We start from the raw sequence: 138,448 nt of genomic DNA on the forward strand, positions 1-138,448 counted from the left end.
TTTTTGCATCTCAATGAGATCTATTAAATAAGATTCATACTGCTAAAAAAATTATTTACGTAAATACATTATTTTTGAACTTGAAATTGACTTATTAAAAAATAAGTACTTATAATGAGTTCTGAAACAGGGTTAGCCTGAGGGGTGCGTAATTAAGCTAGCCTGAGCTAGCCCGGAATACCCCCTACGTTATAAAAAAAAGAAAGAAAAAAAGAGTTGGTTGTTCATCAAATAACGTCCGATGCATAAGGACTTCGCTGCAAAGCAACTTGTGATGCTTGTGATCGAAGGGGCGAAGCTAGCGTCGGCTCCGGCAAAGCCACATCGGCACATGACCCAAGGGGCGTTCACGTGTCACTCCACGACGGTGGCCGCAACTGCATTTACTGCGTATCACCAGTCTCTCTGCAAACACTCCAATGGCCAACTTGGCCGGCCCTTTTTGTTCTTGATGAAAATTGGCCTTCCAGAGGGCCTTTACTGTGTCTGTACTAGCTCGCCGCCACAGTCCATTGTCCACATTCATACGTTCTTACGTTATTCTTGCATGCATTCCCACGCCGTGAGAGGCTCAGAAAGTTACAAGTATAAATAGTTCATTAATCCACAAGACTCCGGAAAATGGCATTTGGAGAGTGAAATGAAGGGGTATGGAGAGGGAAAAGTAATCTAAGAGGAAAGTTTCAGACGCACCAAGCGTGGCATTATTCACTTATGACTTAGTAGTGCCACGCTGTGTGCGTCTAAAATGCTCGCTCTTAGTTATACCAACAGTACTTTTGAAAACAACGTGCAAGGTATTTCAAGGAGAGGAATTGAAGCTTTGGTGAGGATCGAAACAAATGGTTATCAAAGGTGAGCAATTTGTGTTCAGTCCATAGTTTTGAACAGCATCTAATTTTGTCTGTCATGATGTGTTAATTTGATTTTATGTGATTTAAATATTCAAAAACTTTTTGAACAATCCGCTTTCGAAAGATTTGTTTTAGCCAAAACTTCAATGAAATATATAGTAGCTATAGTAATTTCTCGAAACAGACCGATTTAATCTTCAATTAGACTAATACATCAATATTGGATAATCACATATATACACACACAACTAACAATTCTTTTACAAAAATTATATTATTTTTATGTCCTCGTTTTGCAGACCGGACAAACATTATGGGACGGGGGAAGTACAAGTTTTGTTTGGCTGTACCATAATTCACCAAAACTTGGGAGGAAGTTGGTATACACTTTATTTGGACAAGTATTAGTGTTCATGGCAAAGTTTCTCAATTTGATAGAATAATTTGTAGTTTTTTTGAAACTAAATCGAAATGTCCGTAAGCTAATTCTAAAAAGTCTGAATTATTTTTCTTAATAAGACTTTAAATACTAGTAGTATAGTAGGATTAGTATAATCTTCACCAACACTTAAAATAATTGGGATGCATATGAATGTGTGACTCTACATGTAATAGGATAATAAATCCACGTTGCCCCCTTGAATTGCACCCATTTGCCAATGGAAAAAACCTCGAAAGAATATGCCAAATCCGTGGCCGAGATAAAGCCCTCTCTCTCTCTCTCTCTCTCTCTCTCTCCACTCGCAAGAAATTTACGAACGAGGAGAGAAAGAGAGGAGGTAGAGAACTAGAGATGATGATGAATTGACGATCTCTGGCTGTGGCTGTGAGGATTTTGCAATCAGATGGCTTCGTTGTCTCTGAACTCATTTCCTCTTCAGCCCCCTTCCCAGCCTCGTAAACTCGCCGACTCTTCCTGCTCTTCTTCTTTGACTCCGTTCAACGGCGGAGCTGCCGGCGGCTTGAAGCCGATTGTTGTTTGTGGAAACCCTCCCACTTTCGTCTCCGCCCCTGGCCGCCGTATCGTAGCCGGTTCGTTCCTTTTCCCCCGCTAAAAAGTTCATATGTTTGCCTTTTAATTTGGTTTGAATTGATTGAATTGCCAAAAAAAAATTATTTCTACTTCTTTCTCTTTATTTTTCCATTCTTTCCTCTGTCTTGTTGTATTTTTCCTTAAAATTGGATTCTTATTTCCTAAACAGTTATTATGTACTTATGTAGCTGCTGTGGTGCTAATTGTCTATAGTTAACTTGGGCTCTGTTTATTTCAAATGCTTTCTCTCTCTTTTTTGCTGTTTTTTGTTGTTGAATGCCTTGTTTAGATAGTAGAAACTAGAAAGTTTATTGTGATACAAACCTTTATCTTAATTTGGATTGGAAAACACGCACTTGGTGCATAGGGGTAAGGTAGAACCGTAGGACCCATATGATTGAATTGGAAAGGGGAACACTTTCCTCAAAATTTTCATTTAGAAGGAAGGTGTAGCATCCCAATCCTAAAAGAGAGAGAGAGAGAGAGAGAGAGAGAGAGAGAGAGAGAAGCAAGGGATCACTGGTCCTTATTTTGGTGAGCAGTAGCTTGTTTCAGTGACGATTCCCGTTGAACCAAATTTTCTGCTAGCTTTCTGTGGGTGTCTTGAGTTTTGACTTAGAGTACACTGTCCATGCGCATTGCTCATATTTATTTTCTTGGTAGAGAATTTCAATTTGGTATTGATGTCTGGCTACGGCAACGTGTTTGAATGAGAGCATTAAACTATGCGAATTCCAATTTGATTTTTCTAATTCCTAGAAATGTGTAGTTTCCTTGCAAGAAAACAGGGTGGCAGATAGCACACTTCTAATAGCTGATGTCTCCATTTATCCAAACACATGGGATAACCTGATATCTTTATTTGCGGATAACTTGATTTTTTTCCCTTTGTATTTTGGTTTGCCATAATGTGCTCTCTTATGTGTTGAATGTTTAGTTGGGGATCTGCATGGAGATCTTGCCAAGGCAAGATGTGCACTTGAGATTGCTGGTGTCCTGAGTTCTGATGGACGAGATATGTGGACTGGTGGAGAGACGGTATTAGTTACTAGTACAAAATTGAATTTGTGCAGATATGCGTTGTTCCTTTTTGAAAGCTTTGCAGTTCCCATTAAATTAATACAGTTGTAAATTGTAATGCTCAAGATGATTCCGATTTTGTATTAACAGCTAAGTGTCTTTGTCTTTTAGGTATTGATTCAGCTTGGAGACATACTTGATCGAGGTGGAGATGAAATAGCTATACTATCCTTATTGCGGTCATTGGATATCCAGGCAAAAGCCAAAGGTGGTGCTGTTTTTCAGGTTTGTGCATCCAGAAATTCAGATATTTTGCAACTGTTGAACAAATATGTTTCTGAAATCAACCTCATATGCCGCTCTCTTTTTTTATTACTGATTAAGGTTATCTGAACACTGACAACATAATTGTCTATATATCAGTCTGTCCAGCTTTGTAGATTATTTATTCCATTCAGAAATCATTTCTAAAACTTCTGACTCTAATTCATGGGATTTCACTTGAAATTCTTAGTAATGTTGTACTGCTTGATGATTTTAGGTGAATGGAAACCATGAGACCATGAATGTAAGTGCGGATTTTCGATATGTTGATTTAAGGGGATTTGACGAGTGTCTGGACTTCTTGGAGTACTTGAATGATTGCAAAAATAACTGGGAAGAAGCATTTGTTACTTGGGTTGGTGTGTCTGAGAGGTTGAAAGATTTCAAAATGTCCCAACAGTATTGGGATCCTTGGAATCTAGTGAAGGTAATATTTAGCAAAATATACTGATATTGTTATTTTCTATTAGAAGATTCTACTGCTTGTTTTAGGGCTGCTGTGCTATTGGTTCTGCAATGATAATTATATCACCTTCTGCCGACTTTGGCTGGTTTACCTTATACTAAATGTGCACCAATGGTTGAGTAAGCAAAGGCACAACCTCAAAGCTTACTACTTTTCAGTGAAAAATTGGAATTAGCCTATTAGGAGCATGTGCTTAAGCAATAGAAGGATTATGAAATGTTAAGGAAGCCAGCAATCTTCTTATTCACATTTTAGACTATGTAATACAGTAAGTATCAACCTAGCAGTTTGGATGCTCCTTATTGACATGAATTTCTTTAACAGCCAGCAAAACCAACAAATACCAAGAAAGACATGTTGCCTTTTCAGCAGAAAGATTTAGGTTTTATTACTTTCAGAAACAGTCATTCCATCAATTTATAGAGAAAACGGTTAGATTACTCTTTCAAGTTTTTATTTCATGATTATCATCTGATAAACTCATCCCAAATTAGGACAGCGGCAACAAGGGGTCATTGCCAGATCAACCTTACTAAGACCGGGGGGTCCACTGGCTTGCGAGCTGGCGCGGCATGCTGTTGTTCTTAAAGTTGATGATTGGGTGTTCTGTCATGGGGGCCTTCTCCCTCACCATGGTAAATACTGTAGTACCATCTGGATGTCCTACTCTTTTCTAATTGCAACTTATGCCCACGTAAACAAGAATTTTTCTTCACTTTCAAATTCCTGATGGTTTTATTTATGCTTGTGCAGTTGCCTATGGCCTAGAGAGGATGAATTGGGAAGTATCTAAGTGGATGAGAGGTCTCAGAGAGAGTGATGATAGTCCGCAAATCCCTTTCATAGCCACTAGCGGATATGACAGTGTTGTTTGGAACCGTTTATACTCGAGAGATGTTTCTGATCTGGACGGACATCAGATTGATCAGGCAAGCTTAGTTTGATAAATCCAATTGCCTTTATTTTGTTGTTGCTGCGATAAAACATTTGAAGTGTGGGTAAATCAACTTGGCTGGAAAATGACAAAGCTGTTAGAGAAACTGGAGTTGCATTTTCAACAATTTTCAGCACCTTTGTTGGGTTGGCTAAATGTGTCAGAATGCTGTGCTTGAAAGTTGGCTAAATTATTATTTTGAACTATCAGGTAACTTCAATAGTTTTGGAATGGTGTACTGTCGTCTTATCATGGTTTTTTCATTTTGTTGTTTTGCTCATTTATAATTTTTATGTTATGAAACCAAGTGCGGTCTTTTAATTGCTTTGGTACTTAAAACTAACTTTATTTTGGGTTTTTCATTTTTCTGCTTTCCAGATTCAATCTATTCTTGAAGAGACACTACAAGCAGTAGGTGCTAAGGCCATGGTAGTGGGGCATACTCCTCAAAGTACAGGAGTCAATAGGTATGGGCCTTTTATTTAGAGCTACTGATATTCTTGGCTTCTTAGATTCGATGTCTGCAACTACTTATTAAATTAGTGAAATATCCAAAATCCAAGCTTTGAATTGAAGACTTGCTTTGATCTCTTGGGTGTTGGTTTTGTTTCCGCAGTGCATATGGTTGTAGCATATGGCGCATTGATGTTGGCATGTCTAGTGGAGTTCTTGATTCACAACCAGAGGTAAACTGTTTTTGATGGTGAAGCTATTAACATTTTCTATTTCGTTCGACTTTTCTTCGACCCCTTTAGGACATCTTCCACTTGGATACAAATGGAAATGGTAGAAATTCGTTTTTCATATCAACCAATTTTTTGGGTCAAAACTCTAAATGCTATATCAACTAAATGGAACGGTTTTGTTCCTTCGTACATCCAAATGTTATTCACAGCTTATCTTTGTCTCCCTGTATGGTTCATTTGAATGTTAATTCGTTGGAATTAGCTCCCGAGTTATAGAGATTTGAAGGTTTTATGTTCGACCACCAGGTTTTAGAAATAAGAGACAGCCAAGCAAGGGCGATAAAGAGCAAAAGGGATACGTTTAGAGAACTTCAGATTGTTGATTACACATAGAGACAAGGTAAGGCATATACGAAGTCTCCTCCTCCATTATTTGTTTTATTGGCATTATTGCATCTCATAGTCAAACAAAGGGTTGATACTGAATTGATACTGCTCTTTCTCTCATGGGAACTTGCTTCTCTGTGTTTGCATGTAACCAATAATTGGAAATGGTGGTGCCTAAATCACCATGCTTTACGTTATCTTTGTTTTTCATGTCCAGTGGGGGCTTTCAATGGATAAAACCGAGTTATTTTTGAAGTTTCAAATGTTCAAAAAGATTCCTTTTTTCACCCTCGAGCCCCCATGGACTTATGTGACTTTGGACGTGATGCAAGTTCATCTACCTCTTTTGTTGATGTGTTCATAGGAAGACAACAGATGGTACTACTCAACGCACACTAGATACTATGGTACACTACTTGTGTATATCTCACTTTGTATACAAAAAATGAAGAGTTATATAAGGATGACCACCTGTCTCGGCCATTTGAACTATATAGCAGCGAGAGGGCAAAGCGGGAGTGTTTATCAAAGTCCAGAAAGCAGCAAGGCCCAGTCGGTCCTGTGTTTCTTGTGCCGACTCTCATGTGCTATTGTTTCTTTTCAAGTCCAGTATACAAATGTTGTACTAATGTAGTAGGACATGTTGAAATGCAAAGAGACCAACAAGCAATGTTGTTTTCGAAAGACATTAATAATATGCGGTACTTTTAAATTCACTTGTGGCTTTTTTAGGGCAAGTTTTAGTTCCGGTTATCTGTCATGGTTCACAAAGTTTCAAACCCAACAAATTTCCAGCATTACTAGTTTGTCTGATGCTTCTGGTTTTGTCTTTCGGAAAAGCGATAGTACATGTGCACGAGGTTTTGTAGTTCTTAATTATGAGGTCTTGCGAATTGCGATCTCACGTCTGCTATATTGTTTCTACTTCACTGTATTTATAGATCTAGGATTTGTGGAGGAAAGTACGAATGGAAACAGAAGAAAAAGGGGACAAGGCAATAGTAGGTAGGAGTTTGTATTTCTGTGTTGGATTACAAAGTTGAAATCTGTAATTATTGTTGGAATTCATCCATTGTTAAAGTTATTAAGTTAATGAACGGTTCGGATCTTCAATGTGGGACCGACTTTCCCACACGTTGTCGGTACATTGTATGTATGATTCCCGTCGGTACCTATAGTGGGGCTCGATTTTTAATTACCCATGCGAAAACGAAGGGGATTGATCATGTACAACAAGTTCTATTTTGCTTTCTTTTGGTAAGTTTTAAGATACAATCATAAAATCTGTGTTTTTTTTAATTTGGGCACTTGTTCACAAATTTTTTTAAAAAAAATTGGAAACATCCCATTACAAAGAAAGAGAGGGCCAGCAATTAGTTAAACTGCAGATTAAAAAAAAAATACTAGTTAAATTTATTATTGTTTTGTTCCCGTTGTAGAAACTTTTTATGCCCAATTCAAAAGTTTGAGTTCTGGATTTTATTTCCTTAACAATATAAATCAAAAAATCAATTTTAGAGGAGCCTTTTTATTCTCGTTTTGTTGTTTTCAATGAGTAGACGATAATACCATCTGCTCTCAAGAGGGAGTATTAGAAATTTAGAATGTTGAGAGAGATGACATATCGCTGCCGTTCAAAAGTGTTTTGAACGGTCCAGATTTTAATAAAATTTTTCTCCGAAGTTAATTGTGACCGGTCATAATTGAAAATGAATCTCAGCCATTGATTGCGTGAATGAACGGCTGAAATTGCACCGCTCCGTAAACACTCTGTTCATGAAGCGGCTGTGAAAAAATCTATCTCATTTTACAATCCAAAAACTGAACCCTATTACCACTGTAGCTGTAACGCCCCAAAAATTCGGAGACATTAAAAATAATAATGAAAAGATTATTTCCACAAAAGAAATTCAAAGATTTACTGCGTCACCATCTCAAAAGCAAATGTCATTATATCACAACCGTTTTGAATAAATCAACATATTACAATTTTCAAATAAACTTAGAAGCTTCCAAAATAAAATCGACTTAAATTAATCAGAGTGACTATGCGCACGGAAACCAAGGTTTTCAGCTTCTTCCTCGATAGGATTGAACTCTTCCGAATCGTACGACACTTTTGTTCCATCTTTGGTACCTGGCGTTCGAGTTACCAGGGCAACATAGTACCATGAGCGATGACGCTCAATAGCCAAAACCCACCCGAACCCATAACTTACAAGCAGCAAGAAAATATAATTGAAGTGCATTGACATAACATAAAGAGAGAACAATTAATCATTTTATTACTATTCTTCAACCTAAGTGAAATCTCGGATCTTATCCACAGATCCGTTCCTACCCATAACCTCTGGCACAAACACTGGTGTGGTCCGACTCCCCTTTTCCAGATCCGGATGAAAGATACCTAAGTTATATACCTAGGTATCCCATCCGCAACCATAAGTTCGGATAAAACTTCACCGGCAACGCTCAAGCGCCGTCTAGCCCGGGTTGAACTTCACCGGCAACGCTCAAGCGCCGTCTAGCCCGGGTTGTGACGCAAGCACAATGCCACCCTTATGTCCCGTCCCAACATCCGAGAGCCGATCACCACCATGCCGTACCCAGGGTTCGTAAATCCATACTTTCAACAAATCACCACCCATCATTCATCACTAATACAACACCACGGGTTCCAAACCAGGATTGCCCGGAATCCAAAATCACATCCTCTCACATTATCCATTAAACCTACTTTCACGTCTAATATGTTAAATCCGTACATCGCAACCAACCCCGGGAACCTATTTGTCCAATCTATCAGTACAATAACATTTCACAAATTCAACATTATCATGATACAGGCTAACATGCTAATAATGTTCAATCGAGCGATAAAATTTATTTCGCTATAGAATTAATCATGCCACAGAAATAATCTAGCGATACAACTAACAATGCCAAAAAGAATAATCATGTGATGCCACAACAATGCCATAAAATAATCATGCGATACAACTAATATTGCCATAAAAATAATCATGCGATAAAATTTATCTTGCGAGAAAAATAATTTAAGCGGTTCCTTTATTTTCTCTTTTCTTTATCAAAACTAAAGTCTACATTTCTTCTTAATCGTCGTGGAGTATTGTCGGTACTAAAATAATTCAGGATCACAATAAAAACTAGGATTTAACCAAAACTAGTTAACTTGGGGTTTATAGTATTAGCTTTTAAGACTCAAGGGTTGGATTTATAAGCTAATAAACTTGAGGGACCAAACTGTAATTAATCTAAAACAATTTTTATATAACAAAAACAGTAGCCATGGTCAACGGAGGCAGCGGCCAGGGATTTCGGAAAATCCAGCGGTTTCGGCCGGGTTACGATCAGCGGCGTCGGGTTCGATTATTTTCATACCAAAACACGAAACAATCAATACGGAACATAGAATATATTTAGGGAGGTGAGTTCGGACTACCTCTCGTCCGGCGGAACGGGTTTTGGAGAGATTTTGGCGATGGTGGCGGAGCTCAGTCGGATGGTGATGTTGAGCACGGCAGGAGGTGATGGTGTCTGGCGGAAATGCAAGAGGTTCGGGGAACGGAGCTACAGCGGTGAGGTAAGCTTCGGGTGGTACCAGGTGGTGCTGACTGGTGGCGCTCGGCCGTGAGGAGGTGGGCCGCGGTGGTGATGGTGACCCGGCTGGTGGTGGTGGTTCGGGTGCTCCGAAGGTGGTGGTGGTGTCCGATTGGGAGGAGAATGGAAGAGGTGGTGATGGCTGGTTCTTCTTCTTCTTCTCTCTCTCTCTCTCTCTCTCTGTCTCTCTGCCGAAGGTTGTTGGAAATACAGAAAAGAAGAATGGGAAAGGGAGGTATAAGAGTGGGTTGCATAGGGTAATGTCCCCTGGGCAAAAATGAGCTGTCGCATTGAGAGTAAATGGAGGAGAAATTTGTGGGACTTATTGTACCCCCTCAATCTGCCGAATTAAAAGAAATGGGAAAGGTTGGATTGCAAGAAAATGATCCGGTGCAACGCATACATGCACCAAGAAAATTACTCACCGGACACATGCGCACACAACAGATTACAGAATAAAATTTGGTGTGACGACATAAATAATTTTTCACATTAAGTAAACTAACGAGCAAAAATAATATTTTTGTTTTGAAAATTATTATTATTTATTAAAAAATACCGGGTCTTTACAGTAGCTGTAATCGAACAAAGATCGAGCTAGACTAGTTTGAAGAAACCGAGCTTCAGCCGAGTTGATTTTAATGTATTTGAGCTTTGGCTCTTTCGAAACTAAATTTAACTCCTGCTCGTTTGGTGTCAAGGTGTTTTTTTTTTTTTTGATCAGACTTGGTGTCAAGGTGTTTGAGGTCAATTCGTTTGGTGTCAATGTGTTTGAGATCAATTCGTTTTAGTATTTTACGAACGAGTCTGCATAAACGAACCGAATTTTGATAAACAAGTCGAGTCATAATAAATCAAGGTTAAATTTTAAACAATAATTCTAACACCAAACTCAATTACACACCAAATACACACTCATACTCACATTAAGAATGGGTCCCACACACACTGGGTGTATAGTGTGTGCGGGCTCCACCCTTAATGTGAGTATGAGTGTGTATTTAAGTGTGTATTTGAGTGTTGGTAGTAAAATGATTGAATTTTAAAACATAAAGTCAAGCTCGGTTCATTTACTAACGTTTCAACTTGAGTCTCGAGCTGGTTGCGAACCACTCAGCGAATCATTTGCACTTTACAACCCTACATAAGCACAGGCGGATACAAAAGCTTGAATACAAAAGCATCCCTCAAAAACCCTAAAACAACTAATATTACCTTTAAGTCACGTACGCGCAGACAGATACAAAAGCGTGAACACAAAAACGCCTCTCAAAAACCCTAAAACAAATAATATTTATAAGTACAAAAATTGAAAGTGCGAGAGCATAGCGATGATAGAGACTTGAGAGTGCCAGGTATGATTTTCAAGCCTTCCCAACGTCTTCCTTGACGTCCCCTTCACAGCCTTGAGAACTCCGCTGCCAACTTAAGTGCATGCTCTCCTCCACCATTTCCTCTCTCGCTCGATTCAATCGCCATTCCTCTTCTCACTCTCGATTCCCTTCCTCCAATTCGATCTCAGCTGCAATGGCTTCTTCGCTCTTATCCCCTTCGATTTCCGTCCAGAATCTCGCCTTCAACTCCTCAGAGCCCTTCCGAAGCTCTTCGTGTTTCGCGGGGTCCAACCATGGGATTCGGAGCTTCGGACCTAGGTATTCGAACAAGTCTAGGGTTTTTGCGAGCGTCTCGGTTGGATCGCCAGCTGTGGCCGTTGATGACGCATTTTTTAAGGATTACAAGCCCAATTATGCTTTCCTGTTTCCTGGTCAGGTGAGCTTAAGCTTCTTCCCATGCTGAATTGTGAATTACGTGGCAATTTTTTTTCCCCCGGATGCATTGACGCTTGGCCTGTGGATATGGAATTGGAATCTAGTTATTCGCTGTTCAGTTTGAACTTTGACGACACTCTGTGATTGAAGGTGTGCCCAATATGTGCTTCCAATTTTCAAAAGTTCTCTACTCATGTCTCCATTTGTTTGTTGGTTCCTTTGGCACTTTTGCTGTCCAGAAAAAATTATCCCAGTTCAAACGTAATGGGGAAAAGTTGATGAGTTTATCTTTTGCCCTTACCTTTTGAAATTAACTACTGGTACGAGAAAAAACTATGATGGTGTGATTACAAGACTTGATGGGGAAAAAGAGAAAATCAAAATATGACAAGTGCAACAAGGATGTTTCCTTAATGAGTTGGAATCCCAAAGGAGCCAACAAATGGGGACGGAGGGGATAACATTTTGCCACCATCTTGGAAAATACTCCAACGTATTTCTTCTTGTGATGCTGAATAGTCTTGCAGTACACAAGTTACGTAACAATTTTGCTTTCTGCGCCCCCCACCCCCCCAAACAGACTAGAGTTTAATTTGCATTTCTTGATTGCTGTAATTTTGGGTTTGTATGTTTTGCATAACATTTGACGATGCCACTAATTCAATTTGGATTATGCCCAATCCATTGTGCTTTCTACATTGCAGGGTGCACAAGCCGTTGGAATGGGTCAGGAAGCCCAAAACGTGCCTGCTGCAGCAACCTTATATAAGAAAGCAAATGAAATTCTTGGGTTGGTTTAATAAATAGTACTATCTGTTCTCCTCGATGCCTTGTATTACACATTTTAATCTGGGTTGGAACAATGCCAACCATGTGTTCAGCTAGGAAAGTAAGCGATTAGTGATGGAATCTAATGTGTGTTGTTTGAAGGTTTGACCTCTTGGATGTGTGCATAAATGGACCGAAAGAAAAGCTAGATTCAACTGTCTTAAGCCAGGTATTCTGTAGTTTACTTTTTCTGGTTTGTTTGCGATTTGCTAAAATGACGGCCCAGGACGTGTTTTGATAATTAATACCCGCCAAGGACAAGCTAAGAACATTTGTCAATACTGAAAATGTCCTTGTCGGGTATTAATTATCAAAACACGTCCTTGGCCGTCATTTTCCCTTGCGATTTTTCAGTTTTGCCTCATTTTCAATACTTGTCTATTGCTGTTTACCTGTCAACAACTTCGGGGTGGATCTCCCTCCCGCAGTAGATCAGTCGTGGAAGTATCACAATTGGATTGAGGAGTGGCTTTATAAGGCATTTGTTTTTATTTATTTCTGGCCCATTAGAACTTGTTATATGATATTTTTTGTTTTTTATGAGATAAATTACACTTAAATTTGTATTGTATAAAGAAAAAGATTTTTATGAGATATTTTTCTGTATTTCTATAAATGATATAAAAATTTGTAAATATATGTAATTATTCAGCGGATCCGCGCACCTGTATCCAAATTGGGATACATCTCTCCGAATTCTCTATTTTCAGCTTTGAGGTGTCCGACCCTTAGATACCACACCCGATTCACGTAGCCGTGTACGTGTAACATAGTATATGGCTCTGTCATAGTATCACCAATACCGTTAGGTTTCCTGGTACCTCAATTTAAAACCCTGATCTATGAGGTATCCCACCAAATAGATGCAACGTGTCTCTGCGTCTGTGTTTCTCCAGCAAGAAAGTGGATTCAAAGTTAGGTCACACATCAAATGCAATGATCGTAAAGTAGTACTTGATTCTGCATGTTTTGCAGCCAGCTATCTATGTCACGAGCCTTGCTGCTGTTGAGTTACTTCGTGCTCGTGATGGGGGTCAGCAGATAATTGATTCTGTTGATGTCACATGCGGTCTAAGCTTGGGAGAATATACTGCTCTTGCATTTGCTGGAGCTTTCAGGTGAGTCATGCTATTTAGTATCATTGTTTTTAGTTGGATCATCTTTCCATTTAGGTGTTTTGGATAGCTGGAGCCATCCCCTTAAACATTATACATTGCTGGTTGAGCCAAAATTAAGATTAATCAGCGTGGAGTCCTGAAGGGATGAGATTTTGCTTTGTTTTCTTTCTTGTTCATCTAATATTCTAGTTCCTCTTGTATGTCTTTTATCCCAATGCCCTTATTAAACTATTTTTGCTAGCTTTGAGGATGGTCTCAAGCTGGTCAAACTAAGGGGTGAAGCCATGCAGGTACCTTATCCATTATTGGCTTATACTTGTGCTAATTGTATTATGTATTGGCATCCATGGAGAAGAGATCCTATGATGCCATCTTCTTTCTTGCTGCTTCCTTCCAGGAAGCTGCGGATGCTGCTAAAAGTGCCATGGTCAGTGTTATAGGACTTGACTCGGATAAAGTCCAGCTGTTATGTGACGCAGCCAACGAAGAAGTTGATGAAGCCGATAAAGTTCAGATTGCAAATTTTCTTTGCACTGTAAGAGTCTTCCAAATCTAAATTATTCGACATTCATGCTTGGAATTTCTTTTTTCTATCATAATTTGACTTGACGTGGATTTTACCCGATTTGGTAGGGGAATTATGCAGTCTCGGGAGGTGTAAAAGGAGTTGAAGCAGTTGAAGCAAAGGCAAAGTCATTTAAAGCTCGAATGACGGTATTTTTCTGCTTAAGTTTCAAATATCAACTCTTCCCATGCTTCTATCAAGTGATGCATTCAGCTCAAAAGATTTCACTACAGTTTAGTAAAATTATAGTGGTTGAATGCAGCTATGACATGTGTACAGAATCGGTTTGGTTTGTTGTTTCAGTTCAATGCCTTCCTTGGCTGTATGAACTTGTTTGGTGAGTGTATTCATTATAGAGAGAGATTAATAAGCAGTTTTTTTTTTTTTTTTTAAATTTTATGTGGAAGAGCCAGAAGTGTTGGTTTTTAGTTTGTTGTTTTTGACCCTTGGTCTTGTGTATGGGGTATATGGTGCCTAACTGCCTACCAACTTGGCTACCACCCCACTTGCAAGCAGTTGGGTTGTTTCTCTAAAATCTTCAAACCTCTCGTCTGCATAAATTTCATCTGTATATTCACTCTCCTATTACATCCCCTCTTGCGCTTTCAGGTGCGCTTGGCTGTAGCTGGGGCTTTCCACACTAGTTTCATGGAACCAGCTGTGTCAAGATTGGAAGCTGCACTGGTGGCAACAGAAATCAGAGCTCCAAGAATACCAGTTATATCTAACGTTGATGCACAACCTCATGCAGACCCAGACACCATCAAGAAGATATTAGCACGGCAGGTAGGAAAACCTGACTGTGTTGTCTGATCATCTGATCTAGGCATTTTGATTCACCTAATTATGTTAAAATAACAGGTAACATCTCCAGTTCAGTGGGAAACTACAGTGAAGACTCTTCTCACAAGAGGGCTGAAGAAGAGCTATGAATTAGGTCCTGGAAAGGTAAAGTTTGATTGTTTTCATTTTGTTTTTCATAAATTTGTTTGGCAAACTGTTCTGCCAAACTGCTTTGGGGAAGTTTTTCTAAAAACAACCCACTTTTTATACAGCACAGGAATCGTTTTGGACCAAATCTGTTTTTGTACGCAAAATAGGAACGATATGACAACATTTGTGTTTTGAAACTTTTGGTTATTTTCCTTTTCAAAACAACTGGACACGAAAAGAGGAAGCAAGAATCATTCCTTTTCTCTTTGTGGTTTGAATCTGAAATGCTCAGCTACTTGTTTCAAGTCTTCCTAGCCTAAATCTCTGAGCCTTACAGTCCCGCTGGATCATATATACAGGTTATAGCTGGCATTGTCAAGAGAATGGACAAGAAGGCAGAAATAGAGAATATTGGTGCTTGAGGGAGTTACCACGTGACCACGTTTTCTCAATGAATACCGTCTTAATAACTATGCGAATGTGTTGTAGCATCTCGGTTGATAGGCAGAAAGGTACCAGTTCAAGCAAAACCAAGAAGACATTTGGGCCTTAGGGCTTGAGCTTTTGAGTGGTAAAAATCATTGGGATTTTGTTCTGTCTCTGCTGGATACTCGAGTTTTAATTTCATTTTGTATCGTGTAAGTGTGTCTCTCGATCTACATCAATGTAACGTTTGGCAGTTATAGCCACTTCAATCATTTATGGTCAACGTTTTTACATTGCTGCATCAGTGATATACTAATGTTTGGTTTGAAACGTGGATATGTGAAAGGAAAACAAAATTAAGTGAAAGTAATCACATGGTATTTTTTGGTCTGGAAAATGAGGAGATTTGATAACTAACAAAAATTCCACATCCGATCTGCATAACCATTTGGCTACGGATTAGTTAGTCTTCAGCTGGGTCGCGGTCAGATTTTGATTTTGCTTGATCAGGACATCTTCCTCCTCGTCGCTGCTGCCGGTGGAGATTGGCTGATAACTTGTGGGCGCTATCTGCAGTGCATCACACACATCCTCGTAGCACAAATCAACAAACGGACGTCAAATATAAAGAACTGCCAAACATCAGTTTATACTTTCTATGATCCATCCGAGTGAAAATAGAGTTGCCTTCGGTTAAATCGTCTGCAGAGTCGGATATGGTGTTCATAGTATAAGACCAGGGAAAAAAAGATTTGAGGGTACAGCCTAGAATATTCTTGCTTGATGACTAAGGCTACAAATAAACCAAGCAGCTCATGAGCTCGGCTTGTTAAAGCTCAAGCTCAAAGTTTTTGGCTCGTTTAATAAACAAGACGATCTTGAGCTCGACAAAGCTCCGATCGTTTGCAGCCCTAGAGCTTCTCAACAACCGAATTGCAGACACAGAGAAAAAGCAAAAAAAGACGGTCATGCACCAGCCGGGAATCGAACCCGGGTCTGTACCGTGGCAGGGTACTATTCTACCACTAGACCACTGGTGCTGCTTGATTTAGGAAGCAAAATAATTTTTTATTTATAGCTAAGTAATAATTGTTGCGCGAACGTGGCACGATTCGCACGCACCAATTCACGAAACCCAAATCCAATAAACGGACAGCACCATCCCGGCAGGGCATAGCAACGGTCGCTGAAGCGAAGCGGGAAATGGCAGTTCCCATTATCAGGCCTTGTTCCATTTCTCTCTCACACAGATTATTCAGTCAATGGCCGAAGAAGAGGAATTGGGTTTCTTGTTGTGCTCCATCGGAATCAACTCCTGCTCGGTATGCAAACCCAATCTTCTCCTTCAATTTCTCCCACAAATTTGAAAGAATTTAAGTGTGTGTTTAGTTTCGTTATTGGTTATTTGGCTTTCAACACATGAAGTAGTTGAGAAATCGGGCGAACCGATTAGAATACGACGCGCAAGCCGCGAAGAACAATCAAGAAAAGAAGTAGAGAGCTCAAGACACGTATTTTTACGTAGTTCTAGTGGAGTCCACACCAGTTTCCACCATGGTCGAACCCGAATAGTCAGCGAAGCTCAGATTAGACCGGCTTCACAAACCCAACAGTCTTATGGGCTTTATCTTTGCTCTGAAGTGGTTAAGATATTATTCATGTCATACCTTGTGAGATTGTACAAGAAATTAAAGTAGAATTTGAATTATCTGTTGTGGTCGTAGGTCAGAAGTACAGAGGTCAGAGGTGTCATTTTGTATTGGAACTCACCTCATTCCACACCCTAAAAAGGTATTCCCCTTTACCCATGTTTTACATTAGTCTCCAAGATTTTTAGTTCACTAAGATTGCCTTCTTTTTTTCACTCAAAGAAAATGTCAAAGAAATGAATAGAAAATTTTGTGGAGATCTCTTTGAACTGCTATATGTATCGTTCTTTAACAAAGGTGTAACATCTATCGGAATGTGTATTCCAAAATGTAAATGGGCTGGTGTTAGCATTTCCTGATAACACAATTTGTAAGCCATATCATGCCTATGGTTGAAGTCACGTAGAATTTATTACTCGCAGTAAGCTGGGAACTAGTTTTTTGCGATTGTTAAATACAAGCACATTCTTAAGCCATTTTTTCCACCTTTTCTTAAGGTTGACAAAGGTGGGGAGGATGCATTCTTCGTGAGCAGCTATAATGGGGGAGTTATTGCTGTTGCCGATGGTGTATCTGGGTACAGATCTTCATTCTTTAGAGTGTTTTGTTGGTTACTATCTATGAATGAGGGATAAGACATGATATAACAACGAGTATTCCCAAAGTATAGAACACAAAGGCCAAAAGTTTGCATTTCGCAAAATAATCCAACTTTGTTGCAACCAGTCTAAGATTTCTCGTAGGACATCGTGTCATTTGTTCAAAGTAGTCCTGATAGTCTTCATTCTGCTCTATAGCTGATAATATAACAGGGCATAAAAAGTGCTTCCCAAGCTATTGATTGACAAAGAATACCATATTCTAGCTGCTCCTTGTAGGAGTTAGAAGGCTTAGATAACACTTCAAAGAAATCCTTATACAGTGTTGCATGTCTGATAATGGACTAAATTTAAAAAAAAAAACTGACTAAACTAATGGTTGCCAGGTGGGCGGAGCAGAATGTGGACCCTTCATTGTTCTCTCGGGAACTAATGGCTCATGCTTCAGATTTTGTTGGGGATGAAGAGGTATTACTCTATTAGAATATATGGTGTGATAACCTTTCATCATTGCTATGTTGGACTTGAGCAAGTGCAATGTATGATGTCTATCAGCCATGTCTTGGAAAGTTGGAGCAATGGTTATTCACTTTAGAGTTACCTTATGCATGTTTTTGTAGTGTACGCATGTTTTGCTTGTCATAACATTTGACAGGTTAATTATGACCCCCAAATTCTAATGAGGAAAGCTCATGCTGTGACATCTTCAAGAGGTTCAGCTACTGTGTAGGTTTATCTTTTCCTTAGACATGCCCTGCTGATAGTTGTTGACACCCAACACTTGCACGCCATTGGAGATGCACCCTCTGGCAATTTGGGATCCCGCAAACCTTATTTAACTCGGGTTCTTCATCTGACTTTATAGCATTGTTGCCATGCTAGAGAGGAATGGGACTCTGAAGATTGCCAATGTCGGAGATTGTGGACTACGTGTTATTCGGAAAGGTAATACCAAAAGCTTTCCAGTTGTCCAACATTGATCCTTTCATAGTTAATTTTTTTTTTATGATTACTGTGTATTGACATCACTTGATTACTTGATGAGACATTAGGCCAAATAATCTTTTCCACATTCCCACAAGAGCATTATTTTGATTGCCCATACCAGTTGAGCTCAGAGGTGGTTGGCCAAACATACATAGATGCCACGGTATGATGATTCAAACATCTACCATTGTTTTCATATGAGGAATGAGGCTATCGATATTGTTGCTTATCTCAAGTCCTGAAGCATTATAGGGAGAGCCAATTCAGAAGATAACCATTGGTCCCATATAACGTTCTTCGTTCTTGTGAGTGAATATTCCGCTTCGTTCAAGCTTTTGTCAAATATCAAAGTTTGAATGAAGTGGAATAGTCACTCACAAGAACCTCATATGGAACTAATGGGTCTCCCTATAATGCTTCACGATTGAAAATTCGAAATAACTTACATGGCTTTCTTAATTGCCTCTCCATTGTGCGAATATTGTTGGTTTATTTAGCATATTGTCTCTGTGGTAATTCCATTTATCTTGATGGGGAAAATCAAATATTTTCTACCCAAAGATTGAGGTGGATATTTAAGTGTATATGTATCTACACTTGAGCGAGTGTGTGTGTTTTCTCGCGGCTCTCACCTGTTTTGCTGAAAGTAAATTATCCCACGTACTCATATTTGAGCTGTTGAACTCCCAGGTTTAAACAATTCTAATCTAATGTTCTGATGATTATTGCTACTAGAAGAGCAAAACAATATATGGGGCCTGGATACTACGATTTCGAGGGTCATTTATTGATTTCTACAATGCCTGTCAATTTGCTAAGAGATATGCACCAATAGATTAAGATGTTTATACCAACCTGAACATACTGTATATGTTAGTAGGGGAGCATGGTACATGATTTTGTTGGCTAATGCAGAGACAATTAGCTTGCAAGCTTTTTGTTGGACTGAACTGCCCGATGACAGTGTATATTTCATTTGTAATACTGAGAAAAGGTCACTTGGCAATTCTCGCGATTAACGTTATCCTGTGGTCTAGTTTTGACAATCGGCTATTTTCCTTCAATTGCAGATGAGCAGTGTGCAGTTAACAGAGGGAGACATCATTGTGATGGGCTCAGATGGGCTTTTTGACAATATTTTCAACAGTGAAATTATATCTACTGTATCCAAATACAGTGAGGTTGCTGAAGCTGGTAACTAAAATTGCCCAATTCACTTTGCAAATATAAATCTGGTGGTGATTTTCTTAACTGAGATTTGGTTCTCATGCTAGCAAAGGCATTAGCTAGTTTGGCTCACAATCATTCTACGGATTCCAGCTTTGATTCCCCTTATTCCTTGGAGGCCAGAACCAGGGTAAAATCAGTGTTGACATGACCTACATGGCATTCATCTTTTCATGTATTTTAGCAGTGGCGATAATGTGTTTAATTTGCATGTGTAGGGTTATGATGTCCCTTGGTGGAAGAAAATTGCCGGGATTAAGTTGACAGGCATGGTTTACTGAAATCCTTTATGATGTACTTTCCTCTTGATGCATAGGGCTAAAGTGTTTTTCGTCTTGCGCAGGTGGTAAGCTTGATGATATCACAGTGATTGTTGGTCAGGTAGTAAGCGGATGAAACCTCCTACGTCTGCGAGATTGTCTTCCTGTGTCTTACCATTGAAGCTCAAGGATCCTTGGCAGTTTGCAGACTTGGGAGACAGACTGTTCTTTTTTGATGAATTCTTGTTGTATACTGGAATTTTCCTTCACAATTGCATAAATATAAACTATTGCAAAACAATTATCAGAGATCCTGGGTATTTTTCCATTGCGGGTGAAATGGTATGAAATATTGGGAAGAAGGGTAGTTGTGAACCATTTAGACCATCCCCCGAGGAGGTGCCATCCATTTCTTCCAATTAAACATACAACAACCTCAAATTTAATGAATGAATAGAGAATTAAATACCATGGCGTTGAAATTCTTGAATGATTGTTGTATCAGAATGTTTTTACCGCAAAATAATGACTTCAGGTAGTCCGCAAAATAATCTAACAACTCACGCATCGTAGAAGACAATAAATTTAACGAAGAAACCCCAATAAGAACTCATTAAGTACATGTATAGTCGTCACTTGGGAAAAAAAAGAAGATTATTCGACAGAGAAAACCCTACCTCATCGTATAACTCAAAATATGGGGTTCTGCCCAAGGATCTCCTGAAACAATGGTTCCTCGCAAAGGTATAAAAATACCTTGAACTTATTCCAAGTGATAACAACCTCTACAATACAAACAATAAATACTCGATCCGACCACAAATTTGTCTGCTGACACCAGTTACACAAACTGGGGTCGAGCCTGAAAGAGTTGTTCATCTGCCAAGTCCTCGGTTTCTGGACTATAAGGCTATAAGAACTTCTCTTTGTCAGCAATAGAGAGTGACCCTAAAACTGTAAGGCAAAAATAAAAATCCAGAATTCTTCGTAATCATTCAGGTGACATTCTCATTGTGGCTACTATCGTTTAGTTCCTGGAAGAAGGTTTTTGAAGCCTCGTAGGTAGACCAGCAAATTGCAGCTGCAGGAGCATGGAAGAGCATCCTTGGCATCCATCCCCTCATTAGCCCTCTGTATCCATCTTTTTCAACAATAGTTCGAAAAACATCCTTAATCGAACCATTTACAAATCTGTCACATCCACAAACACCCTGCACAGCCAATGATTTCACAAGTTCAAAAAATTGTTGCATGACAGTACCAGTATTGCATGATAACTTGTGTCCAAAATTAGTCACAGGACACTACTGGTGCCAAAAATGTCCAAAAATGGTTAAACATGTGTAGGTTGATGGGCAGTTGAGGACAGAGAGATTGTATTACATGATCACATATTGCCTATTGGAAACAAGAAAAAAATAAAGGAGCGCAAATATTTTGGTTTCTTCTTTGTATATATAAAAAGACTATGTGGTCCTTCACTTAGCCTGTGTCAACATAGAACATTTGCAGAATTAGACAATAATTTCCAGAAATGAGTACAATTTTACTTAGTTTCGTAACATGAAAGATGACATGGGAATCTCATACGTACAATCGTTCAGCCTTGTAGAATCAAGTTGACAGTTATATTAGTGTCCCACATTGTGTTAGTTTTAGGTTACGATACCAAGATCCAGTCAATATATGCCAACAAATATGTCAAGTGGCTTTAGGAGAGTAGGGTCCCTCCTTATATGCTCCATCCATTCACAGAGGGTTTCCGTATCCGTCTGAGGAGAATGAGAATCGGGAGGTTCAGCCTTATGCTGATGAAAAACTTAGAATCCCTTTGTCCACAAGCTAGTTAAATACACGTGCAACCGATCCATCTGCACGACAGTGCTCATCTACCGCTGTCAGTCTTTACCTTTTCTTTTCTTTTTTGAAAAGGTAAGTCCATATTCTGAGGACGTGAACTGAAATGTGGGACCATGAATCTTCTTTTAGGTCAAATTGAAAATTTTGGTCAGCCATTTATTGATATTGTAAGTCTAGAATGTTTTTGGCCATGGATGAAACTTATCTTTAACTTGGGGGTTCTAGTTCGAACAAAATTATAAGGATAGCAACCTACAATATTGAAGTGACTCTTCTGTTGTTTCTCTTCAGTGAGTTCAGTTTACAAGGATTTTAAATATTGGTTGTGAGTTGTGACATTTAGCTCAAACCCTGGAGGGTGAGACTTTTCTTTGTTCCCTTCTGAATAGTTAAATCCAAATGCTCTTAGATAGCTGCAATCTAGAGTTCACAATACCATGGTCTCTGAAAATCAAGCAACCAATGCACTTTTTGGCAACCAAGCAAATAACAACTCTTAAACATTAGGAATAAAGAGAACAAAATAAAAATCCAGGAACCTACTCTTTTTCCCTTTTCTTGAAACATACAAAAACAACCTTTCTTAAGCCTAAACCGACACCACCACTTAAGCTTGCCCCACTTTTTTTTAAATCTCTCAGTCCAACACTCCAACTGCCATGGGAAATCGAAAATCTATTACTTACACAAGTGCTTCAACTTATAGAAGTGTTTTGTAAAGGCAATCTATGTTACATGGACTCGAATGTGGGTAGCAGATGCGGATGTATCTAAGGGTCAGACAGGCGTCAAACCTAAGAATTGAAAATGCATAATATGGTTCCAAATTAATTTGGACACGGGTATAGAGGCACACAAAACAACTACTTCAGTTATATATTATTCCGTCAAAATATGAGCTAAGAAGTTCACCAAGAACTGTTTTTGTTCAAAATTTGTTGAACAAAAAAGTTGCATAAACCAATCAAGGCCCCAATCCCCAAACTCTTCAATGAGTTGTCAACCCATTAGCCCTTATTAGACTTTCTTTATTTGACTCCAGCCCAACAATTATTCATGAAAATACTTAATGCATACCGTAACTGCTTAAGCCACACCCACACCTATGTAGCGGATCCATGTAACATAGTTGGCAAACAAGCCACAATAACTACCTTAGGGAGGGACGTTAGCACGCTAGGTATCAACCAAGCCAAAGCCAATAAAAGCCTGGGGAAAAACATTTGTGGATACGTGTTGACCAATGGCATTTAAGCCAGATTTTAAACTATTCATGTGGCATTGTATTTCCGTTATGACCCTCCTCAAGCATTAGCTACATCGAAGAAAAAACATATGGAATCTTGCAGACTGGCATTTGGCAGCAAATATTGAAGATTAAGCAGTTTACAAGGCAGAGGCAGTTGTGTGGCCTAGTTGTAGTCTACAATTCACGCCACACCCATCATTATGTGGCATAAATGGGTAGGTGCAAGCAAGCTCTAGCAGTTGGTTGAAATTCTAACTAGCAAAGGCCGACCACCGACTGGTGCACATATCCTTAACGTAGTTAAGGCATCGACTGCAAGGCGTTCAAAAAATGGCATTGCCAAGGTTCATATTACAAAGCTTGCAGATTTTAGAGCCTTTGGGAACACTGTACTCCTTGTGTTGTCGACTAGAAGTAATTGATGGTTATGAAGTGTCCTCACCTTTCAATGTTCAGAGTTGGGTTCTCTATGCGCCTGTTCTCGCAAGTTTAAGAGCTTGTTTGTAGAGTTAGTTCCATCACAGGGTAAAGCCCCCAGTAAATATAAACATTTTAACCTTGACAACTAATAAGTATGTGCCCACGCAAGAGATCAAATACGTGCATTAGCTGATCAGCATAAACTCGTATGTTTATGCACTCCTAGTATATTGTTGTACAGACATCATCATATGATCCGTGCGCATACTTATGCATGTCTATGCATACGATAGAGCTTGAGTAAACTCAAACATGTATTGGGACTTAACTAACAAAAATTAAAACCGGGTTACATGTAATAGAACATAATCAATTGATTGGAGGACACAAAGCTTAAGTAGGAATTGGAAACATAAGCCATTCCACCAAACTTTGTGCACAACAAACAATCATAACCTTAAACCATATCGCACACCAAGACTATATTGCACACCTAGACTGCATAATTTAGTCTATGTAGTGGCTAGCAACATCTACAATTCACCAATCGAAAAACAAGTTCTTTACCTGACATTGAAGCTGAGTCTTCACCACATCAAGCGGCGTCGTGACAGCCGCTGCCAACGCCCCGGCCGCAGCCCCGGCCGTGGCATGAACCACCAACCGCTCGTCGCTCACGCTGTCCGGCGAAACCTCCATCAACCCTCTCTTCACCGCCTCGTACGTCGCAAAATGGACCGCGGTAAACGGCGCGTTCATCAATACCGTGGTCCTATAAGAAGCGTAAAAAGCCCCAACCCCTTCTTCCCTCACCACTCTCCTGACGCAATCCGCCAGCCCCTTGTACGGCCCGCTCCCCAGCTGCAGCCTCTGCTTCACCACGTCCATCGGCGTGAACACGGCGTCGCTCGCCACCGTGGCGAACACCCCCGCGGCCGCGTGGGCCGCGGGGTTGTTAGGGTTCCCCTTGGAAAACGACTTCTTGCAGACCTCGTATACGGAGAAGTAGACGGCGTGGGCCGGGCCGGCGCCGAGGCCCATGGCGGAGATGCCGCGGTAGAGGCCCGACGGGCCTTCGGTTTTAAGGATGGAGGTGAGGGCCTGGCGGAGGCCCACGGACTTGATGGGGCAGGCGCCTAGAGCTTGCATGTGGGTCTTGATGGTGTCGACGGGGAACATGGCAACGTGTTCGACGGTGCCGGCGATGGAGCCGGCGACCATGAACTGCCAGAAGTGGAGGCCGTCGTGGGAGGGCGATACGGTGATTTCGGGGTGGAAATCGGGAGGCTGTGGGATCGGTAGGAGGTCGGGGTTTCGGAATTTGGGAGTGGCGTCGGAGGCCATGGGTGTGAGGGGTTTGAGATTTGGGAATTAGGGTTTGAGATTCGGGAATTAGGGTTTTGAGAGGGTGCTTGTGCTTGTAGATGGGTTGTTTCCATACAAGGTTTTACCAGTAGCTTTCTAGGGGAGGGGCATGAGGATTGATGTGTTTTCCATAGTAGTAGTAATCTAGTTTGACCCGAAAGAAAGAAGGGATGGAAACAAATGTAGCTTGATGGAAGGGGAAAGAATCTTCAAGATAGTAGGAGAGAGAGTAGATTTGTCTCTCTTGCAAAGGAAAAGAAAAGAGGGTTAGGGTTCCACGTTTTGAGGAGCTTGGTGTAAGAACAATGCTACTTGCCTACTTGCACATATGTTTTTCAAATATATCTTGCACATACATTTTTGTGGGGTCCATATTGAGATCTTACAAAATTATTCGAACCGTTTATTTTTTTTAAATATTTTTTGAAAGGTTTCTGTAAAAAATCAGTTCCAACGGATATCGATAAGGACTTTTTTAGAATTCGTAGGGCAAAACAGAATGATTTGTCTTACAATTTCTGAGAAAGCCCTTACTGATATCCGTTTGAGCTGATTTTTTACAGGAACTCTTCAAAAAATATTATGACCCCGATATGGGCCCCACCCTCCAACAAATATTTTTAAAAAGATGAGCGGTTCGGATCATTTTGTGGGACTCCAATATGGGCCCCACCCTCCAAAAAATATTTTAAAAAAGATGAGCGGTTTGGATCATTTTGTGGGACTTCGATATGGGCCTCACAAAAAATGTATGTGCAAGATATGTGCAAAAACATGTGTGAGAATCATTACTGTTGATGTAATAAGAGAGCTTTGGTACTAAATATCAAAGCGAATCTGAACTATTTTTTCTCTTTCTCGGATATTTTCGGAAAAAAACTTTTGTCGTGCCCTAATATTGCTCATACTTTTTCTCTTTCTTTCTTAACCAAAGTACTACCCAACAACTCGTGAAAAAAAAAAAAAAAAAAGGTACCAAACAACTAAGATAAATTTTTTTCGAGTTTTCCTTCTTTCCTTAATTTTCTGTTCTTTTCTTTTCTTTTGTTTGCCCTAAGTTGCAAAAAAAAATCCCAAAACTTCAGGGCTGCTTCATGATTTTCCCGTTGGGAGGTTTTTCGGTCACTAACACCCTCGTCAGGGTCGGCCGGTTGGTCTTGAGATTTTTGGGACACGAGGCGAGGTTTTAGAACGAGGTCTCTCCTTGTTTTGTATATATATACTACTTATTAGATAAGAAAAGTAAGATGGTTTCGTGGTGCAGTGGCAAACTTCTTATAGGCTTTTTTGGACCTTGATAAGTCGGTTTCTGGCATTGTCGATCTCGTATGCCTGCAATCGAGAACTTGACACCGATATGGTGCCGGTCAACACCCCTCCAATGCCTAAGTCAGTGTGTTTGTGGAGAAAGTATGTAAAACTCTAGCAAATTATGATACTAGAGTTGTGTACATGTCCCGTTAGTGTCATCCAAATACTAATAACTTCAAATTTGCAAAGATGTCAATGTCATCATCCAGATCTAAATCACGTGATATTCTCAAAGAGGTGGTTTTACCTTTTAATTTAGTTACCTTTCTCACAGAGGCACATTTTCTTGTTTTTCTGTTTTTATTTTGAGTTCAACGTAAGGAATGTTCAGCGAATTTGAATGCACATTGACTAAATTAATCTTTTCAGCTTTGTCAAAAACCGGTCATCCATGCCAGAATCAAAATTACCCTTTGAGACTCTTCTTTTTTATATAGTATATATATATACACAATTTCAACTAAAACCCATGAAAGAGAACATCGTGAAATTAGTCTTTACAGAGACCTAATAAATAACTATCCAATTTAATTTGGGCTAGGCCCACTCCATGTCTTATGGGTTTTTCACAGCATGGACCCTTGGGAAACCGGTAGGATTATCCCGTGAGTGAGACCCATATTTGAGAAAATCTTTATTACAGAGGTTCCATAAATAAAAGTTTATGGAGTTCAATCTCGATCGTCTAAAAGTGTTTTAGACGATCCGGTAAAAACAACCTATTGGCGTGAATTGATAATCTATTCTTTAATCTGTGTCGTCCAATACCAAAACGGACGGCTGAAATCGTTCTGCTCTGTAAAGAGCCGCTTTACAACGCCTCCATGAATAAGTATATCTCCCCATATTAATCCACCTGCCCCAAAACCTAGAGATCAAATTTTGCAGATTAATTTTCCACAATTTGTTTTTAGAGATTTCCGAAAACTTCATTAATCATAACTGGAATATTACACAAGATTGAGAGCAGTAGCCCTTCTAATTACTAGGCTGCGATCCGCTACAACAATAGAAAAACAAATTAAGCAACCACGACAACAAGATGCTATGACCAGTACATGGATAGAAACACCCTCAAACTACCGACCGACGTACCCGTAACCAACTTGTCCATCCAGCTGATAAATAAACCAAGCTATTCAAGTTCGAGTTCATTCGTTCGAGATCGGTTTCATTACATAAACAAACCAAACTTGAATATTTTGTGAAGCTTGTTAAGCTTTCAATTCAAGCTTGGACAAGCTCCTACTCAATTTTGTTCGGCTTGTGATGTAGTATAAAAATTCAAATAACTCAAGATCGTCTCGTGTTGGACTCGATTAAAACTCGTTCAAGATTAACTTGTTTCATTAACAAGATATTATGGGAATTTTGAATACGACTTGAACGTCGTACTGACTTGTTACGACGAGGAACTCTAGAAACCTGGCTGTATGTAGGTCTAAGTCTCTGACCGAGTAGAACCAGAAAGTCTACGCCCACCGCTTAATATTTGCTCGTCCTCCCACTCTTTCAATCTTACCGTCCAAAAGTATTTGCACGGTCTGGATTTTTAAAAATTCTTTGAGGGAAGAGTTAATGAAGAGCTTTTTTAAAATTCAGAACATTGATTGCTGAGACGGTTGGTGAGATGTTGAGCGGTGAAACAAAATAGTGGGCGTAGCACCGCTAGAGGAAAATCGAGACGCATAACTGAATATTATTGTGTCGGTGGTTAGCTTGCCTAAATTGATCTTAAACACTAGTCAACTACACAATCGAAATCTTGCCTTAATTTCCACAGACAGTCTACCCCACCATTCTGCTTTATCGCTGCTTCCACCGCTCTCAATTTCATCATCTAAAAGTGTTTTGGACGATTCAAATTTTAAAAGAAGGTATAACTCTTCCCTTCACTAGAAGAGTCCTTTTAAAATCCGGATCATTAATTGCCTAGACAAACGGTGAGATTGAATATTGTGGAGGGAGCACGCGGTGAAACAGATCGTAACGGTGGGATAGCACCGCTGTTTCCATACAATCGACAGTGTGGAAAGTGCCTTGTTTTTCAACGTGTAAAACCAATTACTCCAATTCTTAACAGTGTTTTCACAAGAACATGGGAAAATGAGGAGAGAGAAGTAAAAGAAGCAGGCGGTTTTTCTTGCGTGGGGGAAGCGACCGTCTTCTGGGGCATATTCCCAACGTGGACTTTGAGGGGGTCGGTGACGTGCTAAGGGAGACGAATCGAAACCCCTCGTCACAACAAGGAGGGTTTATTTTCATGCCCCAAGAGCAATGCTCCTCGCTCTCGCAAAAGTGTGCGGGGACGTATACATTTTTACGAGAGGAAGGAGCATTGTTTTATTTTTCTGTCACAAGGCAAAACATCTCTCTATCTTGGCTGCTTGCCTTTTCCTTTAGATTTTGAGGGCTCGGGAGTTATAATGCTTCCAAGGCAGATGGATCAGTCCGAATGTCAGTTGCTTTCTATATTTACATCCATCAACGGTGTATGCACTGGAAAGTTGTACTAATATTTAAAGATTTCCTGGAAAAGTTAGGGAAAAGAAATAGTGTTTGGTTTCTTAAAAAAGCCCCTAGTATCTGACGCTCTGGAAATGCTATACACACAACAAAAGTGTACAGATTTTGTGCACAGATTTTTTGTAGGGCCCATTACGGGTCCCACACAAATAATTCGAGCCGTTCATTAAATGTAAAATATTTTTTCAAGAGCCTCCGTAAAAAATCAGCTCAATCCGATATCTATAAGTGTTTGATTCAATCATTTAACTTTCCATTATCCTGAGATTCGAATGAAAAGTTAAATGATTGAATCAAGCATCTATGAGTATCGGATTGAGCTGATTTTTCTAGAGGGGGGCTTTGAAAAAATGTTTTACATTTAATGAACGGCTCGGATTATTTGTGTGGGATCCGTAGTGGGCCCCACAAAAAATCTGTGCACAAAATCTGTGCACATCTGCTGTGTGTGTAGCATTGCTCCGCCCGGAGGGAGTTCCAGGCAGTGGTCATCTGGCCTAAAGGTAGTTGGAATTCGTGTAGGGGCTGTCGGATTGGTGATCAGAAGGGTCAGTCAAGGGTGGTTCCACATCGCTTGGTGAAATGGAAGTTGAGTACTATAAATAATAGATCGTCATCCTACCTTGTATAAGGTCTTTTAAATCCGTGAGGGCGTCAAAGACCATTGGAATTTTACAGTTAAGCATGTTCATCCTGAGATAATCCTGAGATGGGTGACCACATTGGAAAGTCTGATGGGGTTTATATGTTTTCACAAACAAGGGAAATAATTAAGTATTTATTTTGTTGAATTAAAGGTGATGTATTGTGTGAAAGAATGACATATCCTGTAAAGTGAGAAATAAGTACTTTTTACCTCCATTCTAAAAAGTTGGACACTTTTTGGATAGTGTGTTATTTTCAATCGCATATATTGTTCAATATAAACATCAAAAAATATGCAAGCAATATGGATCTTGTTTGATAAATTTTATTAAACAAAGTTTTCAAAATCACATATAATTTTATAAATCGAAAGATATAAGCAATCTAAAATGGTGCAAAGCTTCAAAAGTGTCCAACTTTTTGAGACGGAGGAAGTAAAAATTAAGAATTTTAGCAAAATAGAACCTAATTTTTTTCATTCAACAAAGATAGTGATCAATCATCCTATCACAAGCAGCCTTACCAATATTAGCAAATCGTTGAAATTTTACATCTTAAAAGCTTTTTTTTAAATATAAATATAGTTTGTTGGTGTTATTAGCTATATGTTTTTTTTAATTGTATATTAATTATGATTAATGTTATTGAAGTATAAACTAAATTTAGTATTTTGGCACAAGAAAGTTAAGTCCAAATAAATCTAATTGACAAAACTCAAAAGATATAAGATATTATTAAAGAAGATATTATTATCTAGTTTCTAGAAACTCTAAAATATGTAACTTTGAAAATTTTAGAATATCCTTGTAAAATATCTAGAGTTTTTTGTGAGAATTAGTCACATGTGTAATTCTAGAATTACCTCTAAGTTTATCTTGAATGAAAATATCTTTATACTAGAATCTCCCATGTGGCAGTATAGATAGGGATATGTTCTAGCCATTTTGTACTAAGCTAAACAAAGTTTGAGTTCAAATATAATAAAAATACTCTCCTCTCCCACTCTTGTCTTTAGTATTCTCTAGTGTTTAAGATACATGACATGATACGTATCCTGATACAATCTATACAATTGGAAAAAAAAAATTATGAATCAATTCCTGGTTCCTCCCTTGAGAGAGAGAGAATGGGAGGTAGAATAAACTTGCTTGCAACTCTTCTAGCCACGCAGCCCTTTTGGCGACATAGCTCCTCCACCACCTTTGCTTTGCCGCCACAGCTCCACATCGCCACCGCAGTTTCACATCAAGACATCAAGTGCCTGTCCAAACCACTCGGTTGGTCTTCTCTCTTTCTCTCTCTCATAAACACACTCTCTCTCTCTCTCTCTCTCTCTCTCTCTCTCTCTCTCTCTCTCTCTCTCTCTCTCTCTCAATTTCTCATCGTAACTTTTTTTTTTACTATGGATGAACCGGCCAGTTGGTCGGTCTCTAGCTTGATCCCTCACTTGTTCTCTTTCTATCTACTTTGTCTGTTTTTTTTTTAGTTATATAGATAAAGGTCACAAGATCTTACGGTGAGAGAAAAGAAGGGTAAACTTGCCTCTCTCAAAATGGATTTGAAGTCGTACGAGGAGCAACTTAAAAAGGCAGCAAGGGAACTTCAAGACATGAGAGATATCAAGGGGAGCGGGATTCCGGAGAGACCCGGATCCCCGTCTTGGAGGCGAAAAAAAAAACGAGGGCCGAGAATCTGAAAAAAGCAGAAGCAAAGGATGCCAAAATTGAGAAAAAGATAATAGAACATAAATGAAATTTCTTACTATGAAAATGTCGATGGGACCCATTGGAGTGGCTGGCCCGGTGGAATTGGGTAGGGGTGGGTGTTTGAGATGGCATTTGGTTTTGTTTTTCTAATCTAAGGTGGTTTGTAATTATCTTCCACATTTGGTTTGTAAGGGATTAACCGAATAGAAATATTAATACCAAGTTTAGGACCGAATTGCATTGGCTAAATTCTATATTTTCTAATTTTCTTTATTTCAATCAAAATTATGTGTAACGAAAAAGTTTCCATAGTAGTATTAATTTTTTATTGTTAAAAATATAAGTTGTCCAACTTCAATATATATTCATATATTCACATATCTTTGAATTTTTTAAGTACTTATTTTTTAAGAGAGTTAGGTTCCGTTTTGTTAATATTCTTATTTTTTAAGTACGTAATTTTCACTTTACTAGACAAGTCATTCTCTCACAAGACATCATCTTTAATTCAAAAAATAGTTAAAATAGTTAGTGGAACACACCCTTAAAGAAAGTTATGCAAAAAATCAAAATAAAATATCTCAAACTCACACTTGTGTATAATACCGGCCTCTTGTTTTGAAGATCTTTTGGATTTAATGATTTGATTGCAATAATAACTAGAACTACCTAGCTATTTTTGCCAAATCTTAGCACGTACGAGAGACTTTTGGGCGAGGGGCAGAAAGAAAGAAAATTATTTTATAATTTGGGACTAAGAGTGTGTCTCTAGCCTTAACCCAAATTTTTACTCAAATTTGACTAGGTATTTTTGCCAAATCTTGGCACGTGAGACTTTTGGGTGAGATTCAGTAAGAAAGAAAATTATTTTATACTTTGGTACTAAGAGCATCTCCAGGTAAAATCTCATTTTGGGTCAGGCTCATTCTAATGGCAAAATAATCTCTTACCTAAATATATTATTTTTTTATGCTTTCAAGAGTGTTTTCCTCCATTTTTGTTTTCCTCGGGTTTTTTTTTTCCAACATCTCCTATTTTATTTCCCTCCTATTTTTCCCTTTTTGCAAACAAATCTCCCTCTCAATTCTGTTTAATGCTGCAATCACACATCTCCTATTTTATTTCCCTCCCATTTTTCCCACAGGAAAATTTTGCGAGATAATTTCTACTCCATGAGTTTGTTCCAAACTCATAGAATCCTCAAGAATTTTATACTCGTCCATTGATCAAATTGGAAATTCACGACTATACGTTAATTGAGAGAGAGAGAGATGAGAAGAGCAACATCAGCATCAATTTATGGTTCTCTGCTCTCAGAATGACATGGAAAGAGTTGTTGAAGAGAGAGAGAGAGAGAGAGAGAGAGAGAGAGACGCTGCATTTTTTTTTTTTTGCTCGGCAGAGCCGTCGGAATATTGGGGAGAAAAATAGAGAGAGACTTGGGTAGTCCCAAATTTGGGCAAAGAAATGGGTAAAACTCTAAATGGGGAAGGGTTTAGGTAAAAAATTGGAGAGGGTTTTTTGTGGGTTTGATCCAAATTTTAAATTTGAGTCTTACAATAAGTCAAGGCTGGAGATGCTCTAATAGTGCCTTTTTCAAAAACCTACACAATAAATACTAAAGGGGCATTTGGCGCCAAGTCTTTAGTCAGGAGAAGAGTTACGAACACATCCACACACCAAAAATATTAATGACCGATGTAATACTCCAATTCAGAATATCCCATGAATACCCTTACTATCAATTTAATGATCATGTGATCAATCCTTTCAAATTCAAACAATAAATAGTCAATCAAAAATATTTTTATTTGGAGAGTTAACCTTTGTATTGACTTTTTAAAACTAAAAAAGTGATATTAAGAAATATTTTTAATATAGTCACATTTTGTATAGGAAAATATCATTTTTTTTTAAAAAGTTAATGGATAAAAGTAAAGGATAATTTTTCCGCGATAGCAACCGAACCGGGGAAAATATACAGATAAGACATTCCTATTCTACAAGAAAAGTAGAGATAAAAATTGATATAAAATGTACAATGATGATGTCCCCTTAATAGGTTAAAATTACGAAGCTCAACACTTAAAAAGAACGGAGAGAAAACAATTATTATTCAACCCCACACACACTCACATCTTTTGATGGGGCTTACATACATAATGTATGTAGACCTCAATATGAATATGAATGAATTTATGTAAATATTTGTATAAGTATTTATGCTTGTAAAATGATTTAACGAAAAGACTTCGGAATTAATTGCCGAAACGATACACTGGGTAATTTCTCCAAAGCTAGACAGATTTTCCAGTGTTGGTGTTAAACGAGAAAAAGAACCAACGTTAAACCCTGCTTTACTCCTACTCCTTATCTCACATGCTAGGGTTGACCTCAGCTAATTAAATATGAGTTAAATATCTACCTTCTCTCTCTCTCTCTCTCTCTCTCTCTCTCTCACACACACACACAACACGCACAAAAAAGTCTCTAATGAAAAGGAGACATAACATTAACATACATTAGCACTTTAATTAGGGATTAGCAAAAAGGTCTCCTAATCAAAAAGAGTTGCTCCTTACAACATTGGATCACTACTTTCACTGAAAAAGGATGAACGAGATGATGATCATGTCCAAAGAGACTCTCTCTTCCGGGGATCTTGGACTATTACACTGCTAGCAGGAGAAGAATTAGCAAACCCCAGGTACTGCGGAAACTGCTGGTTACTCATCATGATCAAGTTACTGGTACTAGTGCTGTTGCTGGACAAGAGAACTGATCTCTCGTCGGAATCGTTCATCGATATCTGGGTCGTCGGCATTAAACCGGGCTCATTCTGTTGCATCTGAATGCACAGGATCTCCGCCTGAGCAACCGTGAGCTGCATCTGCAGCTGCGACACCTGATTCTGTAGGAAAGATATGGCTCCCACGCATCCGTACACCGGGTCCCGCAATCTCGCGTTCGCTTCGAATACTAAACTGCTCACCGCGTCTGATCTCTGGTGCAGCGGAAGCTCCTGTTTCAAGAATAATCGACGTTTGAGAAACTTAGATATATTTGCTCACAAAAACTCTCCTCTTATAGTACTAGTACAAGGATGAGGGTGACAACTGACAGAATTATCTTTGCAAATAGAACGCTAAATATGTACGTGCATTTTTGCATTTTTTGGAATAATTTGAGGTAAGTTAAAAGAGTTTTATTGTGAGGTCAAAATAGCAAAATATGATTGCAAATTCAAAAATACGTACCCAGGTGAAAACCGAAAGGCATGTAGGCCCAACTAACCCTACCACGATCCCACCGCCCCTTTGCAAGTGCTTTGTTTTAAAGCGAGAAAGGAGAAATTGTTTTGCATAGGGAAACTTACATAAATTTTTCATCATTGCTCTAAACTGGTATAAGTATGTACAAATATAGGGGCAGAGAGAGAGAGAGGACCTGCAACATCTTGCTGACATTGCTAGCGCCAAAGACCTTGTGAACAATGGCAAACTTGTGGGGGTCATCCGGAGGGAAGTAAGGGGCAAAGACGCAGTCCTTTGCGCAGCGGCGGCGCAACAACTTGCAGGAGGCGCACGGTGAACTTCCGCCCATTTTAGGGTCAAAGATCAAACCGTAAAAGGGAAGGGGCCGGAAGGAGGAGGGGGAACTTGTTTTGGGTGCAAATTAAGAGGGGGGAAAAAAACTTAGGAGAGAGAACAAATCTACAAACAAGACCAAGTAGAGTGTTGAAGACAAATGAGCTTGGCACGTAAGGCTATTTATATTGGTCGGGGAGTGGTTAGCCATCCAAGCATTGAACTTCAAGCTGTTAAAAAAAGAATACGAAAAGTTATCTGGTAAATCCGGTATTCCGGTGTGCTACACACGTGGGACCCCTCCGTTGGAAAATACTTGGGTTTTTTATATTGTCGTAAGTAGTATTGGTGGTTGTGGTTAGTAGCAACCCAAGTCGACCGTAAATTCATCTACTCGAACCTAATGATTTCTGGGCACTTGGCCCCCTCCCATACCACTGGGCCAGAGACTCATTGGCTGGAAAATACTTGGTTTGATTGCCTCTTATGTGATCTTCTATTTTTGAAGCGATATGGGTTATAAACATGGAATCACGTGACTCTATTATGGAATTACGGATTATACTATAAGGATATATTTACCTAAAATAAAAGGAAGTTTTCTCCTTAACTCTCTCTTTTATACATGGAATTTTCATCTTTTTATTTATTATTCTACATTTATTACGAAATGTATCTTTGTTTGAAAAGGAAATTACGTTCAATTAATAACATGACAAATATATATTTTATTTTGCGTGAAATTATCTTTCTTTCCTCTTTATTTTTTGTTTTGTAATTTTTCTAATTTTTTGGCGAGAAAAAAAAATGTTGTAAATTTTAAGAATCATACATGCCGATCCACTGATGCACAAAATAACAAGAAAAAAGTTCTCACTGATACTTTTTTTCGTTCCCGTTCATAGAATGGGCAAGACACTAATTTAGTATAAAACGATGTTATCGTTAGCCTTGGTCTTTGTTCATATTATTTCATGACCGCATGCCTAACAACTTTCTATATAAATTCTCGTAGAATATATACCAATCACAATTAACAAAAGCAGATTAAAATTAACAATCACAATTGGAATGTAAGAATGATAGTTTATAATATAATTGGAAGAAAAAAGACAAATAATAGATCTGTCTATACATTTTAGTAATAAGATAATTTGTTTAGACAGGATTTGACATTTTTGGCCTTGTAGATTAAAGGGTTTGATAAAGGGCATCAAGGCTAATTTGGTCACTTTCAACAGAGGAAAACAAGGGGGAATATAGTTGACCACCGCCTAGACGTGTGATGGGCTGGCGATCCATGGGAATAGAGTCAAGACGAAGACTGCTTAGTAGTAAGTGATTTTAAAATTTTATGTATTACTGCTTAAACAAAAGCTAGTAATTGATTGAGACTCTAGAGAAACGTTAAGTAGGGGCTAGGGTTTGGAAAATTTGTGATTCGGTGAGAAATGATGCGAAACCCTTGACCGGAGCAAGAGAGAGAGAGAGAGAGACATGGGCTCGACGTGAATGTTTGTTGGCCAACATTCACATGGAAATTTATATATTGTTAATTACATGCATCTCTCTCTCTCTCTCTCTCTCTCTCTCTCTCTCTCTCTCTCTCTCTCTCTCTCTCTCTCTCTCTCTCATGTGATCAACGGCAGCATCCTACTATGAATATAGACAACACAAATGTTAGAGCTAATACCAAGATAAACCAAGTTCAACCTACATATGCTTGCAAAAGGACGTAATTACCATCCCAAACATCTGCATGCGTGGGGATAGAATAGCAAAACATCTACACCATGTTTTAATTTTCATAGATACCGTGCAACCACATTCTTAAATAACTAAAATTATACATAACAAAAAAAAAAAAAAAACCCTTAACAACTGAACAGAAAAACAATTAACGACTTGAACAATGAATGCACATAACATGAACCATAAAATTCGTGACTAACCATAAACATGACTTTTCTACATATATACCAACGCGTAACATTGGTTTGGTATACACTCGGTGCACCACAACATTCTCCTTAGCTTATTACTAGATTTTCTTTTCACGTTCAAAATCTCTCGGGCATTTACTGTAACTCTTTATTTTAGTCAAGGTACACGTAAACTGGTCCGGGCACCCGAATTATAAAAAAAAAACTAGTTTTCCCTTTTGCAATCCAATGAATGGTGTCACATGAGTTTGTGCAAGGCACCTCACATAATCACTTATAATTATCAGCTTATTATGCAAATGTAAGCACGAGGTTTCTGAACCTAAACCCTCTAAAATTATAAGAGGTGTAGTACCCTAAGACCGATTCCCACTGCCTTGCATTTAATGCCTCCACATGATTCCAAGCTTCTAATCTTCCATTCCGAGAAAAACAGCTCTCTTTCCCTAGTTGTCATTGCCCTTTTTTTAATAAGCACTTGTCTTCTAAACCAAAGTCTAAGTTTTCCCTAAGAATCTCACCTTAAAAACAACTATAAAAACAGAGAAAAATGGACCCCTCCATTGATTTTATTAAACTGGAACACCTCACAAGACGCGCACTTCCCCTTTTAAGTTTTTTCAAACCCCTATGGTCTAGGTAGAAGAGACCTGTGTGTAGACAGGATGAGAACCTTGTAAATTTTTCTTATTTGATGACCGGATGTTCGGACCAGCTTGCGCGCACCTCGATTAATTTCGGGGCCCTGAAGATAACGACCGAACGTAATCCCTAGTGGCCCCAAGGTTTGAAATATTTGGCCTCCATGGGAACGGAACCTGTGACCTTATGAAAAAGCACTTATTGCTTTTTCACAATCACTTGGCCAAATCCGTTGAGAACCTTGTAATTTTGTCTGTGTGGGTGTTTTTTTTTGTAAGTTTGTGAATATAGTATGAGAGAAACAGACATCTTCACCTTCTTGGAGAAAATAAAACATGCCATCTCCGATGCAAGCATTAAATGCGCGTGGTGATATGGAAGATTCGATTCTTGAGATATGCATATGCATGGGGTTTTCAAATTGTGAACGAGTGGATATCAGAAGCAATCTATGTTACATGAATCCTTCCACATGACTAAAATATTTGTGTCTGATATGGATACTCGACAATCGGGTAAGGGTGCAAAATTTTTGTGTCACATATTTAGTTGAACGCACACGTAGCAAGCATGTTTTGTCATTCAAATTTAACATCAACTATATATGAAACTCCAATCACTACTACAAAAATAGATAAAGACCTCGGTCATTTGGCGTGATCTTTCACTTTTAATCTCGCATTCAAAACCGTGGTCTATCAAGGTGTAACTAAAAGTCCCTATCTTTTAACCACAGGATAAAAATCGTGATTAAAACTCATTAAAATCGTGATTAAAAATTATAAAACCGTGACCTTTAATAGCTTAACATCTCAGTTTCATTATAAAACTGTGGTTGTTTAGAGAATAATAATCTCAGTTTTTGGAAAAACCGAGATTAAAAGTGGCGTTTTCCTAAAGGAAAAAATCCCACTTTATTTATCCTGTTGGGTTTTGAACCTAAGTCTCTTGAGTTTTGCATAAAAGCTTCAACCAACTGCACTATACACACTTTTCAATATATAATTGAAATATTTAATATATAACATATGCTTTTAACATTAAAATATATTTCGAACATCATTTTGAACCTTTAAATATTAAAATTAGAAATTTTGATAAACATAAAAGTTGTAGCCCTTTATGTTATTGTTCAAACCCAATTTGAATTATCTCAATTAATGGAGTTTTGAGCATAGAGTTATATATACTCGAAATACATTTGGTGATGAAACGCAACCTTCATAAATTTTGTCACCAAAGGTACCCATTTGGTGACGAAATATATTTTCATCGCCGAAAGTACCTCATTTTTTGACGAAATATTTTTTTGTAGAATGGTTGAGAGTGACATTTATTTAGGGGTATTGCGCGCGGAGTCGATTAAGATGTAAGCGACTTTCAACTTTTCCTATATAAGAGTTTTCATCTCAAGTCTAAAAAAAATTGTGATGTATTCTCTAACTGACTCTCTCAGTTTCTAGATGATTGAGATTAAAGGTTCTTTTCATTTCAGTTTTTCCGAAATGAGATATATTCTTTCATATACAATTTCAGTTTTTCAAAAACGAGATCTATTCTTTAAGTTACAATCTCACTTTTAGATTATTGAGATTAAAAAATCTTTCTATCTCAGTTTTTTTTGAAACGAGATATATTCTTTCATATATAATCTTAGTTTTTTGAGAATGAGATCTATTCTTCAAGTTATAATCTCACTTTTTAGATTACTGAGATTAAAAAAATCTTTCCATCTCAGTTTTTTTAGTAAAACTGAAATTAAAACTATAGTCCACAACATTTTATTATGCTTTTACAAAAAGTGAGATCTTTTTAGTTTTTGAACCATGATCTTTATACAATTTTGTAGTAGTGAATATTAGCAAAATGTTCTTAGCCACTTTGTAAATACTATTAAACCGAGATAATAAAAAATACTATGTACTAAGAAATTTCAAATTTCAAAATTTTGGCGTATGCCTGTGTCCTCGAAATACAATTAAAATCACTTCGATATGAATATGGCTACCCGCACCTAACACCCCGTGTCCGAGTCCGTGTAACATAGGAAACAATTATAGATGATGACAAATGAAGCTCTATGGTAAGGTGGGTTTGAAGGGACAACTAACCTCCATTCCAATTGCTCGAAGTGTGTGGCTTGGGATTTCCAAGGCCAGTCTTCTTTTCTTCCATTTCTGGGAGAAGAAATTTGGGGGAGGTGGTAGGCTAAGGAGCACAAGCGATAGGCACGTGATTGCACAGACAGGGCCCATGCTAAATTGTTGCTGCAGACATACACTATTTAAACATGGAATTAATTACAGATTCCCTAAGACTCGTACGTACGTGTATAGCTTCCAGTGTTGAAAGTTATAGTTCATATCAAGCAGCAGAAAAGGCCACAACCCCCCTGGGACCCTTTTGTCGCCCAACCGAAACCCATTATTCAGTGTCAGACTCAGTACCATGTTTGGTAGTCATAAGCTTGCATATTCAACAGAACTGGCTCTTAAATGAAACTGAGTTAATTTTCACTGTCATGAGAATCTTCTGCCAGATTCCAACACCAAATGAAACTCTTTACAATGCCACAGGGGTACCAACAAACCCAGAGCAACACTTCGCACAGGACGCTGTCATAATAAATGGCAAGTCATGCAATCCTTAAAAAGTACATGGCAAGAGCAGAGGGAGAAGAGGGAAGGACCTCATTATAGGTTGGAATCTGGTTCACTGGTTATGTGATTGATTCTTCGGTGATCCAGCAGCTTTCGTGCATTATGCTTCTTAATTCCATCTCTAAACAGAGTACTTGCTGAAAATTGTTTTTCTTTTAGAGCCAAAGACGGTGATGGGTTCATCTCTACTAATTTCTTTTTCAAGTAATCTGCTGCCTGTGCTCGGACTGAATTAAGACCAAACAGCGTTGGTGATAACTAATAAGGAAATAATGACATGTGATGCAAAATTTAAGTTAAATATGCCAACATAAGACTTGATTTCTAGTTGCCAAATATTATCGAGCAAGAGCAATACAAGTCAGTAGAAGACTAATCAAGGACAACATGGATACAGACTTTTAAAACTGAAGTTAGGATATGCAATACTTGAAGCTTCTCAAACAAAAAAGTTCATTCTGCTTCACTTCTTACATCAGTTGCAAACACAGAAGATACCTATTTTGAGTCTTTGACATGAAAATTTTCAACAGTCAACTCTAATTTTCGTGATGATTTAATTCATTAGAAACAACATGTTGACGCAAATTTGGGCTACAGTCATTCGCGGAGAGCAGCTAATGCTGTAGTATCAATTCATTGTTGTACGACCTTAAGGGGTTTCAAGGTTTAAGAGGTCAAATTTCCCATTTGGTGCCATTGACTGGCTAGCCCAGCTATTTCAGATAGAAGCAAAGCCAGCAACAATAATTCCAAGTAAAAGGTGGGCTAGCAACAGAGTGAGGTCCCACATGGCGCATAACTATGCATGTACAGTTCCAGTAGTTCGCAAGTTGCAACTAACCATCTGGCTATTCTTCATCTCAGAAATCATGTAAGACCAGATATTGGGAATGCCCCTACACAACGTTTCTATAGGCTTAGAGCAGTTGAGGTTCATTTCCCGTCAACATTCACATCTTATGATACCAAAAGGATTCATAGCACTAGATTTGATTCATTTGACAAACTAAGGAGCTCAAAAAATTAATACCACAAAACACACCAGATCGTGAAGCCAAAGAGGCAACAGCAGCATCCTTGAGTCTCTTAATTTTTCCAGTAACTTCAATGTTTCTAAAGAAGTCATCATGTTGAGGATCATTCACGCCATTCATCTCAAAGCATGAAAGTGCACTTTCACATGCCTACAATAAGTAACAGTCACAAAGTCAAATCCAACGGAACTGGCCATATAGACATCATCTACATCAAGGTCCATATGGTTCCTAAACATAAATTTGAAACCAAATCATGCACCAAAGATCCAAAAGTGAAGTCAACAAAAGAAGGGAAATACCAAAATAAATAGAGTCGAAATCCAATGTCTGCTCCAGGTTCATTGACAGAGTCAAGACAAACTTAATAGAAATAACTAGCCACGGATTTGTTTAACTAGGCTACTAGCAAACATATGCATTTAACTAACTCTACCTAGAAGTGTATGTGGAAAATATGATAGCCTAAGCTTCAGGAACGAGAAGATCAAATAGCATGTTCTTCACATTTATTGCAGTTTACAATGCAACGAATTATTTCACTCGAGATCAATTGACAATTACGAATCTCTACCCATGAGGGAACAAATAATTTCAGTAGGATAACTTATCTGGAAGGAATCTTCAGTGTATTTTTTATTTTTTTGTTGCTAAGCAAGGAATCTTCAGTTTTCAAACTTGTCTTCTTTACTTTGTACAAATTGGTTCATTAGAAGTTGTACATTTTCTCATTAGGCTCATTTCCATTTAATCTGTTTTTTTATCAACCGTTTAATCTTGTATAGGCTCTGTTTGTCTTTGTTTTGATTGTTATTTGAGGGATGCACTCTTGACGTTTTGTTCTTCTTAACAAAGCTCTGAGTTACCAAAAAAAAAGTTATCCGGAAAAATCCACAAAAAAATATAAGTAAAAGAATCAAAGTGATAAATTGTGACATACGGAGTACTAAAAATAACCATCAAAGCTTTCATGGCCATTTTACATGTCTTTGATTTACTAAGTAGCACTTGAAAATTCTTGTGCACGGAGATACTTATACCAGAAAAAAAGACTCAATATGATATCTTTGAAAGGTACTCTTTAAACTTCAATATGGAGCTATGTACAATAAAACCAAGCGTGTGCTACAGTCTGCTTGGCTCAACGGAATCAACAAACAATATATCAAATTTTAAGTCAATGTTGACAACTAATTTTTAACACTTACTAAAACACCAATATTGAAAGGACGTTACCTTTGTAGCAATGGAGTAGAACCCATTATCTAACGAATGCTCAGCAAATGTCATCCATTCTTCGTATGAAACTCGTAGCCATTGATTACTAGGAGACCTTAATTCCCGCAGAGCCAAAGCTTCGTATCTCAAAGCCAAGCAACTCTGGAAGCAGTTGAACGTGTAAACACCAGTCAAGAGGCATTAAACTTCAGTAAAAAATTATTCTCATTACCTAAAAACTTAACAAGATCGTATGTCATACACAGAAATACGTATCACTGAGGGTACCTAAAAAAAATGCTGAAATTTCTGAGTTACCCTTATCCTGTATACAAGTAGCAATCAAAAGCATGGCCCCTTTTATGTGCTATGTATTATTTTGTTGGTTTATACTTTATAGGTTTTTGTTGGCTTTTCATTTACTGGAATGCTCTGGTATCCAAATTTTGAATGTCCATTGCTTTGGTTTTTCATGTTAAACCTGATTCAGATGTAATGCCATGCGTGATTGGTAAGAAATACATAATCCCATTCCACAGACCTAATGGGATGGAATCACTGACACATTCCCCAAACTCTTGTACATTCCATGTTTTGTTGGAGTGGTTATCCTTAGGACGAGCAATCCCCCGCTAATTTCTGAGTTCAAATGTTGGAATCATGGCTAAAACGTATTTGATCCGATCTCATGTCTTATCAGATTCCCACAAGTTTGAAGAGATAGCATCATATCAGTTGAAAACTCAATTTCACCATAGTAAAGACATGTCTCAACCTAGTGGTCTCGGGCTTATTTTAGATGTTAATCGTACAGCCAACTCAAGATTTATAGGCAAATAAGGATTTACTAGGGTTGGTCGGTGGTCAAGTCCTGAGACTTAGAGGTTTGCTCCTTCCGAAAGTCATTTGAAGGTGCTACCAATTCCTTAGGGGCCAGTCCATATGGAGCATTTGCTCCAGCTTTAATTGGGACCTCTGCTAGTGGACGGTGGTATTGTTCCCTAGAATTAGTTGAGGTTCGCATAAGCTGGCCCAGACACCCAAGTTATTAAAAAAAGAATTTACTACGAGTAGGTAACTTTGATTTCAAAAGCCTAAAAACCTAGGACAAGATCATATCTCAAAAGGCAGGAACTTGCATAACTTTCAAAACAGAGAAAAAATCAACAGTACAGGTATATTGTGCAAGGATATACTGATCACTCAAAATCAAAAGGAGTAACACATTTCCGTCTACGATGGATCATGGATATTAATCAAGATATAACGAATTAACACAAGAAAACGAAAGAGAGACGAATGTATGCCTCAATATCGCCAGCAAGGGCAAATGCTCGAACGAAAAATTCAACAACGGAAAGCTTATGCTCAACGGATTTATCTGCGATTTCGCGAATCACGGAGAGAGATTCGCGTCTAATGAAGTCGCTCAAGCTCGAGCGGACTTCGAGCAACGATTTCACGTCTTTGGAAACCAGAAGCGATTCGAGGATTCGTAGAGTCCCGTCGTCGAATCTGCACGGAAACGAGAGGTGTTCGTATAATTTGAGACGGAAAACGGCGACGATTGAAATGGAACCAATTAGGGTTAGAGAAAGGGAAGCGAGAGTCACCTTCGGAGTTCGACTTGGGATCGAAAGAGGGAAATCTGGTGATCGACTCTGGCGCTGGACATGTTTTGGGGAAATGGCGGGTTGGGGTTTTTTCAAATTGGTGTCGTTTAAATAGAGTTCATTGTTCGTGAAGAAAAAAGGCAAGGCCTCTCGTGAGTTTTTTTTATCACTACCTTTTGGATGATGAAAATACGTATTTAATATTTAAAAAAAGAAAATTAATTTCACACTCCCCTTTTGAATTTCCAAGTACATTCTATTTTTTGTCTTCATTCATGTAGAAATATAAGACTACCCTTCATACATTTCTCTTTTCACACGTGAAAAGAGTAATTATGTAATTTTGCATCACTACAAAAAAAAATGAGTGCATTTAGATAAAAAGGGAATATGAAAATCAATTTCCTAAAAAAAAAAAAGGGCATTTTATTGTTTAGTTAAACTCTAATCAAAAACTCTTTTTATCTCAATATTTATTGGATGTACTAGTCACACATTTCATCCCAAAAAATTCAAAAGTCCCCCCATTTTTCTTCTAAATAATCCAAACAAAATTATGTAACCGTTACGCCTTTCATTCTTAAGCTCTATTCACACAAATTTCGTCCCACTTTATGCTTTGTTTGGAACTTGAGGGAAATAAGAGAAAGAAATGAAAATTTTAAAAATTTCTCTCCCATTGTTTGGTGGGTTCGGCTCCCCTCTAGTATACTTCAATACATTATCATCCATTGTGTGATTAAGATTCATTCTATACATCCACAACCATATCCATGGCTACACTTTGTCACATGGACCTGGCCATTTCCCACCCCAAAGCCAACTGTTTTGGCTCGCCAAAACAAGATGCATTCTTTTGGCCTTAACTTAAATTTAAAATGAAAATTTTGTCCTTATTTGAATTTTTTCGCATTTGTTAGTTTTGTGCCAAATTTTTTAGGGTTACTGATTCGTCTCAACGATATGAATGAGAAAAGTAAAAAAAATTCACTCACTTTTTGCGCTAAAAGGTGGTTCTTTCTCAAAATACTTGGGTAAAAAGTAAAGAAATTTTACTTTTTCGATTCCTTTAGTCGAAACAAATCAATAGCCGACAAAAGTTTGGCGCAAAACTAACAAATGTGAAAAAAAAATTCAAATAAAGACAAAATTCTCATTTTAAGTTTAAGTTTACCAAAAGAATGCACCCAAGTTTGATCCCAACAAGTCTAGCAACAAGTCAAAACACAATGGAAAGCAAAAAAAAAAAGCTTACTCTCTCCGTTCTTAAATGAGAGTGCATTTTCACTTTTTTTCTACTATTTTTGTCTTATTTTATATCTTTTAATTTATAATATTTTTTTGTAATTTTAAATATTTTGTGTAATAAAATTAATTGAGATCTATCAAACAATATCCATATTGGATATCTTTAGCGTTATAGATTGAAAAATATAAACACTTTTTTGAAGTGCCCAAAATTGTAATGTGGACTCTCATTTAGAAACGGATGGAGTAAAATACAAGCACAATAAGTCTAGCAACACAACTTTAAAATACAACTCCGGACACAATTGTGTCCGCAACTGTAAAATGCAAGTAGACTCATGTGCATCCAACGATTTCAGATACATTTATGCTTTAAAGTTGTGCATGTAGCATTGTTCATACAAGCAAAAATTCGGGCTTTTTTTTTAAGCTTAACTCCATTTGGATTATTTTTTTTGTCCTTATTCAAATTTTCTTGCACTTGTGTTTTAAAGTTGTGTCTGGAGTTGTGTTGCTAAACTTGTTGTGCTTGTATTTTAAGTTTTTTTTTTCTTTCAGTTGTATTTTGACTTGTTGATAGACTTGTTGGGCCTATTTCCATTCCACTTAACTTTTTCTCTAACTTTTAGTTTTGTCATTATTTGAATTTTTTTCACATTTGTTAGTTTTACGCCTCACTTTTTTGATTTTCCGTTTCGCCAAAGAGACGAATCGAAAAAGAAAATTTTTGTTACTTTTATCCAAATATTTTAGGAAATAACCACTTTTTAGCAAAACAAATCGACTTTTTCAACTTTTTTTTTAACTTAAAAGTGGTTATTTCCAAAATATTTGGGTAAAAGTTAAAAAAAATTACTTTTCCGATTCATCTCACGAAACAATAAGTCACAAAAGTTTGACACAAAACTAACAAACGCAAAAAAAATTCAAATAAGGATAAAATTAAAAGTTACTGTATTAAAAAAAGTTAAAGTGGAATGGTAACAGTGGTCTTTGGGGTGGGAAATGACCAGGTTCACGTGGCAAAAGTGTAGCCATGGATATAGTTGTGAATGTATAAAATGAATTTCAACCACACAATAGATGATAATGGACAAAAGTATACCGGAGGGGTGCCAAACCCCCGAATATGACCTTTCTCCTAACTCCCAACCTCGAAAAAAGAAGAAGAAGATGTGGATGGAGCGCTTGTGATGGGCTCACCTTAGAGCATACACCTCCACACACAAACTGTATTTTTCTCTATTAAGAGGTTCAATGGCACCACATGGTCCTCAGGGCACTCAGACGACTCAAAATCATATTTTGACTCGAACGCCATACTTGGGAAATGCAAACTTCTCCATCAGAATCTTCGATCATTAGAAAACCACGACGGATGTGATCAAAATCAAAACAGATTGGTAACATGGCTTCTGCTAATGTTTTTCCCGATTTTGTGGTGTTAATCAATACGTGACACAGCAATCGGTACGGTCACAACACTCTAAAATACCATCCTCCTTTATCCACTGCCCAACAAGGACCAAGGAGAAGACACCTCCGATACGCAGACAGACCAGGAAACAAAACAAAACAAAACAAAATAAAAAATCCAACACCAAGTGGGTGCATTGTCCTCTCAAATAAGTTAGTAAAAGTGAAAGGAATCTGTAATGCGAAGTGAACACCCTGTCCAAAAATAATGGTCAGGTCTTCCAACTCTCGTTACAAGTCACCGCCCCAATCATACAGTGGCAATTACCCAAAACAAATAAGTGCTCTGATATCCAAGGTGGCACCGACGAAATGATGTTAGCGATCTCCCACGCGGCCAGAAGGTGATGGATGCATGAAAGAAAAGTACCATATAAACAGACAAACTGGGGAATAAACTGACTTACTAATTTTACCAAGTGATGCGAATGCAAATTAACAGCCACGGACTGAGAGATCATGAGTAAATTGCACAACAACCAACAAGCAATTTGCAGCCGCAGAAAACCAATCTATCAACAGTTAACAGACTAACCGATAGACACTGCACGTTTGCAGAAAAACCATTCCACTATTTGGGAACGAAAGATCGATACAAAGAAATCTTCAAATAAAGGAAAAAACCATTCTGCAACCCAAAAGAGACGCACACTAACAGGCATGCAACTGATAAAAGCTGCAAAAATTACCACTCGGGAATCTTTTTTTCGCTCTAACATGTTATTTCTCACACTAAGTTGGAATTCATAAACATAGAGAAATAGCAGCTGTTAGCAAAAGTATCCAATAGACGAGAAATGACCCATGAAGTGTACATGAAACAGAAGTTTGTAGGCCAACTGAAAATCGGCAATTCTCCATTGATGGATCAACTTTGGTAATCAAACCCAACCCTCCAAAATTGCAGCTATCCGCCCTCTGATCATGCTGCTGGTAGTAGCTATTAAATGCGTACGATATGTTCCCGGGCCAAGTTAGGTTAAAACAAGAACCACCGGGAAACATAGGACTACAGTCTGCAACAGAACAAGCATCCAGAGCACTGGCACTCGCATTCGACAAGTCCATGTTATTACTCAAAACACACCACTTGGAAGCGAGGTAGTCTACATTCTGTGCATTCACAAGGGTTTTCAAGCCCTGCCCAAAATCGACAGGGTACTTAGCTTGGCCATCAAAAGTAAAGATTCCCCAGTGTCGCTCAAAATTTCCCATCACTATGCTTCTTTGATCTTCGTCCAAAAGGCTAAATACATAAATTTCCGTTGGAGGATTACGAGGTCTAAGTGGAGTCCCTGATTTGGCATGCAGGTGGTCCGTCAAGCCTTTCATGAAAATCTCAGCTATGGATGACGTGGCATTGGCAGCTCCGTCTGTGGGCCACCCAATCTGGCCCACTATGATCTCCATTTCGGGAAATCCAGCAGTGGATAAAGAAGTAATGAGGGTATCATAGTTTAAGTCGAAGCTGTTGTGGTATGTTTTGTGGGAGTCGTTAAGAGAGTGTGCAGATTCTTTGAAGAGAGTGAAGCCAAGGGTAATGTTCTTGTTTTGACGGTAAGTTAAGAAAGGCGAAATGTTCGCAACGAAAGGAGAGCGATGCTTGTTGAGAAATGTGAGGAGTTCGATCATGGTTTTGTTGATGTCGGGCCTAAAGTGTCCTTTAGAAGGGAGGCCGGATTCTGATGCAAATGTGTCGGAACTGCATGGAACCACAACTCTCACCTTGTTTGCTAAGTTGGCAGCAGTAAGAGCTGTTTGGATGTTGATGGCTGCACCCACTACAAATTGGTCGAATTGACCACCATAATCTTGGAGGAATGGCTCATTGCCTACAGCAATATACCTGTAAATAGGTCAGTTAGTAGTTTGAGCAGAACAGAAAACACTCTTAAATGTGCAGATAATTACCCCTAAAGAGTTGCTCTCTTTTTTTTGTTTTTCCATATTTTAAGCTTGAAATGAGTTGCTTATTCCTCCATCAAAGAAATATAATTAGGGACTTCTGCCATACAATGATGAAGTTGATACTCCACTGAAAAACACTCTTAAATGTTCCACAGTGACAGATTGAAGTTCTTTGATTGACCTAAAGCAGTTCCCAACCCGATTGTAACCTTAAGTTGTGTCTTGTAAATCAAGACAAGGAGCAGAAAATAAGGTAATATGGCATTTGACACCGTAACCCAGATATTGGCAAATGATGCATAACCTCGTTAGAAGGGAATAGGGATATGTATGGACTAACAAACGTGCTGCAAGAAACGCCACATGAATCATTCAAAACAGTCAAGGAAGTATATGAACATGTTTGGCTAAGCATCCAAACAAATTGTCTCTCATTCTCCACACTTCCCCTATGAGTTCAAATAAATGTATTTCAACCTTAAAGGTGAAAACTGAATGATGAGATGATCAGTGCCGAGGAAAAAAAAAAACTGGAGGATCAGTGACCACAAATCTCAGGCTATGTGAAGCTTCTCTTCAATGTATGTGTTTAGACCATTAACAATAAAGGTAACCAAAAGGGAACTTCCAATGGTCTTCAAAACGTCTAAGCCAGGAGATTTTGTAACTTACAAATGAGTGACGAACGAAAAAATAATCTATTGATTAACAGAACAAATATATGCAAGTTGGATGGGAAGTATAATAAGCATCTCATCTGTTTTCCCCCTACCATTCAGATTTCACTTTTAGATGGTGCCTGAGACATCATATTGCATTAACAAGGATGTGCTCAGCCCTATCATCTTTTCAATCACCCAACAATATTTGCATGATCAAAACACTCCTTTGCTGTTAATTTACTTTCAAACAAGCAGAGGCTTTCGGGAGTTAGATACTTTCAGCTGATACCAGTTGGCATTGCCAAAGGGATTGACCATTTGAGTGTTACTATTAAACCAACAGAAGGCTTGGCATCTGTTGTCATTAATGGTTACCACTTACTATATAGAGCAGCAGCAAATCTAAGCCCCGTTTTGTTGGCAGCCTTGCAGCTTTTCAAATCTCAAAGGGCACAAACAACACTCAATCAACGGGAATCCAACAAAATCCTCCAGAACGTTTTCGAAATTTTAATGACGTGCTACAGGTTAACTTTGATCTACATTATCAAGATCCCGAACCTTCTGCACAACACCCAACATGTATTTAATCCAAATAAGGTTGACATCTTGATCCCAAGGCTATAACCAGATTTCACTGAAATGAACAAATAGGTTGGTTATGGAGTAATATATCTGTGACAATAATGTGTCTTCCAAAGTATCTAATTCAACAAAATGCCAAAACCAACAACCCATCTTCTTGCTAATCTCACGACATATCAGTTGTATCCACAGCACTCCCTCTCCCATTATGAAACCAACACAAGTGAGAGGTGGATATAACCATCAAGGCCATATAATTGTGAAAACTACCAAATTACGGTTATCACTTTGTATCCTCTTGCCCTCACTGCTAATATCTCTTTGAGATACCACAGTATCCTGCCCCATATACTGACTAACCCAGTGACCCGATCCCGCCATCCACTAGCAAGGTCAGCCCTTGCTACTAATATTACTTATTGGGTAGCTTCTTTCTTGCCTGAATTGCTTTGATTTCTTTCAGTCGACATTATGTCTTTGCGTATTGGGTAGTGTGATCATCCGTGTTCAAGATATATATAGTGTCCCACATTGCTTCGGAATGGAATGGGTGATCAGTTAATATAATATTGGGACCTCTCCACTCTGGTTTGGAGTTGGATATAAAGTTTCCACATTGTATCTGAGCGGAGCTCATTCCACCCCACATTATTCACAATCAACACCCCACGAGGACACACCAGCAAAAAGGTTGCACGATGTTAAGCCCCAAAAAAGAGGCTAGACGTGACAAACCTCAAACGTGGCTGCACGTGAGGGAGATATTAAGGAAATATACAGAGTCTCACATTGCTTGGGAGGAGTGAAATGAGGTGATCACTTAATATAATATTGCGACCCTCCACTCATTGCCAATTGGTTTTGAGTTGGATATTAAGTTTCCACAAATCGCACGGGTAAAGGCTTTGCAATCTAGAATACAGAGATACAAGTACAGGAAAACCCACATAACCAAATAAACCCCTCAATTCCTCCGCTGAAAAACCCACATTCTCTGCTCAACATCAATAACATAAACGCATAATTATTTGGGAGAGGAGAAAAAAAGCGAATAACATACTCTATTCGAACTCCAGTCCGTGAATCAGAGAAGTAACGGGTGAGATTATCGTGGACCCAGGTCTCGGCAGCTTTCTTGGAGGAGTTCAAGCTTCTGAGCATCGAGTTGGGAATGCCGACGGTGACGTAGATGTTGGAACCGGAGAGGGACTGGAGGGCATTTGGGTCGGCGTCGAAGAGCTTGACCTTGGTGATGTTGTTGGATTTCAAGAGCTCCACCACCTTGGGCGGTGGCAGCGGGTGGGATGCGGTGGTGCCCCAGTTCACTCCGACGGCGGCGACAACCCCAGGTGAAACGCACAAGCTCGATATGGCAAGCAGTAATGCTTGGATTAGACGGAGATTAGGGGCCATTTGATGGAGAGTACAAGCTCTACTGCTTGCCGCTGCAGCCCAATAATCCTTCTACGTCATACTTGCTGTGGTTTTTGGACTGATGAGTGGTGGCCTCTTCTGGGGAATAAGCTGGTGAGGAATAAATTGGAATTTTTTAATCAAAATAATGCAGGTATGGTGTGCCTTGTTCTCGAGAATGTTGGGCGTGAAATTTGTTTTAAAAAGGAAATTGAATTTACACTCCATTTTTTGACATCTACACTTATTTTTTTGGATTTTAGTGTTGAAAGTGTATGTAATTTTTTTTCTAGAAGACAAAAAAAAGAGTGTAGATGTCAACAAAGGGAGTGTAGAATTCTAAAAAAGTGAAGTGAGATAGAGTAAAGAAAAAATGAAATTTATTTTTCTATTTGCGTTATGTTGACAGAAAAATTTTGCAAAATAATATGAACAGAAATGCTACACTTACAACATTTTTCTACAACATGGTAACGTGGCTAGGGGATCCACTCATTTTTTTGTTTTTTGGCTGGGTAAAGTGAATGGGTCCCCTGGCCACGTCACCATATTGTAAACATGTTGTAGAAAAATGTTGTAAGTGTAGCATTTCTCTTAATATGAATTTCGGGGGTGTTCCAACTTTCAAAAAAGAAGGTTTTAGAAAAAATAATGTAATTTCAAACCCAAAAATCATGTGTTTACGCAAATAATTTTTCTACCAATATGGATCTTGTTTGATAGATTTCATTGAGATCTTTTATACGGTGCAAAAAAAATCAAAAAATTATTTGTTATTTTCATTATATTTAAATTTAAAAATTGAAGAAAAAATACTTTTTAAAAAGAAGGTTAGTTGGAACACCACCTTCTTCATTTTGGCAAGACATGTATCACAAAGTGTTTTTCAATGGAAAAGTTGAAACTGCGAATTTAATTTTCATTCCTTTTGTGCAACCGACAGAATCTTAAGCTTTGTTTGAAACTTAGATAAAAGAAAGAGAATTAAAAAATAAATAATCTCTCCCATTATCTAATTTGCAGGGAAAGATGATAGAAAATAAAAATATTGACAAGTGTGAATAGTCCAATTTCCCTCTCAATTTTCTCAATTTTTTTTTTCTATTCTTTTCTCTCACTTTCTTCAACTTCTAAACAAAGCATTAATTCATGCCTTTTATCCGAGCTCAAAAACATCATCCAAATTGTTCACATTTGTAGATCTTCGTGTGTACAATAATAATGCTGTAAATATTCATGTTAATTGTATGTCGGAAACTTGATCGAAGTATGTTTTTTCTTCAGTACATGGATAGCAAATGCACTTTCAAGAATGCACAGAAAAATTATTTGATTTGCTGAGTTAAGCTGTGCCTGATCAAATTGATTTTGTATTTCTGTTGCTGTTTGCATCTAGGTATAAATGGTGAATGATTTGAATCAGGTTTTCTCTTGAAGTAATTATGTAAAAGCCATAATTATTTATTTTTTAAATTCATCTCGTCAAAATCAATTAATAATACATAAAATTTTGGTAAAAAATTAATAAATACGAAAAAAAATTTAAAATAAACAAAACAAAAAAGTTACTAAAATCCGCACTACTCACACTTTAGGCTTAGGGCTTAGGTAACGTCTTTCGAAGGGGAGCGGAATCGAATTGAGGCAAGCCCTAAAACTATTCACACTTTCCTAAAAAGTACACCGCCTGCAGTACTGTAAAATTTACCCCCTTGTGACCGTGGCTTGCAGCCCAAGCCCCAACGGCGGCGGGAAAAAAAGGCTTTAATGCGAAATCGTCAACACAAGTTCGCGATCAACCCTTCTAGGGTTTTTTGTCTTCTGTTGGTAATCTCATTAATAACTACCCAATACTGTAATCATCGATTCGAGTCGAGTCGGAGCCGGAGCCCGCCATGAGTACCAATCCAGCACCCGAATCCAACCCCGCGTCTACGTCTTCGAGCCCGAGCGAAGCACCGAAGCCTCCTATTGAGCCACTCCGGTTGCCCACGCCGGACGAGATACGTGGCCAAGATATTTGGAACAACTGCGCCGTTCGCAGCGTCTTCAGCGGAGTCGTGGGTTTGTACATGGAACTATTTTATAGTTAGCGTTACATTTCTTATGCTCCGTTTGTTCCTTAAAGTGTGTTTTAATTTGTTATTTCGTCGTACCTTTTGCACTGCAGCACTGTTCTTTTTAATCTCGCATTCTCATTGTTTGACGATAACTCGATTCCACGGCCAAACCCGAGGGGTTAGCCAGTGGTCAATTGGGACTTAGGATTTTGCTCCCTCCTAAGGTCTCATGATCGAAACCTCACTGTTCCTATCAATTCCTCCGGGGGCACTGGATGGAAGCCACAGGAGGTTTGACCGGTTGGTATGGATTAGTCGAGGTGCGCGCAAGCCAGCCCGGACACGTAGTTATCGAAACAAAACTATATTCCACAGCCCCATTATGCCTGTTTCTATGTTCTTTTTTGCTTTTCATTTTCATGTTTTTGTGTTTCTTTTTTTTTGAAAATTTCTTGACTAACCTTGCGTAGGTGTTTTGACCTAATCCCTTTTATGTCATGTTTGTGTCCCAACACTATTAGGCAATTTGCCTTGCCAAAGTACACCGAAAAGATGCATCACCATTTGATTAGTTAGGAGGCTGATGATGTGCTTTTCCATTGACTCATCAAATTTGCGTAAACTTTGTTGCTAAGTTAGCGTGACCGGTCATAAAAAGTTAGCGAGTGGAAAAATGCCTAGCCTTTTGAAGAGCTTGATGAACTTGCAAAAAGTGAAAGCGGCTAGGTATTTTGCCTCACAGTCTCATATACGTAGCCCGCGGCAGATACTCCTAGCCTTTGAGTTCGTCATCTCCTGTTTTCTTACGGGGGTGGAGTATTTTAACTTTGATTGGTCTTATTGTACTGGGGGTTTGTTTGCAGGAGGTGGGCTGGGTTTGGCCTTGGGTTTGTTTTTGGGGTCATTTGACACCCCCATAATGCAAGACACAATGACTGGGAAGCAACAGTTCATTTATCAAGCAAAGCAGATGGGAAGGAAGAGTTGGAGTAACTGCAAAACTTTTGCTGTTATGGGCTTAATTTTTTCAGCTGCTGAATGTGTTGTTGAGAAGGTAGAATCATATTTTATCTAAAGAAGTCTGTATATTTTTTTCCCGCATTTTCTCTATTGCCTGTGCAACTATTGAGAACATAATGGTAATGGATTGGAATAGCTATGGATCGGCAGTGAGATTTTAAGATACTCCATTGTTCTATGCAATTTGGCGAAATTAGTATACATTTTTCCGTATTTCTTATTTGTGGAGAGAACTAACTCCTGAGTAATTGTTTGCAGGCACGTGCAAAACATGACACCACAAATACAGCTGTTGCAGGATGTGTAACTGGAGGTGCATTATCGGCTACAGGTAATCTTGTCCTTTGTCATCTTCCATGATTCCTATCTTTGAACTGCTCGGGTTCTGTGTAACGGCCAGATAACTGTTGTCATTAATTCGATTATTAAATAAGACAATTCCACATGCTCCAGATTTACGTTTCAGGTGTGGCACCTTATTTTTAAGCGCGATTACCCCAATGTTTCAGTGTTTGTGTTGTGGGATGATCCCTACACTTATCCATACCTTTCTTTTACTTTAGCTTCATATTGTTTTTAGGACATATACAAATACCACTATCAGGCTTTCGAACGAGATGGCCTTCTTACTTGCCAACAAATGTTGACTAAGTTCAAATTTAAAGTTCAATAGTGTTTGATGTTCAATTTATTTTAACTAGTTAGTTGATCTACAATATTCATTACATGTGATCTATCCCATGTTTGCTGAGGACTGGATTGGGTAGACATTGTTGTATATGTGATTAAGTTTTCCCCACGGTCGTGGGGACGTAGGGTGTCCTATCGGACCTATCTTATCACACTACTCATCAATATGCGCAACCAAACAACCTCAGTGACCAGAGCACAGTATTTCCACATTATCAGGATACTTGCATATGGGAAGGCCAATTCTATTCTCTTCCAGCTCCTAAAGAGATGAATAGTAAAGGGTCTGAAGTTCGATAGAAGCTGCTTTAGTTCTTGACCCATATGAATAGGCAAACATAGTTTCTCGACTTTCCGACTGATGATGATCTTATCTTTGAAAGTTTCTTGTGATGATGGTGATTTACCTCTGAGATGTGCATTTTAGCAAAGGACATTTAGGAAACTTTCCTCATACTACCTGCATTATCCTTGAGGTTGCCCTAGTGAGTCTTACCCAAGTCAGTTATCTAGTGTCGTTGCAACGTCCCTCTTATTGAATTTTGCTGCATGATTGTGTTTCTTTCTTGAATGATAACTTGAAGCATCAAATTAGGATCCTCACGTAATTCTAGTAAGAGTTGTACCAAATAGGTAATTAATGCACATGTGCTCTACATTTGGTTCTCCAACATTGCTGGAAGCCTCATTTAACACAGGCTTCATCATTTTCTGTTGACTACTACGTTTCGCCACAGAACTATTGTCACTTTTATAGATAATTTTGTATTGAGTAAAGTATTCGTAGATAATTTTGTCATTTTCTGGTGACTACTTCGTTTCGCCACAGAACTATTGTCACCTTTATAGATAATTTTGTAGTCATCATTTTCTGGTGACTGCTACATTTCGCCACAGAACTATTTGTCACTTTTATAGATAATTTTGTCATTTTCTGGTGACTACTATGTTTCGCCACAGAATCTTGGGATTTGATATTAAGCAATTTGTAACCTTGGCCCATCTGTGTATTTAGGTGGTCCGAAAGCAGCTTGTCTTGGTTGTGCTGGCTTTGCTGCATTTTCAGTTCTGATAGAGAAGTTTTTGGACAGACATGATTGAGAGCACAGGTATCAGGTCCCGGTTTTGCAGACGTAGTAGGTTAAGTGTCTGGAATAGAGAGTATAAACTGCAGCTGCATGATTTATCTTATTTTTTCCTGTACTTTTGAGCCTTCACCTGATTAAAATGTGGGTTGCATTTTGAGATATACGAACTCCTGTAACTCTACGGATTTTGTTCTCTTCTCCTACACTTTTTAGATGGTGGATCTGTACTTGTAATTTAGCAGCATATGCAAAGTCAAGTAAGTTTATTTACTTTTGGGTGATGCGGCGGTTGGTATATTTCCGCTCTTTGTATTGCTTCTATCAAAGGTCACTCAGCATGCGAAAAACAGCTCCGATACTAGATGTCCTCATGCCATGCTCAGGCACAGGACAACAGCATTCTGCAATTGTGTAGATCAGTTCTTTTGAAACAGACAACAAAAAGGATAAGGGATTCCTATATCTGCACCTCTGTTTGCTTTCTTTCAAGACTTGTTGGATGGGGTGATGTCCCTCTTTGGAACAAGGATCTTGCGGCGTTGATCAGTTTTCCCCTTCCCTTGTCGGGTTTGGCACAAGTTAAGAGTCCGTTTTAATCACCAGGTTATGAAAGCTCTTAGAATCAGCAGCTGGACCAAGTCGAGTGCGAGAAACTGATGAAGTTCTACTTTCAGGCTGCTACAGTTTATCGTACCTTCCACATTATAAGCAGCTGGCGTTTGCGTGTCATACCTAAAGAGATAACCACCTCCATTTTGTACAGCTTCCCCCTTTGAGTGAAATGCAGGAGACAAACTACTAGGCGATTCTAACAGTTACTTGCACCATGGATTCCGTGCCCTTGAAAGTCTATTTATTAAGTCATCCGAGATGGTAGTGGCACTTAATCTGGGCATTTTCTCTAAAATTCCAAACACTACATCTTCCAAATACTTACCGGTATTTGACCCAAACGGAATTATAGCTTAGGGAATATTCCGTTAAGGTTCTTATTTTTTAAGTATTTATTTTTCAGTTTACGAGACAAACAATTCTCTCACAATAAATCACCTTTAATTCAAATTTTAGTTAGGATAACACTCTCTAAGATACCAAATTTGAGAAAAATCATACCTACCAGCCGGGATTCAAACATGAGATAAAACCTCTGCATATTAGGAGTGTGTACACTGATCAAGTGCAACAACTTGAAATATAAATTAAGCTTTATTCTCGATTTTCTCTCCTTCACGGTACGTTCTTATGTACCAAAAGTTAAACCAAAAAAATCAAGTATTATTAATACTTACGTATTTCTACCTTAATTCTTCTCCTCCTATACCCTTTTTTGATAAAAACTTCACTTTAAAATACATAAATTACGTAATTTTTATACTAGTACAAGTTTATGACCGATAAAAAATATACGGAATCATTCTTGTTCATGCATCGTCTTACCACCAATAAATAACAACACAAAAAATCTGCAAACACAACTTTAATACCCTTTTGGAACTTGTAAAGAAAAAGTAAGAAAGAAAAAATAATTAATAGAGAACGTAGAGAAAAAGTTATAGACAAAAGGAGATTAAAGTTAAATTCATTTTGTTATTTTCTCTCTACTTTCTCCAGGAATCCAAACAATTGAGAAGGAAAATTTTTAACATTCCCATCTCTTCCACAAGTTCCGAACAAAGCATAAAACACAATTTTTGGAGACTTTGTTTGGAGTAGTTCATTGCATGTGATTGAGAATCCGTGTTTATCGAACCCAGTTATGTCTAAAATTATGTTTTAAGAGATGTGTTTGTAACATTGTTCCACCAGGAGAGTGAATCAGTGAACACCAGAGTGACTGCCAATGAACTTTAGTTCGGTTGGCATCTCCTGATTCTCTCGTTCGGGAGACGAGGATTGGAGCCTTGTCGTAGGCAATTGTCAGTTCGGCCCCGTTGTGGACTGCTTTTAAATCCCTGTGGACTAACCCCTAACCCCGCGTATGACTGTGGGGAAAGAAAAAAAAAACCATCAGAGTGATTGAGAGTGAGAGAGAGCTTGAGGAGGGGGAATCAAGGGCAGCAAGGGAAAATGTCAGAGACAAGCAAAGAAGGAGAGGTAGTTTGCGTAACTGGAGGCAGCGGCTACATCGGTTCATGGATCGTCCGTCTCCTCCTCGACCGCGGCTACACCGTTCACGCCACCGTCAAAAATATCAGTTACTCTCTCTCTCTCTCTCTCCCCCTGTGGGTGTCAACCCCGGCGTCTAATTGCGGTTGTCTTTTTTCGCAGATGACGAAAAAGAAACGAAGCATCTAGAATCCCTAGAAGGAGCAGAATCGCGTCTCCGTCTCTTCCAGATTGATCTCCTCGACTACGATTCCATAGTCGCCGGCGTCAACGGCGCCGCCGGCGTCTTCCACCTCGCTTCCCCCTGCATCGTAGACGAAGTTAAAGACCCCGAGGTCCCGAAACGTACTTACATGTGGGAATTTATTCGTTCTTTTATGGTAATCGGTTTGATGTGCTATATATTTTGCAGAATGAACAATTGGCGCCCGCAATTAAGGGGACAAACAACGTGCTCACCGCGGCTAAGGAGTTAGGGGTTAGGCGCGTGGTGGTGACGTCGTCCGTATCCGCCATCACGCCCAGCCCTTACTGGCCAGCCGATAAGGCGAAGAACGAGGATTGCTGGACTGACGTTGACTACTGCAAGCAGAACGGAGTGAGATATATGCCATAATTTAGCTTAAATGACATGCTCTATCTTTTATGTCTTCGGTTTAGTTTCAGTTTCCCATTTTCCCCTTGATTTTGAATTTCATACTCTATCTTTCTAAATCATCAACCTCCAGCGACTTTTAGAAACTAGACTATCAGTTTCAACCTCATTCTTCTTGGATATAAACTATTGGCTACCCGCAATAACATATACGCCTTATTGTGGGTTTGATTGAGCATGGAAACTGCCTCAAAGGCTCCACAAATCTCATCACCAATTTATCTCATCTCCTTGTCCTAAATTACGGAAGATGGAGATAGTAATACAATGTTGTTGTACTAGGCTAGGACCAAGCTATGCTTTTTCTTCTTTAGATTTGGATTCTCAAACCTCAACAATAATAATTGTCATGAGGTGTTCCTTCATTTGTAATTTGATCAATGGGAGCAGTATCTGGGAATGTAGGGAAGAAGAAATAGAAAACCAAGGGATATGCCTTTGTTGGAAAACTATGTAGCTTATGGACAATTATGCAGAGACCAAAGCTTTGATTTTTTTGTTATGCTATCATTTTAGATGAAGGTGTAGCTCTTTAAGGTAAATAATGGATAGTTTGTTCTCTGTGGGTTACTTATTCTTTTGCAGCTTAATGCACAAGATGCATGGAAATGATTATCTTGACTTCATATCAGTTAGACAAGTTTTAATATACCAGTGGTATAGAATCATATGCGTTCACTTACGGCCCCTTTGGATTGTGAGAAAGGGGAGCCTTTCCTCACCAAATCTCCAAAAATATCATTTGTGTACTTTTTTTTCCCTCCATTTACTACCATAGTACTCAATCCAAATGAGTGTTTTGGTAAGAAACTGTAATCCTTTCTTTTCTTTTCTTAACAAATCACTCAATCCAGAGGGGCTGTTAGTAATTGACATTCGATGACAGGTTCCACTAAGTAATACCATCATATTTGATTGCTACGGAATATGGACTACTATGTGACGTTTATTGCTGTATACAAATGTTAGGTGAACTTTGCCTTGGTGTATGTTTGTGCACATAAGTTGCTGGTATGCATTTTTACAGGCAACTGCTAAAATTGTTGGACCTTATATTTTCAGAAATGAATCGAGTGAATCATTTAGAGCAAGATTGTGGCTACTTTATGTGTGATCTCTCATAATTTGTTTCATTGATCCCAAAGACGTCGTGCGTTTAGGTTATTAATATCACTCATTTTTTTGTCTGACGAGTTTTCTATCTTTGATCTTGCTTGTGAATAAACGGTTGGAATGTGCTTTAATTTCTGTTGTTATGTCTGAAGTTGTTGCACTTTTTCTAACCCGTATTATTCTGTTTGCTAGTTATGGTATTCACTTTCTAAAACACTAGCTGAGAAAGCAGCTTGGGAATTTGCCAAGGAAAAAGGTTTGGATGTGGTTGTGGTGAATCCTGGAACAGTTATGGGCCCTATTCTGCCCCCAACTCTTAATGCAAGCATGTTAATGCTTCTTCGTCTACTTCAGGGTAATATTTTCAAGAAGTTATAAGTTACTATAGAATCTGTTGAGATGTTCGACGATTTGCAAATGTAGCATTTAAAAAGACGAGTTTCATGTATCTCTTAGTATTCTTTTGCTCCAATAGATCCTTTGGAGAATGGGAGGGGCGTGAGGAGGAAGGCGAGTTTCTTTGAAACTGAGAAAAATTTATAAGTGACAACTTCCAATCGTGTATTTGATTAGTTAAATAGGGAACTAAATGTTAGTACAAGCATCTATTCCAGTGGCATTGGTGAAATATTCAATCTTCAAAGCTCCGCATGAGATGCTTTTAGGGTTTCTACATGATTCCTGGGCCTCAAATGGGAAACTGGTTTCTCAAGTTGGCTGCTAGCGCTGGAACCGTTCTGTGAGTGATCTAAATTTGTTTTCATGTTTCAGAAGCGTTGGGGAATAAGAGTCCATGTCTCAATACTTACATAAAAGGATTTTCCTTGGCTGACATACTAACTCTACCATTCTGCTTTCTCCATGCTTATGACTGACCACTGGCCAGTTGAAGTGTTAAAAGGAGACTAATTGTAGGAACGATGGGTACGGAGCTGACTCTTTATCTGTGAGACCGTTAATCTCAAAACTTGCATGGCTTTCATTTTTGGCCAGGGTGCACGGAAACATATGAAAACATCTTTATGGGGTCTGTCCATGTGAAAGATGTGGCCCTAGCACACATATTGGTCTATGAAAATACATCAGCTACAGGAAGGCACCTGTGTGTTGAAGCTATATCACACTATGGTGACTTTGCAGCCATGGTCGCAGAACTTTATCCTGAATACAATATCCCCAGGTAATGTGACTGTGTTGACATTTGGTAAACTCAATTCTGGTGTTGATTAAATGAAGTGTCTGATACATTATTGCTTGGTTGGGAAGATAAGATCGATAAGTCCCCTCATAGTCGTAGCGGAAACTTGGGTTCAGATCCCGCACTTCACTTCGGTTGGGGGATGGCTACCCTTGTACCACAGGCTTCCGTTTACTGTTTGAGATGGTATCTGATAAAGTGGTTGGTACATGAATAAATGGTTGCAAATTGTTTCGTGATTTTTTAGGCGTTGTTTATACGAATTCCTTTTTTTGAAGGCTGCCAAAAGATACTCAACCTGGATTGCTGAGATCTAAGAATGCATCTACGAAGCTGATGGACTTGGGTTTACAATTCATTCCTATGGAGCAAATCATCAAGGAATCGGTTGAGAGCTTAAAGAGCAAAGGATTTGTTTCGTAATAGAAAACTCAGCTTAGCTTCCTGGAGTCCTTATATTCCGTGTCATTGATATATGGGAGGGACTTTTGTAGCATGAATGGTAATCTATTTACCGTATTTCTTGTGGGTTAATGCTTGTGTCCTATCCTGGTGGCTTTTGCAGCTAATGTAGAAGAACTTCACCATGAATGTAAGTCCTTGCTATTGCTCCTGAAAATTTCCATCATCGTCACTCTTGATTTGGTAGCAAATGATTGTGAGATTTAGGGCATTGCTTACCATACATTAGTGCCATGCTTGAAAGCTGCCAAGAGATACGAGGAGAATTTTATATTACCCAAATCTCTTTTCAATTCGTCAATAATTGTATTTACTTCTTATCCGCAAGAGTTGAATTCACAATTAATAATGCATACGTACACCTATTTACGCCCCTTAACTTGGACTTGTTACGTCCATTAATTATATTATTTGTAGTTTGATATTCGTTTTTCAACCAACCGAGAATTTTATTGGTGTCAATCAAATTAATCAAGAATGAAGACCAAGCTTATATTGGATGTTGAATAAGAGAAGCACTAAATAAAATTCCTAAGCTACGTTGTGGAATTGGAGCGTTATACCGAATTGGATTTGCACGTGGGGGCCAAGCAGCCAACAAGTAGTTGTTGGGGGGCTGTACATTTATATTAAAAAGAGGGCCCACTAATTACAATGGAAAGGGGAGGAATTCTTTTCCCTAACGGCAGAGTTAACATAGGAAAAGGAGGGTTTTGCTCGGAGGATATCTTATTTCCCACGGAAAAACAGAGACCAACAGACGCGGCTTCGGCTGCGGCAGAGAGAAATACGCCATGATCGGCTTAGCTCCTTCGGCTAGGGTAACGAGGATATCTCTCCAAGTAGTATGGTTGTAAAGATTTTTAGGGTCTTTTCTATTCGATTTTAGTTGTGCAACTTTGGATAATTCATTGTTTCAATGAAAGTTTCTATTGCTTTATCTTCACATTGTGTTTGTATTCATGATATCAAATACCATTGTGCAACCATTTTTCAATGTTTTGAGATAGACTATACGACGTGAGACAGGTCGTGCCTTGGTTAAATATCATTTTTTAATGTTTTGAGATAGACTTTGAGATAGACTATACGACCTGAGACAGATCGTGCCTTGGTTAAATCCAGTGAAACGATCCGTGCCGTAATGAGAATATTTTTTGGAATTATCGATAGGAATTGCTACCCTATTGGTGGTTTGGTTATAAGTTGAATGAAATCCTAGACTTTGCCACAATTATATTGCAAGGGGAGGTTGAATCGAAGCCTTAGTCCCTTCTCTCTCCTGCTTCCAAAATCTTTAATCAGCTTTTGTAGTTTAATTGTTAGTTTAATCAAATCAATCACAAATCCAAACTCTCTTTTAATTTCAGAATTAAATTAGAAATTAATTGAAAGTACCGTAACTTAGCCTTTTACTCCCTGTAGACGATCTTGGACTTAACCACTGTTCTTTGGAATAATTGTTAATTCCTTATTTTATAAATTATATTTTTGGTACGAAAACGATAGACTAACAATCTCACTACATCTAAGTAAAGCTACGATACCTTAGAATCGGGTGCCTTGTCTTTTTTAAGACATGATCACACTTCAAAGTTCAAAGTTGTCATGTGGATTCACAAGGTGGGTGCTTATATGTTACTTTGCCACAAAAGTAGATTTTTTTCATTTATACTTTCATTTCCTTCTCTTTATTCCTTTTTAACCAATAACCATAATGAGAAAGTATGTTGAGGTGATAAATTTTAAAGTACTAAATAAGTAGTATTTAAATTGCACGTTGATCACCAAAAAAATATACCTGGTGCAAAAGTTGAAGCGTGGATTAAGGTTGCTCTAATAAGCTGATGCATTGAGGGTCATGTCTAGTAAACCAAACTTGCGGAATGACAAGGGTATTACAAGTCTTTTTTTCTCCATGACAGTTGGTAGTTAGTGTTAGTTGTAATTATTGAGATTAAAAATTCGTATGAAAATACATAGTGCTTTCCACTGAGTTACCACTCTACCTGCGGGGTCTTACTAGTCTTTACATCAACTAATTATTTAGCCAAGGACCAAATGCATTAAATTTACAATGCCATGTAGTCATAGGGTAAAGGCCCATTAGTTTTTTCTAGGGGTGGAAGAAAAACCGACGGATCAAAGAAATCGACCGATTGATTCGGTTTTTGGTTGGGGTAAGGGTGGGTTTGGTCGTCTTCAGTTTGGATCAAACCGAACCGATTAATTTCGGTTGGGTCTCAGTTACCTATAAATTCTCCAGACTGAGCCGATATACCCCAAATTCATACCGATTTGGACCAATCAATCAAAGCCATCCATCTTAAGGCCACATTCCGCTAAGGTTCTTATTTTCTAAGTATTTATTTTCAATTTACGAGACATTTCATTCTCTCACAATATAAATCACCTTTAATTCAAATTTTAGTTAGTGGAACACACCATAAGATACCAGATTTGAGAAAAATCATACCTACCAGCCGGGATTCAAACATTAGATAAAACCTCTGCATATTAGAAGGAGTGTACACTAATCAAGTGCAACAACTTGAAACATAAATTAAGCGTTCTTCTTGATTTCTCTCCTTCACGGTACGTTCTTATGTACCAAAAGTTAAACCAAAAAAATCAAAATGCATTAATATCAAGTATTATTAACACTTATTTCTACCTTAATTCTTCTCCTCATATGCCCTTTTTTTTTTTATAACAACTTCACTTTAACATACATAAATTACGTAATTTTTATACTAGTACAAGTTTATGACTGATAAAAAACATACAGAATCATTCCTGTTCATGCACCGTCTTACCACCGGTAAATAACACAAAAAGTCTGCAGACATAATTTTAATGCTTTTTTTGGAACTTGTAAAAGGGGAGGAAAGTTAAATTCGCTTTGTTATTTTCTCTCCACTTTCTCCAATAATCCAAACAATTGAGAAAGGAAAATTTTTAACATTCCCATCTCTTCCACGAGTTCTGAACAAAGCATAAACACAATTTCGCAGACTTTGTTCGGAGTAATTCAGTACATGTGATTGTGAATCCATGTTTATGGAACGCAGTTATGTTTGAAATTATGATTTAGGGATGTGTTGGTAGCATTGTTTCCAACAGGAAAGTGAATCATGTCTTAGGAAAGTAAAACCTTCTCGGTACTGATTCTAAAACCCAAAAAAATCGATAAAATCAATATAGTTTTAGCTCATTATATTTGCCATTTTCCAGCATTGAGCAGCGGTTTCTCCCTCTAGTCTGCGGTGGGAAGAGTTCAAGTTGGAGCAGCAGATCATCCAGGAGGGCTGGCTTCGTGTTCATACGTGGCCTCTCAACTTTGGCCTCTCCAACCTTTCCTCACGAGTGTGTTCAACGGGTCCGACTCCGGCGTCATAGTTCCATACGGATGTTTTTTTTTCTGTTTTCCCTATTTTTTTTTTTAATTTTCTTTTGTTAGTTTTGTATTTTGAGACCGATAGTGTCCCTTTATTATACTGTATATGTTTTGGCAGATATAATATTGAGATGATTTAGTTTGCTAAATAAAGAAACGGTTTTACTATTGTCAGCTTACTGGACTGACGATAAACAAGCTAGAAAATAAAAAAAATACGTATTTCTGTGAACTTTTTACATCTTTTAATATACATTCACATATTTATTATTGTCAGCCTATTGAATTGATTTTAAAATTCTCCATAAAGAAAAGTCAGAAGAGTGAATAATGAACACCAGAGTGAATGAACTCTAACCCAGTTGGCTTCTTCTGATTTTCCCACTTGGGAGACGAGGATTGGAGCTCTGTCGTGGGCAATTGTCAGTTCGGCCCCGTTGTGGACAGCTTTTGTATCATTGTGACTGAGACCCCGCGTATGTCGTGTAGCAAAAACAAAAAAAATATCAGAGTGACTGGGCCCTGTTTAAGAAACTTTTTTAAAAAATAAATTATGAGTTTATTTTATATTTTTAAATTCAAAAATAATATAAATAAAAAATATTTTTAAAATTTTTTTGTATCGTATAAAAGATTTCGATAAACTCTTTCAAACAAGATTCATATTGCATATTTTTAAATTTTAACAATTTTTTAATTTTTAAATTTGAAATTGTCTTCTTAAAAAATTAGACTTTTTTGGAATTCTGGAATAGACCATGAGACCCCGCGTATGAAGCGTAGCGAAAAAAAAAAAAATATCAGAGTGACTGAGAGTGAGAGAGAGCTTGAGGAGGGGGAAGCAACTAGCAAGGCAGCAGGGAAAATGTCAGAGTCAAGCAAAGAAGGAGAGGTAGTTTGCGTAACTGGAGGCAGCGGCTACATCGGTTCATGGGTCGTCCGTCTCCTCCTCGACCGCGGCTACACCGTTCACGCCACCGTCAAAAATATCAGTTACTCTCTCTCTCCCTCTCTCCCCCTGTGTGTGTCAACCCCGGCGTCTAATTGCGGTTGTCTTTTTTCGCAGATGACGAAAAAGAAACGAAGCATCTAGAATCCCTAGAAGGAGCAGAATCGCGTCTCCGTCTCTTCCAGATTGATCTCCTCGACTACGATTCCATAGTCGCCGCCGTCAACGGCGCCGCCGGCGTCTTCCACCTCGCTTCCCCCTGCATCGTAGAGGAAGTTGAAGACCCCGAGGTCCCGAAACGCACTTACATGTGGGAATTTATTCATTCTTTTATGGTAATCGGTTTGATGTGCTATATATTTTGCAGAATGAGCTATTGGCGCCCGCAATTAAGGGGACAAACAACGTGCTCACCGCGGCTAAGGAGTTAGGGGTTCGGCGCGTGGTGGTGACGTCGTCCAATACCGCCATCATGCCCAGCCCTTACTGGCCAGCCGATAAGGCGAAGAACGAGGATTGCTGGACTGACGTTGACTACTGCAAGCAGAACGGAGTGAGATATATGCCTTAATTTAGCTTAAATGACATGCTCTATCTTTTATGTCTTCGGTTTAGTTTCAGTTTCCTATTTTTCCCCTTGATTTTGAATTTCATGCTCTATCTTTCTAAATCATCAACCTCCAGCGACTTTTAGAAACTAGACTATCAGTTTCAACCTCATTCTCCCTGGATTAGGGGTGACAAATTGAATTCAGACCCATTAAGAAATCTAAATCCATCTATTAAAAAATAGACTCATCCCAACTCATTTATTAGCTGGGTCAGAATGGGTCCAACCCATCTGACCCATTTATTAATTGGGTTTAATTGGGTCAACTTAAATGACCCAATAAATCATGAGTATAACCCAACAAAAAAAAACCCATTTCTCAGTCAATTCTCTCCTCCCACCTCCTCGCAGCCGTGCTTGCCATCACCACCTTCTCCTCCTCCACCAACCGGATCACCGCCAGCCGCCACAGACCACCACCATTTCCACTACCGTACACCACTGCTGCACCTCCACAGCCGAACACCATAACCATCCGACCGAGCTCCATCGCCGCTCCGAACTGCCGCCAAAATCTCTCCAAAACTCATTTCACCGGACGCGAGGTAGTCCGAACTCACCTCCCTACGTATATTTATATGTTGATATGTAATTCCATCAATGTTCTGGTGCTGTACGTTTGAAGTTCCATTGCGATAACAAGAAACCCGAGCCGAACCATAAACCTTCGAAAAAGCTTGGAATTGAAACCTTAAATCGCTGTGAAAAACTAATTAAATGTTCGGGCCCAGTATATTGGTTGTTGCCCAGTAGGTTAAGACTGATTTTAGCACTCCATAGTGTATAAAACGAACACAAATGAAGAGAGAGAGTGCAAACCGAGTTCCGATCAAAATCTGTGTTTTTTTTAAATTACTTGAACGGAAAATCTGATCTGTCCATCTTGTTCGTCTCCTCAAGACGGTTCGGATAATGGTATAATAAGCCTTCATACGATGTCGGGTTAGATCACATGCGTCGATCAAAGTTTTGAGTGTGTGAGCTTACCACTCTATAATTTTTCATTTGGCATGAGGTTGAGGATGAGGCGACATCACGGGGAGAGAGAGAGAGAGAGAGAGAGATGAACCAGAATCAGCAATCTTTTCCTCCTCATAATCTTTTCTCACAAAAGTTTCTTAAATCTGCTAAATAAGCCAATTGGGTTATTTTTTTGTCTTTATTCAATTTTTTTTCTTATTTGTTAGTTTTTTGTCAATTTTGGGGGGATTATTGCATTGTCATGACGAGAGAAATCTAAAAAGTATAAATTTACGATCGAAATCCAAATTTTTTTTGAATAAAGACAAAAAAATTGGCTTATTGGCTTATTTTTATCTTTATTCAAAAAAATTAAGTTTCGATCGTAATTTTTTACTTTTTAGATTTCTCTTGTCATAACGATGCAATAATCCCCAAAAAAATTGACAAAAAACTAACAAATACGAAAAAAAATTGAATAAGAACAAAAAAATAACTCAGTTGGCTTATTTAGCCAAAGGGGATTATAGTTTTGCAAAGGAAGTACAAAACAGAAAAAAGGGCTGATCAAAAAAAGAAAAAAGCGATGGTAATTAAGTGTATAGGGGTAATTTGGTCATTTTACTAGTAGAGGGATAGTATGGTAATTTTAGTGTACATTGGTATTTGTCATTTTAAATTTTAGTATATAATATTTAATTGGGCTAATGGGCGGGTTGGGTTTGCTTTTTAATAAATAAGTTGGATTAGGTATGGGTAATTAGCCTCATAGTTAATTGGTCTAAATGGGTCAATGACCCATTAAAGATCCAACCCACTTACAACTTGCCCAATTTGACCCAAACCCGCCCATTTGCCACCCCTACCCTGGATATAAACTATTGTCTACCCGCAATAACATATACGCCTTATTGTGGGTTTGATTGAGCATGGAAACTGCCTCAAAGGCTCCACAAATCTCATCGCCAATTTATCTCATCTCCTTGCCCTAAATTACAGAAGATGGAGATAGTAATACAATGTTGTTGTACTAGGCTAGGACCAAGCTATGCTTTTTCTTCTTGAGATTTGGATTCTCAAACCTCAACAATAATCATTGTCATGAGGTGTTCCTTTTTTTGTAATTTGATCAACGGGAGCAGTATCTGGGAATGTAGGGTAGAAGAAATAGAAAACCAAGGAATATGCTTTTGTTGGAAAACTATGTAGCTTATGGACAATTATGCAGAGACCAAAGCCTTGATTTTCTTGTTATGCTATCATTTTAGATGAAGGTGTAGCTCTTTAAGGTAAATAATGGATAGTTTGTTCTCGGTGGGTTACTTATTCTTTTGTAGCTTAATGCACAAGATGCACGGAAATGATTATCTTGACTTCGTATCGGTTAGACGAGTATTAATATACCAGTGGTATAGAATCATGTGCGTTCACTTACGGCCCCTTTGGATTGTGAGAAAATGGAGCCTTTCCTCACCAAATCTCCAAAAATATCATTTGTGTACGCTTTTTTTCTCCATTTTCTACCATAGTACTCAATCCAAATGAGTGTTTTGGTAAGAAACTGGAATCCTTTCTTTTCTTTTCTTAACAAATCAGTCAATCCAAAGGGGCTGTTAGTAATTGACATTCGATGACAGGTTCCACTAAGTGAGTACCATCATATTTGATTGCTATGGAGTATGGACTACTATGTGACGTTTATTGCTGTATACAAATGTTAGGTGAACTTTGCCTTGGTGTATGTTTGTGCACATAAGTTGCTGGTATGCATTTTTACAGGCAACTGCTAAAATTGTTGGACCTTATATTTTCAGAAATGAATCGAGTGAATCATTTAGAGCAAGATTGCGGCTACTTTATGTGTGATCTCTCATAATTTGTTTCATTGATCCCAAAGACGTCGTGCGTTTAGGTTATTAATATCACTCATTTTTTTGTCTGACGAGTTTTCTATCTTTGATCTTGCTTGTGAATAAACGGTTGGAATGTGCTTTAATTTCTGTTGTTATGTCTGAAGTTGTTGCACTTTTTCTAACCCGTATTATTCTGTTTGCTAGTTATGGTATTCACTTTCTAAAACACTAGCTGAGAAAGGAGCTTGGGAATTTGCCAAGGAAAAAGGTTTGGATGTGGTTGTGGTGAATCCTGGAGCAGTTATGGGCCCTATTCTGCCCCCAACTCTTAATGCAAGCATGTTAATGCTTCTTCGTCTACTTCAGGGTAATATTTTCAAGAAGTTATAAGTTACTATAGATTCTGTTGAGATGTTCGACGATTTGCAAATGTAGCATTTAAAAAGACGAGTATTCATGTATCTCTTAGTATTCTTTTGCTCCATTAGATCCTTAGGAGAATGGGAGGGGCGTGAGGAGGAAGGCGAGTTTCTTTGAAACTGAGAAATTTATAAGTGACAACTTCCAATCGTGTTATTGATTAGTTAAATAGGGAACTAAATGTTACAAGCATCTATTCCAGCGGCATTGGTGAAATATTCAATCTTCAAAGCTCCGCATGAGATGCTTTTAGGGTTTCTACATGATTCCTGGGCCTCAAATGGGAAAGTGGTTTCTGAAGTTGGCTGCTAGCGCTGGAACCGTTCGTGAGTGATCTAAATTTGTTTTCATGTTTCAGAAGCGTTGGGGAATAAGAGTCCATGTCTCAATACTTACATAAAAGGATTTTCCTTGGCTGACATACTAACTCTATCATTCTGCTTTCTCCATGCTTATGACTGACCACTGGCCAGTTGAAGTGTTAAAAGGAGACTAATTGTAGGAACGATGGGTACCGAGCTGACTCTTTATTTATGAGACCGTTAATTTCAAAACTAACATGGCTTTCATTTTTGGCCAGGGTGCACTGAAACATATGAAAACATCTTTATAGGGTCTGTCCATGTGAAAGATGTGGCCCTAGCACACATATTGGTCTATGAAAATACATCAGCTACAGGAAGGCACCTGTGTGTTGAAGCTATATCACACTATGGTGACTTTGCAGCCATGGTCGCAGAACTTTATCCTGAATACAATATCCCCAGGTAATGTGACTGTGTTGACATTTGGTAAACTCAATTCTGGTGTTGATTAAATGAAGTGTCTGATACATTATTGCTTGGTCGGGAAGATAAGATCGATAAGTCCCCTCATAGTCGTAGCGGAAACTTGGGTTCAGATCCCCCACTTCACTTCGGTTGGGGGATGGCTACCCTTGTACCGCAGGCTTCTGTTTACTGTTTGAGATGGTATCTGATAAAGTGGTTGGTACATGAATAAATGGTTGCAAATTGTTTCATGATTTTTTAGGCGTTGTTTATACGAATTCCTTTTTTTGAAGGCTGCCAAAAGATACTCAACCTGGATTGCTGAGATCTAAGAATGCATCTACGAAGCTGATGGACTTGGGTTTACAATTCATTCCTATGGAGCAAATCATCAAGGAATCGGTTGAGAGCTTAAAGAGCAAAGGATTTATTTCGTAATAGAAAACTCAGCTTAGCTTCCTGGAGTCCTTATATTCCGTGTCATTGATATATGGGAGGGACTTTTGTAGCATGAATGGTAATCTATTTACCGTATTTCTTGTGGGTTAATGCTTGTGTCCTATCCTGGTGGCTTTTGCAGCTAATGTAGAAGAACTTCACCATGAATGTAAGTCCTTGTTATTGGTCCTGAAAATTTCCATCATCGTCACTCTTGATTTGGTAGCAAATGATTGTGAGATTGGTTGTATACAATTAGTCTAAAGTGTAATGGAGTAGTTGATTAGGTTTGCTTTTACTAAAAGTCTAAAAGGCCAATAGTGCTGTTTGTAAATTATGTTTGTTTCCCTGATGTCATGCATGATGTATTCGGCTGTCTCCTTACGTCTATAAAAGGAGAGCATCCCCCTGTAAAAAACCAAGTCAGTTGAAGTCTGCAATAATATTTCAGTCTCTTGTGTATATTGTGTTCTCTATACGATCAGGGCATTGCTTACCATACATTAGTGCCATGCTTGAAAGCTGCCAAGAGATATTACTGCATTTTTTTGTTCATACGAGTAGAATTTTATATTACCCAAATCTCTTCTCAATTCGTCAATAATTGTATTAACTTCTTAACCGCAAGAGTTGAATTCACAATTAATAGTGCATACGTACACCTATTTACACCCCTTAACTTGAACTTGTTACGTTCATTTATTATATTATTTGTAGTTTGATATTCGTTTTTCTCGTTTCAAAACCAACCGAGAATTTTATTGGTGTCAATCAAATTAATAAAGAATGAAGACCAAGTTTATATTGGATGTTGAATAAGAGAAGCACTAAATAAAATTCCTAAGCTACGTTGTGGAATTGGAGCGTTATACCGAATTGGATTTGCACGTGGGGGCCAAGCAGCCAACAAGTACTTGTAGGGGGGACATTTATATTAAAAAGAGGGCCCACTAACTACAATGGAAAGGGGAGGAATTCTTTTCCCTAACGGCAGAGTTAACATAGGAAAAGGAGGGTTTTGCTCGGAGGATATCTTATTTCCCACGGAAAAACAGAGACCAACAGACGCGGCTTCGGCTGCGGCAGAAAGAAATACGCCATGATCGGCTTAGCTCCTTCGGCTAGGATAACGAGGATATCTCTCCAAGTAGTATGGTTGTAAAGATTTTTAGGTTCTTTTCTATTCGACTTTAGTTGAGCAACTTTGAATAATTCATTGTTTCAATGAAAGTTTCTATTGCTTTATCTTCACATTGTGTTTGTATTCATGATATCAAATACCGTTGTGCAACCATTTTTTAATGTTTTGAGATAGACTATACGATGTGAGACAAGTTGTGCCTTGGTTAAATTTCATTTTTCAATGTTTTGAGATAAACTATACGACGTGAGACAGGTTGTGCCTTGGTTAAATCTCATTTTTTAATGTTTTGAAATAGACTTTGAGATAGACTATACGACGTGAGACAGATCGTATCTTGGTTAAGTCCAGTGAAACGATCCGTGCCGTAATGAGAATATTTTTTGGGATTATCGATAGAAATTGCTACCCTATTGGTGGTTTGGTTATAAGTTGGATGAAACCCTAGACTTCGCCACAATTATATTGCAAGGGGAGGTTGCATCAAAACCTTAGTCCCTTCTCTCTCCTGCTTCCAAAATCTTTAATCAGCTTTTGTAGTTTAATTGTTAGTAGTTTAATCAAATCAATCACAAATCCAAACTCCCATTTAATTTCAAAATTAAATTAGAAATTAATTGAAAGTACCGTAACTTAGCCTTTTACTCCCTGTAGACGATCCTGGACTTAACCACTGTTCTTTGGAATAATAATTAATTCCTTATTTTATAAATTAAATTATATTTTTGATACGAAAACGACAGACCAACAATCTCGCTACATCTAAGTAAAGCTACGATACTTTAGAATCAGGTGCCTTGCCTTTTTTAAGACATGATGACACTTCAAAGTTCAAAGTTGTCATGTGGATTCACAAGGTGGGTGCTTATATGTTACTTTGCCACAAAAGTAGATTTTTTTCATTTATACTTTCATTTCCTTCTCTTTATTCCTTTTTAGCCAATAACCATAATGAGAAAGTATGTTGAGGTGATAAATTTTAAAGAACTAAATAAGTAGTATTTAAATTGCACGTTGATCACCAAAAAAATATACCTGGTGGAATGACAAGGGTATTACAAGTCTTTTTTTCTCCATGACAGTTGGTAGTTAGTGTTAGTTGTAATTATTGAGATTAAAAATTCGTATGAAATACATAGTGCTTACCACTGAGTTACCACTCTACCTGCGGGGTCTTACTAGTCTTTACATCAACTAATTATTTAGCCAAGGACCAAATGCATTAAATTTACAATGCCATGTAGTCATAGGGTAAAGGCCCATTAGTTTTTTCTAGGGATGGAAGAAAAACCGACGGATCAAAGAAATCGACCGATTGATTCGGTTTTTGGTTGGGGTAAGGGTGGGTTTGGTCGTCTTCAATTTGGATCAAACCAAACCGATTAATTTCGGTTGGGTCTCATTTACCTATAAATTTCTCCGGACTGAGCCGATATACCCCAAAATCATACCGAATTGGACCAATCAATCAAAGCCATCCATCTTAAGGGCACATTCCGCTAAGGTTCTTGTTTTCTAAGTATTTATTTTTCAATTTACGAGACATTTCATTCTCTCACAATATAAATCACCTTTAATTTTAATTTTAGTTAGTGGAACACGGACTCAGGGGGGCTGCTGTGCGTGCTGTCCCAGCCCATGGGACCCCGCTCCGGTCTTAGTCCGACCATCGGAAACGTTCACTTCGTAGAGCTCGTCGAGTTGAACAAGTATGCAAAAAATTAGTTTGATCGGATATCTTTAAGTGCCTGATCAGAACACATATAACTTGCCAATAATGGGTTCTGGTAGATTTGATCCAGTGTTTCGGATCCATTCTTTTCAAGATAAAAATGTTCCGATCAAGCACTTAAAGATATCCGATCAAACTGATTTCTTGCATACTTGTTCAACTCGACGAGCTCTACGAAGTGAACGTTTCCGATCGTCAAACCAAGCCCAGAGCGGGGCCCCCTGGGCCGGGACAGCACGCTGCTGTCCCTTCAAGGGACAGCAGGCCCCCTGAGTCGAGTGGAACACACCATAAGATACCAAATTTGAGAAAAATCATACGTACCAGCCGGGATTCAAACGTTAGATAAAACCTCTGCATATTAGAAGGAGTGTACACTAATCAAGTGCAACAACTTGAAACATAAATTAAGCGTTCTTCTTGATTTCTCTCCTTCACGGTACGTTCTTATGTACCAAAAGTTAAACCAAAAAAATCAAAATGCATTAATATCAAGTATTATTAACACTTATTTCTACCTTAATTCTTCTCCTCATATGCCCTTTTTTTTTTTTATAACAACTTCACTTTAACATACATAAATTACGTAATTTTTATACTAGTACAAGTTTATGACTGATAAAAAACATACAGAATCATTCCTGTTCATACACTGTCTTACCCCCGGTAAATAACACAAAAAGTCTGCAGACACAATTTTAATGCTTTTTTTGGAACTTGTAAAAGGGGAGGAAAGTTAAATTCGCTTTGTTATTTTCTCTCCACTTTCTCCAATAATCCAAACAATTGAGAAAGGAAAATTTTTAACATTCCCATCTCTTCCACGAGTTCTGAACAAAGCATAAACACAATTTCGCAGACTTTGTTCGGAATAATTCAGTACATGTGATTGTGAATCCATGTTTATTGAACGCAGTTATGTTTGAAATTATGATTTAGGGATGTGTTGGTAGCATTGTTTCCAACAGGAAAGTGAATCATGTCTTAGGAAAGTAAAACCTTCTCGGTACTGATTCTAAAACCCAAAAAAATCGATAAAATCAATATAGTTTTAGCTCATTATATTTGCCATTTCCAGCATTGAGCAGCGGCTTCTGCCTTTAGTCTGCGGTGGGAAGAGTTCAAGTTGGAGCAGCAGATCATCCAGGAGGGCTTGCTTCGTGTTCATACGTGGCCTCTCAACTTCGGCCTCTCCAACCTTTCCTCACGAGTGTGTTCGACGGGTCCGACTCCGGCGTCATAGTTTCATACGAATGTTTTTTTTCTGTTTTCCCTGTTTTTATTTTTTTATTTTCTTTTGTTAGTTTTGTATTTTGAGACCGATAGTGTCCCTTTATTATACTGTATATGTTTTGGCTGATATAATATTGAGATGATTTAGTTTGCTAAATAAAGAAACGGTTTTACTATTGTCAGCTCACTGGACTAACGATAAACAAGCTAGAAAATAAGAAAAATACGTATTTCTGTGAACTTTTTACATCTTTTAATATACATTCACACATTTATTATTGTCAGCCTAGTAGATTGATTTTAAAATTCTCCATAAAGAAAAGTCAGAAGAGTGAATAATGAACACCAGAGTGAATGAACTCTTACCCAGTTGGCTTCTTCTGATTTTCCCACTTGGGAGACGAGGATTGGAGCCTGTCGTGGGCAGTTGTCAGTTCGGCCCCGTTGTGGACAGCTTTTGTATCATTGTGACTGAGACCCCGCGTATGTCGTGTAGCAAAAACAAAAAAAATATCAGAGTGACTGGGCCCTGTTTAAGAAACTTTGAAAAAAAAAAAAAATAATGAGTTTATTTTATATTTTGAAACTCAAAAATAATATAAATAAAAAATATTTTTTAAATTTTTTTGTATCGTATAAAAGATCTCGATAAGCTCTTTCAAACAAGATTCATATTGCATATTTTTAAATTTTAACAAATTTTTAATTTTTAAGCTTGAAATTATCTTTTTAAAAAATTAGACTTTTTTGAAATTCTGGAATAGACCATGAGACCCCGCGTATGAAGCGTAACGAAAAAAAAATATATCAGAGTGACTGAGAGTGAGACAGAGCTTGAGGGGGGGAAGCAACTAGCAAGGCAGCAGGGAAAATGTCAGAGTCAAGCAAAGAAGGAGAGGTAGTTTGCGTAACTGGAGGCAGCGGCTACATCGGTTCATGGGTCGTCCGTCTCCTCCTCGACCGCGGCTACACCGTTCACGCCACCGTCAAAAATATCAGTTACTCTCTCTCTCTCTCTCTCTCTCCCCCTGTGTGTGTCAACCCCGCGTCTAATTGCGGTTGTCTTTTTTCGCAGATGACGAAAAAGAAACGAAGCATCTAGAATCCCTAGAAGGAGCAGAATCGCGTCTCCGTCTCTTCCAGATTGATCTCCTCGACTACGATTCCATAGTCGCCGCCGTCAACGGCGCCGCCGGCGTCTTCCACCTCGCTTCCCCCTGCATCATAGACGAAGTTAAAGACCCCGAGGTCCCGAAACGCACTTACATGTGGGAATTTATTCATTCTTTTATGGCAATCGGTTTGATGTGCTATATATTTTGCAGAATGAGCTATTGGCGCCCGCAATTAAGGGGACAAACAACGTGCTCACCGCGGCTAAGGAGTTAGGGGTTCGGCGCGTGGTGGTGACGTCGTCCAATACCGCCATCATGCCCAGCCCTTACTGGCCAGCCGATAAGGCGAAGAACGAGGATTGCTGGACTGACGTTGACTACTGCAAGCAGAACGGAGTGAGATATATGCCTTAATTTAGCTTAAATGACATGCTCTATCTTTTATGTCTTCGGTTTAGTTTCAGTTTCCTATTTTTCCCCTTGATTTTGAATTTCATGCTCTATCTTTCTAAATCATCAACCTCCAGCGACTTTTAGAAACTAGACTATCAGTTTCAACCTCATTCTCCTTGGATTAGGGGTGATAAATTGAACTTAGACCCATTAAGAAATCCAAATTCACCTATTAAAAAATAGACTTATCCCAACTCATTTATTAGCTGGGTCAGAATGGATCCAACCCATCTGACCGATTTATTAATTGGGTTTAATTTGGTCAACTTAAATGACTCAATAAGTCATGAGTATAACCCAACAAAAAAAAAACCCATTTATCAGTCAATACTCTCCTCCCACTCCTCGCAGCCGTGCTTGCCATCACCACCTTCTCCTCCTCCACCAACCGGATCACCGCCAGCCGCCACAGACCACCACCATTTCCACTACCGTACACCACTGCTGCACCTCCACAGCCGAACACCATAACCATCCGACCGAGCTCCATCGCCGCTCCGAACTGCCGCCAAAATCTCTCCAAAACTCATTTCACCGGACGCGAGGTAGTCCGAACTCACCTCCCTACGTATATTTATGCGTTGATATGTAATTCCATCAATGTTCTGGTGCTGTACGTTTGAAGTTCTGTTGCGATAACAAGAAACCCGAGCCGAACCATAAACCTTCGAAAAAGCTTGGAATTGAAACCTTAAATCGCTGTGAAAAACTAATTAAATGTTCGGGCCCAGTATATTGGTTGTTGCCCAGTAGGTTAAGACTGATTTTAGCACTCCATAGTGTATAAAACGAACACAAATGAAGAGAGAGAGTGCAAACCGAGTTCCGATCAAAATCTATGTTTTTTTTTAAATTGCTTGAACGGAAAATCTGATCTGTCCATCTTGTTCGTCTCCTCAAGACGGTTCGGATAATGGTATAATAAGCCTTCATACGATGTCGGGTTAGATCACATGCGTCGATCAAAGTTTTGAGTGTGTGAGCTTACCACACTCTATAATTTTTCATTTAGCATGAGGTTGAGGATGAGGCGACATCACGGGGGGAGAGAGAGAGAGAGAGAGATGAACCAGAATCAGCAATCTTTTCCTCCTCATAATCTTTTCTCACAAAAGTTTCTTAAATTTCCTTCGGCTAAATAAGCCAATTGGATTATTTTTTTGTCTTTATTCAATTTTTTTTCGTATTTGTTAGTTTTTGTCAATTTTGGGGGGATTATTGCATTGTCATGACGAGAGAAATCTAAAAAATATAAATTTACGATCGAAATCCAATTTTTTTTTGAATAAAGACAAAAAAAATTGGCTTATTGGCTTATTTTTATCTTTATTCAAAAAAATTAGGTTTCGATCGTAATTTTTTACTTTTTAGATTTCTCTTGTCATAACGATGCAATAATCCCCAAAAAAATTGACGAAAAACTAATAAATACGAAAAAAAATTGAATAAGGACAAAAAAATAACCCAGTTGGCTTATTTTGCCAAACGGGATTATAGTTTTGCAAAGGAAGTGCAAAACAGAAAAAAGGGCTGATCAAAAAAAGAAAAAAGCGATGGTAATTAAGTGTATAGGGGTAATTTGCTCATTTTACTAGTAGAGTGATAGTATGGTAAATTTAGTGTACATTGGTATTTGTCATTTTAAATTTTAGTATATAATATTTAATTGGACTAATGGGCGTGTTGGGTTTGCTTTTTAATAAATGGGTTGGGTTAGGTATGGGTAATTAGCCTCATAGTTAATTGGTCTAAATGGATCAATGACCCATTAAAGATCCAACCCACTTACAACTTGCCCAATTTGACCCAAACCCGCCCATTTGCCACCCCTACCCTGGATATAAACTATTGTCTACCCGCAATAACATATACGCCTTATTGTGGGTTTGATTGAGCATGGAAACTGCCTCAAAGGCTCCACAAATCTCATCGCCAATTTATCTCATCTCCTTGCCCTAAATTACAGAAGATGGAGATAGTAATACAATGTTGTTGTACTAGGCTAGGACCAAGCTATGCTTTTTCTTCTTGAGATTTGGATTCTCAAAACCTCAACAATAATCATTGTCATGAGGTGTTCCTTTTTTTGTAATTTGATCAACGGGAGCAGTATCTGGGAATGTAGGGTAGAAGAAATAGAAAACCAAGGAATATGCTTTTGTTGGAAAACTATGTAGCTTATGGACAATTATGCAGAGACCAAAGCCTTGATTTTCTTGTTATGCTATCATTTTAGATGAAGGTGTAGCTCGTTAAGGTAAATAATGGATAGTTTGTTCTCGGTGGGTTACTTATTCTTTTGTAGCTTAATGCACAAGATGCACGGAAATGATTATATCTTGACTTCGTATCGGTTAGACGAGTATTAATATACCAGTGGTATAGAATCATGTGCGTTCACTTACGGCCCCTTTGGATTGTGAGAAAATGGAGCCTTTCCTCACCAAATCTCCAAAAATATCATTTGTGTACGCTTTTTTTCTCCATTTTCTACCATAGTACTCAATCCAAATGAGTGTTTTGGTAAGAAACTGGAATCCTTTCTTTTCTTTTCTTAACAAATCAGTCAATCCAAAGGGGCTGTTAGTAATTGACATTCGATGACAGGTTCCACTAAGTGAGTACCATCATATTTGATTGCTATGGAGTATGGACTACTATGTGACGTTTATTGCTGTATACAAATGTTAGGTGTACTTTGCCTTGGTGTATGTTTGTGCACATAAGTTGCTGGTATGCATTTTTACAGGCAACTGCTAAAATTGTTGGACCTTATATTTTCAGAAATGAATTGAGTGAATCATTTAGAGCAAGATTGTGGCTACTTTATGTGTGATCTCTCATAATTTGTTTCATTGATCCCAAAGACGTCGTGCGTTTAGGTTATTAATATCACTCATTTTTTTGTCTGACGAGTTTTCTATCTTTGATCTTGCTTGTGAATAAACGGTTGGAATGTGCTTTAATTTCTGTTGTTATGTCTGAAGTTGTTGCACTTTTTCTAACCCGTATGATTCTGTTTGCTAGTTATGGTATCCACTTTCTAAAACACTAGCTGAGAAAGCAGCTTGGGAATTTGCCAAGGAAAAAGGTTTGGATGTGGTTGTGGTGAATCCTGGAACAGTTATGGGCCCTATTCTGCCCCCAACTCTTAATGCAAGCATGTTAAAGCTTCTTCGTCTACTTCAGGGTAATATTTTCAAGAAGTTATAAGTTACTATAGATTCTGTTGAGATGTTCGACGATTTGCAAATGTAGCATTTAAAAAGACGAGTATTCATGTATCTCTTAGTATTCTTTTGCTCCATTAGATCCTTGCGAGAATGGGAGGGGCGTGAGGAGGAAGGCAAGTTTCTCTGAAACTGAGAAATTTATAAGTGACAACTTCCCATCGTGTATTTGATTAGTTAAATAGGGAACTAAATGTTACAAGCATCTATTCCAGTGGCATTGGTGAAATATTCAATCTTCAAAGCTCCACATGAGATGCTTTTAGGGTTTCTACATGATTCCTGGGCCTCAAATGGGAAAGTGGTTTCCCAAGTTGGCTGCTAGCGCTGGAACCGTTCGTGAGTGATCTAAATTTGTTTTCATGTTTCAGAAGCGTTGGGGAATAAGAGTCCATGTCTCAATACTTACATAAAAGGATTTCCCTTGACTGACATACTAACTCTTCCATTCTGCTTTCTCCATGCTTATGACTGACCACTGGCCAGTTGAAGTGTTAAAAGGAGACTAATTGTAGGAACGATGGGTACCGAGCTGACTCTTTATTTATGAGACCGTTAATTTCAAAACTAACATGGCTTTCATTTTTGGCCAGGGTGCACTGAAACATATGAAAACATCTTTATGGGGTCTGTCCATGTGAAAGATGTGGCCCTTGCACACATATTGGTCTATGAAAATACATCAGCTACAGGAAGGCACCTGTGTGTTGAAGCTATATCACACTATGGTGACTTTGCAGCCATGGTCGCAGAACTTTATCCTGAATACAATATTCCCAGGTAATGTGACTGTGTTGACATTTGGTAAACTCAATTCTGGTGTTGATTAAATGAAGTGTCTGATACATTATTGCTTGGTCGGGAAGATAAGATCAATAAGTCCCCTCATAGTCATAGCGGAAACTTGGGTTCAGATCCCCCACTTCACTTCGGTTGGGGGATGGCTACCCTTGTACCGCAGGCTTCTGTTTACTGTTTGAGATGGTATCTGATAAAGTGGTTGGTACATGAATAAATGGTTGCAAATTGTTTCATGATTTTTTAGGCGTTGTTTATACGAATTCCTTTTTTTGAAGGCTGCCAAAAGATACTCAACCTGGAATGCTGAGATCTAAGAATGCATCTACGAAGCTGATGGACTTGGGTTTACAATTCATTCCTATGGAGCAAATCATCAAGGAATCGGTTGAGAGCTTAAAGAGCAAAGGATTTATTTCGTAATAGAAAACTCAGCTTAGCATACGTACACCTATTTACGCCCCTTAACTTGAACTTGTTACGTCCATTTATTATATTATTTGTAGTTTGATATTCGTTTTTCTCGTTTCAAAACCAACCGAGAATTTTATTGGTGTCAATCAAATTAATAAAGAATGAAGACCAAGTTTATATTGGATGTTGAATAAGAGAAGCACTAAATAAAATTCCTAAGCTACGTTGTGGAATTGGAGCGTTATACCGAATTGGATTTGCACGTGGGGGCCAAGCAGCCAACAAGTACTTGTAGGGGGGACATTTATATTAAAAAGAGGGCCCACTAACTACAATGGAAAGGGGAGGAATTCTTTTCCCTAACGGCAGAGTTAACATAGGAAAAGGTGGACGCGGGGGCTCTGCTGCCCAGGGGGGCAGCAGCCCCTGCCCACACTCACACACACTCACACACGGCACCGTTTCGTTAAAGAAAAAAAAAAAACTCTTCCGCTTGCAATCCAATCCTAAGGAGCAGAAACGTGATTATGAGAGCCTTAGAGTTAAAATTTAATTATGTTTCTTTAGAATAATATGATCAGAATAATAAGATCTTCACGTCAATTCAAACGGATTGAAAATTGGAGCACTTAATTTTTTAATCATATTTTTTAATATATAAACGGTCTAAAAAATTAAGTGTGCCACTTTTTAATTCGTTTGAACAAGTACGAATATCTTATTATTCTAATCATATTATTTTAAAGAGATATAATTAATTTTTGTCTCTAGAACTCTCATAATTAAGTATATGCTCTTTATTTAGGATCCTGTAGATCAGAAACGTGATTATGAAAGTCCTATAAACAAAAGTTAATTATATCTCTTTAAAATAATATGATTAGAATAATAAGATATTCGTACTTGTTCAAACGAATTAAAAAGTGGCACACTTAATTTAGACCGTTTATATATTAAAAAATATGATTAAAAAATTAAGTGCTCCAATTTTCAATCCGTTTAAATTGACGTGAAGATCTTATTATTCTGATCATATTATTCTAAAGAGACATAATTAAATTTTAACTCTAAGGCTCTCATAATCACGTTTCTGCTCCTTAGGATTGCAAGCGGAAGAGTTTTTTTTTTTTCTTTAACGAAACGGTGCCGTGTGTGAGTGTGTGTGAGTGTGGGCAGGGGCTGCTGCCCACCCCTGGGCAGCAGAGCCCCCGCGTCCGGAAAAGGTGGGTTTTGCTCGGAGGATATCTTATTTCCCACGGAAAAACAGAGACCAACAGACGCGGCTTCGGCTGCGGCAGAAAGAAATACGCCATGATCGGCTTAGCTCCTTCGGCTAGGATAACGAGGATATCTCTCCAAGTAGTATGGTTGTAAAGATTTTTAGGTTCTTTTCTAGTCGACTTTAGTTGAGCAACTTTGAATAATTCATTGTTTCAATGAAAGTTTCTATTGCTTTATCTTCACATTGTGTTTGTATTCATGATATCAAATACCGTTGTGCAACCATTTTTCAATGTTTTGAGATAGACTATACGACGTGAAACAAGTTGTGCCTTAGTTAAATCTCATTTTTCAATGTTTTGAGATAGACTATACGACGTGAGACAGGTTGTGCCTTGGTTAAATCTCATTTTTTAATGTTTTGAAATAGACTTTGAGATAGACTATACGACGTGAGACAGATCGTGTCTTGGTTAAGTCCAGTGAAACGATCCGTGCCGTAATGAGAATATTTTTTGGGATTATCGACAGGAATTGCTACCCTATTGGTGGTTTGGTTATAAGTTGGATAAAACCCTAGACTTCGCCACAATTATATTGCAAGGGGAGGTTGAATCAAAACCTTAGTCCCTTCTCTCTCCTGCTTCCAAAATCTTTAATCAGCTTTTGTAGTTTAATTGTTAGTAGTTTAATCAAATCAATCACAAATCCAAACTCCCTTTTAATTTCAAAATTAAATTAGAAATTAATTGAAAGTACCGTAACTTAGCCTTTTACTCCCTGTAGACGATCCTGGACTTAACCATTGTTCTTTGGAATAATAATTAATTCCTTATTTTATAAATTAAATTATATTTTTGATACGAAAACGACAGACCAACAATCTCGCTACATCTAAGTAAAGCTACGATACCTTAGAATCAGGTGCCTCGCCTTTTTTAAGACATGATGACACTTCAAAGTTCAAAGTTGTCATGTGGATTCACAAGGTGGGTGCTTATATGTTACTTTGCCACAAAAGTAGATTTTTTTCATTTATACTTTCATTTCCTTCTCTTTATTCCTTTTTAGCCAATAACCATAATGAGAAAGTATGCTGAGGTGATAAATTTTAAAGTACTAAATAAGTAGTATTTAAATTGCACGTTGATCACCAAAAAAATATACCTGGTGGAATGACAAGGGTATTACAAGTCTTTTTTTCTCCATGATAGTTGGTAGTTAGTGTTAGTTGTAATTATTGAGATTAAAAATTCGTATGAAAATACATAGTGCTTACCACTGAGTTACCACTCTACCTGCGGGGTCTTACTAGTCTTTACATCAACTAATTATTTAGCCAAGGACCAAATGCATTAAATTTACAATGCCATGTAGTCATAGGGTAAAGGCCCATTAATTTTTTCTAGGGATGGAAGAAAAATCGACGGATCAAAGAAATCGACCGATTGATTCGGTTTTTGGTTGGGGGTAAGGGTGGGTTTGGTTGTCTTCAATTTGGATCAAACCCATTAATTTCGGTTGGGTCTCATTTACCCATAAATTTCTCCGGACTGAGCCGATATACCCCAAAATCATACCGATTTGGACCAATCAATCAAAGCCATCCATCTAAAAGCCACATTCCGCTAAGGTTCTTATTTTCTAAGTATTTATTTTTCGATTTACGAGACATTTCATTCTCTCACAATATAAATCACCTTTAATTTTAATTTTAGTTAGTGGAACATGGACTCAGGGGGGCTGCTGTGCGTGCTGTCCCGGCCCAGGGGACCCCGCTCCGGTCTTAGTCCGACCATCGGAAACGTTCACTTCGTAGAGCTCGTCGAGTTGAACAAGTATGCAAAAAATTAGTTTGATCAGATATCTTTAAGTGCCTGATCAGAACACATATAACTTGCCAATAATGGGTTCTAGTAGATTTGATCCAGTGTTTCGGATCCATTCTTTTCAAGATAAAAATGTTCCGATCAAGCACTTAAAGATATCCGATCAAACTGATTTCTTGCATACTTGTTCAACTCGACGAGCTCTACGAAGTGAACGTTTTCGATCGTCGAACCAAGCTCGGAGCGGGGCCCCCTGGGCCGGGACAGCACTCTGCTGTCCCTTCCAGGGACAGCAGGCCCCCTGAGTCGAGTGGAACACACCATAAGATACCAAATTTGAGAAAAATCATACGTACCAGCCGGGATTCAAACATTAGATAAAACCTCTGCATATTAGAAGGAGTGTACACTAATCAAGTGCAACAACTTGAAACATAATTTAAGCGTTCTTCTTGATTTCTCTACTTCACGGTACGTTCTTATGTACCAAAAGTTAAACCAAAAAAATCAAAATGCATTAATATCAAGTATTATTAACACTTATTTCTACCTTAATTCTTCTCCTCATATGCCCTCTTTTTTTTTTTATAACAACTTCACTTTAAAATACATAAATTACGTAATTTTTATACTAGTACAAGTTTATGACTGATAAAAAACATACAGAATCATTTCTATTCATGCACAGTCTTACCACCAGTAAATAACACAAAAAGTCTGCAGACACAATTTTAATGCTTTTTTTGGAACTTGTAAAAGGGGAGGAAAGTTAAATTCATTTCGTTATTTTCTCTCCACTTTCTCCAAGAATCCAAGCAATTGAGAAAGGAAATTTTTTAACATTCCCATCTCTTCCACGAGTTCCGAACAAAGCATAAAACAGAATTTCGCAGACTTTGTTCGGAGTAATTCAGTACATGTGATTGTGAATCCATGTTTATCGAACGCAGTTATGTTTGAAATTATGATTTAGGGATGTGTTGGTAGCATTGTTTCCAACAGGAAAGTGAATCATGTCTTGGGAAAGTCTCGGTACTGATTCTAAAAATCGATAAAATCAATGGTTTTGTTCGGTTCATAGTTTTGTTTTTTAATCATTACCCTATCTCTTTCTTCAATTATTACCCTATTTCTCTAATTATTACTTTCTCATCTCTCTCTATCTCTCTTCAATCATTATCCCTCTTTTCAATCATTACCCTATTTCTCTCTCCACCCACTACCAAAACTAAACTAAACTAAACTCCCAACCAAACAAAGCCTCATATAGTTTTAGCTCATTATATTCGCCATTTCCAGCATTGAGCAGCGGCTTCTGCCTTTAGTCTGCGGTGGGAAGAGTTCAAGTTGGAGCAGTAGATCATCTTGGAGGGCTTGCTCTGTGTTCATACCTGGCCTCTCAACTTCGGCCTCTCCAACCCTTTCTCACGAGTGTGTTCGACGGGTCCGACTCCGGCGTCATGGTTCCAAGCGGATTTTTTTTTTTTTGTTTTCTCTGTTTTTTCTTTTTATTTTCTTTTGTTAGTTTTGTATTTTGAAACCGATAATGTACCTTTATTATACTGTATATGTTTTGGCTGATATTGAGATGATTTGATTTGCTAAATAAAGGAAAGCCAGAAAAGTGAATAATGAACACCAGAGCGAATGAACTCTAACCCAGTTGGCTTCTTCTGATTTTCCCATTTGGGAGACGAGGATTGGAGTCCTGTCGAGGGCAATTGTCAGTTCGGCCCGTTGTGGACAGCCTTTATATCATTGTGACTGAGACCCCGCGTATGACAGTGTAGCAAAAAAAATAAAAATATCAGAGTGACTGGTCCTGTTTCATGAATTTTTTTAAAAAATAAAGAGTTTATTTCATATTTTTAAATTTAAAAATAATATAAATGAAAAATATTTTTTAAATTTTTTTACATCGTATAAAAGATTTCGATAAAATCTTTCAAACAAGATCCATATTACATATTTTTAGATTTCAACAAGTCTATAATTTTTGAGCTTGAAATTATCTTCTTTAAAAAAAAAGATTTTTTTGGAGTTCTGGAATACACCATGAGACCCCGCGTATGCCGTGTAGCCAAAAAAATATATATATCAGAATGACTGAGAGCCCGTTCCAGAACACTTTCTTAAAAAATAAATATTTATTTCACATTTTAAAATTCAAAAATAATTTAAATGGAAAATAAATTTTCAAATTTTTTTGCACCGAATTAAAGATCTTAATGAGATCTTTCAAATAAAATTCATAATGCATATTTTTAAATTTTAATAAATTCACTATTTTTTAGCTTGAAATTGCTTTCTTAAAAAATAAGTACTTATTTCGAGTTCCAGGACGGAACCTGAGAGTGAGAGAGAGCTTGAGGAGGGGGAAGCAACTAGCAAGGCAGCAGGGAAAATGTCAGAGTCAAGCAAAGGAGGAGAGGTAGTTTGCGTAACTGGAGGCAGCGGCTACATCGGTTCATGGATCGTCCGTCTCCTCCTCGACCGCGGCTACACCGTTCACGCCACCGTAAAAAATATCAGTTACTCTCTCTCTCTCTCTCTCTCTGTCTCTCTCTCTCTCTCCCTGTGTGTGTCAACCCCGGCGTCTAATTGCGGTTGTCTTTTTTCGCAGATGACGAAAAAGAAACGAAGCATCTAGAATCCCTAGAAGGAGCAGAATCGCGTCTCCGTCTCTTCCAGATCGATCTCCTCGACTACGATTCCATAGTCGCCGGCGTCAACGGCGCCGCCGGCGTCTTCCACCTCGCTTCCCCCTGCATCGTAGACGAAGTCATAGACCCCGAGGTCCCGAAACGCACTTACACGTGGGAATTTATTCGTTCTTTTATGGTAATCGGGTTGATGTGCTACATATTTTGCAGAATGAGCTATTGGCGCCCGCAATTAAGGGGACAAACAACGTGCTCACGGCGGCTAAGGAGTTAGGGGTTCGGCGCGTGGTGGTGACGTCGTCCATATCTGCCATCACGCCCAGCCCTTACTGGCCAGTCGATAGGGTGAAGAACGAGGATTGCTGGACTGACGTTGACTACTGCAAGCAGAACGGAGTGAGATATATGCCTTAATTTAGTTCAGAATGACATGCTCTATCTTTTGTCTTCGGTTTAGTTTCATTTTCTAATTTCCCCCTTGATTTTGAATTACATGCTCTATCCTTCTAAATCATCAACCTATTGGCCACCCTCAATAATGCTACACGCACAACCGTTGTGTTGGTTGTGCGCGTAATTCTGACCGTTCAGATGTATTATGTATTTAGACGGTCTAGATTTTAAAAAAACTCTTTCATAACTTTTTTGAGAAAGAGTTTGAGTGAATCCTGGCAATTTATTACAGCAATAGACGGCTAGAAAATGGTTGTGTGTTGTGTTTTACACAACCGTTGTGTGTGTAGCACTTTTGCATAACTCATACGCCTTACACACGACTTATTGTGGGTGTGATTGAGCATGAAACTGCCTCAAAGGCTCCACAAATCTCATCACCAATTTATCTCATCTCCTTGTCCTAAATTACGGAAGATGGAGATAGTAATATAATTTTGTTGTACTAGGCTAGGACCAAGCTATGCCTTTTCTACTTGAGATTTGGATTCTCAAACCTCAACAATAATCTTCTTCTTTTCTTTTTTTTTGGGGTAACATAGCTTGAAATAAAAAAAAGGCTAACCGAATATGCAGCCTACAAGGGGTATGCCCCAGGAGGAAAAGAAAAGAAAGAAAAGGAGAAAATCTAAAACCTAAATAAAACATAGCAGATGTTCAATAAAGCTCAAAGCACACTTCAATAAAGCAACACAGATGACATGCAAGCCTAACTCCTTAAAGCCTTCAACATCTTTATTTTCTCTCGAAGCTTTTTCTTAGTTTCACCTCTAGCGGGCATAGGTGATGTGGAATCACCCACCACTTGGTTCAAGCTCTGACGAGGTCCAATGAAATCACCTTCCAAAGGGATATCCTTGGAGGCTCTCGAAAACGTGTTGATCGACGGAGAGCCACGGGAGGAAGCTCTTGTTGATTGCTACCCCGACCTTGGACAACCGGAGTAGAGATACAAGATACAGGATAAAGCACAACCGAAGGAGGCACAGTCCCTGCATCATCTTTGTTTGTTACTGTCACAAGGGCGGAGGCACCCGAATCCTCACATCTCTCTAGAACGCCAACTTCGTTTGTTGTAGAAGGAACACATAAAGAAGAAGATATGGCCAAAGGAGTTCTTTTGGCTTTCTTCCTCTTCACCTCGACCCATTCATCTTTATCTCCATCTACTCTCTCCTTGGTAGCTCGCTCTTGAACAACCGGGACTACTTGTCCTACGGGCTCCTTGGCAATTCGCGTTTTAACAACCGGGACTTCCTGTCCTACCGTCTCATTGGCTTTCCACACTTGAGAAAGAGGAGCTTGGGGCTTGACTCTGCAAGCTTTAGTAGTATGGCCAAAAATTTTACAAATGTGGCAAGCTTGAGGTTTCCAAGGAACCTCTACTCTAATTTCATATGGCTCAACAATAATCATTGTCATGAGGTGTTCCTTTTTTGTAATTTGATCAACGGGAGTGGTATCTAGGAATGTAGGGAAGAAGAAATAGAAAACCAAGGAATATGCTTTTGTTGGAAAACTGTGTAGCTTATGGACAAGCATGCAGAGACCAAAGCCTTGATTTTCTTGTTATGCTATCATTTTAGATGAAGGTGTAGCTCTTTTAAGGTAAATAATGAATAGTTTGTTCTCGGTGGGTTACTTATTCTTTTGTAGCTTAATGCACAAGATGCACAGAAGTGATTATCTTGGCTTCGTATCAGTTTGATGAGTATTAATATACCAGTGGTATAGAATCATGTGCGTTCACTTTTTCCCCTTTGGATTGTGAGAAAGGGGAGCCTTTCCTCACCAAATCTCCAAAAATATCATTTGTGTACTCTTTTTTTTCCCTCCATTTCCTACCACAGTAGTATAGTACTCAATCCAAATGAGTGTTTTGGTAAGAAATTGTAATCCTTTATTTTCTTTTCTTAACAAATCACTCAATCCAGAGGGGCTGTTAGTAATTGACATTCGATGACAGGTTCCACTAAGTAATACCATCATATTTGATTGCTATGGACTACTATGTGACGTTTATTGATGTATATAAATGTTAGGTGTACTTTGTCTTGGTGTATGTTTGTGCACATAAGTTGCTTGTATGCATTTTTACAGGCAACTGCTAAAATTGTTGGACCTTATATTTTCAGAAATGAGTCGAGTGAATCATTTAGAACAAGATTGTGGCTACTTTATGTGGGATCTCTCATAATTTGTTTCATTGATCCCAAAGACGTGGTGCGTTTAGCTTATTAATATCACTCATTTATTTGACTGACGAGTTTTCTATCTTTGATCATGCTTTTGAATAAACGGTTGGAATGTGCTTTAATTTCTGTTGTTATGTCTGAAGTTGTTTCATTTTTTCTAACCCGTATACTTCTGTTTGCTAGTTATGGTATCCACTTTCTAAAACACTAGCTGAGAAAGCAGCTTGGGAATTTGCCAAGGAAAATGGTTTGGATGTGGTTGTGGTGAATCCTGGAACAGTTATGGGCCCTGTTCTGCCCCCAACTCTTAATGCAAGCATGTTAATGCTTCTTCGTCTACTTCAGGGTAATATTTTCAAGAAGTTATAAGTTACTATAGATTCTGTTGAGATGTTCAACGATTTGCAAATGTAGCATTAAAAAGACGAGTATTCATGTATCTCTTAGTATTCTTTTGCTCCAATAGATCCTTAGGAGAATGGGAGGGGCATAAGGAGGAAGGCGAGTTTCTTTGAAACTGAGAAATTTCCGAGTGACAACTTCCAATCGTGTATTTGATTAGTTAAATAGGAAACTAAATGTTACAATCATCTATTCTAGTGGCATTGGTGAAATATTTGATCTTCAAAGCTCTGCATGAGAGACTTTTAGCGTTTCTACATGATTCCTGGGCCTCAAATAGGAAACTGGTTTCCATAAAAGGATTTTCCTTGGCTGACATACTAACTCTACCATTCTGCTTTCTCCATGCTTATGACCGACCACTGGCCAGTTGAAGTGTTAAAAGGAGACTAATTGTAGGAACAATGGGTACCGAGCTGACTCTTCATTTGTGAGACCGTTAATTTCAAAACTAACATGGCTTTCATTTTTGTCCAGGGTGCACTGAAACATATGAAAACTTCTTTATGGGGTCTATCCATGTGAAAGATGTGGCCCTAGCACACATATTGGTCTATGAAAATACGTCAGCTACAGGAAGGCACTTGTGTGTTGAAGCTATATCACACTATGGTGACTTTGCAGCCATGGTCGCAGAACTTTATCCTGAATACAATATCCCCAGGTAATGTGACTATGTTGACATTTGGTAAACTCAATTCTGGTGTTGATTAAATGAAGTGTCTGATACATTATTGCTTGGTCGGGAAGATAAGATCGGTACGTCCCCTCATAGTAGAAGCAGAAACTTGGGTTCAGATCCCCCACTTCACTTCAGTTGGGGGATGGATACCCTTGTACCGCAGGCTTCTGTTTACTGTTTGAGATGGTATCTGATAAAGTGGTTGGTACACGAATAAATGGTTGTAAATTGGTTTCATGATTTTTTAGGCGTTGTTTATACGAATTCCTTTTTTTGAAGGCTGCCAAAAGATACTCAACCTGGATTGCTGAGATCTAAGAATGCATCTACGAAGCTGATGGACTTGGGTTTACAATTCATTCCTATGGAGCAAATCATCAAGGAATCGGTTGAGAGCTTAAAGAGCAAAGGATTTATTTCATAATAGAAAACTCAGCTTCGCTTCCTGGAGTCCTTATATTCCGTGTCATTGATATATGGGAGGGACTTTTGTAGCATGAATGGTAATCTATTTACCCTATTTCTTGTGGGTTAATGCTTGTGTCCAATTCTGGTGACTTTTGCAGCTAATGTAGAATAACTTCACCATGAATGTAAGTCCTTGTTATTGCTCCTGAGAATTTCCGTCATCGTCACTCTTGATTTGGTAGCAAATGATTGTGAGATTTAGGGCATTGCTTACCATACATTAGTGCCATGCTTGAAAGCTGCCACGAGATATTACTACACTTTTTTGTTCATACGAGGAGAATTTTATATTACTCAACTACTGTATTAACTACTTATTCTCAAGAGTTGAATTCACAATCTCACTACGTCTAAGTAAAGATATGATACCTTTGAATCAGGTGCCTTGACTTTTTGAAGACATGACACTTCAAAGTTGTCATGTGGATTCATTAGGTCACGGGCTTATTTGTTACTTTGCCACAAAAGTAGTTTTTTTTTCATTTATATTTTCCTTTCCTTCTATTAATTCCTTTTTAATCAATAACCATAATGAGAAAGTATGCTGAGGTGAGAAATTTTAGCGTGGGTTAAGGTTGCTCTAATAAGCTGATGCATTGGGGGTCATGACTTACAGAATGACAAGGGTATTACAAGTCTTTTTTTCTCCATGAAAGTTGATAGGGTTAGTTGTAATTATTGAACCATGAAAAAAAAGAGGTTGTAATTATTGAGATTAAAAATTCGTATATGACTTATCACTCCTAGCCTTACCATCAACTAATTATTTAGCCAAGGACCAAATGCATTAAATTTACAATGCCATGTAGTCATAGGGGACTGGACTGGAGGAGCGTGCTGTGCAGTCCCGTGCTACACAGCGTACTGTGCACGATAAATTGTCATCGCTCCGGTCTCGTTCCGATGATTGAAATTGTTTACTTCGTAGATCTCATCGCATAGAACAAGTGTACCAAAAATCAGGGTAAATCGGATATCATTAAGTGTTTCATCCGTACATTATTATCTTGAAACGAATGGATCCGAAACACTAGATAAAATCCACTGTTTTTTTTGGTACACTTAATTATTTCAAAATAATAATGTTCGGATGAGGCACTTAATGACATCCAATCGAGCTGGTTTTTGGTACACTTAATCTACGCGATGAGCTCTACGAAGTGAACGATTTTGATCATCAAAGCAAGATCGAAGCGACAGCGATTTGCTGTGCACAGCACGCTCCTCCAGTCTAGTCATAGGGTAAAGGCCCATTAGTTTTTTCTAGGGGTGAAAAAAAAAACCGACGGACCGAAGAAATCAACCGATTGATTCGGTTTTTGGTTAGGGTAAGAGTGGGTTTGGTCGCCTTCAGTTTGATCCAAATCGAATCGATTAATTTACGGTTCGGTCTCGGTTACCTAGAAATTTCTCCGGACCGAACCGATATACCCCAAAACCATACCGATTTGGACCAATCAATCAAAGCCATCCATCTTAAACCCCCCCAAAACAACATATCTAAGCCGTTCATCTCAATTTTAACCGTCCATTTCAATCTAAACGCCGGACTGAAAAAATCGACCAGACCGAACCACTCCGAACATATTTCGGTCCATTGTTTTTTTTGGTCGGGGTCGGTTCCTGACTACATTACCCCGAACCGATCGGTTCCTTTCCGAACTCCCATAAACCGGAACTGACCGATTTTCACCCCTAGTTTTTTCTAAACGCCGGACTGAAAAAACCGACCGGACCGAACCACTCCGAACAGATTTCGGTCCATTGTTTTTTTTGGTCGGGGTCGGTTCCCGACCACATTACCCCGAACCGATCGGTTCCTTTCCGAACTCCCATAAACCGGAACTGACCGATTTTCACCCCTAGTTTTTTCTAAGGAGAATTTTTCATAAGTCCACTATAGCACTTTCCAAACCTGCTAAGTCCACTTCTAAATTCTAAAACCCCCTAAGTCCACTAATCTATTAGTAAGGATATAATAATCCTGTTTAGTCTAATATACCCCTGTTTTTAAAAATCTTCTTGCCCCCTTTTTTCATCTATTTCAAAAACATCCATTTGAAATTTCCATATCCCGAAAATTTCTCCCGATTCAATACAAAACCCATTCCCCCTTCCCCCCCATTTTCAGAACGAACAATACTTTTCGTGAAAAACCGTAGCACTAGATCGCCTACCATTTCGTCTTCGGCCTTCTTCGTTCACCAACGGTCTCGCCTGTTGCTAGTCGTCGTTCTTCGCCCTAGTTTCAGTCGGATGTTCTTGTCCGTTCTTCGCCCAGATTCAGTCGGACATTCTTCTCCGTTCGTCGCCCGTTCTAGTCGGATGCTAGTCGCCGTTCTTCGCCCGTTCTAGTCGGGTCCTAGTCGCCGTTGTTCTCCTTCGTTTCAGTCGGACGCCGTCAGGCTCGTCGCAGTTGTTCGCCTTCATTTATCCATCGCCGACAAATCCTACATCGGAATCGATTACCAGGTATGTTTGTTTTCGTATATATGGTTATATGAATGGGTTGGCTAAGTTATGTTAAGTTAAGTTAAGTAAGGGTTCTGATCGGTTAAATATTGGTTAAGTTAAATTAGGGTTTTGATTGCGAGAGTATGTGGTTATGTGAATCTTTGATCCGTAAGGTTGTGGTTGAATTAAGTACAGGTAATGACACATGGTTATATGTACATGAATTTTTTGATAGAATGTTATATATGATATACTGACATGTGAAAGGTTATATATGAAGTTATATCATGAAATATATATGGTTATATATGATATACCGTATCATTTTCATTGTATTGCAACAACATACAAATGTTAGATGTTCCATATTAACTTTGATATAATGTTATATATGATCAGTAGACTAGTGGAAGGTTATATATCATGTTTTCACCTGAAATATATATGGTTATATATTATATAATGTTAAGTGTTTTATTAATGTCTTTCTATTTCAATAATGGTAGTCCAATTGCACTGAAACTATTTTTTTGCTGGCTTTGGAATGTTTTTTGCACTTTTGTTTAACTGCTGTTAGGTAACATATATGGTTATATGTTTAAATCTGTTAGGACCGCTGCGCAGACCAATTCATATAGGGTTGTCTACTGTTATATATGGTTATGGTAACATATACGAATATATGACTATATTTGAATGCTAGTATTTAGGTTATACATGATTCTTGAATCTACTTTATTACCATGCTAGTGTTTAGGTTATATATGTTTGCATCTGTTTAACCCTATATATCTTTGCAGGAATGACAAAACCAAATCAGAAAGATAAAAAGTTGGTACCTATGGAACGAACATATAATGTCCGGCCAATAACAAGGATAAACCCTCCAGCACGGATGAAATGATGAGATGGTGATAGAGAAGGACTGAGATTGTGTCATTGAGACAATTTTTATTTTTATTTTTTATTTTTTATGGGGGTTTGAACAAACTTTGTCTTCGATGGTCCGAACATTAATGATGTTTCATTTTGAACAAGTTTTGACTTGCCCACTGATTTAGGTTGTACATTTTGGATATATTGAAATTGATGGCGTGTTAAGGTTTGATACTGCATTGTATAATATTCATGACAATGAATTGCACATATAATCTCGGACATTAGGTGAATGGCAAGCCAGGCAAATTCAAAATGAGCCAAATTAAAGGATTGTTGGCAAGATGGTGAGAGAGATAGTGAAATGGTGTTTCCAAGATAAATTCTTTTTTGGTTTAGGGTTTTATTTGGTAAAAGGGTTTGTACATTTTGATCGAAATTGACTTCGCAGCTGTTAGTAATGGCCTGTTTTAGATGGTACATTTTGTAAATGATGGAATTTGTCAATGGTGTAAATTCATCACAATGTATTCTCAAATTGTTATATGAGGCCAAGTCAATATTCAATTGTTCTGATGAAAGAGTATATTACTTAAAATGTGAGCTGATGAGCTAATGAATGAGTATATAACGTTGAGCTAATGAATGAGTATATAACGTTGAGCTAATGAATGAGTATATAACGTTAAATGTGAACTGATGAATGAGTATATAACGTTATATCTCTTACTCCCTCTTTCTCTCTGTCGCAAAACTCCCTCCTTCTCTCTGTCGCAAAATCCTAACGTAATTGCCGTGATTGGCGTGATTTCGAAGTAGAAGGGATAATTGGCTAAATGGATGGGATTTGAATGGAATGGTAATTCAGTTAGGCACTATTTTCCTTTTTAAATGTAATGGACTTTATGCCTTACCAAATACATATTAGTGGACTTAGTAGATTAGAAACTTGATCAGTGGATCTAGTGGGTTAGAAACATACTATAGTGGACCTTAGGCCAATTTTTTATTTCTATTATTATTATTTTCACCCCTAGTTTTTTCCATTAGATTGTTTATTTACCTAGTATTTTTCTGTCTTAATTTGGTTCCCATTAGCGTCTAGATTCATTTTCTTCTAGACTAGAGATTCGTGCAATACCAACCAAACACGTCCCAATTCGTACACCATCATCCTAGCATTCTTTTCCCTGTCTCATGCCAATTACAGTATTACTCCTCCGCAGATTGGAGGTGGCTGTCGTGGCCGGGACCATACGATAAATTTATAAACTTCGTTCATTTCATTTGTGTGGTCAGTGGCGGACTGGTAGTTAGCCATCTCCTTCCCAAGTACAGATTTCCAATTTCAATGGGTTCTCGTCGGAGAGTCTCCTCCCCAGTACTCTCTCTCCTCTTTTCTCATCATCCCTCGCTGTTACTACTCTGGCTCATCACCGCCACCTGCCCCACCGTCGCCGCCTTGTCGTCTTCCAATTTTCCATCGGTTTCCGCCGGAGCATCTGAGGACAGGGGAAAGGTCGCGCTCGATCTCTATTATGAGACGCTCTGTCCTTATTGCTCCAATTTCATCGTCAATTATCTGGATAAGCTCTTTGACAGTGGACTAATCTCCGCCGTCGATCTCAACCTCATTCCCTACGGCAACGCCAAGATTGGATCCAACGCCACCATCACTTGCCAGGTTTTCCCTCACAATTTCTCTCTTTAGCAAAATTGGCTTCTTTATTTCTAGTATAATTAGCTACCAGTACCTGTATTATCCGATAACACCCGGTTGAAAATCTTCGGTTGTTGAAATTGACGAGTTTTTTCAACAATCTCGAAAGTTGTACCAGTAATTGGGATGAGAAAACAAAGTGGACGTGAGAAAGCATAACAATAAGCGCTTGGCCTTCATGTGAGTTCACATGTTAGAATTTTCGCATGTTTGCACGTTCGAATTTCAAAGAGGCTTGACGTTCTAAACCTGGGAATCACTAAATTATTTGTCCAGTCCTTTAACTTTAAGGTTTCAGCTCAAACTCAAATTAGACTGGACATCTGGTTACCAAATCAAAAGATGTCAGGAAAATGACTTTGAACTCTAATCGCGATTATATTACTCTTTAATGTTTGATTATTCAGTTTATCAAGTTCATCCAAATTCAGGAAAAGTTAGTGTTGGGAAAAAATCGGAGAAATATTTTAGGACGAAATAAATTTATTTTAGTATAAAAAAAAATGATGATCTCAGTTTTATTGCATACGTGGGTTCCACAGATCCACCGGTTAGCAATCCCTTTGACTGGCCGCCGGATTAGTTTCCGCTACCAAACTTTATTCTTCACTCTCGTCTCGTGTCACTTCCTCTGCTCCCACCCTTTGCTTCACCTCCATAAGCGACGGCGGGCATGAGAATCTGACTCACTCCATAACCCACTCTCTAATTTCTCACAATGGCTTCTGATCACCTACCCACTCTTTCTCTCCTCTCTTTCCTTCTCCTCTCCGCTTATCTCTCTTCCCCTATTTGTGCTGTCCTTTCTCCGGCTTCACCTCCGGATTCCTCCGATAAAGTGAGACTGGGACTCTACTACGAAAGCCTTTGCCCTTACAGTGCCAATTTCGTCGTGAATTACCTTGTTGAGATATTTGAAAATGGGCTCATCTCCGTTGTCGATCTCCATCTCGTTCCATGGGGCAATGCCAAGATCCATGGCAACAACACCTTCGATTGCCAGGTTTCCCTCCAACTTCAACTCCCTTCTTGTCTTTGTTTTGATACCTCTGGTGTCCATGCCATCTTCCACCGTTTATTAATGGAGGCCAATTAAATCCAGGCCAAAGTCGTGTATGGTCTGGTCCTCAAGGAGTTGATAGTTGATATATATAGGAGGTTTCGAATCAGAGACTTTAGGATGGAGCAAACCTTGAGTCTCAGGCATTGACCACCTGGCGAACCCTTCGGTTTCAACTCCCTTCTTGTCCATTTACGTGTTTGTCACAATATTTTTAACAAAAAACCTTCTTATGTCACTAAATTTTGATAAGTTAATTCCAAATTATTCATGGCCCCAGCTAAAGGTTTGCACATCACAGTTTGGTTCCTGGATCCTTATCTTAATGTATTTACATTATGTAAGCATCTCTACATAGTAATGCCATATTTCATCCCAGTTGCATCTTTATTATATTCGTTTGACAATTGCTGGAGTGGTATAATAAATTGCTTGTTTGTAATGATTGCAGCATGGCCCAATGGAATGCTTGCTGAACACCATCGAGGCATGTGCAATCAGTGTCTGGCCGGATCTGGTAAAGACCTTTGCTTGCGTTTATGGTTAATATGAGAAAATGCTAAAAAACGTTTCTTTGTCTTTTTCTTTGGTGAAAGAGGAACATGTATAAATTAAGACAACATTGTTCTGGGATGTAAAATCCATTGATTGTTGGAACAACTGCGAGGAAATGCCAGAAGGAGCTAATCTAAAACAAAAGAATTAGAAACTGAAACATTTATCGTCTTTGCCAAAATATCCACCCCCTGCTGAACTTGTTTGACAGTAAACGGCAATCACCAATAAGGTTGTTAAGAGTATGATGGGCATTATCATTTTGCAATAATTGAACAGTAGCCATGGAATCCGCTACCACTTCCAATTTTTGTATGTTTAGATCCCAAGCTAATTGTAATCCATCTTGTAATGCACAAAAAACTCAGCCAACAGACTTGAGCCAACACCACAAGGTCTTTGAAAACCTCTGATCCATGTCCCAAGGTGATCATGGATAAGACCTCCAGATGTTGTCAAACTTGCAATTGTTGATTGCTCCATCGGACTATCAACATTAAGTTTGAAAAAGCCCACTGGTGGTGGAATCCACTTGAATAAAATTCTCCGACTAAAATTGTGTTGGGGGAATTATATGATCCCTTTGATCAAGTTGTGTAAATCCCTAATGGCATGATTTGAGTAAGACACAAAATGGTGTTTGTTTGGAATTGTCCAACAAATGATATGAAAAAGGATGGCCCATTTTACTCCTGAAGCATGGAGAAGTTTTGTGTTGTAGTTGGTTTTGATCCAAGTTGCAAGGGGGTTAAAAGGAAGAAGTTAGTTGGTGTGGTATATCAATGGCATTCCGAAAGGTTTTGGCTCTATCACATTCTTGCAGCATGAGTGATGCATTTGATGGGAAAATTGCAAGATGTTGGCAAATGCTATCAGGACTCGGTAGTGATTTTCCTAATGAGGAGATTATCTTTGGTTGCCATTAATTTAGATGGGCATGAGAAAATTGCTTCCAAATATGTGCTTTGAATTAATTATGTAACAATGCTTAAAAATGTGATGAAAAGTGCTATGGAACTCTCTGAATTTTAGCAATTAGCATTTTCCTTGCCTTAAATAACAATACTCCGGGCCATCGTGAACTTGAGTTATGGCCTTTTTTCAATCCTTGGTAATTGGACTATGGGTAGAAGCATGTTGTTTTTGGTGAGTTGTGCTACGGTATCCAGCTGCAGATATAATCACTAAGTTTTAGGATTTTCATGGGAAAACGTAAAATTGGTCCTTCTAGTATCTAAGGAAACATCTCCCCGTTCTTCTAAGAATTTCAAATAGTTATGTTTTTTGCGTAAAAGATTAGATATGTGTCGCTTAATCAGAAAGGTTGTTTATCTAGATCCTTTAGTGCTCTTACTGTGGCATCAAATTATTTTGCAGAATAAGCATTTCTCTTTCATCTACTGCGTTGAAACTCTGGTCTATGAGCACAAATACGCAGAGTGGGAAACATGTTATGACAAATTGGGTTTGGATGCAACACCTATTACTGAATGCTACACTAGTGGTTATGGGGAAGAGGTAAGCTTTTCTCTACATTTGGGTTTTACTTGGTGCATAACAAGTAATGCTGATGTGTGAAACATTACAATCCTGTCAAAGGTGAAAGGAATTCCAAAAAATCTGATTTCTCTCTATCTAATTGCAGTAGCTTGTGGTGTTTATTTTCTCCTTATGGAAATGTACTCATATCTCCTTGGCAGGTCTCTTGATATTGTCCACCTTTGTTAATTGGGATGTTTTCATGTATCCATTAGCCTTCATTGTAGCTATATAAAGATGAGACATAATTGTGGGTTGATATCGGGGTAGCCTTTCTATGTGAAATGCTGGAAATGATTTGCCTAGAGTCACTTGCACCGTTGTATGATCTTTCTTGGCTTAATTAGACACATGTTAAGTTTATGAGGTCCTATCTGAGATTAAACTTCCAAAGTTAATATTTTTCCCCTGCTTTTCTCTTCTGGAACAAGTTTTTTCATTTTTAGATTGGATTAAGCATTTTTTTTTTCCCCTCACTTTCCTTCGTCTCAGTTATGTATGCATTTCATGTAGATAAGAGCAAAAACCTTTCTTTTCACAAATAGTTTGTGGCTGATTTTTTTCATGATCTTTGTGCAGCTTGAGTTACAATATGCAGCAGAAACAAATACCCTTCAACCTCCCCATGAATATGTGCCTTGGGTGGTCGTTGATGGGCAACCCCTCTACGAGGTTAGTCTCTTCTTCCTCCACTGACTAAAAATATCCACATTTCAGAATTTAGAATTACGAGTTTATATTTCTGCTAATTCTTCAACTCATGTTTGCTTTATACTCTTGAGCAAGATTATTGACTTTACTGCAAGTTGATGATGTTTTGACTATTGCAATCTTTAGAGTGAGGTAGAGCTGAGACGGTGTCTCCACAAGTTGACGATGTTTCCCTTTTTGTAGGATTACGAAAACTTTATAAGCTATATTTGTGAAGCTTATAAAGGCGCTACTCTGCCCAACGCTTGCAGCGCACTGTCCCTCAATACCATTCAAAAGAAGAAACGAAACACTCGTGCTCCAGTCTGTTACAGAGAAGATGCAACGAAGTCATTTTCATCAAGGATCAGATCAGCCATTACGTCATGGTTGGACCGAAGTTGATGTTGCAGTTTCATGGTAGATGCCTTCACGTTCTATGTACTTCTTAATAAGTACTTTTTCTTTTTTCTTCTGTTGTTTCATAAAATTGCGGGTATTAGAGTCGGGTCTGTCAATATTGGTATACACTATACAGCGAATGAAGCACAATGAGTAGATCTGTGAATCGTATAGGTGTAACAACTTCGCATCTTTGCATGTCACACTGTTCTATTCTATGTGTGCTTTGTATTGGTTTTGCTTCACGCAATCCTCTAGCATTTTCGTGTTTTTTTTCAGACAGTACACACGTTTATACATAGTTAGCCAGGAAAATGAAATATGATTATAGTGAAAACGTAAACATATTCCTTCTTTTTCTCGTCTGGAAATTGAAATGGAAATACATATTCTTATGGGATCGGTACTATGTGTATGAATCTCACGTGAATGTGTGGCGGTGTCCCAACACCGAATAATTACTCCATGCGACGACGAAAAGCAGGTCACTCTTTCTCAGGTCCGGGTCTTAGATTTATCAGGCCTAAGTCGAAGTTTTCAAATGGACCCTAAAATCTCAATATACTTTGCATAATTAAAAATTGTTGCTGGAAAAAAACATCATACCGAAGTCATTACAAGCTTCTTCTTTTTTTAACTCGGGAACATTACAAGCATTTGAGAGCATACAACCCAAACTCATGTCAAAATAACCGTTACAATATCCCAAAAGTATCATTTAAACATTACTCTTCTCACATTTTTAACTACATGGAATACTCAACAATCCATATATTTGGAGAACAACTTACCATTTACCTTAAAGTAAGTGAGCACATTTAATGAAACGTCTTTTCAATTCAGAACATAAATCCCTCCCATCAATACTAGACAGCGCATCTATCTATTTACAAAATATCTCTCAGATTTGCACAATAAGATACCCGTTTAGATCTTTTCACTCAGCCTTTACTCTGACTTGGGCCCTTAAAATTTTTAAGCAAGTTATGCTTAATTTTTTAAAATTGGCCTCACTTTTATATGAGCATATACAGTTGGATGCCTCCAAAATTAGTTAAAATTTGGAAGGCCTAAAGCGATGGCTTTACGGGTTTTAGCCCAAAGCTGGCTCTGCTCTTTCTACCAAGAGTATCATACAGTCGACCCCTTTGAGATAGTCTGATTACTACAGTCCTCTAGCGTTTAGGTGGAATTTAATTCCTTTTTGTTTGGGTAACTTTAGAGCATATTAAAGCATAATCTAGCAAGAGAATCATATCATCTAGACAACAGATCCAATCTTTTTATTTATATTTGTAAAATACGTTCTCCAGTCCACCCTAAATATCTAATTAGAGAAAGGAAAGATGAAAAAGGAAAGGAAGGAAAGGGCGCCCTAGTGGAGCCAGGACAAGTTATATGCCTTGACTCCACTGAATATCTTCAAAGTCTTTTTTCAGGATATGAGATTAATTTAGGAATATTGCCATCTGCAAATAATATTACATTGTTCCGAAACTCCGCATCGAGATAAAAAGAAAACTTCTATTTCTTCGAAGTCAGGATATGGATCAAATAATAAATAGTATTCCTTTTTAGGTGGTCTACCGACTGCTGCTCCTTCGTCTCTTCTCATTTCCCTATCATTCGCGCTTTATATGAACGGCTCCGGTTGTTCCGTGGTTCGTTGGGTGAACCTCAAACCTTTCAAGTAGTCTTCTTCGTGGCAGGTATGTCGAGAGCCCGGGACCCTTTGTTCCAAAATGTAAACAACACTTTACCAAAGAGAGGAAATTGTAAAAGAACCAGCTTGATATCCAAATGAATGATGAATAATTGAATGATTATATATTTATATATATAGCTTGTGGGGTTTTGTATTAAAGAGCATAGGTTTACAACATTTGTTCTAACTATCAAATTTCTCTCTCTCTCTCTCTCTCTCTCTCTCTCTCTCTCTCTCTCTCTCTCTCTCTCTCTCTCTCTCTCTCTCTCTCTCTCTCTCTCTCTCTATTAAAATAGCAACCGTCAATGGGTCTTCTGTGAATTGGATTCAAGTATTATTGGTGGATATTTTTTAGGGTATATTTTTTTTAATGCATGTCAGTTATATGTCACATAGGAAAATATGTGTATCTTATATCGCTAAGTGAATTTATGTCTTTGCTAGTGAACATATGAAACGAGGATCATGGGTAGTTTCAATTGGGGTCCTACTATTGAAAGCCCATTGAGCTTTCATTAAGCTAAACAAAATGACAAAAAAAACACAAATGCTAATACACTTTTTACGTTTTTTCTATCCACTTTCACACACTTTTTCAACCTTAACAAAAGGCCATCGGGCTCTTTTCAGTAATTTTCCTACTTGTTAAACCAAACATAAAAGTCAGAATTGAAAGAGGTTCCAGACCAAACCAGAGAAAAAATCATGAAAAAGAAGAAGAAGAAGCAGTATTATTACTAATTAATGGAATATCCACAGTCCTGCATAATTAATGACCTTGTTGATTTTTGTTGGAAATGTTTCAACAATATTGGTGATTGGCAGTGGGTCTGTGTTGTTATCACAAAGAAAAGATATAATAATTGAAGGAAAGGCAGATAGACAAACTCCAATGATTAATGGATAAATGGAATAATATACTTATAATGGAAGCAACGGTTGGCTAGTGTGTCTTTTTCACAATGACGTGGTGGTTACCCCAAAAGAAAATAAAAGGCAAACCATCACCAGGGTTAGGCTATATTATCGTACTCATTATCGAAAATGATTGAGGTACCGATGGGGTGTAGGGATTTCGTAACGACCGGCCGCGTCGGGCAGTCTTTGGCCACCGGACGGCAGATTCGAGCTGTCCAAAAATTTTTAAAAAAAAACTGAGGGGGCCTTCGCGGAAATTAACGGCATCTGAGGTGTGTAGGGTGCTTGATCCGAGCACCCCTTTTTCGTGTATATATGTATATACATATATACACGAAAAAGGGGTGCTCGGATCAAGCACCCTACACATATACATATATACACGAAAAAGGGATGCTCGGATCAAGCACCCTACACACCTCGGATGCATTTAATTCCCGCGAGGGCCCTCTCGATTTTTTTTTTATAAAATTTTTGGACGGCTCGGATCGGCCGTCCAGTGGCCGGAGATGACCCGGCCCGACCTGTCGGTACGAAATCCCTACACTCCGATCGGTACTTATAGCATTACTCATTATATTATTGGGGTTTTTGGGTTACATTAGGGGATTTTTGGGTTTTTTTTTCGTTTTGTCTTTATTTAATTTTTTTCGCGATTATTCATTTCACGATAAACTTTTTACCTCTATTAATTCGTCTCGACGAGACAAAAGGAATCGAAAAGTAAAAGTATGACTTTTACCCACACAGTTTTGAAAATATCTAAGATAACCGATTTTTAAATTTTATCTTGGATATTACAAAAAATATTAAGGTAAAAGTAAAAAAATATTTTTTTTTTCCATTGATGCTTGAGAAATGATAGGTACATATCGAGCAACCACACCTCCAACGATACTCATCTCGCATGCACATGGGCCGCACCATGTGTGGGTCCTATATTTTTAAGTGTAGGTCCCACATGATTGATGCGAGAATGGCATGGTTAGAGGTGTGGTTAGTTGGTGTATACACTTCTTTGTTTGCTTGTATGTGGTCTCCTATATCTTCAACTACAGAACCACTAGTTAGCTTTTTATTTTTTATAATTCAGGTATCCGGATTAACTTAAGCGCACATCGACTAATTATGAATTTTCTTATATAATTTAGTTGTCCAAATCAACTTACGCACACATTGACGAAGTATCAATAAAATGGAAATGAAAATCATTGACTAATTATGCACGTATCCTTTCAATTAAACCAGTCAAACGGGTGAAACGGTGCCATTGGGGTTTTAAAAGATAAAAGGAGAAATTTTTCGGTGCATGGTGGGTATATCCCACGTGGCACGTGGTATCCACTCGGCACATTCGGACTATCTAATACACTTTTAGACGGCTCGAATTAAAACTCTCTCTCTCTCCTCTCACCCCAACACTTTCTCTCTCCAAGATGAACTGTCCAAAAATACAACGGACGGCTCAGATGTGCCGAGCGGGCACCACGTGGTACCCACCCGGCACTAAAAAAAATTCCAAAAGGTAGTACTCCAAAATATTGTACATGTAAGTATGTGATTTTGAGGAGAAGTTTTTCAGTGCCGACGTGCCCCACGTGGTGACGAGCACCATCTCGGCCGTCCAAACGTGTATTGGACGGCCCAAATCTGTTTGGGTAATTTTTAAGTGTAAAATTACCAAAACACCCCCTCAAGCCCAAACAAATATGGATCGTTTAAAACACGTTTGGACGGCCAAAATACGTGTTCGGCACCACGTGACCCGTGCCCACCCGGCACTGAAAAATTTCTCGTTTTTGAGGGGAGGAATGACGATGCAATAGTACAGTAGGAGTGGAGTGGCTCATCTTGGGAGTAATTATTCAATACTCCCAGAATATATGAACAATATATTTCCTCCTCTCATAACATATATGGGTCCCGTGTATATCTTCCGTGTGGACCTCACATGTTATGGGAGAGAATGAAGTATATTATTCATATAATCCGAAAGTATTTGAATAATTTTCGCTTATCTTATCTCTTGAGTGCTTCAACAAACAAGGCGGCCAAGAAAAAAAAAGAAGAACAAACAAGTCCAAAAAAGAGGAGATCAAACAAATATACTTAAAGAACAACATGGCTCTCTCTGTTCGGTTTTTAATAAATTTTCTGGCCAATTAATATCCCAAATATCTCCCGCGAAACCTTTATTAAACAATCTCAAATAGCCATGATTTGAGACGCTAGCTAGGAAGATGCTCATCACTATCTATGTTTTAAAAGATAATCTTTTCTGTCCCAAACTAATTGTTTCTACTAAACTCAAACTGTAGTTCTTGTTTTGTTTTTATTAAAAAAATATTTTGTTTTTTAATTTTACGTTAAACTTTTATAGATTATTGGTTTATCTCGACGAGAGAAATTAAAAATAATAATAAATTATGATATTCACCCAAAAAAAATTGAAAATATCCAAGAAAAAGTCAAAAAAAATATGAATTTTTTTATTCTTCTCATCGAGACAAATTAATAATTTATAAAAGTTTGGCACAAAATTAAAAAAACACCCCCTAATTATCATGTAAATAGGTTCAAAAAATACGCACAATAGTATTTTATTTTAATATTAAAGTGGAAAAATATTTTATACGAATTTTAGCGTAAAACAAGTAATGTGAAACGGGTGAGTAAATGGTGAAAACTAATCTTACTCTTTTTATAGAGAGAGAAAAGAGATTAGTTACTTTCAAAATTCAATGTTGTATAAAATAAAGATCGATTAATTGACTTACCTAAAATAATTACTTCAAAATTTTTTTTGGATAAGCAATTACTTCAAAGTTCTACTCTTCTTTGCAAAAAAATAAAGATCAATTAATTACCTAAAATAATTAAACAGAAAATACTAAAAAATTACGAAAGTGGGAACTATACAGTTGTAGTGGTCGTAAAAGAAGTAACGGCCACACCCCCACTACTCCCACCACCACCACCCTTCCCCGCTTGAACATCACCACTCCCTTCCGCCGCCGCAACCGTCGCCGGCGTCCGTTTCCTCTTCTTCTTCTCATAAGGTATCCCCCTAGCCTTAGCCTGACTCTCTCTCACCTCCCTCAAGTAAATCCTCACCGCTTTGGCTCCGAACGGGTTTGACTCGGCTCGCCCCCCGTTCTCCTCGTACGCGGCTCGGAGCCGTCCGATGAGAGCGTCGAGGCTCCCCCACGCCTGCCTCAGCGGGCACGCGCACGGCGCCGGCGGGTTCGGGTGCCCGAAGCACGGGCACCCGGTCGCGTGCACCTTCGTCTTCCCGAACTGGTCCAGGTACTTGAGGAACTCGATCACGTGCGCCCCGCTGCACCGCGCCAGCGTCAGCGGCGGCTTGTGGTTTCTCAAGTACTGCAAGAACGTGATCCAGTCGCGACGCTTTTGCGACTCGTACCTACTCGGCGGCGGAGGCGGCGCGGCGGAAGGTGATGCGCCGCCGGCGGTTGTCGACGATGGACCCTCGCCGGCGCGGTTCGGGTCGGATGCTGGATCCATTTGTCTGGATTAATTGTGTCTTGATCAATTGTTAAATTTAAACTTAAAAGGATAATCAGACTCCAAGTACGTACTCGACGCCAATCGGGTCGGGTCTGTGGTTGTATCTATCTGGTTGTCTCTCGGTTTTCCGGAGAATAAAATACTGTTGGCTGAAGATCTTTCTCACGGGAAAGACGAATTTTCTTTGTTGCTTTGGCTTGGGGTTTTAATTTGTTTCCCTTGAGATGGAGGAGAGCGTTTTCGGGGAAGAAGATGAGAGAGAGAGAGAGAGAGAGAGAGAGAGAGAGAAGCGTGTATGGTGGTGTGGAGTTGATGGGATGTGAAAGAGAAAGGAGGGTTATGCTGTACACTGTTTAATTATCATGCGGATGATAAACAAAAGTGAAAAGAAGAGAGGGACCCAAAATAGAACGGAAATTAAATGCTAAAAAAAGTCTTGTAGGCTGTCGTTAGCATGTAAAAACTGAAAATTTTCAAGGCCGGGGGATATCACGGGATGTCCGGTCGACACATTCGAGCCGTTTAATGTGATTTTGGACGGTTCAAATTTGGAGAGAGGAAAAGAGAGAGAAAGAGGAGGTGTGGAGGAGAGAGAGAGTTTTAATCTGAGTCGTCCAGAAGTGCATCGAACGGTTCAAAAGTGTCGAGCGAACACCACATGAGATCGATAAATCCGCTCGGCACTGAAAATTTTCTTGTATTGAAGAGTGTGAAAAATACATAAAAGTATGTGAAAGTGTATCCATATCTTACCAAATTCCCCTCTTCCCGTGTACCAAAGTTTTTGGAGCTGGTAGTGTTTTAAGTAAAATTTTAGAGTGTAAAAATTGAAATGTCACCTTGTTTGGTTCACATCTCAACTCATCTTATTTTTCTCTCTATACGTTTTTCAATACATTTTTCTCTCTATCTCTCTCCACTTATTACCACTCATTACATCAAAAATAACTTTTAAAAATGCAAACCAATCAAGGCGTAACGGTTAAAAATGAACGGGAACGGAGATACAGAGAAAAACCTATTCAAGAATTTGACCTAATTTCTGAAATATACTCCTCAATATGAATATAGTACATGACATATTTGAATAAACGCCAATGGAAATTACTCTTAAAAACAATTGAAATTTAAAGTCACAACCAAAATTAAACTTACATTAATATCTTACTAGGGTATAAGGGTGACAAATTGAACTCAAATCTATTAACAAATCCAAATTTATCAACTAAAAAATAGATCCAACCCAACCCATTTATAAATTGAGTTAGAATGAGACTCAACCCATTCTAATGGGTCTTAATTGCATATCAATTGAATATCAATTGGGTCAACTTAAATGATCCAACAAGACATGCATATAACCCATGAGATTGTTGAGAGTTTGTTCCTTTTGATGGATCCAAAATCATTCACGCGGACTTCTACGGCATGAGAGTCGAGACTCAAACACAGTTGAGTCGTTGTACTTTAATTTCATTTTCAACTATTCTGTCACCATAAACAACAATTGTTAAGACCTAGTTTTCCCCACACACACAAAAAAAAGAAAAAAGACAACTTGTCTTTTAAGTAGTCCTTATTCGCTTTTTTTGCATTCCTTAAATTTGGGTCAAGCATTAGTCCTGTTTTTTTTTGGAATGGGAGATACCGCCAAGATGATTGTTCATCTTGGCACTGACAACTTGGATCTAATTTAAGTGCACAAATATCTGAATCATCTGTTGCTCAGATTAAGATCTGAACTATCGATTACCAAGATGATTGGCTGCTCGGCACCGCAGCTTGGCATGCTTGGCGGCATCCCCGGGTTAGTAAAGAGCCGTTCGCCAACTCGATTAGGGTCTGTTTGATTAAAATATATATATTAGATTTTGCCCAGGCTCGGCAACTGCAAGCATATAATTGAAAAGTTGCTCTTGCAACGAGGTCTTTTTATCCAAAATGGAGATTTCGAATATCTCATTTGGGAGTAATTTTTTTTGTCACAGTAGCATGTAGAAAAAACTAGGTCTTAACTTTCTCTTTTAGTACTTTTTGTTTTTATTCAATTTTTTCGCGATTGTTCATTTTATGCTAACTTTTTTTTGACTTTTTGATTCATTTCGACGAGATGAATCGGAAAAGTAATTTTTTTTTAACTTTTACCTGAATATTTTAGGAAATAACCACTTTTAAGTAAAAAAAAGTGAACTTTTTTTTTTCCTTTTCAGCGGTGTTGCTCCCCCACTGCAATACTCAATTTCCCGTTTGTCTCAGCAATTAATGGTACAAAATTTGAAAAATCTCTTCCAACCCAAGAAGAGTCTTTTAAAATCTAGAGATTGAAAACAATGGAGAGAGCGGTGAAACAGAGTGGCGGTAGCCTTTTTGTTTAATTTGCTCATCCTAGTATACATGGATAATATGGTAATTTTTTTATATATGGGTATTTTAGTCATTTAAATGTATAGGGGTAATATGGTCATTTCAGTGAATATGGGTATTTTAGTCATTTTAAAATTTTAGTATATAGTATGTAATTGGGTTAATGGGCGGATCGGGTTTGATTTTAAATAAATGGGTCGGGTCGGGTGTGGGTAATTGAACTCATAATTAATTGGTCTAAATGGGTCAATGACCCATTAAAGACCCAACCCACTAACAACTTGCCCATTTTTGCCCAAACCCGCCCATTTGACACCCCTACTAGGGTCTATGAAATTGCCATAAGGACGAAGTTCCTAGGAATATAACAATGAGAATATCATGACCGTTTAAAAAATATATGACACTTAGAATATGATCTACAAAAGAGTATAATATTTGACTAGTATACAAAAACGTCTAAGTAGAGAATAACGAAAAAAAATACTAATATTTAAGTAAAAACGAGAAAGACTAAAGAAAGATTATTACATAAAATAAAATAAAATTGAAGTATAGAGTCTAATTTCAAAGGCCAACTACGTAAAATAGATAGGTAAGTTCATAGATATTTTACTTTTTGAATCTAGGTGGATGCTTAGGAATTGGAAAAAAACAAAGATTGACTAAAATGTTCTCTTTTTATTGATATTGGGCAAAACAGAAGAACTTATTTTATTATAAGTAATTTTTGGAGAATTTTATGATAAATAGGTGATGGCTTTTGACAACGGCTTGTTGATAATTGATAAATCCCGAATTATGTATATTTAGGCCCTTTAAGTTATAGCCTTATAGGAGTACTTGTTAAGTTGTTAGTCATATTTATTGGATATGGGATACTTGTTTACTCTCTTTTGTGTTTCAAGTCATTCGTGCAATTTGTGACGCTTAAGCATCGACTTGAAAAGTTTGAAGTCGGTTTGGAGGTCAAAGTGGAAGTTCTGAAAGTTTGTGGGCCCATTTGCTTATGTTTTGATATTCTGGGTGCGGAGTGTAATTTCTACCCAAAAAATACATGCGTATTCCGAATTTAAAACCAGTTTTGGGGTTTGGACCTAAATTATGAAAGGAAATGACTTGACTGCAAAGGTGCTGTCTCAGTGATCACAACCTTCGAATAGTATTTTTAATAGTTCAGATTTATTTTGATATAAAAGAAATAGCTTGTCTATAGTTAAAACGGAGGGATAAAGTGGAGAAGGGGAATGAGGATAGGGTATTATTTATGCTCACCTCGAAACACTTTTGTATTTTTTGACCCCAAAACTGACTAAGGGGGGATAAAATGGAGAGCTCGTCTGAGTGGGAATTGCCCAACCAAACTAAGGCTTCATTCCGAAACGTGAAATAAGTATTTATTTTTTAAGAAGGCAATTTCAAGCTCAAAAATAATGGTTTTATTGAAATCTAAAAATATGCAATATGGATCTTGTTTAAAAGATCTCATTGAGATCTTTAATACGGTACCAAAAAAATCAAAAAATTATTTTTCATTTAAATATTTTTTAGTTTGAAAATGTGAAATAAGTATTTATTTTTAAGAAGGTGTTCTGAAATGGGCTCTAAGCCAAATCTGTTCCATCAAGGCCTCATCGTGACGGATAAAATAATACCCCATGCTATCCAATTGAGACATTCAACTAAGGGTCATCATTTGGCCCGAAGGCCCGCGGCCCGCCCAGCCCATCGGGCTTTTACCCGGCCTAAACCCGTGAAACGGGCGGGCCGGCCCGGCCCATAGTTTGTAATGGGCGGGCTCGAGCCTATAAATTTTTACTCGGCCCGCGCCGTAGACCCGGCCAGTGAGCCCGCCCGTGGTACCCGTCCAAAAGCCCGCCCACGGGCCCGTCCATTAGCCCTAAATCCCACAAATCCTTTCTTTTTTCCCTTTCTCAAGGAAATTTAAGCCCGCCCGGTGGCCCGCTAGCCCGTCAATTGGGCTAGCCCGCGGGCCGGGCTTGGGCTTCAATTTATAGTAGGAAGCCCGGCCCGCCCGGCTCACAAAAAAGAAAAAGCCCGATCGGCCCGGCCCGTGGGCAGGCTTGGGTAGAACATTGACGGGCTGGGCCAGCCCGATGATGACCCTTACATTCAACAAATCTATCACACCCTCTACTTCTTCGTGATTTCATTTGGTCTCCACTTGATTGGCCCACCAACCGACTATAATGCAGATACATACATACATATATATATATATACATATATATATATATATACATACATATATATATATATATATATATATGTATGTCTAATAGGAAAACAATTAGTACAACAATAATAAATGTTGCCCCATACCATTCACTCATTCAGCCATAAATTAAGATGAATACATCTTTAATTAATTTGGAACTTTTTTGCGTGTAACGACTTTAGGCTATCCACAGTGGTATAATCAAAAGTCAATTATTTTTAAAGTTAACAATGTTTGTGTAAAAAATGGCTCACAATAGTATAATCAAACTTAACAACATTCTTAGAAATAATTAAATTTTGGGCTTTGAATAACCAAAACTAGAAACCTTTTTCAATAATCAAAATTTGTGGATCTCACATCACATAAGTTAACTGGTTTAAAAATTTGTATATACGCGTGTTTCAAGTGGTAGTTTCTTCTTCTCTTCTTTGCATATTCTATATCTCATTTTCTTCACCTACAAACTATTATCTTTCTTTCCTTCCAAAAGAGAAGCTCATATCTTTCGATCATCTACAATTCAACTCATTATCGTCAGATTAAGGTATTTCACTTTTCTTTTTTTTTTCGTTTCTATTTTATTTTTTTTCGTTCCTTTCCCTGTGGTTGAGTACATGAAAAACCTTGCATTCTTTTCCAAATCTGGTTTTTTTTTTAGTACATTATTTTTTTTCCAAATTCATAATATGAGGAATGGAAATCACCAATTTCTTCCCCAAAATTAATGGAGATAATCGATATATTTTTGCCAAAAAAAAAAAAACAGTAATAGAGGGAAGTGATTAATGGTGGAAAACATAAGGGAAGAGAGAGTGAAATTGTAGTGGACCCCTTATTTTGGTTATGGACCAAAAGTGACCATTGTGGACCTCAACATTGTTAAGCTTAGCAACCTTTTAAATGGATAATCAAAAGCCGATGTGTCAACTTTTGGTTATCTATTTTTTATTATACCACTGTGGATGGCCTTAGAGAGAGAAAAGAGAGAAATAACCACTAATACTGGGTTTTTGTTACTGTATGTAAGTTCCTAATAATGGACGCGGGGGCTCTGCTGTGCCTGAGACATAGCACCCCCACCCACACCCAAAAAAGCCCAAAAACGGTACTGTTTTCTAAGGGAAAAAATTTTAAGTTTCCTATTTACAATCCTATGGAGTAGAAACGTGATTATAAGAGTCTTAGAGATAAAATTTAATTATGTCTCTTTAGAATAATTTGATCAGAATAATAAGATCTTCACACTAGTTCAAAAGGATTGAAAATTGGAGCAGATAATTTTTTAACTGTATTTGTATTTTTAATGTATAAACAATCTAAAAAAATTAAATACTCCAATTTTTAATCTATTTGAATATGTGCGAAGATCTTATTATTCTAAACATATTATTCTAAAAAGACATAATTAACTTTTGTCTTTAAGGCTCTAATAATCATGTTTCTGCGCCACATGATCCTAAATAAAGAGCAAATACTTAATTATGAGAGTTCTAGAGACAAAAGTTAATGATGATCCTTTAAAATAATATGTTCAGAATAATAAGATATTCACACTTATTCAAACAGATTAAAAATTAGAATACTTAATTTTTTAGAATGTTTATATATTAAAAATACAGTTAAAAATTTATCTGCTCCAATTTTCAATCCGTTTGAACCAATGTGAAGATCTTATTATTCTGATCAAATTATTCTAAAGAGGCATAATTAAATTTTATCTCTAAGACTCTTATAATCACGTTTCTACTCTATAGAATTGCAAATAGAAAACTTAAAATTTTTTCCCTTAGAAAACTTTACCGTTTTTGGGCCTTTTTGAGCGTGGGTAGAGGGTGCTGTGCCTCAGGCACAGCAGAGCCCCCGCGTCCCCTAATAATCGTGGGTTGATAGCCGCATAGGTATATCAAGCCCACGCGCAGAGATCTTCTGATAAAGATTGCGATGAAGGCACATAACCATGGTTAGAGGATTGATAATCGTGGGTTGGTGGCCAATTTTGCCTATAGATATCGGAAGAAAGCTCACCACAAACGATCCGAAATTGGATACATGAGAATAATCTGAGGCTCCGTTCCGGAAATCTTCTTAAAAAATAAATATTTATTTTGCCACTTCTCATTCAAAAATAAGAAGGGCTATTCCATAAAATTCAAATAAAAAGTTCCTTTCACATTTTCAAACTCAAAAATAATGCAAATGAAAAAAAAAAGTTCAATTTTTTTGCACCGTATTGAAGATCTCAATGAGATCTATCAAACAAGATCCATAGTGGTAGAAAAATTATTTGCGTAAACATATAATTTTTGAGCTTGAAGTTGCCTTGTACAAAAAATAAGACTGTTGCTATGATAATGGGCGCCGGCGGAGGGAAATCGTACCGGCGGCCCTGCCGGGCCGTATCCGGCCACCGGACGGCCGATCCGATCCGTCCAAAAATTCCAAAAAAAAAAACGAGGGGCCTATGCGAGAATCAATGGCATCCGAGGTGTATAGGGTGCTTGATCCGAGCACTCCTTTTCCGTGTATATATGATCAAGCACCCTACACGGAAAATGGGTGCTCAGATCAAGCACCTTACACACCTCGGATGCCGTTGATTCCCGCGAAAACCCCCTTGTTTTTTTTTTATAGAATTTTTGGACGGCTCGGATCGGCCGTCCGGTGGCCGGAGACAGCCCAGCCAGGCTGCCGGTACGATTTCCCTCCCCGGTCGGTCGGTACCTATATAAAATCATCCAAAATAAGTAGCAGCCTTCTTATTTTCCGGAACAAGCCTTCTTATTACACAAAAAATAAGTTCTTATTTCGTTTCTGGAACGGGCTCTGAGTAATACTAGGTTTTCATCATTATCATCCATTGTGAGTTTTCGGACTATTGCTTCTAGTCCACCATTTGCTCACGAGAGGAAACTGACGTGATTGTCGGAGGATATTTTTTTACTATCAAAGTCGGCCAGAGTGTCACTAATGTCCCAAGAAAATATCCCAAAAATGTTTCCGAATCCATAACATGTTGTGATTCAGTCAAACGCGTAAGTCAAGTACCCCTTAGAAAGTCTCTATTATACCTATTGAATTTGAATGAATTTTGGGTATGGATCCATAGACTTCCTCATGGCCCCATTTATTTTGTAGCTAACCTATTTAAGGAGTATATATAAAAAGGGAAAATTCAGAAAAGACACAAAAATTTTATTTCCAGTCTATCAAGAAGTGGCGTAGGTGGACGGGATGGTGGTTTCATCATGCGGCCCATGCAATTTGTTTCAATTTCTTAAATGATTTTTTTTCATGTAAAATAAAATAAAAGGTATCCAATGCCTTCTTTCCCAGTCTACTTGTGTGAGGAAAAATAAAAACAAAAACAAAGATATAGTACTCCTATGTCAATTTGACAGCCACACATTAGATTAGTACGAAACCACTATTTCTATTAATTTCGATGACATCAGATGAGTCCCACCATACCAATGAGCTCCTGTCCCAGTTGGTAATTCATGTCCTTCTCATGTGGGAGACCAAAATTCGAATCCCATCGTGAGCGTTTAAGATTCAGGATTATAGATAATTTCTGAAATCATTTGTGGACTAACGTATTAATACCCTGCTAACGAATCCCACCATAAACGATTCCTCTTAATCATTCATCATGACTTCAAGCAATCAGAGGTAGCTTGGAATATGAAAACATAGAGGCTATACTAGGGGGCATATTAAAGCCGAAACTAGTTCATAGGGACCTCTTTTATTATATTATCCCATTAGGTTCAGCGAAATAATTAGGTTAAGCTTGTGTTTTCAATTTTGTATTTGGAATCGTTATGTTATCGGCTAGATAGGAAACAAGGTCGGTCTCATCCTTACAAAAAATATTTACTGGAGAATTAGGTTATGTATGCATTTATTATTGTTATTATTATTTGATTTGCTAGGTGAAATAGCATAATGGTGCTCGGGGACTAGTGAATAATGAATCCTTCCCACAACCCACATTTATCAGATCAAATTTGTTTTCAAATCACATTTATAGTTAACCATGTTTTCAAATCAAATTTGTTTTAAACATGACGGCTGGCGTGAATTCGAAAATAAACTTTTAAGACAAATGTGTATCGATCATGTGTTTATTGATATCTGATCAACGTAATTTTTGACACGATTATATTGCCCAACAAGTTTTACGAAATGAGTGATTCTTCGGATAAATTATTTTAGAGTACTCCACGCGGAGATTCCATTTTTGAGAGTAGAACAGGAAGGTTGTTTCTCCACTCACATCAGGTGTCCCAATTGTCTTTCCCATTGATCAATTGTTGATGGATTGGTGTAAAGTAAAATTGGATTATGCCACAAATGTACTAGTACACAGGTCATTGTTACATTTAATTACCCCTACCCACCATCCATATCTTGTGTACCCATTTATGATGTTGGGTCTACATCCAACTGATGGTGACCCAAATATCATGAAAGCTATAGCATGAGTACTACTTGGATGTATGTGTAACGGGTAAAAAAAAACCCACAAGAAATGAAAAAGAAAAGCTAGAAGATGCCATTTAGTTTGTGACTTTGAGTGTTGAGATGACAAGAGTACACCAAAAGTTATTGTCAAGTCATAGGGGAGTGCAAGTGGGGCGCCAATCCAGTTGTGACGTTGATTTTCGCATTTCCCAATTAACCATTTGCACTTCCGAAAGTGTAATGCAAAAATCAACTGTATATAGAGATTGATTTTCACATTCCATTTTTTGGAGTGCACATAGTAAATTTTGGAGGGCGAAAATTATACTGTCATAATTATAATCATTAGCAAAGAAGAATTTAAAACCTTGACAACTGAAGTATTCGTACTGTTACTCATCATTGAACCACGCAAATATCAGATATTGATTCCATTTTTACCGCCCAGAGTTTTAATCCCACAAGTGAATCTACACAAAATTTTCCTATCCAGAGTTTCTCGAGCCGTGCCTCTAGGCGGGCATGCGCTAATACACTATTGTCGTAGAATATTTTTGTTTGATATAACCAGAAGGAGCCATGCAGGGATCGTGCACTAGATGGATGGGTCAGGTGCAACTGTTCATGATTGCAGGCCTCACTAAAGGCCATGAGAGGCACTTATAAAAGAGAGTAAACACCACCGCATACCTTATCTGTGGGAATGACTCAACAAATCCACACAAGCACAACTAATGTATTTTCATGAATCCACAGATTCTTTACTTATTCAATACAGGCAAGTCCAGCGATTAATCACAAGAGGCAACAGAGAGTGCTACCCGGAGATCATTTGAGGTACCACAGATATACATTCGGTATGTTTCTATTTCTTTCTGGAAAGCTCTAGGCGTGGAGGCTGCATAGTAACTCCCTCTCATTCGATCGCACACGGCAAATATAATCTCCCTCAGGACTGGTTCATGGCCATTCAGAAGATTGCCCATGCTTAGAACCTTCCTCCATGACTGGTTGGCAGTGGGTTGAGTAAACATGTTCGCAACTGCCTCTCTCTCCTGCCTCCTCACTTGATGCCTCTTATCAAACTCCTGAAAAAAAAAATCCAGGAAAAAACAAGTAAATATAAAAGCATGTCTTTTGAGAAAAGTTAATGTAGTCTAAGTAGTACGGACAGGCCTATTGAACTCATCCATCCGTGTCCCAAGCCCTTGAGCACCGCCATGTGGTGCTCCAAGGGCTTTTTCACCACACGGTGGTGTGGGAGCCACACACTAGGTAGTGGAGCCCACACCAATGTGGTGGACAAGGCCCTTGGAGCACCATGTGGCAGTGCTCTAGGAGCAATTAATAATTTTCCCAAATGTGTGCCCAAGATGAAATTTTGTTAATCAGACACTCGAAAAAACCATTATGAGGTCAAAATATGTGATGTTAAAAAGTTTGGTCCTCGTAAAATTGTCATGCATGTCTTCAATACTTGTTAAGTGATTGTTGTTTTCGTATTTTCTACAGTAAAATACTAATTGTGTTTTATCTCCAATGTAATAGAGATACTGTTCTTTAATGTTTAAACAAATCTATAATCAATACCCTACAAGACATAGTTATTATATGACCAATGTGCCCCCAACATCTCCAGGTCTTTTTTTTTTTAATTACATTGTATCAGCATGTTCATGCCATGTCCATATCTGTGCTTATTTAGACTCCAGTTGATGGCGTTTAGAGCCAGAGGCAGTGCAGTGTTCAAAATGTTTCACCATTCCATCAAAACCAAGATTAGAAATTTTGAAAGAATTTGTCCCTTTGCCTGGATTCTAGTCCATATGGACCAATTACATGCATGAATCATGTTTTGGATCTCCCTAACCACAAATGATGTATGCGTCTATGCAAAAGCTCAATCTAAGAAATCAAATTCAAGAGCAATAGTTTTGTTACACCACCTACCCATGATTGTGTAACTACTAAACTGCTAGAGTAAAAACAGAAATTGGGGAATTTACCATATCACCACTGCCTCCGACTGAGCCTGACCCCATTTTGGGTTGGTAAAAGTTGTAGTAGTCACTGAAAATAACTTCTGATAGACGTGGTACTTGCAAAAACTTGCGATGAAGAGAAGCTGCAACGGTCAGTAACTTTTCAACATGTTCGAAAACCACACAAAGCCGTCTCAGGTCTTCAATTATCTCACTGAGGATGAAGACACGATTTGCTGCAAGGCAGAGGCAGAAGGGGCGAATTCTTAGCACTCAGCATCTAGGTAAAGCGTCTACTAAAACTCGAGAAAATAAAAATAAATGATGCCAAAACAAAAATAAAGAGAAGTATACCTTGCAAAGGCTTCAGTGTAGAAGCCATTGTAGGATAAAGTTGACCCATTTTGGTGGTCATCTGCTTTAAGCCACCAAAAGAAGTCTGGTTTAAAGTGTCAGCTGAAGCTCTGAAGGCAGTGCAAACCATTTGTTCCAGCAACTGGTGTGGCCGCAATGTTTCCAAGTAATGAAGAACCTAAAAAGTTCAGTGGGGGCATGACAGGTCAAAGTCTACATCACAATAGAAGAAGGGTGCCGAATCTAAACAGCAATGCAAGGTCGTAAAAAGAAGAAGCCCATTCAATTACGGCTAAATTGTTACTAACGATTCTTGCGGAGTCCCACACCGCACATACTTAAATTGCCTGTTTTCATTGTTTTGACAGAGTATTTAACGCAAATAACCCAGTAATTTGCCACCGTCACCTTTATGTTGGGGTCCACCCATAGGGGTGGGGTTTTGTGAAAGATACCCATAGTGTTGGGTGACTTGTGTGTTTTGCCCGTAGTCCCTTTGTATATAGCTTGTAAACCCTATTAGGGTTAGGGGTGCGACATAATGTGAGGGAAAGGGTGAGGCGAGTGTCGGGGCCTCCCGGAGAGGAACCGGCGTTGGTTCCCGGAGAGTTTTTTCACCTTTGTGTATATTGTGTGTTAATATATATCGAATGGAGTTTTTCTCTGAAATCACTGTGTGGGTTGTGTGCGTGGTGTCCCTCCGGTCCTAACACTTTATTCCTGAAAGCTTGTTTTAGTGCCACGTCTTTCCTTCAAAAGGAAGGCATCCTTGCATATATCCAATGTATTAATGCAAGGTTACTGCTCGCCATATCACATCTGTAGCTAATTGATTGTTACTCAACACTTAAACAGATGCAGTGCAGGACATGGAAGTACAAAAATCAAAATAAGTTGCATAAAGCACACCAGGAAGAACTTTACCTTTTCTCCTTCTCGATTGGGATCCAAAAGTGGCTTCTGCTCGGACGCTGGCAAAGCAGGTACATCATTCCAAATTTTTCGCCACTTATTCCCATGCTCAGACATTCTCTCTGAAAGTCGTCCCCGAGGAGGCCAATCCTTTTTTGACCCTTCAGTTGCCTCATTTGTGGACACTTCTCCACTCTCTCCAAAGTTATCGTCCTCCCAATCTCTAGGTGAATGCCAACGGATAAAATCTTCGAATACAGCATCTGGATTTGCTGCTTTGAATGCCGACATGTCTGGTTCAGATTTTCAAGAACACCAAACATCAAGTTAAAATTTGAAGCAATTCACGGAAATGAATCATGCTTTCGAGTAATAAACTTACAATCATTACTTACACATGAAATTTATGAATTCAACAAACTTATCAAACAGAAAGCAAGCAACAAATAATTTCAACGAAGTATATCAGCCATACCGCTGGGACATTTGTTGAACCCACCTTCAATGAATTTCTCATTATACGAATTAACAAATGCAGAAAAACAAAACCAACTTCAATTCTTCTTTAACAGACAGAAATACAAAATAATTGAAAATAAACCACTCCTATCTTGCATAAGAAGGGGAAATTAGAAATTTCAGGATTCAGCCTGTACATAAATGATGTTTTCTTCAATACATAAATGAGATCCTTTTACCAAATCTTAAAACAAAGAAGTAAAAAGAGACTAGTTTATCACCTGAAGACAAAATCTCTCTCTCCAACTGAGCAGAGAAGCTCTGTAACAAAAATGGCAGACAATAATATCTTTTCAGTTGTTGATATAAATTCACTCTTTAGAATTACAAAAATTTCTCAACACTAGAAAACAGAAATAGAAGAAAAGTATTTCCCAGTTATACCCTATCCAAGAAAGAGTAAAAACAAATATAACCAAATGCAGGGAAGTTATCTAAACTGCAAAATGGATGTCAAAACAATTTTCCTACAAACAATGAGAAATGACTTAAATTCAACTTGTCATTTGTTAGGGCTCCAGACTTTTCGTGCTCAAACAAACGTAAGGTACAAAGTAACATTTCCATTGAACTTAAAACCAGTAAAGTGCCAACACGTGATGAATACAATTAAGATGCAACAATTTGTAATTTGCACGTCAAGTGCCCAAAACATTAAAGTAAAAAAAAATGTTTGCTTCAAGGAAAGAAGATATATTTGATGCCCAAGAAGGCCCATTCATTGAAAACTGAGGTTAGAAAATTCAGACTCTACAGCTCACCCAATATTTACCAAGTCTAATATTACACGTGATGAATTGTTCCCACTAGCCGCCACACTAAATACTTATTATCATTTGTTAACCAAAGGGAAATAGTTCAGATGATGAAGAGTTTAAGCTTACAATTGAGTCACCAAAGGTTTCAACAGCACGAAGCCGTTCTTCATGCATGTCTTCTGTCATAAGTGGTGGATCCTATGACAAAAATTAAGAGAAACAAGTCAAAATTGTTATGTGGAAAAATCAATGGATCTTCCAGAAGGAAACCAGAAATTAAGCTGGTCTAATTAAGTTAAAACAACCTGTGTGAGTGGAACATGCATGTTTCGGTATGATTTTAGTAGCATCATGCCCTCAACACCAGCTGACCCTCTCCTGATACAATCTGAAGGCCTTAATTCAGCAGATGTAACGACATCCTCAGCCTCAGAATGAAACCTAGATACAGAAGTTTCAGGCTGATGCAAACCATCTGACTCTGAGGACCTGCATTGTAACCAGGAAGGCCATGAATCACAGGAATGGGACATAAACAAGGGTTGTAAGAAAGTCCTACAGTTACATAAGTCCATCATGTATCTATTTACAGCACATCATACAGCAACCCACAGCAAGGAGCAGGTTAGAGTTTGATTGTGCAATTTTCTTTCATCAAGAAAGCTCATGCAATTAAGATTGCTCATGAAGAAAGCCATGAAGACCACCTAAGTGCAGTATCAAAAATGTCAGGGTAACAAGTAAATAAACTTCCGAAACAGAAATATACTCATTTTAAGGGAAAACCCAAAAAGAAGAAGAGTGAAGGCACAATCAAAGACACCCTGGGCAAAAGAACTCCACATCCATTCCATAGCATCATTGCAGTTAGAACTAAGGTAAGAACTTAATTGCAAAAACAAAAGAGCTCTCACTTGCATAGATCACCTTTCTCGTTCCCCGACGATATCGTTACCATGTACTATTGTAGCAGATGAGGATCCCTTTACTTGACCACCTTCCTGTATCCACAGCCACATAGGACACCACGCCAGAGAGCAAAAAAGGATGTGATTTACTGATTCTCAAACAGAGACATCATAAGCATATCGACACCAAGATTAAACGAAGTACAACCTCAACTTGAGCAGAAACACGATCTTTGTTTTCATCACCATCTTGGTACTTCTTACTAAGTTGGCGCTTCTTCTCAATGCATATTGCAAGCTGAACAGCAGAAAGGACAACAAAAAAGATAAGTTACGGAAAAGTCCCGAAAGGGAAAAATATAGAGAAGAAAAATAAAGAAAGAAAACATCAAAAAAGGGTGCTTCCTAGATCTCAAGACCATGAAAGTACATTATCATAGCAGTCAAATATCAGGTTTCTAAATCGCGGTTTGGGGATACGCACCGGCATCGGTGATAAGATAAGACATCGGCTGGTATAGATGGAGAAAATCTTGGTATTGGCAGGGGCAGAGGTAAGCTGATACAATTGGGGTCAACTGACCCCAGTGGATTTCAAATTGCAGCAGGGATTATGCCATTTGAAGAGCAGTTTTCCCATATTTGACCCCACAAATTAGAAAAAAAACCTATATTGCATCATGCTCAAACCCCAAACAAAAGGGAAATGTACAGAATCTCAAGCAAAAACAATATGGAGAGTTTGCTAGATTCCCCCAATTTCTGTACTAATAATGCAACTTCACTATACTTTTCCCTCAATCATCGATATATCTATACAGTCAGTCTCAAATGAGGGAGTCCTTATTTTAGTTAAAATGCGGACCTCCTCATTTCTCCCATTTTCCGATCGAATTTCGATGATCCGAGCCGCTCAATGTGTTCAGAACGTGATTTTAAGGCTACCCGCCAGAAATCGGCAAAAAAAATGACCGGGAAGGGCTTTCATCCGAGCAGTTTTTGTTTGAACCGTTCGATAAAAAACAAACAAAAACTGCTCGGATGAAGCCCTTCCCGGTCATTTTTTTGCTGCTTTCTCGCGGGTACCCTTAAAATCACGTTCTGAACACATTGAGCGGCTCGGATCATCGAAATTCAATCGGGAAAGGGAGGTCCGCATTTTATTAAAATGAGGTGGTCCTTACGGGAGACGGACTGTATATATATATCGATTTATTTGCAATTACTCTTTAATTCAGGATAAAACTCTCTATTTTAGGTTTGTTTTGAAAAAAATCTAACTTGGAAGATGATTTTCTATTCTTACATTAGCATTCCTAAAATTTCGGGCTCCGCCCCTGGGTATTGGAGGTCTAAAATCCAGATCTGTGTGGCAGGTACGATGTTTAGGTTGGACAAATGTATCTACCAGTAGCATGCTATCTTAACATTCTTGATGTAGAAAATTTAAACTTCAATCAGATGCAATCAATGGAACAATTCCTTCTGTCGAGACCAACATACTGCAAAGTCCAGAGATAAGTTCGGAAACTAACTGAAGATCATGCCAAAGTTTGGCTAGTCATGAATACAGAAACAATGATTCAAGACTAACATTCTTCAAAGGGAAGTGGCGGACAAAGCATGTGGTCTTCCAGGACGTTCATTTCACACAGCAGAATTGCACAACATATGCACAAGGAACTAATCCTATTAACGATCTTTGGGTGAGAACATGTACAATTACCATGTGGAGTTTCTGGTTGACCAAGCACGTTGAGAGGTCAATTACCCCATTGGTTGGCATTCGAGGTAAAGGTTGTGACTCTTCCCAACACCAACGAACTTCTCTAACAAATTCTATCCAGAGCACAGCAATTGCTAACCAAGCAAATAAAAAGGACATAGTTAAATCAGATTACTAGAAACCTAATCCCACATAGATGATCCTAGCGACCCCAACAGAAAGTAACCATCCAACGAATTTATTTGACTTTGATGCGTACCACGTATATTGCAATTGCCAAACCAAAGTGAGTGCAGACAGAACTGAGAAAACAGTGATTCAAGAGGTGCGCCTTTAATAGCTCGAGAATTCTTATGCTCACCCTCAGTGAAATGGAGGAGCTGCAAACCTGCAAGTTGCATGAGGGCAGGGCAATTAAGAATTTTGTGTGTGTCAGAACGATCACAACAACTCAACAAGAGATAAAGAATAACCCCCTAATGTTTCACTCAGACATCTAATCCCCTTGATGTATTCGGATTTTGATGTTTAAAACCTTCCTTTAGCATTTCGTTAGGGCTTTGCATGGAAAAGTGTCATGTGATCAGTGCATGATCGGTTGAATGAAAGCTCATGACAAAAACTACCCTTCAATATGTGGAATTCAATAAATCAGCTTACAATCATGGCATGCCTGTATGATTTGTGTACGTAAACAAGTTTACTAGAGGACTTCAATCTGCCTCCCATACACCCATTGACACCTGCGGCCACAACCTTCTCCTCCCTCTCTTTTAGACACAAGTAGGAGTAAGTAAGTGTGTGTGTGTGACCCCATTAAAAATTATCCACTGCCAGCCCTAAAATTGGAGCGATGGGTCAAATGGTGGCTGATGGCTTGGCAAAAAATTGGTGAAGTGTCACCTGAAGCACCATTTCCTATTCACGCAACCCAGTTCTTCCCCCTCCCCCCATTCGACAGCCACCTCCACCGCCGCACAATCTAACACGCCCCCACCCACAAGCACAAACCCAGCGAGAGAGAGAGAGAGAGAGAGAGAGAGATCTGCCATATATGTACACATATATCTTTATGTTTGCGGATAGTTCTTGGTTTGCTTTGGGGGTGTTGAAGGGGTCGCTATGGATGGAGAGTGGGTGGGGATTAGAGCATCTCCAACCCAATCCTCTTAAATAGAGACTCAAAATATACTTTTTTATTCAAAAAGCAAGTTTAGAGATTTTCACTATTCATTCAACTATCCTAAATCTCTATTTTCATCTAAAAATATACTTTTTTTATTCAAAAAGCATCATAAATGGCTTGGTTGGTCACTGCTGATTGGATTGGTGAAGACAATACACAAAGTTTTCAAGGGTAAAGTGGTGATTTCACCAAGGGAAAAAAATTTAGAGATCATTCTCTATATCTTTGGAACATCTCTATATATAGAGAACCAAATTTGGGTCTCTAAAATAGAGACCCAATATAGAGCTTGATTGCAGTAATTTTATTCTCTTATTTAGAGACATAGAGCTTTATTGGAGATGCTCTTAGGCGCTGGTCAGATTTTTTACCATGTTGATTAGGTTGTGAATCTTGTGATGACTCCTCACTTTTGATGGTTATTTTTGGAGAATATGGGACTGACGGGGTTGGGAGAGATTGAGGGAGTTAAATTCATGCGTGAAATACTAAATTCGTATATTTTGTTAACGGCTTTAAGCACAGTTGGGATTCATATAGTTGAAGGAGATTAAGTGTCTGAGTTTAATCATGAGGGGACACCTCAAAAGCTGATCATAGTTGAGGTTTTAATTTACCCTATTTTAAATGACAAATAAGGGAAAATCCCTCATGAATAATACTTCTAGGAAAGTGGTAAGTGCAACTCTTGAGCGACAACTTTAAAATGAATTACTAGCTCTATGGAAATGAAACAACCCCAAGCCCAGTCACTACTCATTCAGCTCATATTCATATGTGATTCAGATTGATCTAATGCTAACAGAAATAAGTGATAGGAAGCGCCAAGCCACCATTTTTTCTATGAGAAAAAGCCTCAAACAGAACTAATAGGCCCAGAGGCTCCAAGGGGCCCGGACACAAAAGGCTGTGTTTTGTGGCGCAAAAGGCTGTGTTTGATTGCACAAAAAGCTGTACAAAAATGAAAACTAGAAGCTATTGGCATTTTTAATCTTGGTTGCATGTTTATAGAGAGACTTGTACATAAGAGGGAGAGCAAAAAAAATAGAAACATGTAACAATATTTCCACCAAAGTGGTTAAGGAGCATGGGAATTCGTGGGTTGATGGCTATCCTTTGTTAGCCACACCCATCTCCAACTTAAAGACAATGCAGAAGTGCTTTTTTTTGTTTGAACAGCACAATGCAGAAGCACTTAAGAGTATGCTTTTCTAAAAGGCAGTTAACTTCAACTAAATTGCATAGAAAATGGATAGGCAACAAGTCAATTCTAATAGATGTTACCAGATTCAATCTGTACAAAGGATGCATTCCTCAACAGACAGGATTAAATGGACTCATATATGCTCATCGTATCACAAAGACAGAAATGCATTTAAGTTAGAAACAATTCAATATCCAAATTTTCTCCATTTGCATGGGGCAATCGAGATGGAAATGAAAACTCATAAACGAACTTAGGCATGCAAGACAAGCTAAAACGCCTTGAGAGCTTCCAGATGTCGATTAAGTCTCATTGTGTCAATCACTCAAGGGCACCAAACACAAGATAAGAAAAGAAACAGACGTAAAGTACCATCATGAAAGAGATCCTTGAGGACACGATCAAGAACAGTCGGTGGAGGTATGACTGCTGAAGACTTCAAATTATCAGATCCTGAGTTTTCAACTGTTACAAACCATGAAGAAGAACAAAGGTGAGATAATCTAAACAACCTGATGCTACATCATGGATTGATATATCCCAAAGGTGGTGAGTTATTAACCTATATGCCCATGATAGAATAGGGAGGGAGCAATTACATTAAGTGTTCGAACCTGATACAAAATCTTCCATAAATTGAGCGCCAAAGGACAATTCCAATGCAGTCACCAAAAGATCCAATTGTGAACCAAATCCAATTGTATTTCCAACCGACCCATCAATGCTGAACAGTAATGATAATATGTTATACCATCATATCCCAACAGTAGGCCAAAATTCAACTCAGTAACAACTAAAACCATAGGAGAAGGTGTAGTGTAGAATTCGGTATCCAAACTTGAAATTTCAATACAAAAGGAACTCTATTTCATTTGCCCAAAATTATGTTACAGAATCATTCTTTCTACAGATAAAATCAAGATGCTTCTTCCAAATACCAACGATGGAAAGCATGAACCTGCCTAAACAGATGTCATGCATGTGTCGGGCATGGACAAGCCTAGATACCGGTCAAACACATCCCCTGGTGACTCAAGAAATCCTATTACGCGTGTACGCTACCAGACATGCTTTAACTTGTAAAGCCATCTTTGGAAATATATTCTATAGTAAACACAAAAACAGAAAGGCTTCTGAGTATGAAGCATGTTCTCCATCCTATTTCAGAAACAACAGTATTCCTTAATAGGTTAGTATAACTCAAACCCATGGAATACATTGGCAGAAAAGAAATCTTTACAAATTGGGCACATACTTGTACTTCTTTCTCTCTTTATGCAGGCACTTGGACATGCCGTTATGTCGTAAACTAGTTATGAATACAAAGAAAGAAACCTACTTACAACTTTGAAGACACATTTGGTAATATGAACCACTTCTCAGCTTCATGGGCCGAAGCATTTTCCAGTTCAGCCATTTCCAAAGAACTTTCAACTAACTTCTCTGACCATATGGTAATCAAATCAAACCCTGAATGCATTTGATTCAACCAAAATAAGGAACAAATTACTTTCTTCTGTTAGAGAGGTTTCACACCAACTGCAAACCTCTAACAAACACTAGGGTAGCAGGGACAAGAACAAAAGAACGCAAACATCTTCATTTCAAGCAAAACTAGATCATAGATGCAAACTAGCATGCAGGTGTTGAGCCCTTGCTTGGAAGGACAACCTCAGCCATCTGAGACATCTCCAATAGTGGGTAGCAGCAAAATGTGATGCAATAAGAAGGAATTATTCCATGAATACATGAAGGAGAGCACTCTCTCCTTCATGTGCTATGACATAGAAGAGTTCACCTTTTACAGGGTCCTCTGAAGAATACCACTCGCTCCAAGGACAATCATCATCCCATTGTGTTTTGTTGCGGATGCCACCTCCTGGATTTTCACCAGACTCGGTAATTTCAATGTCAGCTCCTTGTAGTTCATCGTCATCATCATAGGGAATAGTTCTGTAGGTTAACTTCATTCTAAAGTGGACTTTGAAAAGATGCATCGAAAAGTCCAACGGGGAGAAGACCTTCAATAGGAAGTTTATTAACAAGTTCACATTAGAATAATATGTCATCATTAGGAAGGATGAGAAACCAAGAATGTATAAAGACGGATTGCAGAAGCTTGAGCACCAAAAGATGAAACATGCACAGAGGCATGCCAACATGTTCAATTAAAAGAAAAGTTTCCAGAGAAAGAAAGAAAATTATGAGAATACATAGACCTTTCAGGCACATTAAGAATCAGTCTGCACAGAGGCATGCCAATCTCTTCATTTAAACCTTTTTTTTTTTATAAGTAAATATTTATATAAGTAAGGCATTAAGGGAATGCCACCCGTATACATAAAAGGCCGTAGACAAAAAGGCCCTATACACCACTATGTGAGATAAACAATTCAAACCAATCTAGAAACTAATCAATGGAAGGATTACATTCTCCCTTGTCCCAACTATACAAACTACTAACCACAAAACTCTTGGATTTTAAATACGTGTTTTTCTACTCCTTTAAAGCATCTTAATTTTCTCTCACGCCAGATAGTCCACATCAAACAAAGTGGAATCATGGCCCAAATACGCTTCCTTCTTTTTCCCACTCTAGCACCCCTCCAATCTCTTCATTTAAACTTTACGTCACCAGAAAAAGGAAAAAATAAGAAGACATGTATTCCTTTCAAGCAAGTGAACATGTATGCACGATTCTTCTACTAGGAGCAAAATTGTAAACTAAATTTGTCGGTTACATCCACTTAAAAGGTTAATCACTATAAATGCTCACTCTTTCAGAAATTTGTTGGTTTACAAGTTTTAAAGAGAAAGAAAATAGTACCGCAAGGTGTATAGTTAACACTAAACAACAATAAAGTAGAACTACCAAGGAAACTTACAAATTTCGAAAGAAATAATTCATGTAACCCCTCCAAATGCATGAGTTTCACTGGAACCTGGCTTCCAATACGATCTGCCTCAAATCTTCTAGTAAAAACTGTTCCCATATTCTGGATACCAATGTATGCTTTCCGAGAAGGATCATGTACTGGAACAAATGCTGGCCACAAACTGCATCATGAAAGTGTAGAGTTCAATTAACCTTCTCATTACCAAGGGAACATATATAACAAAAAGAAACAATATATACAGCAGCAAAACCGTCCACAGACAAGAATTTGGGGGGGGGGGGGGGGGGGGGGGGGAGGGGAATAGTTCTTTTCTTCCAAAGGAGGTAGAAGTAACTCAACAAAAGACATAATAAAAAGTTAATGATCTGGATTTGCAACCCAAAAAAGGCATTCATAGTTGTCTATACTTTAGCAGCAACCCTACCTTGAACAATTTGACAATGCAATGGCAACTGCACTTAAAAGCTTGCTAGCCTCTGGTGCATCAAGGACCACACCGCTGGCACTTTGAGGTGCAATCACCTAGTAATTCATGCAGCATATGAAAACTGAAAAAATATAAAAACTAAAATAAAAGCAATACATGTTTATGCCCCAAGTTGATGATATCGCGTAGAAAACATACCAGAAATTCGTTCACCCCAAAAGACAATTGCAGATCATGCAAACTGCAACTCCAGTCCGCAACCTTTCCTGAGCCAAAGATAATTATAGTCAAACAGTAAATAAGTAATCTCCACTGAGACACCTACAGGAAAGTTTCTTATCTACCATCATTGTTGGTTTCAAAGTAGTACTCCATGAAATAGCTTTTTGCAGCATACTTCAACTCAAACTTGACTGTATACAAGCTCTTCGAAGAACCTACACACACAGCACCCTTTTCCTACAACCAAATTCAGGAGGAATTGTATTGGAAGTCATCAGATGAATGTTAATCAAAGAATCTGGCTTCCGCTCCCATTTTAACAGGATAAGCACTCAGATGGTCTATAATGATGCCATGCGAGAAACCCATATTTTTTCTGATTAATTACAGGGAAAGGCATGCACAAACAAGGAACCCTGATTTCTCTAATTAATGAGAATAACATGAAAATCATTGTAACATGGGTGCATATTTCTATACAAAGACTGAACAATAATTAAAGCCGGGTAAAATGAACAATAATTAAAGCTGGGTAAAACGACACAAGAGCACGTACCCATTTTGAAGCCTTAACATGTATGAATATGGTCTTTACTCCTCATGAAAAAACCAAGTAGAAAAAAATATATTGTTCTCTAGAGTGTAGATGTAAAATGTGACATAAATGAATCAAATTGCGATATGGTTATCATTCAAACAATTTTGAAGCTGACAATGGGCATTTTAATCCAACTAAGCGTACCAACAAATTTTTTGCTCCATCAGCCAACCATTGTCGACAAACCGCTTCAATTTCAGATATGAACCTGCAAAAGATCTTATCAGATTATTCAGCTTCTTACTAATGTTACATGAAAGGGAAAATAAGAAAGGAAGGATGGAGAAAGGAGATGCACAAATAGCAAATAATGGTCCCTAGAATGTACCTTTCCCATGAAGAAGCAAGCGTGAAGTCATCAAATCGTTCGAACTACACCAAAACCGAAAGAAAGCATAAGAAAATAATCAAATTGTGCTGTCAATCATCACTGTGAGGTGTAAATATCTACTACTTTCCAGACCTCTCTCTGTAATACATTCCTGTTTGTGGAAAATCAATCCACTAATGGTGGTATTTTATCCCAAAAAATTAAGATACAAGCCATACAAGCGACTACTTGAGCAGTTGCTCTTCTTCCTCACTCGAACAACTCAATTAAGTTTGAAATTTGGCACATAAGCCGGGGGCAAAAAAACACCATATTGTGAGAGTGGAAGTGTAGAAAACATTTCCCATCCAATTGAGCCACATTGGTGAAGTACAGCAAAGAGAACAGTGGATGAAGGGCATGGACATGCCACAAATGGGCGGATACACTATGTATTAAGGGGGGGGGGGGGGGGGGAATGCAATAAAGTTTTGTATTTTTATATATAATAATTTGATTTTTTTTCTTCAATATTGTCGAGTCAGGGCTAAATTATTCGTATGTAGGATAAATGAAATTCATATAAATTCATGAGTAAGTTGCTAATATAGCTCAACAAAATAAAATAAACCAGGCCCAATAAATTTTCAACCCAAATAAATATGTTTTATATAGACCTTGGTATAAAAAAACTATTCTTTACCTTTTTGGAACTGCTGAACTAAAATAATCATGGAGCCGCCTGATGCCAGGGGCAACTCTTCAGAGTTCAGACTTTAATCCTACCTAACATCACCCCGAATAAGTCAATGCAACTCTTCACTCTCTATGTGCATGCATACGATTTTAGCCATTGCTTAACTACATCGGCCCTGAGAATTTACGGCTACTCAATATAAATTGTCAATTTCATGTTAAGAGTCTAGTTTTAAAATACTCCACAATAAATTGATAATGCTGCTTTTTTGCCACACCTGTTCTTCGTGATCTAGGTCTTCAACAGCGCGTTTCATCTTGCTGGAGGACGCCATAAAACAGCTGAAGAATAAAGTCAAATAACAATCTCCTTACAAAAAGCGGCAATTAACATTTACACAAACAAAAACTCCAGAATCACTTAGATTGATTCATCTAAAATCGCGTCAGATGAATTTTTGAAAGTGGCAACGAAACTCGTAACTGATCGGAGAGAACAGAATGTGAAGGGTTTACAGCGATGATCTTTACCTGCCGTTGATTCGAGTGTGACGATGGTGGACTTTGATATCGACGGTAAAGCTGAAAACCTACGTTGGCTTCGACGGACTGATCACGACGAACATAACCGCTGAGATCTGTTTCTGCGGTGAGGGGAGGAGGAGAACGACGGTTGGGGTATGCGGCTTTGTTTTCCTACGCGATGGACGATTGGTTGTTAAATGACAGCTTTGCCCAAACGTTGGGTTACGTGGGGAGGGATCTTGTGCTGGCGTCCTATATATGTGTACGCGACAACAGGCGATGTGCACACCGGGAAACTTTTTCGTCTCCTTTTTTAATCGAATAATTTTAACTCTTGCTTGATCACGCGGTTAAAATTAATATAAATAACGCCTCGTTCCCACTGAATTTTTCACTGCAATTTTTTGGTTTTAGTTAAATTATTTAAAAATACTATTAAATCAAAAAAAAAATTCATAAATTAAGTTATTCTTGCTAAACTGAAACATTCAATACATTTTCTTTTTCTAACCGAACCTATTTTCTACAATTTTTTGTTCAGTGAAAACAATTTGACTACAAATAGTTACTAGAAGTTTACAACTTCTAGCTTATTGGAAACGCCTCGTAAATGATACTCCCTCCGTCCTAGTTTGTTTGTCCAATTTCGACATACGTGTCTTTTAAAAAATTGTCTATATCTCACAATCAATTATGTTTTACATAATTTTGAAACATCGTATTTTAGATCTAATTAAGATCTCTCAAATGAGATCCATATTGCATATACAAAACATTATAAATTAAAACTAGACAGTATTGTAAGAGGTCTCAAATAGTGAAAAATGACAAATAAATCGGGACAGATGGAATAGTTCGGTTACATAAATTTCGATAGAAACGCTAAGAACGTGAATTGTCCGTAAATGTTCCGTTTCTTTAAACATATCTACACATGCATCAAACTAGCAACATGTGATATAAAAAGAGATGAAGTTCAATTTCCATAATTTTTTGCAAACTGTTGCAACATGCATGGTCAATTTCCATAACTTTTTGCAAAATAAACGGACCTTATAAATTTAAATATGTCGCCCATCTTATCTCTTCGAAAACAAAACATGTGGCATGGCATCGCCATCGTATAGATCCCAGGTTGCAATGGCCCCCGTCGTGACCCCACACCCATTTTCGGACGGAAATGTCTACCTTCTTTTTTTTTTCCTTTTTTCTTTTCAACAGCTAACAATATCATGGCTCTTTCCAAAACCGAAATAAAAACTTATTTTTTATCTAATAAAATAAGGTGTGTTCCACAAAAGGGTGAATAAATATTTATTTTTTAAAAATATAATTTCAAGCTTAAAAATCACGTGCTTACGCAAATAATTTTTCTATCGTTATGGATCTTATTTGATAGATCTCATTGAGATCTTTAATACGGTGCAAAAAAATTAAAAAATTATTTTTCATTTACATTATTTTTGAGTTTAAAAATGTGAAAAATAAGTTGCTTATTTGAGTTTTGTGAAACAAAGCTGCAAAAAAACGTACTTATAAAATAGGAAAGTTTCTGAAACGGGCCCTCAGTACCCGGAACAGCTACAGACACTTTTTTTTCCTCTTATTTCAGTCAAAGACATGTCATTCACCTTAACTATTTCCTCTTAGTTCGGTTAAAGAAATCTCATTCATGCTGAGACTAAGGGTGTGTTTCAGCTCTATTTTTTGCTCTAGACTAATGACAATAGTTAAGTTGTTTTCACTAAATGAAATTTTAATTGATGTACATGAAAAAAATGTTCTACCAAATAAAATCGTAAAAATAGGAATTTTAATCCATTTAGTTCATATAGTACTAATTTAGTAGAAACACTCTCGAAGAGTGTCCCCAATAACATAACCAAAACTTAAAGATTTCTAAAGTTAGCAGCGTTGATTCAAAATATAGCTCACATTGGTATATAATTAAACTTAACAACTATTTAATCAATAACCAAATTTTATCATTTTTAAAACCAAAACTAATGTCCTTTTGTTTTTGGATAATCAAATTTAATGGAAACTACGGTTTCTCTCTTTTTCTTATGCTTCGTTTGGTTTAGTTTTTGGAAAAAAAATTATGAGAGTAAAATACTTTTCAAAAACTAAAACAAACAAGGCATTACTCTCTCTTTCCATCACTATCAATGGACACATCAATTTATATTTATTTTCAACTCTCTTTATTTCCCTCTATTTAAAAATGAATTTTTAATTATGGACAATTGTGAAATTTCACATTGTTAATACTATTAGCAATCGTTTTGGGTTCTTAAAATATCTGGGCACAGTCTCTAATAAATGTCATCTCTCTCTCCACTCATCAAGGGCTTATTCAGCTAAAAAATCATGCTAAAAAATCATTTGGCTTATTTTTTAATTTTTATTCAATTTTTTCGCATTTGTTAATTTTTCTTTGATTTTTTGAGGATTATTGCTTTCGCATAAGAAAGAAATCTAAAAAGTAAAAAAATACGATTAAAATCTTTTTTTTTTGTATAAAAACGAAAATAAGCCAATAAGTCATTTTTTTGTCTATATTCAAAAAAAAATGGATTTCGATCGCAATTTTTTATTTTTTATATTACTCTCGTCATGATAAATAATAATTCTCAAAAAATCAACGAAAAAGTAACAAATGTGAAAAAAATTAAATAAAAGCAAAAAAATAAGCCAAATGAGGCCTAAATATGCTATAGAATTTTGTTACAAGTCTAACACTCACTTTGTTTGGTTGAGATTTTAGAAAATTATTTTTGAGAGTTGAGTGGTAATAAGTGGAGAAAGATAGAAAAAGAAATTTATTGAAAAGTATGTCGAAAGTAAAAATTACTCTCAAAATGATGAACCAAACAGAGTGATTACTGTTATTCAATTTTAATTACGCAAAATCCAATACCATGAAGACATTCACAAAAAATTTCTCTTTAATACTCCATCAACAATCACACTCGTCAGTAGTCACCCAATTCGCCATCACCATCACCATCACCATCACCATCACCATCCAACTGCGTATTAGGGAGAGGCATCACATCGTGCTTATCATCACCCTCGATCCCAACCCCCTTCCATAAAATTTATTACTCCACCACCCACTCCACTCCACCCAACCCCCAGCCCACCCCCACCCCCCCCCCCCCGCTCTCTCTCTCTCTCTCTCTGCATTCTCTAGCCAGTAGCCAGTCTTCCCATGTCACAACAAAGCAAAATGGGACCATCCCAGAAACCTCAAACCACAACCCATCTCCATTCGAACACTCCCTCTCACTAAAATCCGTCGCGCACGCATCCGCATTGGCCCCCCGGCTCACCCCCATCTCTTTCACCCCGCATCGAGCCATGGCCGCGGCTCTGGAATGCTGGTCGGGCCGAGCCAGCACGGACGAGGACATGGTCGAGCAAGTCCTGATGCGAACCCAGGACAGATCCGAGGGTGCCCAGCCGGAGGCCTCGGGCCTGAAGGACTCCTCGACGGCGATGCAGAAGCGGTTCCAGAAGCTGGGCCGCAACGTGTCGGAGGCCATCGCGTCTTTCAAGAACTCGCTCAACCTCGACTCGGTCCGCGACTCGCTGCCTTCTCCTCCGAGTCGGATCGAGACCTGTCGCAGGGTGGTGTGGGGCAGCGTCGTGAGGAACTTGACCCAGCTGTACCCCGGTAGTCAACTCCCCGAGAAGCTCGTCTCCAACATTCGCAAGCACTACGATTCGTTACCCCTCAGGTTAGACTTCAATCAAAATTTGCACTCAAGTTGAGCAAACGTTTGTGTAAAAAAAGCTTTCATTTATCTGAAATAGTCCATGTGGAAAATCTAGGCATATGTTCAAACAAACAACAATCACAAAACCCATCCCCAATCATTGGTTGATTGGGGGCATGGGCGGGGAGGATCGGAGACAGACTTGATATTTGGCAATATATGCACAAAGTGGTTGTTGTTAGAAAAAATACTGAAATAATGCCCCCTATATCTCCAAGAACTGAGGAGCTAAGGGACTTTTTATTGCGGAACCATGCCACCAAATCAATGCCTTCAGAATTTGAGTTTCTGTCATTAGACGAAATTCAAGTAAAATTCAATTTGATATAGGTTTGGGTCAAAGTGTGGAGGGAATGATATATGGGTTCTTGATTTAATGAGGGATTGAGTGGCAATTTGACTAGATTTTAGAGATGATACTGCTTAGATTTCGATCTTTAACATCTGATTTGGTCGTTTATTTTTACTCGTAACAGCTATGCACAAGCGGGATTTGATATGAAAGAAGTTTTTATGCATATCAAATTGATAGAAGAGGCGTCCATGGACGACGAGCCGGCGATTTTAATACAAGAGGTGTCTAATGATGAAGTCCAAGGATCTGTTCTCAAGCTTACATTTGCTTTTAACTCGTCGATTTCGTGGCCGGCCTTGTCTGGTGCCCTCGACAACGCTTCAATTTGTTGCAAGAAGATACAAATATTTGAGAAAAAGGGGTTCACACTAGGGATCTTTCTGCTTCTGGTTCAACCTGGGCAGGACAAGTTTTTCAAGACCCGGGTCGAGAATGCCCTGAGATCAGCTGTGAAGAAGCCGAAATCTACAGCAATGAAGCTTCCATTTGGGTTGTGTGGGTGTCAAGAGGAAAGTACCGGAGGCAGAGAGATTGGAGAGATCGAAGAGGATTGTAGTGAACCGTATTACAGAAACGGGGTTGAGAATCCGAACGGGAAGATTATTCAGCTTCAGATGCCTTTACCCACTTCATCATTTGTTGTTTCAGTTGACGAATGGCAGACTGTGAAATCAGGTGGGGATGAGATAGGGAATTGGTTGTTGAACTCCGATAGTCTTGAATTTATTGACCAGACTGGACCCAATACATTCAAGGGAGTTTACAAGGGAAAGAGGGTGGGAATTGAAAAGCTCAAGGGATGTGACAAGGGAAATTCATATGAATTTGAGCTCCGGAAAGATTTGCTGGAGTTGATGACCTGTGGGCACAAGAATATTTTGCAGTTTTATGGTGCTTGTGTAGATGATGTTCATGGTTTATGTGTGGTGACTAAGTTCATGGAAGGTGGATCCATCCATGATGCTATAATGAAGAACAAGAAACTTCAGACTAAGGAAATAATAAGGATTGCTGCTGATGTTGCAGAAGGGATCAAGTTCATGAACGACCACGGTGTTGCATACAGAGATCTGAATGCACAGAGGATATTATTGGATCGTCATGGGAATGCTTGTTTGGGAGACATGGGTATAGTAGCTGCTTGCAAAAGTGTTGGTGAGGCAATGGAGTATGAAACTGACGGTTACCGGTGGTTGGCTCCTGAGGTTTGTTCCTTCCCATACATCATCTATGTCTAGTTTGATATAACATATTCATTAAGCCGTATGGTACAAACGTCCATTGAAATGATGATACATCAGTTTTTTTTTTGAGGTAATGAGCCTAACCTGTCAAAGATGCATTTTCCATCAGGCATATTGCTCTGTGTTTCCAAAAGAATTCAACCAAGTTTTCCAAAAAGATCATAATCTGGGATGATTTGTGTCTTCAAATCGAGTGGAAACATTGAAACAAAGTGGAATTGTTTATTTTCCATGGGCATTCAAACATTAATTGATCTGCTTGATTGTTTTTGCCCTCGTTGCAAAATATCATTAGATGTTTTACGGCAAAGAGTAGTACCTGTTAAGGAAATGAAACTGATCTGTTTTGTTTTGCACAAATCCTAAAGGCGATTCGCTTTTGTATCACATAACAATATAACATGTTAACCTGCTATAGTTTTGCAGCATTGTTTTGTCGATTTCGCTTGACGTGTCGCAGAATATTTTTAAGTTAGTGACTTAGGATTAAAAAGGCAGCAGTGTTTGAAACTCCTTAGAAGCCTTTCTAAAATTCAGATAGTAACCATTCAGCAACACAATATAAACAGATGAATTGTCAGATAATTCATTGGCTTGGTCTTCGGCACTCTATGCTGAAGTTGATGGTGTGTGTTTTCTGTTAACGATAACAACTGTAGCCATCATTAGATTGCTTTTGGATCATATATTATCAAAAGGAGCTTTCCTCCTGATAGAGCATCATTTGGACCATGATTACCAAATAAACCATGATTACATGCATTCAATGTATGTTAACTGCAATTTTGAGGGCCAGTCTTATTCAATGCCAACTTTATGTCACTTATCTAACATCATTGTTTGAGCATGCGCAACATGTCTTCATAATTGTGTTTGCTTTACGCTTCATTAGGTATTTACCTTTATCTAAGCACTACATCCATACAGTTGCTCTCTAATTCTGAGATTTCCAAACTCATAAAAAAAAATAAAAAAATAAAAAATGCTTTTCCCGAAGTAACCTGGGCTAGGCCTTTTCTGTACACGTTTGTCGACCCTTGCTTATGATTGGCTTCTTAAAATGGTGTTATGGCTGTGTTAACGAAGCAAGTGCACTTGTAGGTGGTGTGACAACTACACAAGGGACTGCGAAAATATATATGATTGAGACATGTTTTACTTATTTCTTATTGCTTACCATTTCACTTTTCTGCATAAAGTGAAAATAAAAATGAAACACTCTCAACTTCAACTTTATGCAATTTAATTGCAATATGAGTTTGTGACCTCCAGGGTAGCCTGGCAGGATTCAGCTTTTGATGGGTATCCATTCTGTATATTCAGATCTGATGTTATGCAACTGGTTTTATAATCTCTTTGGTTGTTGACAGATTATTGCAGGTGACCCAGAAAGTGTTGAGGAAACCTGGATGAGTAATGTATACAGTTTTGGGACGGTGGTATGGGAGATGGTGACAGGGGAGGCAGCCTATTCTGCATATTCACCCGTGCAGGCCGCCGTAGGGATAGCTGCTTGTGGACTTAGACCTGATATCCCCAAGGACTGTCCCCAAATCCTCAGAGGTCTGATGATGAAGTGCTGGAACAATATCCCTTCTAAGCGTCCTCAATTATCCGAAATTCTGTCAATATTGATGCGACCAAACAACAACAACAACAACAACGGTAGTAGGTAAAGTCATCCTAATTTCTATGGAACCGAATCTCTTTTACAAAAATGTTTTTTTTTATTTTGCCCTCAAACAGCCTCTTGTCAAGTAGGTGGTGCTACCATTCCTTTGTAGATCCAAGCAATTTTATTTTCTCAGCAGAAATGAAGGTGTATATCTTAATCTTTCAGTGTCCCAAATCAATCTTACTTTCCATAGTGCAGAGAAAACATAGAAAAATGTAAGTGTGATGCGTCGTCTTTGCTTTCTCTAAGGTGGAATGTCTTTTCCGCCGCACACATGCACAAGCGGCATATTGTTTATTGTATCAAGATGTGACTGGTGGGTGGTATATCAACTTATCAACTCCTGTATGTTTTTTGCCTCGTATGCGGGCCATTTGTATGACTGGGAATTTGAGATTCCTGGGAAAAAACCAAGAACGATTAAAGAGGTGGGAAAAGGCAAGAGAATTGAGAGATTGATTGTGGTTATAGATGGGCCTACAATTGTTGAGCATCCTGAGGGGGATTTTTTTATATTTATCTCTTGCTTTTGTTCCATGGTGGCTCTACGAGGGCCCCTCTGTTTCTTTGTCTCAAGGAGGACAAACTTTCTCCCAGAAATTGTACCCCTCCTTTCCTCTCATTTTTCAATCATCGACTGTATATTTCCTTGACTTCCTGTCGATCCAGTGGTGTATGTATGATTCCTTTATTGAAAACGTCCAAAATCTATTGCCTTTGCGCTCGTATAGTGGGAGGCAGTATGATTGTTGTCGATACGCTGTTGTAAGTTTTTCCTGCGTACCCTGCGTTCGGATTACGTCTTGCCATTTCAGACATGAAATCTGGTAGTAGTAGTATGTAGTATTAGCCTCGGGGCTCATCTCCGTAGATACGGTTCACAAATTGGTCTAATCTAGATTTCGCGCTCAGAATATGGGTTCCAGATTCCAAATACCAGTATTAAAGCTATAAAAATTTGGCAATGGTAGCATTCTCTTATTGGAAAAATTGGTTGACTTATTTGGAAGGAAAAATATTTACTTCATCCATGATTCCAATCCTTGGTCTCTGGTTGTTGCCCTACTGTTATT

At 38.3% G+C, this 138,448-nt stretch overlaps 17 protein-coding genes, 1 long non-coding RNA gene and 1 other non-coding gene across 29 annotated transcripts; 10 read left to right on the top strand and 9 right to left on the bottom strand.

Moving 5' to 3' along the window:
* The first annotated feature begins 1,497 nt into the window (after positions 1–1,497).
* On the top strand, positions 1,498–6,420 carry LOC131314264 (shewanella-like protein phosphatase 1). 2 transcript variants are annotated; one of them, XM_058342790.1, is made up of 11 exons: positions 1,500–1,886; positions 2,825–2,925; positions 3,079–3,192; positions 3,449–3,658; positions 4,022–4,079; positions 4,192–4,332; positions 4,451–4,626; positions 5,010–5,098; positions 5,248–5,317; positions 5,624–5,717; positions 6,069–6,420. In XM_058342790.1, the coding sequence occupies exons 1-10, from the start codon at positions 1,700–1,702 to the stop codon at positions 5,708–5,710; spliced, it is 1,233 nt and encodes a 410-aa protein (XP_058198773.1). In that variant the 5' UTR covers positions 1,500–1,699; the 3' UTR covers positions 5,711–5,717; positions 6,069–6,420. The 2 variants fall into 2 exon arrangements, with proteins under 2 accessions (XP_058198774.1, XP_058198773.1); XM_058342791.1 differs by lacking the exon at positions 4,022–4,079 and having other exon boundaries at positions 1,498–1,886; positions 4,197–4,332.
* A 1,178-nt stretch (positions 6,421–7,598) lies between these two features.
* On the bottom strand, positions 7,599–9,759 carry LOC131313825 (uncharacterized). Its single transcript, XM_058342327.1, has 3 exons — positions 9,729–9,759; positions 9,168–9,646; positions 7,599–7,841 (listed from the first exon to the last, which is right to left on the bottom strand). Exons 1-3 carry the CDS (start codon positions 9,757–9,759, stop codon positions 7,707–7,709), a joined length of 645 nt encoding a protein of 214 aa, XP_058198310.1. The 3' UTR covers positions 7,599–7,706.
* An 816-nt stretch (positions 9,760–10,575) lies between these two features.
* LOC131314266 (uncharacterized) lies at positions 10,576–15,265 on the top strand. Its single transcript, XM_058342792.1, has 10 exons — positions 10,576–11,095; positions 11,799–11,884; positions 12,025–12,091; positions 12,898–13,040; positions 13,282–13,330; positions 13,438–13,575; positions 13,674–13,754; positions 14,215–14,391; positions 14,467–14,553; positions 14,898–15,265. The coding sequence occupies exons 1-10, from the start codon at positions 10,760–10,762 to the stop codon at positions 14,958–14,960; spliced, it is 1,227 nt and encodes a 408-aa protein (XP_058198775.1). The 5' UTR covers positions 10,576–10,759; the 3' UTR covers positions 14,961–15,265.
* Positions 15,266–15,933: 668 nt separating this feature from the next.
* On the bottom strand, positions 15,934–16,004 carry TRNAG-GCC (transfer RNA glycine (anticodon GCC)). Its single transcript has one exon. It is a non-coding gene; the product is annotated as a tRNA-Gly (tRNA).
* Positions 16,005–16,099: 95 nt separating this feature from the next.
* On the top strand, positions 16,100–20,048 carry LOC131314268 (probable protein phosphatase 2C 1). 6 transcript variants are annotated; one of them, XM_058342794.1, is made up of 11 exons: positions 16,101–16,286; positions 16,689–16,755; positions 17,111–17,190; positions 17,599–17,680; positions 17,868–17,938; positions 18,078–18,157; positions 18,265–18,362; positions 19,270–19,393; positions 19,474–19,556; positions 19,645–19,693; positions 19,770–20,048. In XM_058342794.1, exons 1-11 carry the CDS (start codon positions 16,168–16,170, stop codon positions 19,820–19,822), a joined length of 906 nt encoding a protein of 301 aa, XP_058198777.1. In that variant the 5' UTR covers positions 16,101–16,167; the 3' UTR covers positions 19,823–20,048. The 6 variants fall into 6 exon arrangements, 5 of the variants coding, with proteins under 5 accessions (XP_058198779.1, XP_058198777.1, XP_058198780.1 ...); XR_009196332.1 differs by having other exon boundaries at positions 16,102–16,286; positions 19,479–19,556; positions 19,770–19,792; XM_058342796.1 differs by lacking the exon at positions 17,111–17,190 and having other exon boundaries at positions 16,100–16,286; positions 16,694–16,755.
* A 205-nt stretch (positions 20,049–20,253) lies between these two features.
* LOC131314267 (uncharacterized) lies at positions 20,254–24,894 on the bottom strand. Its single transcript, XM_058342793.1, has 2 exons — positions 23,783–24,894; positions 20,254–20,897 (listed from the first exon to the last, which is right to left on the bottom strand). Exons 1-2 carry the CDS (start codon positions 24,557–24,559, stop codon positions 20,682–20,684), a joined length of 993 nt encoding a protein of 330 aa, XP_058198776.1. The 5' UTR covers positions 24,560–24,894; the 3' UTR covers positions 20,254–20,681.
* Positions 24,895–33,293: 8,399 nt separating this feature from the next.
* LOC131314269 (LOB domain-containing protein 12) lies at positions 33,294–34,575 on the bottom strand. Its single transcript, XM_058342800.1, has 2 exons — positions 34,216–34,575; positions 33,294–33,790 (listed from the first exon to the last, which is right to left on the bottom strand). The coding sequence occupies exons 1-2, from the start codon at positions 34,369–34,371 to the stop codon at positions 33,398–33,400; spliced, it is 549 nt and encodes a 182-aa protein (XP_058198783.1). The 5' UTR covers positions 34,372–34,575; the 3' UTR covers positions 33,294–33,397.
* Positions 34,576–38,930: 4,355 nt separating this feature from the next.
* Positions 38,931–43,594, bottom strand: LOC131314270 (protein DOUBLE-STRAND BREAK FORMATION). The gene is made up of 5 exons (XM_058342801.1): positions 43,469–43,594; positions 43,163–43,370; positions 41,874–42,017; positions 40,646–40,787; positions 38,931–39,827 (listed from the first exon to the last, which is right to left on the bottom strand). Exons 1-5 carry the CDS (start codon positions 43,528–43,530, stop codon positions 39,634–39,636), a joined length of 750 nt encoding a protein of 249 aa, XP_058198784.1. The 5' UTR covers positions 43,531–43,594; the 3' UTR covers positions 38,931–39,633.
* A 3,088-nt stretch (positions 43,595–46,682) lies between these two features.
* LOC131314271 (glucan endo-1,3-beta-glucosidase 9) lies at positions 46,683–50,934 on the bottom strand. Its single transcript, XM_058342802.1, has 2 exons — positions 50,408–50,934; positions 46,683–48,038 (listed from the first exon to the last, which is right to left on the bottom strand). Exons 1-2 carry the CDS (start codon positions 50,758–50,760, stop codon positions 46,937–46,939), a joined length of 1,455 nt encoding a protein of 484 aa, XP_058198785.1. The 5' UTR covers positions 50,761–50,934; the 3' UTR covers positions 46,683–46,936.
* Positions 50,935–52,362: 1,428 nt separating this feature from the next.
* Positions 52,363–55,888, top strand: LOC131314275 (mitochondrial import inner membrane translocase subunit TIM22-4). Its single transcript, XM_058342805.1, has 4 exons — positions 52,363–52,824; positions 53,684–53,874; positions 54,099–54,171; positions 55,546–55,888. The coding sequence occupies exons 1-4, from the start codon at positions 52,656–52,658 to the stop codon at positions 55,629–55,631; spliced, it is 519 nt and encodes a 172-aa protein (XP_058198788.1). The 5' UTR covers positions 52,363–52,655; the 3' UTR covers positions 55,632–55,888.
* Positions 55,889–57,295: 1,407 nt separating this feature from the next.
* Positions 57,296–61,324, top strand: LOC131314274 (cinnamoyl-CoA reductase 1-like). The gene is made up of 6 exons (XM_058342804.1): positions 57,296–57,812; positions 57,887–58,059; positions 58,137–58,322; positions 59,685–59,847; positions 60,486–60,672; positions 60,969–61,324. The coding sequence occupies exons 1-6, from the start codon at positions 57,686–57,688 to the stop codon at positions 61,111–61,113; spliced, it is 981 nt and encodes a 326-aa protein (XP_058198787.1). The 5' UTR covers positions 57,296–57,685; the 3' UTR covers positions 61,114–61,324.
* A 3,965-nt stretch (positions 61,325–65,289) lies between these two features.
* LOC131314272 (phenylacetaldehyde reductase-like) lies at positions 65,290–71,011 on the top strand. The gene is made up of 6 exons (XM_058342803.1): positions 65,290–65,541; positions 65,616–65,788; positions 65,866–66,051; positions 69,126–69,288; positions 69,922–70,108; positions 70,405–71,011. Exons 1-6 carry the CDS (start codon positions 65,322–65,324, stop codon positions 70,547–70,549), a joined length of 1,074 nt encoding a protein of 357 aa, XP_058198786.1. The 5' UTR covers positions 65,290–65,321; the 3' UTR covers positions 70,550–71,011.
* Positions 71,012–75,418: 4,407 nt separating this feature from the next.
* On the top strand, positions 75,419–80,849 carry LOC131314277 (cinnamoyl-CoA reductase 1-like). The gene is made up of 6 exons (XM_058342809.1): positions 75,419–75,653; positions 75,731–75,903; positions 75,981–76,166; positions 79,251–79,413; positions 80,047–80,233; positions 80,530–80,849. Exons 1-6 carry the CDS (start codon positions 75,527–75,529, stop codon positions 80,672–80,674), a joined length of 981 nt encoding a protein of 326 aa, XP_058198792.1. The 5' UTR covers positions 75,419–75,526; the 3' UTR covers positions 80,675–80,849.
* Positions 80,850–85,487: 4,638 nt separating this feature from the next.
* Positions 85,488–87,822, bottom strand: LOC131314278 (uncharacterized). The gene is made up of 3 exons (XR_009196334.1): positions 87,125–87,822; positions 86,064–86,909; positions 85,488–85,531 (listed from the first exon to the last, which is right to left on the bottom strand). It is a non-coding gene; the product is annotated as an uncharacterized LOC131314278 (long non-coding RNA).
* Positions 86,048–90,730, top strand: LOC131314276 (cinnamoyl-CoA reductase 1-like). Of its 2 annotated transcripts, none has more exons than XM_058342806.1 (6): positions 86,048–86,246; positions 86,339–86,511; positions 86,589–86,774; positions 89,210–89,372; positions 89,906–90,092; positions 90,390–90,730. In XM_058342806.1, the coding sequence occupies exons 1-6, from the start codon at positions 86,120–86,122 to the stop codon at positions 90,532–90,534; spliced, it is 981 nt and encodes a 326-aa protein (XP_058198789.1). In that variant the 5' UTR covers positions 86,048–86,119; the 3' UTR covers positions 90,535–90,730. The 2 variants fall into 2 exon arrangements, with proteins under 2 accessions (XP_058198789.1, XP_058198791.1); XM_058342808.1 differs by having other exon boundaries at positions 86,068–86,246; positions 90,359–90,730.
* Positions 90,731–94,994: 4,264 nt separating this feature from the next.
* Positions 94,995–100,124, top strand: LOC131314279 (gamma-interferon-responsive lysosomal thiol protein). Of its 2 annotated transcripts, none has more exons than XM_058342810.1 (5): positions 94,995–95,592; positions 97,140–97,205; positions 98,621–98,761; positions 99,362–99,454; positions 99,677–100,124. In XM_058342810.1, exons 1-5 carry the CDS (start codon positions 95,260–95,262, stop codon positions 99,875–99,877), a joined length of 834 nt encoding a protein of 277 aa, XP_058198793.1. In that variant the 5' UTR covers positions 94,995–95,259; the 3' UTR covers positions 99,878–100,124. The 2 variants fall into 2 exon arrangements, with proteins under 2 accessions (XP_058198793.1, XP_058198794.1); XM_058342811.1 differs by lacking the exon at positions 94,995–95,592 and adding an exon at positions 96,242–96,631.
* A 3,445-nt stretch (positions 100,125–103,569) lies between these two features.
* On the bottom strand, positions 103,570–106,231 carry LOC131314281 (protein LIGHT-DEPENDENT SHORT HYPOCOTYLS 5). The gene has a single exon (XM_058342812.1). It carries the CDS (start codon positions 106,020–106,022, stop codon positions 105,411–105,413), a length of 612 nt encoding a protein of 203 aa, XP_058198795.1. The 5' UTR covers positions 106,023–106,231; the 3' UTR covers positions 103,570–105,410.
* A 9,531-nt stretch (positions 106,232–115,762) lies between these two features.
* LOC131314282 (uncharacterized) lies at positions 115,763–130,546 on the bottom strand. 3 transcript variants are annotated; one of them, XM_058342813.1, is made up of 23 exons: positions 130,326–130,546; positions 130,073–130,136; positions 129,117–129,160; positions 128,933–128,996; positions 128,313–128,427; positions 128,167–128,234; positions 127,966–128,063; positions 127,530–127,701; positions 126,443–126,665; positions 125,988–126,114; positions 125,259–125,368; positions 125,017–125,109; positions 122,514–122,642; positions 122,255–122,388; positions 120,737–120,826; positions 120,548–120,621; positions 119,926–120,109; positions 119,747–119,818; positions 119,084–119,123; positions 118,356–118,636; positions 117,432–117,609; positions 117,102–117,313; positions 115,763–116,183 (listed from the first exon to the last, which is right to left on the bottom strand). In XM_058342813.1, the coding sequence occupies exons 2-23, from the start codon at positions 130,127–130,129 to the stop codon at positions 115,887–115,889; spliced, it is 2,862 nt and encodes a 953-aa protein (XP_058198796.1). In that variant the 5' UTR covers positions 130,130–130,136; positions 130,326–130,546; the 3' UTR covers positions 115,763–115,886. The 3 variants fall into 3 exon arrangements, with proteins under 3 accessions (XP_058198796.1, XP_058198799.1, XP_058198797.1); XM_058342816.1 differs by lacking the exons at positions 130,073–130,136; positions 130,326–130,546 and adding an exon at positions 129,802–129,817 and having other exon boundaries at positions 128,167–128,229; XM_058342814.1 differs by lacking the exons at positions 130,073–130,136; positions 130,326–130,546 and adding an exon at positions 129,429–129,446.
* A 2,778-nt stretch (positions 130,547–133,324) lies between these two features.
* Positions 133,325–137,532, top strand: LOC131314283 (uncharacterized). Its single transcript, XM_058342817.1, has 3 exons — positions 133,325–134,062; positions 134,578–135,661; positions 137,071–137,532. The coding sequence occupies exons 1-3, from the start codon at positions 133,683–133,685 to the stop codon at positions 137,374–137,376; spliced, it is 1,770 nt and encodes a 589-aa protein (XP_058198800.1). The 5' UTR covers positions 133,325–133,682; the 3' UTR covers positions 137,377–137,532.
* Positions 137,533–138,448: the final 916 nt, after the last annotated feature.

Source organism: Rhododendron vialii, chromosome 13a (assembly GCF_030253575.1).
Source record: "Rhododendron vialii isolate Sample 1 chromosome 13a, ASM3025357v1".
Taxonomy (NCBI): domain Eukaryota; kingdom Viridiplantae; phylum Streptophyta; class Magnoliopsida; order Ericales; family Ericaceae; genus Rhododendron; species Rhododendron vialii.

Coding starts and splice junctions, on each gene's coding strand:
- LOC131314264 (XM_058342790.1), top strand. CDS start 1,700: ATGGCTTCGTTGTCTCTGAACTCATTTCCTCTTCAGCCCCCTTCCCAG. Junction 1,887..2,824: donor TGGCCGCCGTATCGTAGCCG/GTTCGTTCCTTT, acceptor TTGAATGTTTAG/TTGGGGATCTGCATGGAGAT. Junction 3,193..3,448: donor AAGGTGGTGCTGTTTTTCAG/GTTTGTGCATCC, acceptor TGATGATTTTAG/GTGAATGGAAACCATGAGAC.
- LOC131313825 (XM_058342327.1), bottom strand. CDS start 9,759: ATGTGTCCGGTGAGTAATTTTCTTGGTGCAT. Junction 9,647..9,728: donor GAGTAATTTTCTTGGTGCAT/GTATGCGTTGCA, acceptor GGGTACAATAAG/TCCCACAAATTTCTCCTCCA. Junction 7,842..9,167: donor CCCGTTCCGCCGGACGAGAG/GTAGTCCGAACT, acceptor CTCGAACGCCAG/GTACCAAAGATGGAACAAAA.
- LOC131314266 (XM_058342792.1), top strand. CDS start 10,760: ATGCTCTCCTCCACCATTTCCTCTCTCGCTCGATTCAATCGCCATTCC. Junction 11,096..11,798: donor CTTTCCTGTTTCCTGGTCAG/GTGAGCTTAAGC, acceptor TCTACATTGCAG/GGTGCACAAGCCGTTGGAAT. Junction 13,755..14,214: donor CATTTAAAGCTCGAATGACG/GTATTTTTCTGC, acceptor TTGCGCTTTCAG/GTGCGCTTGGCTGTAGCTGG.
- LOC131314268 (XM_058342794.1), top strand. CDS start 16,168: ATGGCAGTTCCCATTATCAGGCCTTGTTCCATTTCTCTCTCACACAGA. Junction 17,939..18,077: donor TCAAGAGGTTCAGCTACTGT/GTAGGTTTATCT, acceptor CTGACTTTATAG/CATTGTTGCCATGCTAGAGA. Junction 18,363..19,269: donor AAACATACATAGATGCCACG/GTATGATGATTC, acceptor CTTCAATTGCAG/ATGAGCAGTGTGCAGTTAAC.
- LOC131314267 (XM_058342793.1), bottom strand. CDS start 24,559: ATGGCCTCCGACGCCACTCCCAAATTCCGAAACCCCGACCTCCTACCG. Junction 20,898..23,782: donor AGACTCAGCTTCAATGTCAG/GTAAAGAACTTG, acceptor TTGGCTGTGCAG/GGTGTTTGTGGATGTGACAG.
- LOC131314269 (XM_058342800.1), bottom strand. CDS start 34,371: ATGGGCGGAAGTTCACCGTGCGCCTCCTGCAAGTTGTTGCGCCGCCGC. Junction 33,791..34,215: donor ATGTCAGCAAGATGTTGCAG/GTCCTCTCTCTC, acceptor TTCTTGAAACAG/GAGCTTCCGCTGCACCAGAG.
- LOC131314270 (XM_058342801.1), bottom strand. CDS start 43,530: ATGTCCAGCGCCAGAGTCGATCACCAGATTTCCCTCTTTCGATCCCAA. Junction 43,371..43,468: donor TCCCAAGTCGAACTCCGAAG/GTGACTCTCGCT, acceptor GTTTCCGTGCAG/ATTCGACGACGGGACTCTAC. Junction 39,828..40,645: donor CTCTTTGGCTTCACGATCTG/GTGTGTTTTGTG, acceptor GTCTTAATTCAG/TCCGAGCACAGGCAGCAGAT.
- LOC131314271 (XM_058342802.1), bottom strand. CDS start 50,760: ATGGCCCCTAATCTCCGTCTAATCCAAGCATTACTGCTTGCCATATCG. Junction 48,039..50,407: donor CGGACTGGAGTTCGAATAGA/GTATGTTATTCG, acceptor ACCTATTTACAG/GTATATTGCTGTAGGCAATG.
- LOC131314275 (XM_058342805.1), top strand. CDS start 52,656: ATGAGTACCAATCCAGCACCCGAATCCAACCCCGCGTCTACGTCTTCG. Junction 52,825..53,683: donor CGTCTTCAGCGGAGTCGTGG/GTTTGTACATGG, acceptor GTTTGTTTGCAG/GAGGTGGGCTGGGTTTGGCC. Junction 53,875..54,098: donor CTGAATGTGTTGTTGAGAAG/GTAGAATCATAT, acceptor AATTGTTTGCAG/GCACGTGCAAAACATGACAC.
- LOC131314274 (XM_058342804.1), top strand. CDS start 57,686: ATGTCAGAGACAAGCAAAGAAGGAGAGGTAGTTTGCGTAACTGGAGGC. Junction 57,813..57,886: donor CGCCACCGTCAAAAATATCA/GTTACTCTCTCT, acceptor CTTTTTTCGCAG/ATGACGAAAAAGAAACGAAG. Junction 58,060..58,136: donor ACGAAGTTAAAGACCCCGAG/GTCCCGAAACGT, acceptor TATATTTTGCAG/AATGAACAATTGGCGCCCGC.
- LOC131314272 (XM_058342803.1), top strand. CDS start 65,322: ATGAAGCGTAGCGAAAAAAAAAAAAATATCAGAGTGACTGAGAGTGAG. Junction 66,052..69,125: donor ACTACTGCAAGCAGAACGGA/GTGAGATATATG, acceptor TCTGTTTGCTAG/TTATGGTATTCACTTTCTAA. Junction 70,109..70,404: donor CCTGAATACAATATCCCCAG/GTAATGTGACTG, acceptor CTTTTTTTGAAG/GCTGCCAAAAGATACTCAAC.
- LOC131314277 (XM_058342809.1), top strand. CDS start 75,527: ATGTCAGAGTCAAGCAAAGAAGGAGAGGTAGTTTGCGTAACTGGAGGC. Junction 79,414..80,046: donor GCTTCTTCGTCTACTTCAGG/GTAATATTTTCA, acceptor ATTTTTGGCCAG/GGTGCACTGAAACATATGAA. Junction 80,234..80,529: donor CCTGAATACAATATTCCCAG/GTAATGTGACTG, acceptor CTTTTTTTGAAG/GCTGCCAAAAGATACTCAAC.
- LOC131314276 (XM_058342806.1), top strand. CDS start 86,120: ATGTCAGAGTCAAGCAAAGGAGGAGAGGTAGTTTGCGTAACTGGAGGC. Junction 86,247..86,338: donor CGCCACCGTAAAAAATATCA/GTTACTCTCTCT, acceptor CTTTTTTCGCAG/ATGACGAAAAAGAAACGAAG. Junction 89,373..89,905: donor GCTTCTTCGTCTACTTCAGG/GTAATATTTTCA, acceptor ATTTTTGTCCAG/GGTGCACTGAAACATATGAA.
- LOC131314279 (XM_058342810.1), top strand. CDS start 95,260: ATGGGTTCTCGTCGGAGAGTCTCCTCCCCAGTACTCTCTCTCCTCTTT. Junction 95,593..97,139: donor ACGCCACCATCACTTGCCAG/GTTTTCCCTCAC, acceptor TAATGATTGCAG/CATGGCCCAATGGAATGCTT. Junction 98,762..99,361: donor CTAGTGGTTATGGGGAAGAG/GTAAGCTTTTCT, acceptor ATCTTTGTGCAG/CTTGAGTTACAATATGCAGC.
- LOC131314281 (XM_058342812.1), bottom strand. CDS start 106,022: ATGGATCCAGCATCCGACCCGAACCGCGCCGGCGAGGGTCCATCGTCG.
- LOC131314282 (XM_058342813.1), bottom strand. CDS start 130,129: ATGGCGTCCTCCAGCAAGATGAAACGCGCTGTTGAAGACCTAGATCAC. Junction 128,235..128,312: donor CTTTGAAACCAACAATGATG/GTAGATAAGAAA, acceptor TCTTTGGCTCAG/GAAAGGTTGCGGACTGGAGT. Junction 127,702..127,965: donor GCATTGTCAAATTGTTCAAG/GTAGGGTTGCTG, acceptor TTCATGATGCAG/TTTGTGGCCAGCATTTGTTC.
- LOC131314283 (XM_058342817.1), top strand. CDS start 133,683: ATGGCCGCGGCTCTGGAATGCTGGTCGGGCCGAGCCAGCACGGACGAG. Junction 134,063..134,577: donor TACGATTCGTTACCCCTCAG/GTTAGACTTCAA, acceptor TACTCGTAACAG/CTATGCACAAGCGGGATTTG. Junction 135,662..137,070: donor ACCGGTGGTTGGCTCCTGAG/GTTTGTTCCTTC, acceptor GGTTGTTGACAG/ATTATTGCAGGTGACCCAGA.